At 45.5% G+C, this 144,179-nt stretch overlaps 8 protein-coding genes and 2 pseudogenes across 8 annotated transcripts; 5 read left to right on the top strand and 5 right to left on the bottom strand.

Annotated features, from left to right (window-relative positions):
- Positions 1 to 3,008: 3,008 nt before the first annotated feature.
- LOC136520704 (protein FLOWERING LOCUS T-like) lies at positions 3,009 to 6,005 on the top strand. Its single transcript, XM_066514344.1, has 4 exons — positions 3,009 to 3,257; positions 3,613 to 3,674; positions 3,771 to 3,811; positions 5,493 to 6,005. Exons 1-4 carry the CDS (start codon positions 3,066 to 3,068, stop codon positions 5,717 to 5,719), a joined length of 522 nt encoding a protein of 173 aa, XP_066370441.1. The 5' UTR covers positions 3,009 to 3,065; the 3' UTR covers positions 5,720 to 6,005.
- An 11,029-nt stretch (positions 6,006 to 17,034) lies between these two features.
- LOC136524076 (uncharacterized) lies at positions 17,035 to 17,340 on the top strand. The gene has a single exon (XM_066517554.1). The coding sequence runs from the start codon at positions 17,035 to 17,037 to the stop codon at positions 17,338 to 17,340; it is 306 nt and encodes a 101-aa protein (XP_066373651.1).
- Positions 17,341 to 18,837: 1,497 nt separating this feature from the next.
- On the top strand, positions 18,838 to 19,191 carry LOC136524075 (uncharacterized). The gene has a single exon (XM_066517553.1). The coding sequence runs from the start codon at positions 18,838 to 18,840 to the stop codon at positions 19,189 to 19,191; it is 354 nt and encodes a 117-aa protein (XP_066373650.1).
- A 6,933-nt stretch (positions 19,192 to 26,124) lies between these two features.
- Positions 26,125 to 34,735, bottom strand: LOC136524074 (uncharacterized). Its single transcript, XM_066517552.1, has 9 exons — positions 34,685 to 34,735; positions 33,489 to 34,137; positions 32,974 to 33,033; positions 32,032 to 32,868; positions 29,515 to 29,676; positions 28,587 to 28,725; positions 27,833 to 28,090; positions 26,674 to 27,188; positions 26,125 to 26,275 (listed from the first exon to the last, which is right to left on the bottom strand). Exons 1-4 carry the CDS (start codon positions 34,733 to 34,735, stop codon positions 32,864 to 32,866), a joined length of 765 nt encoding a protein of 254 aa, XP_066373649.1. The 3' UTR covers positions 26,125 to 26,275; positions 26,674 to 27,188; positions 27,833 to 28,090; positions 28,587 to 28,725; positions 29,515 to 29,676; positions 32,032 to 32,863.
- A 7,887-nt stretch (positions 34,736 to 42,622) lies between these two features.
- On the bottom strand, positions 42,623 to 44,821 carry LOC136523141 (uncharacterized). Its single transcript, XM_066516923.1, has 5 exons — positions 44,281 to 44,821; positions 44,002 to 44,214; positions 43,863 to 43,940; positions 43,493 to 43,803; positions 42,623 to 43,420 (listed from the first exon to the last, which is right to left on the bottom strand). Exons 1-4 carry the CDS (start codon positions 44,659 to 44,661, stop codon positions 43,693 to 43,695), a joined length of 783 nt encoding a protein of 260 aa, XP_066373020.1. The 5' UTR covers positions 44,662 to 44,821; the 3' UTR covers positions 42,623 to 43,420; positions 43,493 to 43,692.
- A 10,639-nt stretch (positions 44,822 to 55,460) lies between these two features.
- LOC136522894 (aquaporin NIP1-4-like) lies at positions 55,461 to 57,864 on the bottom strand. The gene is made up of 5 exons (XM_066516694.1): positions 57,685 to 57,864; positions 56,316 to 56,537; positions 56,022 to 56,225; positions 55,857 to 55,918; positions 55,461 to 55,731 (listed from the first exon to the last, which is right to left on the bottom strand). The coding sequence occupies exons 1-5, from the start codon at positions 57,862 to 57,864 to the stop codon at positions 55,536 to 55,538; spliced, it is 864 nt and encodes a 287-aa protein (XP_066372791.1). The 3' UTR covers positions 55,461 to 55,535.
- Positions 57,865 to 74,437: 16,573 nt separating this feature from the next.
- LOC136524073 (uncharacterized) lies at positions 74,438 to 109,891 on the top strand (annotated as a pseudogene).
- A 4,301-nt stretch (positions 109,892 to 114,192) lies between these two features.
- LOC136524849 (uncharacterized) lies at positions 114,193 to 121,199 on the top strand (annotated as a pseudogene).
- A 768-nt stretch (positions 121,200 to 121,967) lies between these two features.
- On the bottom strand, positions 121,968 to 125,300 carry LOC136524850 (protein BZR1 homolog 3-like). Its single transcript, XM_066518089.1, has 2 exons — positions 124,804 to 125,300; positions 121,968 to 123,225 (listed from the first exon to the last, which is right to left on the bottom strand). The coding sequence occupies exons 1-2, from the start codon at positions 125,047 to 125,049 to the stop codon at positions 122,401 to 122,403; spliced, it is 1,071 nt and encodes a 356-aa protein (XP_066374186.1). The 5' UTR covers positions 125,050 to 125,300; the 3' UTR covers positions 121,968 to 122,400.
- A 6,138-nt stretch (positions 125,301 to 131,438) lies between these two features.
- Positions 131,439 to 134,083, bottom strand: LOC136524072 (uncharacterized). Its single transcript, XM_066517551.1, has 6 exons — positions 134,012 to 134,083; positions 133,069 to 133,435; positions 132,733 to 132,954; positions 132,593 to 132,645; positions 132,144 to 132,214; positions 131,439 to 132,036 (listed from the first exon to the last, which is right to left on the bottom strand). Exons 1-6 carry the CDS (start codon positions 134,081 to 134,083, stop codon positions 131,439 to 131,441), a joined length of 1,383 nt encoding a protein of 460 aa, XP_066373648.1.
- Between the last annotated feature and the right edge of the window lie 10,096 nt (positions 134,084 to 144,179).

Here is a 144,179-nt window from a genome sequence, read left to right as displayed (position 1 = left end):
GTTTCCCCAGTGTACCTAGAGATGTTGGTGGGTGGTCGGAAGCACTGTGGGAACGACGCTCTCTGGATGCGACGACCAAAAGCCCATGGCCCTGAGCCATCCGAGATGGGGCTACGGTCGTCTGGTCAGACACCATGCCTGGGATGTGTGTCCCCATACTCCTCGATGGTCAAGCTGGGATCCGTGCCGCCTACTCTCACCGCCACTTGATAGACATCATTGTTGTGCCGGGCATGGCATCGATTGTTGATGACGCTGCGAGCGTCATAATTCAGCCTGAGTCGTTTATGCACAGGTGGTCGATGTGGAGCGGACACCGGGTCAGACTGTGGTGTAGCCGTGGACTATTGCCCTACGCCCAGCAACTGTAGTGGTAAGTGGATGGAGCGATTCGAGTGGTGCGGCCCCATTCCCCCGGTGGGGCAAGAGGCCACGAGCCGGTGTCGTGACGCAGAGATCTCCGCCTGTTGAATGGCGGTGGTTTCCACCAACGTCCGGCGGTTTCGGTGGATTGCATGTTCCTGGGGGTCGGTAGGCTCAGGAAGGCCAAGCAGAAGCATCGCCGCAGCAGTGATGTTCTGGCCAGCCTGAGCAAACTGTGGGGGATCGTTCCCTCCATCTAGGATGTTATGCTGGACCTGGCGGGCGTGACCTCGAGTGCCGCTCGCCGGGTTGCACGCACATGGCGCAGCGTGCTGCGCCGAGTGCGCCAGCCCAGTTGGTGCCTGACTCTGCCTCCTTTGTCGTAACTCCTCGCTGTGCTCCTATGCACGTGCGAGGGCCTTTTCATGAGGGTCCAGAGGGGTGTGAATCTGCAGAGATTTTGCTACCACCGATGGCTGTCCGGGGCGTCCACCATAGCGCACTCCTGGGACAGAGGGTGGCGAGGTGCCATGATGTCGCCGATGTTGGAGCCATCACTTTCGACCTCGTCATCAGCGAGGTCGTGAAAGGAGGCGGGAGCGTAGCCCGCCATCCCCACAAACTTGGACGTGAGAGGGGGTAGCGTCAACATCCTTCGGAGCCGCCGTGCGCATGCGTCCATGGGGAACGCGAAGCCATAGGGGAATTGGTCGCACGGCGATCGCGGTGGGGACAACGGGGTCCCTCCAAAGAGTCGGTGGAAGGTATTAAATAGTAAGCAAAGAACAATATGTACATCACTCATCGTGGGGTTCGAGCCCAGCATGGGCTCGAGGTGAAGCGCGAGTGTCTTGACGTTGAGGTTGTCGAGTGGCCTGGGGCCGGTGGAGGGCGCTCCACCTCTAGTGGACGCCGGGATGAGCGCCTCCTCGTGGAGGCGAAGTACGCCGAGTTGGTCGGCAACGAAGTCCAGACTTCCGAAGACCAAGGTCTGGAGTGGCTCGACAACAGGAGGAACCCACATCCCAATAGGTGGGAGTGTGGGAAACTCCAGCGAGCCGAAGCGAATCGTATCGCTCGAACCCGCCATGACCGAACGTGGCCCTTATAGGGACAGGACGTGTCCGATCAGTTGCTCGGCAATAGCAGGCGTCAGCAGCAGCGACCGAACACTGAGCGAAGTAGTGACCGGATGCATGGACTTTACTGTTCATCATCACGGCAATAAGTCAGTGAGGACCGGACGCAGTGGCACTAGATGATCGGACGCACAAAGTGCAACGTCCGATCATGTCCAGAGAGGTTCCAAAGCTGCACAAATACGACCGGACGCGTCCGGTCGATGATGACCGGACTCGGCAGTGCATCCGATCTCTACACGCGTGCTCAATGGTCGGGACGACCGGGCGCGTCCGATCAGGACGACAGCAGCGTCCGGTCAGTAGCAAAAGGCTAGGTTTCTCCATGGGGCTTATAAATAGACCCCCAACTGGCCATTTGACATGTGGAGATGTGAGAAAATATACCAAGGGTGTTGATACACCATTTTAGTGATCTCTACTTGCATAGTGTTTAGTGATTTATTAGGTGATTAGCGTAGATGCTTTGCGAAGTGCTTAGGTTGATTAGACCACCGCTTTTGCGCTTGCTCTAGGTTTAGGCCTAGTGTTTAGTGAGGTTTGCACATCTCTTATCACTCGGTGCTTGCGCGCACCATTGTTGTACATCGGAGGGGCTTGTAGTCTTGCGAGATCGCACCAACCACATTTGTGGTGTGGCCGCCACCGTGTACCAGAGGGAACAAGGCCCGCAGCGTTTCGGCCGGAAGCTTGATAGTAAAGACGGCGGGGAGCATCCGGGAGAGGCTTGCCGGAAGGCACGTCGGAGACCTACTTGCGCGTGGGGAAGGCCCGAGGCTATCCACGGAGTTACCCGACCGGGAGCTTGGCCCTTGCGAGGGATTTCTTGTGAGGGGCTCCAACGTGGACTAGGGGGAAACTTGCTCGCTTCTCGATACCTCGGTAAAAATACCGGAGTCGTCGACGGGAGTTTACATCTCTACCTTATCTTTACCTTCTGCATTCACATTGCCACCTTGGTTGATTGTTTTACTTTCCTAGCTTAGTTGATAGGCTAGTTGATATGATTGGAATCTAGGGTGCATAATTCTTTTGCGGTAGAGATAGCAACACACCTAGCAAAACCGTAGTTGCACATCTAGATAGATTACCTTCTTGCATAGGTTTTGACAAGGTGAAAATAGAGGCCATAGTTTAGAGCAGATTTTTAAGTTGTCTAATTCACCCCCTCTTAGGCGTCACGGTCCTTTTTCAACAAGGATCAACATCATGCAAAACACTGGAAGAATCGATAGATATGGTTCCAGGGGACGACTAACAATAGTAAATAGATATGTTGATTCCCACCATCGTCTGTGTGATGCTTAAAACTATGAAAGCCAATGAACAAAGTTTGAAATCCTGTCAAACAAGTAGAAGAGCATCATTTGGAAAGTGGGCAGATAAGAATGTGCTGAAGCTGTGTTGAAAACGAGAATCACATGTATGCACAGCTTCTTGAGCATCTTCTAGGACACTATAAATAGCCCAAAGACCTTGTGATTTACTCAAGCCCATTGGAAGGCCTGATAGCTTTCGTAGGTCTTAGCTACTACCATATACTCTCACACTAAAATATAGCGTATGGCTAATGACTCCCTGACGAGGGGACACATAATCGGGGATGTCTTAGACCCGTTTACTGGCTCAGTGCCTCTAACTGTCATGTATGATGGCAGACCAGTGTTTGATGGGATGGAGTTTCGGGCGTCGGCGGTGTCGGTGAAACCTAGAGTTGAGATTGGAGGTGATGATTTTCGAGTGGCCTATACCCTAGTAAGCCATCACTCCGCAGATCCGATCGAGTCCATTTGGCGGTAGGCCATATATATGGCCAAGGTGTCGACTCCTTTTCTTAGTCCAGGGGACTACACCAAATGATGCTCAGGAGCTCTTGCCGAAGTTTGAAATCGATGGCTTGGCTCGTTGTGAAGGCTAAAACAGTCTCCTGGTGCATGCCCAGCTCGGTTGACTAGATAGATTGGCCCTAATAAATAGTATTTACAGTGAGAGCGACACTAACAAAAAAAAATGCAGGATTTCTCATCACAGCCCAGCCCAAAAATGCTCAGGTTTATTTTTAATTCCCTAACATGTTGACCATGTGCTTGTGTTAATGTAAATATATTAGGTTATGGTGGATCCTGATGCGCCTAATCCCAGCAACCCTACCCTACGGGAATACTTGCATTGGTAAGTTCTTGTTCTTGCACATAATACTATTTGATTAAACTACATATACAGTTCTGCGGAACTGAAAATGAATCCCACTGCCTTATCTTTTGATAGGATGGTGACTGACATCCCAGCATCAACGGATGATAGCTTTGGTGAGCATCAACAACATGCATTGTATATGTATGCATTATAATATCCCTCTTTTTCAAAATCTCACCTAAAAGTCCCCTGGAACTAATGCTCCTTGCATTGTGAAGTGTAACCTTAGGACTGGCCCCTTTCGGGGGGCCTCTCCTGCTTCGGCTCCACCAGACACTCCATTGCACAACTACTGTAGCATAAAGTTGATACCATTCATAACAGCCTAAAAAACAACATGGAGTCAGTGAAGCCATATTTTTTTTTACTTCACTGGCTCCTAGAAGCATGTGTGCTATAGTGCCAAAAAGGCGGAGAAGCCCAATCCGCATGAGGATGTGCCAAAGAGGTCCTTAGTCTTTTCCTTAAAGGTTCATATATATTAAGAAATATTTGTAGAACGTAATGCTAATGTGCCAGTGCAAACTCTTGTCATTATTAGTATTTTTTTTTGGTAAATTCTTCGTTATTAATATATTAGTACATATGTAGTGCATATCTTCTATATGACTCTGCAAAATATGTAGTCCCCTTCTCTTAAAACCTAAACAAAAGAATTCCTTTTTTGATAGTTTAGTGTAATGCAATGTTCATGTTTTCTATCGGTTCGAGAATCTGTTCAATAAAAGTAATTTAATTAGATTTAGTCATATATATGTTTGCATCTTCCTGATTTATATAGAAAAATATTATTAAATGAAGTGAACACTTATAAGCTAGTGTATATACTTCAACATATATATATGTAATGTAAGATTTTTGTTATCGACAATTCAATCATATAGTACATATTTGTATCAATTAAGTGAAAATATTGCAAAGGATCAGAATTTGCAATTTGATTAACTTATCTCACATTTATGTCTGATCCATATCTAATCTTTTGTTAGTGAACTTTTACATTCATATATAGAAATTTATAAGGGTATATTTTTTTTTACTTTCTTATCATATTTGTCTATTATGTGACTTTATTACATCCCTTTTCAAGAACATTATTCATCTAGATGCATCATATTTTTATGATTAAAATAAAATAGGCTACATGTGCTTCGTCGGTGGCGGAGGGAGGGGGTGCCAAACCCTCTCCCCTAAGTCAGTGTAATTTCCATTGAAAAAATTTTAAACTTGATTGAATTTTGATAAAATTTGTCCTGCTGGCCAATTCACATTTCTGACTCTGCTACCGTGCTTAGTTATATATGTGAAAAGAGTAAAGATATTGGGGACATATATAAGTTTTCTATAATGTTATGTAACTGTATATGCTTCAACATATATATGCAATGCAATATTTTTTATCCATAGTTCTATCACATAAATAATAATATACACTGTATCAATTAAATGGAAATATTATTGCAAAGGAACTAGATGTTTTATATCCTATCTTACAAAACATTTATTCTGTGTTTTGGCATTATAGCCAGCTCCAGTTTTTTATTAGTAAATTGAACTTTCCTAAAAATGTCAGAAGAGTATGTATTTTCTTTAATTTATATTCTCCTTTGTCACACTTGTCCTACATATGACTTGAGTGGAGCCTTTGCAAGAATACTCTCTCTCTCTCTCTCTCTCTCTCTCTCTCTCTCTCTCTCTCTCTCTCTCTCTCTCTCTCTCTCTCTCTATTTATATATGCAAGAATATAACTATCAAGATTGTGTTTCTCATAATTTTTTTTGAATTAAATGGCAGGCCGAGAGCTCATACCATATGAGAACCCAAGCCCCACCATGGGCATCCACCGTATTGTCTTGGTGCTCTACCAGCAACTGGGGCGGGGCACGGTGTTTGCACCGCAAGTACGTCAGAACTTCAACTTGCGCAATTTTGCACACCGTTTCAACCTCGGCAAGCCTGTGGCCGCGATGTACTTCAACTGCCAGCGTCAAACGGGCACAGGTGGGAGAAGGTTCACTTGAGTAATTTACCTACCCTTCATGTTCAAGGTGAAGACAAGCTTGAGCCTACTAGTTACGTATGTGTGCTTACCTACGTATGGTCGTATCGTCATCATACAGTACCTATAGCACAAAAGCTAGAAATAAGATGCTGTATATTTCTTGCGCATGTAGGCTCTCATATAGAGAGCGTACCTCCCTGAGGGTATGATGTTCGCCTTCTAATAATGGCATGACAAGAGAGGTTATCATTGAGTGTACTGATGTGCTGTGATATTTTTGTCACACCTTGGCAATAAACATATATATTGGCTCTCTTTTATTTGACTGTGAAACTTATTGAAAATTTAGATGCAAATTACGAAATTCAGTTTTGGTGGATGCCAACTGCCAAAAAATGGTGACAATCTTTAGTTTTCATGACTTGATGAATGCCCAATAATGCATCCATGTTTTTTTAAACAAAAATACATCCATGTTGAAGTAGAAGTGAATTGCTCACATTTCCCAAGCATCTTCAGCTTTAAGTTGAATTCGCCGTTGCATGCAACTCAATATGTGTAGTACTCGCTAGAGGTCTTGAATTTGAATCCTGATGAGTGGGATTAAATAAAACAATTGCATTTGACTCCTATTTGCGTGTTTGAGGCATTTCTTGAGTAATTAAAACAGAAACGTGGTTGTTGGCTGAGTGATTAGTGGCAGTCTAATAACCATGGAAAACATGGATTCTTTTACATTTTTTTGGATTATGACTATGAACATAATTAAAGAGATTAATTTTGTTGGTTGTTAGCAAAATGTAACAAGGACCACCTAGGCATTTTCCGAGAGTTTTCTGCTGCATTTACATTGCTAATTGCTGAGAATGTATGCCGTAATAATCTTGATGGGTGTTTTGAATTATTTTCCACCTATACGTACTTTGTTACATCATTTTTCCATGAAGTTTTTTATGCTACAAAACTCCTACAACAATTGAATATTTCTCTGAAATCATGTAGCCCAATGAATCTTGTGAAGACACCCTTATATTTGCAACAGGTTATATCATAATATCCCATATGGAGATTTTCGCGGAACATGGGTGTGGTTGTTAGAGACTCAAATAATTTTCTTATTTCTAAAAATATTCTGATTCATTCACTAATTCTAGAATGATAATACTATGTTTACATAAAAAGAGAAAAGCACCAATTATCTCAGCCCGAACACTCAAATGGTTATACCGACACCGTTAGGGCTCTGACAAATATTCAAAATGAGGATGCAAAGGAGATCGAGCTCTCTTGCCCTTCGTATTTTTGCTTCTGTTCTTCCCCGTTTTTGCCTCTTGATTCATTGCAATATAGAAGTAATGCATTTATGCAAAACTTGAAAACATATTCTTGTTCTGAGTAAGCTAAATGTATCTTGCAGAAAAAATATATCCCTACATATTTCAAGGGAAAAATATTTGGTGTTTATTCATTTATGTCTCCAGGATAATGGAACTCACAGGTATAATATTAAGACAAATTTTACACTGGAAAAAGTATAGGCCATCCATGATGAGATCCGACGGTAAAAAAATGTACACATGTGAAAGTACTCGTAAGTAACAAAAAGGTGGGAACGATACCAAAATAAATGGTGCTAGTACTAAAATAGGTGGACTAGTTCCTGATTTTGCTCTATTCATTTTTTCGGATAAGGGTAAATTGGTAATTTCAATATCTTTATTCAAGGGCAAAACTCGGATTTCCCATCCATCTAGGTCGAATTTAGTTGTCAACGAGGGGCTAAGAGCATCTCCAAGAGTTCGCAAAACAATCTCTCAATCCATGATTTTTGGTAAGATTGAAAAAAAATATATCTCCGACAACTCTCAACCCCACCTCCTTATCTTTTGACACTTAGAAAAATCGACCCCATTGTGCGGATAAATAGCGTGCATATCCATGGCGCCAATTTAAGGTGCAAGGATGTGAAAAAAAAAACAGGGTTCCTGATATAAATGTATAATAGAAAAGGAAAGTATAAAAGTGGTTTGTGTGATTTAGAAATAGTTTGGAATTCCGGATGTCAAATTATCTTCTTGGCGAGATTTTAAAAACTATTAGAGAAAGCTAACAAATATGCTCCCAACTTTTTTTAGTCACTCGAAAAACTCATTAGTTTACCAAGTGATTTTTTTAAAGCTATTGGAGATGCTCTAAAGCTCTTCTCCTCCGTGTTGTCCGGCTATGGCCTCACCCCAAGGCGCTGGACTACACCAGGGTTGATCGACAAGCTTGGCAGGTTCGGCCTACTATACTTGAGGCTACGAGCTCGTCAAGAACCGACTGATCTGCCAAGAGCACTCCCTGGTATGGGGCGCCAGAAAGCACGGCGGCAACATGGAGCTCATCGAGCTCGCCGCGCAGAAGTACTTCCAACACTAGGGAGTACGTGGTCTTGGCGAACAGCTCCGTGGAAGTGCAGAGCAAGAAGCACAGTTTCCTCGCTTGAGACATGAGCCATGACGAATACTCGGCAATATATGAGGTCTCCAATGCATTGGCTGCACCGTCACCGAGCGCTCCGTGCGACTGTGGTGTCAGTAATTCTTGATCGCTATGCAATGGTTTGAATGGTCAGTGCTGGTGCTGCAATTCAGAATGAAACCGCCTCGTTTCTTTGGAGAAAACATGCTACACAGATATGTAATGATCTGAATGCCTCCTCCTCTGAGCAGTTTTGGTCCGAAAGATTCCACAGCTCATTCTCCACTGCAAACGTAGCTCCGTGAGATTGTGAAGAGGATAAATTAGAGACAATTATCACTACACCCTTAAACCCATAAACCTAATTTACTAACTATTTTTCTTAAAACAATGGTATGTAAAAATCTGAAAGGAAAGTACCTAAAGTAATGTTAATTGAGAAATTAACTAGTTTAAATCGGATATATTTTACATCAATCAGCATTTAGTAGACAGGAAAACATTGTAATAAATGTCACTATGCAATCCGCTCAAACAGCTAAAGTTTATCAGGCTTGAATCGCAAATACGTTGATAGTTCGTGTCTAGATTTCAGAGTATTCCGTCTACAAAAGCAATTCCACGTATATATAATAATGGCAAAGAATTTGAGGAGCTAATGAAATTTGGCCATTCCTGATTCTTTTTGCAGAATTTCATACAGGTGACTTGAAATTTTTTATTTCAAATTTGTCAGTAAAACCATGGACGACCAGTTCATAGGTAGATTTTTCTAATACTATTTTTATTGTATTTTGTCAGAGGAACAGGAAAACTACTAAATGTGCTGATTATAGCCTATATGGTGTCATGGGAAGATAGGAACACCTTCCCTACGCTTTCACCATAGCAATCGTGGTTGGAAAGTTGACAAATGGCAAGGGTGTGTTCCATATTCTGCTGCATAGATGCGTGAGTGAAAGGAGATTGTTCGTTATGTCGTGAACAAAATTGAGGAGTTTGCCGAAGGCATCACTCATCTGTGGGTGACCTTACTTGGTCCTAATAACTCCTAAGTGCGCCTCCTTTCCCTTGCTGCAGCCTGCATTATCTGAATCTTTGACTGTGCTGACGGAAACAACTGCGCATGAGCCTATTTCTCTGTCAAAACTCAGAACGGCAAAACAGAATTCCGTTCGGATTTCTCCTCCTCGTCTATTTGGGAATCCTCACATCATTGGTTGGCAAGCATCCTAGCACATGGTAGAGAATGATCTGACAACTTGTTATTTCGATGCCAGCATTTTTCAATTCCCATGTTTCCAGTTCAGAAAATAAAAATATTGCTCATGCAGGACTTGGTTGATGGACAATGTTGTCATTGATGAACAAGAAACTAATGCGGTCCTGGTTGGTTGTTTACAACATATATCCGATGCTATGCGATATGATGGCTACTGGTCAGTAGTGGGAGCTCTGTTTAAGCTGAAAACTACCCTTTCGGACTTGGGGCTGGCCATGGAGATTGGAGAATAATAATGTGCTGCAAGCCAGCAAGTCGCATGGGATGGGGCTATCCTATTGCCGGTCGATTCATGTATTTGGCATCTGTCGATCAAAGCATATCATGGGCGTTAATGGGATTCTTTGTTCCTGATAGATATCAGTACCGAGATTCCCTTGTGGCTGGTAGAACTGAAGATCCACATGGATTTAGCTAGATTTCACCGCGGTTGGGCAAACCTTCGGGTTTCCTTAATAATAATCAATTAATTAACAGGAATGTGAATAAATAGTCTGGTATTAATAATGTTGTGCACGTGTATCAGCCCGACTCATGCATGCCTACAATCCGAGTCTTTCCACCTTACCCTTCTTCGGACAGAGAGGAATGGCCTCCCTTATTTTTCTTTTACAGTGATTAGCAAACATACCCGTCCATTACAACAAAAGAAAAATTATTATAGCCTAATAAATATAACAAAAAGGTATACTACATTTAAAAAATATATATATAGTTCATATTTGGAAACGTACCAAATCACTTTCTTTTCATACTCTGACATGGAGATCAGGAAAAAAACTCAAACTACTTATGTGTACCTTTTTTTTGAAATGAAATTTGTGTGTATCTTTTTATCTTGTTTGCGACTATCCTTTTCTATTCTCTAAGATGCAATACCCCGGGGAGATGGCACTTGCGCATGCCTAGATAAAGAACCACTTAAGTTCTTGCTTAGTAGTTTGATAGTTTGGTTATGCTAATTATATCCTGGCTCGAAGATCAAATAGCATGACGTGTGTACCAAAGTCATAAACACAACGACAGCTTGGTGGTGAAATCTCTTTTATACCAGAATCGTCTAAACATATGAGTACGGGTCATATATGAGACACAGAGGGCTCGATGGTAGTCTGGGAAGTAAAAATGTAGGACGGAAGAAATCATTCGCTCTTTAATATTAGGTATGGATTGTCTGTGCGTTACTGCATTGCAACAAAAGATTCTATGAGACATTTAGTGACATGATAAGCTTGTGATGTGCCCTTGTTCATTGTGTATGACAAGTAATTATCATGGACGATAAGTCGTTGCGGTGAGTTGTTCTTGCTTACGACTAAGGGAAGGTAAAGTAGTGGTGATGCAACATATCTCTTGGCTTGTGAAGTGCAGGTCTTGAGCGTGTCATCATGGTCGAGGACGATGGCAAAGGTCAATCGAGCCGATGGACCATGGGCAATGAAGGACAAACACAAAGAATTGGCTAGACTGAGGGACTGAAGGCTAGAGGATGTACCATGAACGACAAGCACTTGAACATGATGACAAGAAGGAGTACATGCGACAAAGAGATGAAGAGCATGTTGATTATTGAAGTCAAGATGGTGATTGTACCAAGTGAAGGCAGGTGCGTGAGTACTTGGTGACCGGCCTGGTCAAGAGCAAGCAAGACACACACCGACATCATGGAGGTTGCGTATAGGTTACATGACTCCGGAGGGTTTGGCGGTCTCAGCCTCAAAACCACAGGCGGCAGGTTTGCAGATTTGGGCTTCAAAACCAAAGAATGGCATGTCAACAAACACATGGTGGCATCACAAACCTTGCGTTGAGGTGTAGCGAAGTCGTGAAACCATTTTGTCCTCGGGGTGTGTACCTAGTAGTTAGGTGCTAGGGGTTGTTTAGTGATCAGTCATGGACACATATATTGTGTGTGTATGTCTATCTGTGTACATGGGGACTTAGTTCTTGCAACCATAATTTCATTTCCATAGGCTTAGCCAAGTTCAGAGAGAGGGAGAGAGAGAGGAGTAGAGAGAGTAGCACCTCCTGCTCTATTTTCTTCATTTTTTAGTGGAATGATGAAGGGAGGTGGCTAGCCATGACCTTGTAGCGGATTTATGCTTTAATTCATGATTTTGTTGTTGTGATTTCATGTTGAAACCATCCCTTTCTTGCTTATTCTTGTGTTTTTCTTTTTATGCATTTTTGAGGTATTTTTTGTTCTTGATGATTAGCTACGATTTGGGTCAGGTTTTTAGGGGTAAATTGTTGCTATGACATGGGTGAGCAATCCTAGGGAGTGCCCCCATCAAATCCTAAATTGAGCTCCACATATTTTAAGTTTCTCCATCTTCTTTCTTTTCTTAGGTTTTACCTAATTCTGTGAGACTGACAAAGAAATATCTATCTTATTAGCAAGATCTCTTGGGAACAACTTCTTCTGAGGTTAAGGAGATGTGTGTAAAATTACATGATTTTTGGAGTTTGTTTGATTGAGTTTTGGATTTTTTCCTTCTTGTTTTGGAGGCTATAGTCTGGACAATCTAGAACTTCTTGACTTGATCCAAATTTCCAGACTTGAGAAACTTAGACCTAACTTGATAGGGAAGGTATGTGCAAAATGAACGATTTTTGGAGTTCATTTGATTGTGTTTTGGATTTTTTCCCATCTTGTTTCGAAGGTTGTTGTCCATACAATCAGGAACCCCCGGACTTGATCTAAATTTCTAGACTTAAGAAGCTTAGACCTAAGTCCTGGGCTTGTACTAAACTTCTAAACTTTTGTACAGAACTTTCAAACTTTGACCCTTAAGTGTTGTTTTTTACTCGCTCTTGATTCCTCTTTATCTCTAGGCAATCTTAGCATTATTTTAAGGTCAAATAGTTATGTTATGGCTACGAGGCCTTGTGTTTGCTAGAAGAGAGGTGCTTTGCATGAAAATTGAGATATAGGCCAGAATTCCTTTGTTCAAAGAGGATTTTGTTTTTGTCTCCTATTCACCCCTTCTCTCTGGTCGCTGGTAATTTAATTTAATTATTCAATTTTGCATGTGTGATGTACCATGATAATGAAAATATTGATGTTTTTTTATTTTGATCTTCATGACATGTTCTTTGTATCAAATATAACTCTTATCTAGTGCAATAATAAAGCATGAACACTACTATACAAAGCTCATCATTGTCGGTTTGTAACCCCCTTCACTGCTAGGTTTCAATGACATTTGTTAATGTGAGCAGTGATCACCAAGGTTATCATAGCTGGTTCAAAACCGATGGTGATAAACTTCATCACCGATGACTCGATCTATGATCCAGCAGTGATGTCATTTCCATCACCACTGGTCCGTTGTACGATCCGACAGTGATGAAGTGGACATTGTCGCTAGTCTGGTGTATGATCCAGAGGTAATGAAGTGGACATCACCATCGGTTTGACATATGATCTGACGGTCATGAAGAGCTTATCACTAGGGGTGCATCATATGATCTAGTAGTGATGAAGTGATCATTACCGCCAGTGTAGAGTATGATCTAGTGGTGATGATGAGCTCATCATCGCTAGTGTGGCGTTTGATCCAGCAGTGATGCCTTGATCATCACCGCTTGTCGGGTTCATAAACCCGGGGTCCCTCGGGGATCGGCTTCCACGCCAGGGCTCGGCCCAGGAAAATGGCCTTTCTTTCTTCTGGACCGGCCCAAAAGTCTAAAACCAACAGACCGGAGCACTCATTCAGGCCCAGGCCGCCTTTGGGCTCATCTCTCCGACCGGAGCGCTAGCTCAGGCTTAGGCCAGCTCCGAACGGCCTCTCCGATCGAAGCGCTAGCGTTAGGCCCCGGTTGCCTCCGCACGGCCTCCACTCGGAAGGCCTGACCCGAGGACCGCCTCTGACTCTGACCCCATGTCTCCGACCAGGATTCATAGAAAAACACCGCCATCACTATTCTCCGACTGGCGCACCAGAACTGACTAGGGACCATCCGACCGGGGATGCCCGCTCAGAAAGAACCAGAAGGCGTGCAGAGAAAGTCAAGGCATGGCTCACAAGTCAACACCACTGTACCAGGGACCATACCCTGCACGAAGCAATGCTCTGTAGCCACCCTGACACAAAGTATTATAGGGGCCGCTATAAACTCTCATATGGTAAGCCCCCCGCGTGTCTCTGGACATCGATCGCGGTATGGGCTCCAGGATCTGCCATACCGAGTGAACATAGCACGGCTCCTCACATGCCACCAGGCATCCAGAAGTATTTGCAGGTATTGGCGTTCATCCTTCCTGAAGAAGATATCTCGACCCCCCATGCACATCTGACATCCTACAGCGACATCGACAGTATTGGGGGGCATCAACCATTATCCAGTTTTCATCACCGTAGGCAGCAAGACTTAGAAATATTTGTACTCTCTCCCTCTCACCTGTAAAGAGCCATCCCCTTCATCTATAAAAGGGAATACGCTCCCTCCCCCAAAGGGGAGATCAATTTCTTCAAGCCCAGACTCACTAGATCGACATCAACGCTCCCAACCATAGGACCGCCAAGTTCCGACCGCGCCCCTTCCGGTCGGAGCCGACCAAACTTCTTGTACACCCCCTTCTTCCTCCTTATCGTTTGTACCCCCACTACAGACTTTGAGCACCTGGGCTCAGGAATAAAGTCACCGACCGACCCCGACTGGACGTAGGGCATGTTGCCTGAACCAGTATAAATCCTGTGTCATTGAGTGCTAGGCCACCTCCGATCACAACGTACAGCAAAACTACAAATATTTACTAGTTGGTCACTTTCTGCACCGATAGTTGGCGCCGTCTGTGGGGAGGACGATGTACATTCAACACTCTTTTGGTCATCAGATGGCCCATTTTTCCGCCACTCCCGCCGTGGCGGGCTCCGACGATACGATTCGTTTTGGCTCACTGGAGTTCCCCGCAGTCTCGCCCGCCGGGATGCGGGTTCCACCCGTCTTCGAGCCATTCCGGGCCTTCCGCTTTGGGAGCCTGGACTTCGTCGTCGACCGGCTCGGCGTACTCCACCTCCATGAGGAGGCTCGCGACCCGGCACCCATCGGAGGAACGTCCTCCATCGACTCCGGGACGCGCGACTTCGACAGCGCGACATCTACGCTTCATTCAGAGCAAACTCTCTGCTCAAACCCCACTGTAAGTAATATGCGTGCTACTCACTCTTTATTTTCTATCTCTCACCAGTCACCCGGAGGGAATGTACCGCCCACGCCACAAACGCCATATGATCGGTTCCCCTACGGCCTTGCGTCCTCCATGGACGCCTACGCTCGGGGGCTTCGAAGCATGCTGGCACCGTCCCCCCTCATGTCCAAGTTCATGGGAGTATGGGCTTCGTTCCTGCCATTCCTCACGAACTTCCGGATGATGATGGCGAGAGCGACGGTTCAAGCATCGGTGACGTGGCACCCCGCCACTATCCGTCCCGGGAGTGCGCTATGGTGGACGCTCCACGACAACCGCCGGTGGTTGTGGAGTCTGTGCAGACTCACACCCCTTCAGACCCACGTGCGGGAGCCCTCGCGTCTGTGCAAGCATATGCTGAGGAGTTACGACAACGATGGCAGAATCAGCCACCGTCTGCACCGGCGCCGTCGGTGCAGCACGTTGCGCCCCACGCGCCTGGCCTGGCGGGTGGTGCCCGGGGTTGCGCTCGTCAGGTTCAGCACGACATCGTGAGCGAAGGGAACGATGTCCCACAATTCGCCTAGGCCGGCCAGAATATCGCTGCTGCAGCGATGCTTCTCCGTGGTGTTCCCGAGCCCGTCGACCCTCAGGAGCGGGCAGTCTACCGGAACCTTCGGGTTCTAGTAGAGGTCACCGCCGTCCAACAGGCGGAAAGCTCCGCATCGTGACTCCGACCCTCGCCCTCTCTCCCCACCAGGGGGACGGGGACGCGCCAGCCGGATCAATCCATTCGCTCACCGCCGCAGCTAGCAGGCTCAGCTCAGGGAGTGGCAGCCGCACCATGGTCCAACCAGGCGCCTGCTCCACACCGACCGCACCAGGATGCTCGTAGCATTGATAGCGACCGTCGTCGAGCCCGACACAGTAACAACGTCCGCCATACGGCAGCAGGCAACACGGACCTTGGCCGAATCATCAAGGGAAGCGGAGAAACGCGCCCCAGGCGTGATCGCCGGCCAGATGACCGGAGCCCTAGCCCTGAGGGCCCGGGGCCACGGGCCTTTAGCCGGCGCATCCGGAGAGCGCCATTTCCGCAACGTTTTCGGCCTCCCACCAACATCATGAAATACACCGGGGAGACAAACCCAGGCATTTGGCTTGAAGACTTCTGGCTCGCCTGTCGAGCTGGAGGAGTGGATGATGACTTTTTCATCATCCAATATCTTCCCATTTGTGTAGGGGAGCATGTTCGGGCATGGCTCGAATTCCTTCCACACGATAGTATCCGCAACTGGACAGACCTCAAGAGGGTCTTTGTCGGGAATTTCTAGGGGACGTACGTCCACCCAGGAAACTCCTGGGACCTCAAGAGCTGCCAGCAGGAGCCCAGCGAATCCCTGCAGGATTACATCCGCAGGTTTTCCCAACGTTGTAACTCCCTCCCTGATGTCGTCGACGCAGACATCATCAGTGCTTTCCTCTCCGGGACAAACTACGAGTCCCTGATCCACAAGCCTGGCTGCCTAAAACCCCGCACCACCCGCAATCTACTCGACATCGCCACCAACCATGCCTCTGGTGAGGAGGCAGTCGGAGCAGTCTTCAATGGAGGCTGGGACAAAGGCAAGCCCAAGTGCGCGGATCCAGACGAAGGCCCCTCCACTCAGAGGGGCAAAAAGAATAGGAAGGATCGGCGCCGGACGGATGACACCGCGTTGATCGCCGCAGCTGATCGCGCACCCAGGCAGCCCCAACAGGGACTGCCTGACCACTTCAACAAACTCATGGATGGTCCATGCCCCAATCACGCCTATCCCATCAAACACCTCTACAAGGAGTGCGAGCTCCTCAAACGTTTCCTCCGATAGGCCGGCACGCCAATGGAGGGGGATGGCAAGGAGCCAGTAGTCAAGAGGGGCGGCGCAGTAGGCAAGGACGAGGATGGTTTCCCTAAACCCAAGGAGTGCATCATGATTTTGGCAGATCCGATGCCATCTGGTCCAAACGCCAGCACAAGGTATGCTACAAGGAGGCGTGCGCCGTCGAAACGGTCGTCCCCTCCTTTCTTAGCTGGTCAGAATCCCCAATCACCTTTGATCAGAGGGACCATCCCTCCTATGTTGTGAGACCAGGACGCTACTCGCTCGTCGTTGACCCCATTGTCCGCAAGAAGCGCCTCACCAAGGTGCTAATAGACGGGGGCAGCGGTCTCAACATCCGATACGTCGACACCCTCGATGCCATGCGCATCCCCTGATTAGAGCTCCGCCCGGTGGGCTCCCCCTTCCATGGGGTAATCCTAGGAGCACAGGCATACCCGCTCGGATAGATCGATCTGCCCGTCACGTTCGGCAGCCGAGCCAAATTCCTCTCGAAGGTCCTCACCTTCGAAGCGGTAGACTTTCCGGGGTCCTACCACGCCATTTTGGGGTGGACATGCTACGCAAGATTCATGGCGATCCCCAACTACACATACCTCAAGCTGAAGATGCCGGGACCAAATGGTATCATCACTGTGAGTAGCACCTTTTCACATGCCTTCGAGTGTGACCGCGAGCACTACGAGCTCACCACCGCGGTCGTCAACTCGTCTGAGCTCCTACAGCTCGGGGAGTCATCAACCCCTGCAGTCCTGGACTACAACAAACCAACCTCCTTGACAGCCTTCTACCCGCTCAAGGAAACCAAGGCGGTGGGTGTCGATCCCACCAACCCAACCAAGACAGTCCGGGTCGGGACCCAGCTTCCGGCCAAGTAGGAAAGCAAGCTCGTTGACTTCCTACGCGACAACCATGATGTCTTCGCATGGCAGCCGTCTAACATGCCAGGGATACCCCAGGAGGTTGTCGAGCAAGCACTATGCCTTACCCTAGGCTCTAAACCCACCAAACAACGCCTGCATCGCTTCAACGACGAAAGGCGCAGGGCCATAGGCGAGGAAATCGCCAAACTCCTGGCAGCTGGGTTCATCAGGGAGGTCTTCCATTCCGACTGGCTTGCCAATCCCGTCCTGGTCAGAAAAAAGACTAGGAAGTGGAGAATGTGCGTCGATTATACTGGACTCAACAAAGCGTGCCCAAAGGATCATTTCCCATTACCACGCATAGACCAGATAATTGACTCCACCTCGGGTTGCGAAATCCTCTCCTTTCTAGATGCCTACTCAGGCTATCACCAGATCGCGATGAAAGAGTCCGATCAGCTCGCAACCTCGTTCATCACCCCGTATGGTTCATACTGCTACATAACCATGCCTTTCGGCCTAAAGAACGCTGGCGCCACCTACCAAAGGTGCATGCAGCAATGCTTCGCTGACCAAATCGACCCGCTTGACCAGCCCGATCAGGCCGAGCGGCCAAAACCAACGATCGCCGTCTATGTTGATGACATAGTGGTCAAAATGGCTCAAGCTTGCGACCTGATCGCAAACTTGGCCGTGATGTTCACGAACCTCCGAAGGTTCAACATCAAGCTAAATCCTAAAAAGTGTGTTTTCGGGGTTCCAAAGGGGAAACTGCTGGGATACATTGTATCCGAGCGCGGCATCGAAGCCAACCCCGAAAAGATCACGGCCATCTCCAACATGGGCCCCATACACAACATCAAGGGCATGCAGAGACTCACCGGTTGCCTGGCTGCCTTAAGCTGCTTCATCTCCTGGCTTGGTGAATGGGGGATGCCGCTCTACAAGCTCCTCAAAAAGACGGGCGCCTTCGTCTGGACTGAGGAAGCCCAGTAGGCTCTCGAAAGCCTCAAAATGTTCCTAACGTCGGCCCCAATCCTCGTCGCTCCCAAGCAGGGAGAACCCCTCCTCCTCTACGTCACGGCAAGTAACCATGTGGTGAGCGCCGCCCTGGTCGTAGAGAGGGAGGAACTGGGACACCAGCTCAAAGTGCAGCAACCCATATACTTCATTGGAGAAGTGCTTACCGACCCCAAGGTCTGGTACCCCTAGGTGCAGAAACTCCTGTACGCCATGTTAATGGCCGCCAGGAAGCTCCTACACTACTTCACCGACCACGAAGTCACAGTCATCACTTCATACCCACTCGAAGACATCATCTGCAATCGTGACACCGCGGGACGAATCTCTAAGTGGGCCCTTGAACTCATGGGCCATGACATCAGGTATACCCCCTGCACCGCGATTAAGTCTTAGGCTCTCTCGGACTTTGTCGTCGAATGGACGGAGGTCCAGCTACCGGCCCATGACGTCTCCCACGAATACTGGACAATGTACTTCGACGGGTCCGTAATGACGCCCGGCTCAGGGGCTGGAGTGGTTCTGATCTCCCCAGATGGGAGTAGGCTCTGCTACGCCATCCGCCTCCACTTTTTGGCTTCAAACAACGCCGCAGAATACAAGGCCCTTATCAACGGACTATGCATCGCCATCGAGCTTGGCGCTACACGACTCTACGTCCGTGGCGACTCGGAACTAGTCATTGATCAGGTCATGAAGGAATCCTCCTGCAAAAGTCCCCTCATGACAGCATACTGCCAAGAGGTGCATAAGCTCGAGGACAAATTCCAAGGAATCGAACTGCATCATGTCCCTCGAAGGGACAACGACGTCGTCGATTTCCTCACAAAACTAGCCACCAGGTGAGATCTGTCCCCGAGCGGAGTCTTCATCAACGACGCCCACGAGTCATCCGCCTGCATCCTGGAAGGTTCGACCCAGACACACCATGACAGCCAGCCGGTGCTCAGGGGCTCTGACCCTAGTACCTCTATAACGACGTCACCCATGGACGTCGCTGTATTGGCACTCGATCAAACCGATTGGCGAGCACCGCTACTCGCCTACCTCCTCGAGGAGGTTCTCCCACCTAAAAGAACCGAAGCCCGATGAATCGCTCGACGCGCCAAGACCTTCGTCATGCTCGGTAACGAACTCTACAAACAGAGACCGTCAGGAGTACTCATGAAGTGCGTCCTCGCCAGCCGGGGAAAACAGATCCTCCTCGAGGTCCATTCTGGGATCTACGAGCATCATGTGGCCCCAAGGTCCCTGGTTGAAAAAACCTTTCGCCATGGTTTTTACTGGCCCACCGCACTACGAGATGTAGAGGAGGTCGTCCGTAGGTGCGAAGGATGCTAGTTCTACGCTCGGCAAACCCATTTGCCAGCACAAGAGCTCCAAACCATCCCAATCACCTGGCCATTCGTGGTCTAGGGCCTCGACATGGTAGGACCTCTCAAGAAAGGTCCAGGCGGTTTTACTCACCTACTCGTAGCAGTCGACAAGTTTACCAAATGGATAGAGGCCAAGCTCATCACCAATCTCCGCTCAGAAGAGGAGGTCAAATTCTTCCTTGACATCATCTACTGATTCGGAGTTCCTAACTGTATTATCACTAACCACGGGACTAACTTCACCGGGAAGAAGTTCCAAGACTTCAGCAATGGATACGGCATCAGAATCAATTGGGCTTCGGTCGGACATCCATGAACTAACGATCAGGTCAAACGTGCCAACGGCATGGTCCTCCAAGGACTCAAAACGTGCATCTTCGACCGACTCAACAAACACGCCGGGCTGTGGGTTGCAGAGGTCCCAGCGATCCTCTGGAGCCTAAGAACGACCCCAAACCGATCCACAGGATTCACACCTTTCTTCCTGGCCTACAGAGCGGAAGTTGTGTTGCCCTCCGACCTCGACCACGGCGCACCGAGAGTAAAAGCTTTCGACCGCGACCGAGCCGCGGTAGCTCAACAAGACACAGTCGACCTGCTCGAAGAGGCCCATGAGACAACCGTCATCCGCTCCGCTCGCTATCAATAGACCCTCCGCAGGTACCACGAAAGGAAGATCAGAGGAAGGATTCTCGAAGTCAGTGATCTCATGCTACGAAGGACCCAATCAACAAAGGAAAAACACAAGCTCTCTCCACCCTAGGAAGGACCCTATACGGTAACCAAAGTAATCTGACCGGGCACCTACCGATTGGAGGACAACAATGGCAATGTTCTCAACAACACTTGGAACATTGAACAGCTACATCGTTTTTTCCCTTAGAAACTGGTCTAAACACCTTCGATTAAAGCACATGCTCCTGTAAGAGCGCCCCTGCCCGAACGCTTTCAACCCGGGTCGCTCGGGGGCTCCATAAATATACAAATATTGAGTACTACCTCTCTATTTTGTTTACTGTTGTATGGAAAATTCCTTCCTACCCTAATGGAAGGGTAGTTTGTTCTTTTGTTTTACCTTACGTAACTTTTCTTTAGAACATTTCGACTGATCGCACCCCGCCTTTTCCTACGGCTACAACCGACCGAGCCTCGTGGGCCACGCCCCGGGCTCGCAAAGTTGCGACCTACGGAACAAACGGGCAGGTACGAAATAGAAAGAAATTTAAAACAAAATTATGCTAAGGAGAAACTAAGGAACGGAAGGGAACAAGCTTCCCCGAACGGAATGACTCCATCACAAAAAACAAAATACCATTATAACTGTTAAGCACACGAATGTTTTATACGGGGGCTTCCCCCACAAATTTAAAAATATCCGCTTCCACTAAACTACTATTATTTTTACATGCTACTGGGGTGGCCTGGCGACATCTGACGATGGTGCAACCGACGAAGGCTCGAGCTACTCACTTCCCGACGATGCGGCATCCGGCTCGGCCAAGACCGGGGTGACATTCACCTCCAATCCGACATCACGCTCTGGGTTTCCAAAAGGATCCGTAAGTCCTCCCCCTCACTCACTCTTCCTCTCACTTAGGAACCACCGCAGCGTACAGGCACTCTCGGTGAGAAAGAAGAAGGAAGGAAGAGCAAGGAATCTCTGCCAAGAAGAGACCACCAAACCTTCCTGAGTCGATCGAGTCACCCAGGAGAGATCAACCAGCCTCCTGAGTCGATCGATTCACTCAAGATAAGCACCTGAGATACAGGTAGGAAGCGAAGGGGCGCCCCATGCGGGCCATGCTGACTCCATCTCGAACGACGAGCACGGGTCTCGGTCGGACATTTCCGACTGAAGCTCTCTGAACCCCGTCTCTCAGGTCATCAAGGTAAGCATATGTTCATTAAACACAAAACTGTTCACGCGAGGACTAACCCACGATTGACAAGCGCAGGTCCTGGACGGACGTTTCCGACTGGAGCCCGACGAACCCCGTCGCTCCAGTCTTCAAGGTAAAACACCATCAAAGCCCCTCTATTTCATTACAAATCATTCATACATACGCGCATTCATCTCATATGCCTGAACCCCCCAGACGGTTAGGGCATGAACCGCCCGGGGGCTGGGGAACTAAGCATCGCATGTGCAGCGAAATGCACCAAAACGCTCCATGTTGCGCACGAAGCGGTGGCTTGCCTCATTCGACATGAGCAACCAAACAGAGCCAGGGGAGAAAACCATAGATGAGCACCGTGCGGCCTTCGCCCGGTCTGGCAAACCGGGTCATCTCAACCTTCTCGTTCGATCCTGAACCCACCAAGCCCACAGAATCTCCATCGAGGGGAGGCTGTCAGGCCACATGGGTCGGTCTATAGAATGACCTAGGCATCTGCCGGCTGTAGGTAAAGGAGTAGTGGAATGTCACAAGAGGTCTATGCCGACCCCGTCACGAATGACGGACCCGGATTCCACTCGATCACACCCGTTAGCGAGCTCACCGAGCTAGTCTTCGAGCCCGAGCGATCGGGACAGACGATGAAACTCAGCCCCTCTGGTTGTGAGGAACCGGATGGGGTAGCGCAAAAACAACTCATAGCCCCCACGAAGGCCCGACAGGGCTCGAGGGTTTAAACGCCATGGGACCGCGACTCCAAATTCGCGTCGATGGGATGGCGACATCCGGCTACGGCTTGGGACCGTGACTCCTTAACTTGCGTCGATGGGATAGGCAACATCCAGCTATGGCTTGGGACCGCGACTCCTTAATTCGTGTCGACGAGATAGGCGACATCCGGCTATGGCTTGGGACCGCGACTCCTTAACTCGCGTAACGGCTTCAGACGGCTTCACTAACTAAAACTAACTCTTTCGATCCACAGCGAGCACCGACGCCTGGGTCTACTCATGACTCCACCTTACCCGATCCCACGGCATGCACCGACGCCAAAGATCGAACTCTGTTGCATCCAAAACTAAGTTATTTTCGTTCACGGCGCGCACCGACGCTAGGGCTTGTTTCAAAAACTAAAAACTTCCTCATCTGATCCCCGGCATGCACCGACACCGGGATCATTAAGTTCTGTCTCAATCCAATCTCCGCGCTTAAAAACACCTCGGCTGCGCAACGACGCCATGGTTAAACAAAATTCCATCTCAAACTAAAAAACATGCATATACGCCTGCTGAGACAATACCCCCAACCGGTTCGGCCCGAACCGCCTGGGGCTCAGGAGCTACACTCGCAGGTGCGCTCACGCGCACCCGCCGCCGGCAAGACAAAAATCCCCCGGACAATTTTGCCCGAATCGCCCGTGGGCTCGGGGGCTCCTATCGGTTTCATAAACCCAGGGTCCCTCGGGGACTGGCTTCCACGCTAGGGCTCGGCCCAGGAAAATGGCCTTTCTTTCTTCTAGAGCGGCCCAAAAGTCTAAAACCAACAGACCGGAGCACTCGTTCAGGCCCAGGCCGCCTTTGGGCTTATCTCTCCGACCGGAGCGCTAGCTCAGGCTCAGGCCAGCTCCAAACGGCCTCTCCGATTGGAGCGCTAGCGTCAGGCCCCAGCTACCTCCGCACGGCCTCCACTCAGAAGGCCTGACCCAAGGACCACCTCCGACTCCAACCCCGTGTCTCCGACCGGGATTCATAGAAAAACACAGCCATCACTATTCTCCAATTAGCGCGCTAGAACCGACTAGGGACCATCCGACCGGGGACACCCACTCAGAAAAGAACCAGAAGGCGTATGAAGAAAGGCAAGGCATGGCTCACAAGTCAACACCACTGTACCAGGGACCATACCCTGCACGAAGCAGTGCTCTGCAGCCACCCTGACACAAAGTATTGTAGGGGCCGCTAGAAACTCTCATATGGTAAGCCCCCCGCGTGTCTTTGGACATCGATCGCGCTATGGGCTCCAGGATCTGCCATACCGAGTGAACATAGCGCGGCTCCTCACATGCCACCAGGCATCCAGAAGTATTTGCAGGTACCGGCGTCCATCCTTCCTAAAGAAGATATCTCGATCCCCCGTGCACATCTGACATCCTACAGCGACATCGACAATATTGGGGGGCTTCAACCATTATCCAGTTTTCATCACCGTAGGCAGCAAGACTTAGAAATATCTGTACTCTCTCTCTCTCACCTGTAAAGAGCCATCTCCTTCATCTATAAAAGGGGATGCGCTCCCTCCCCCGAAGGGGAGATCGATTTCTTCAAGCCCAGACTCACTAGATCGACATCAATGCTCCCAACCACAGGACCGCCAAGTTCTGACCACGACCCTTCCGGTCGGAGCTGACCGAACCTCTTGTACACCCCCTTCTTCCTCCTTCTCGTTTGTACCCCCACTACAGACTTTGAGCACCTGGGCTCAGGAATAAAGTCGCCGACCGACCCCGACTGGACGTAGGGCACGTTGCCTGAACCAGTATAAATCCTATGTCATTGAGTGCTAGGCCACCTCCGATCACAACGTACAGCAAAACTACAAATATTTACTAGTTGGTCACTTTCTGCACCGACACCACCAGTGCGGTGTTTTGTTTGGCGGTAATGTCTTGATCATCACCACCGATTTTACTATATCGCCAACGGTTTGTTTAGGGTCAGCAGTGATAATGCATTTCCACAACCTACACAATGCATCAAAATATACATCATGTTTGAGTCACGAGTCCATACATCAAATCCGGCCACAATGTTCTCTTAAGAACATGAGATATAAGTTTGACAACACAAGTCCAAACTAACACAAAAATATACAATCCAAGTTAAACCTTGCGAACACATGGTTGATATGCGCCCATGTGTGGTGAGTGATGAATGATAATCAAGAGGTGATCAGGCCTTCGTTTAGTGTTGGAGACTAACCATAGCGTGAGTATGGTGTTGTGCAACATGTCTCTTGTCTTGTGATGTGTAAGTGTGGAGCACTGAGATGGTCAATAGCAATGGAGAAGGTCAAGCGAGTTCATGTCGATGGACTGGGAGCAGTGAAAGATGAACGCGAAGGCTTGGACTGAGGGACTGAGGGCTAGAGCACTGACCATGTGTGGCTAACACTTGGGACATCAACAAGCAAGTGTGTACATGTGGACATGGCGTAGACCATGTTGACAAAGTCAAGATGTTGGTTGATCAAGTCAAGTGGTGGCGTGAGGACATGGTCATCGGGCGGTCATGGACAAGTGGTGACATGTGTCGAGATCGTGGAGGAAGCGTAATAGATATGTGAATCCAGTTGGGTTTGGCGGTTTCGTCCTCAAAACCATGGGCGGATAGTTTGCCGGGGTTGGGACTCAAAACCCGAGGTGGATCTCGGGGCACCATGTGGTGTCACTGGAGAGCTTGTGTTGAGGTGAAGCGTCCTCATGAAGGGATCATGGCCATCCGATGCAAGGAACCCAACTTAGACCATTATGCCCCTGTGATTAAGTGGTTCAAGGAAATATCTAAGAGAAGGTTTGGAAATGTCTAATAGCTCTATAAATAAGAGGAGTCGCTGCCCAAGCCAGCTCTCTTCTGGTAAGTGTTTTCCATCTCTAGGTGTTAGTTTTCTCTAATTCTAGCTAGAGTCATCGCTACTATGAGAGATCCCGTTGATGTTTCTCTAAGTCTATCCAAAGTCATCGCTGTTGTGAGAGATTCCACAGATGAGAGACTGAGTACCTCTATTTGTGAGAAAAGAACCAGACCTTGTTGATTCTGATCTTGTGGCAATAAAGAAAGTTGTCCTCTTACTACAAAAATTTTGAGCTTATGTGACAATTAGATTATAATGATAACAGCATGTTTCCTGTCACTACCTGCAGTGATAAAGTGACTATCGTCACAGAAGGTGGGTCACTACCCAGCCTCTATGACCACCAGAGGACATTGTCATTGATACAGTGACGATAATTCTCCTATCATTGATGCAGTGACGAGACTAAACTCGTTATAACGTATTGAACAGAATAGCACTACATGTATGATGACATGTCACATGTGACGTGGCAGATGACAAGGCAGGTTATGTGGCAAATGACATGGCTAATGACGTGGCAATCACATTCAACCCATATAGCATGGGCTTTTTTCTTTTTATTTTCAATTACAATCAGCCCAATTATCCCAATGTTTTTTGGCCCAGCTATAAATTGGTTTTTTTCATTACAGCCCAACATTACAATTCAAGCCCATATTGTGGGCCAGCCCAATAAAATAATCACAGATTATAGACCACACAAGCAATTGCATAATTATATTATAATGACCAACCCATAAAACATAATATATAAATATATTCCAGCCATAAATAATGTCTCAACCCATACAAAAGCACATGTTGCAGCCATGTCTCCATACAAAAGCATGAATACAAAATGATCTAGTCAACTGAACAAGTTCCAGCCAGCTAGCACCGAGTTCCTGCACAAGCAATCTGATGGCAGTGGGAAGAATGTGCAAATACTGCACAAGCAACAAAGAGGAGCCACAAGAACCGACCAAAATGCTATCTCTGAACTTAACTGAACCCCTTTCTTTTCTTCATCAGCCCAGAATCTGCAACCTGCATTGGAACACCAAATAGTTAAGGTCAGGGCTCACATCAGTTGGCAAGGCTAAATAAAAGTTGATACATATGACAACAACTTTATATATGAAAAAAAAAATTATATTCAGTAGTGAGAGCTCGCATCGGTTGGCAAGGCTAAATAAAAATTTTTACACGGTGGTAGCTTAAAACCACATATGACAAGGCTCTCAAATACCCTCTGTCCCAATCCAGAGACAGAATCTAATATATTTACGGAGGTAGGGATGATACTTATTTGCATAAGGTGTAACAATGCTGACTGCTAACATGAGTGCAAATTTTTAAAATTAACCGCAATGAATAATAATTGGCATAAGGTCTAACAATGCTGACTGGGAATATAGTGCAGAACATATGGAAGCAGAACTTACAAAGGCGGCAAGAATGTGGCTTTTGTCGGCACTGCCCTATCCAGATTAATCAAGGAATTCTATATCTGAAAGAGCCAAAAATAACAAACAATCAGGTATTTTTAATCCTACCTTAGACAAATAAAACAATTGCTAAGGTGCTGTGGCTACAGGCAATGCTGCTTTATCTAGATCAGACAATGAGAATAAATTTCCCCCTTAACTTGCCAAAAAAACACTTGCTGTCACAACTCCAAATCAGGGAAGAAGTACATCACATACCATGCAGAATTAGTTGATACAGCTAGAATCACTTTTCCTTTTATATCTGTTTGTGCTACTAGAAGGGCGGGCCTGGTGCAAGCGGTAGAGTCTTATCGCCTGTGACCGGAAGGTCCCGGGTTCGAGTCGCGGTCTCCTCGCATTGCACAGGCGAGGGCAAGGCTTGCCACTAACACCCTTCCCCAGACCCCGCACAGAGCGGGAGCTCTCTGCACGCTCTCTGCACTGGGTACGTCCATCTGTTTGTGCTACTACTAGATGCAGTAACAAGCATATCAACATTCAGAGAAAATGCATAATTAATTCTACTACTGTAGTCTACTAGTTATTAATTAATTCATTCGAAGAACATGTGCTGCTCTCTTACTGCTCAGCAACAGATTCGCTAATTGAAGCATGCAAGCAAGGAAAAAAACACGAATCAACGGGTTCCTGCATCACACACGAACGAACTCGCCCTTGATCGCCTCAAAAACGTGAAAGAAATGAAGAGAGGGCAAGACGCAGCTAGCTCACGGAGCCAGCCATAAGGCGACGTGCGCTGCTCTCTGTGTGTGCGGCGCGTGCGTGAAGAAGCAGGGGAAGGAGAGGGGAAGGAGTGCGTGAAGAAGCAGGTGAAGGGTTTTCACTCAGCTTTTATACGAGTATTTCCTGTCCGGATGATTTTTGACCGTCGGATTGAAATCAAAGGCTGAGATTCACTTCCCATTAGGGTTTCATGTGCTGGGCTTCAAAGGGGAGGCGTTTGGGCCTCTGGCAGGCCACAAACACGGTGCGGGTCTGAGAGCCACTTCTAGGCCACCTCTTTTATTGGCTGAACTAGTATAACCCGCGCGCCCTCGCGCGCGCCAACAAGCGATTTATGTTTAGGTTTGTGCACATAGGGTTCATATGTTACCTGTACATATTGGACAAGGTAATTCGGAGTGGACTTGTCTGAACATTCTGTGACTGATGTGGATGTTAAGTGGTCGTGTTGCATGTTTACTTGTTAGAAATAGCGAAATTTGAAGGGGCACTAAATTTGAGTTGGTCTTCTCAGAGGTTCTTTCCTGCATAAGAAGTCTCCTATCCGAGTTTATGATATTGAAGCAGTTGTGATTGCAGCTATTTTTGAAGGTTATTGTGTCTGTAGTCTGGTAGAGTCGTACTTTGCCTGCAAGTTTACAGAAAGTGTATTAACAGGGTTTTAAGGTAATGGTGTATGGAAAAGAGCGCAATAGATGATAGTATGTTAATTCGATAATGAGAAATGGACGGTGTTAGAATGTAACACATGTTTATTGAGTGGGTTTGAGGCTGAAGCATAGATTGCAAGGCTAAAAGCCACGGACGGACATTCTGTTCCAGCAAACATTAAGAGCTGCTGTTAATTAATTGACTATAATCTTGTTGAAGTTGCTAGGTTCAAATGGACACTGAATTCTATTGAATCAAAACTGGACATATATTTGTAGGAAAAATCAACAGAAAGAAAATGATATTGAAGATATCAAACTGCAGTAAAGTAAAATAGTAGACAACTATGAGACTTTCTGCAAAAATCAGTTGGACTAAAATGCTTCTCAGAGCCATAGAAATAGAGGCATCAGCAAGAATCAAATAGTTTTTTTTTCCTTTTGTAGGCACCAAAAAATAGGCTTAAGGCTAACCTTTGTTCATGTTGCTATAGAGCAGCAGGTACTTCCCAATAACTTGATCATCACCGCACTATTACAAAGATAAGAATCAGTGGCACTATTAGGCCAGGAGAAATGATAAAGTCCAACTCAGTTGAAACACCAAGGTTTCCTGCAACCAAATGCAGCCGAAACAAATGAGAGCAGCCTGACTCGATGAGATTACTACATCAATAATGCTCTTTTTTTTTTGGTAAATCAAGCCTCATTAGGCAAGTAAGCAATCGACCAAGGACTCAGGCAGCATGAGCACGTCAGAGCACGACGGCCATGCCACAAGGGCATAGGAAGGAGATAGGAATTAGGAATTCTTCCTTTTTTTGTACCGAAAGAGATTAAATCCTAATGTAAGCATGGATGTGTGCACTTCTTTTTCCCAAACAATTAGGACCAGGAACTACCACAGCAGCAACTAATGCATGTCCATTACTCCCTCTGTCCTGTAATACAGTGCATTCTAGGAATTTTAAGACAAATTAAGAGAAAACAATTAGGACCAGGAACTACCACAGATGCTTTCATCAACGTGATTAATGGTGATTGGTTGAAAAATAGAAAGTATTTAATGCAAAAATGATTTTTATCTTCTAGAATGTATTGTATTTGCGGACAAATTTTGAATGCTAGAATGTACTATATTACAGGACGGAGGGAGTACGACCCAGAGTGGAGTAATTTAAGAGGCAGTGTAATACTGAAATAGTAACTGGCATCGCCATACTTTTTGGGCAAGTAAAAATAATATTGCAGGAGGATACCGCTTGTCAATTATTTTTGCTAGTCTTCAAAAAAAAATCGATGATAGCAAGTCATGGGCTTACCACCACTGTTCATATTTATACAAGCATAAAGAAACAACCTCGCATGGACAAACTACTTTTTAAATGAATTTAGAGATTACCTAATTCTGTCCAGATCAGATTCCTCAGTAATGCCAACAACTTCATTTGTATTGCCGTTGCCATTTTAAAGGAAGGATCATGCAGTTGAATATGAATTTTGTGGTAGAATATGAGCTGCATTGGTTTGAAGCACTCTATTTTTCCCATCATGATGATGTAACCTGAATTTGAGTCAAAATTAGCCAAAAAACAGACTAAAGGAATTAGATGTAAGAAAAGAAGCATTGTATTGTGACCAAATCAGTAAGGCCACTCCTTTCTCAGTATTAGGAAACTGATATGTTTTTCATATCACTAATAGGTGAAAGCTCTAGTTTGGTTTTGGTGAATTGATGAAACCCTAAGTGCTAACCTAGTTTATCAAAGTGATCATGAGATAGGTAGCACTATTCAAAGTGATGGAGCAATGGTGAAGATCATGATGATGGTGTCGTGACCATGATGATCAAGTGCTTGGACTTGAAAAGGAGAAAGAGAAAAACAAAAAGCTCAAGGCAAAGGTGAAACTAAATAGGAGCTTTTTAGTTTGGTGATCGAGACACTTAGCAAGTGTGATCATATTTAGGATAGATGGTCGTACTATTAAGAGGGGAGCTCTTATCGGACAACTTGATCATCTAGTGCCACTAGGTGTTAAAATACTTGCATTGCATTTTAGGCCTAGTGCACAATCGTGAGAAGTGATTAACCTTTAAAAAATGATTGTGAAAATGCTAACACACTTGCACGTGATGGTGAAACGCTTGGAGTGTTAGGACATTTGCAAAGGTGGTGAAAAAGGTGAAGAAAAGGAGGCGTTGTTAGGCTCGGGGTGCTCCCCCGAGGGCACCGCCACCCTTTGTGACGGTGCACCGCCACCCCTGTGGCGGTGACCGACAGTGATGGCTGAGAGGGAGGTGTTCTGGTGGGGGCACCGCCACCCCTAGGGCGGTGCCCACCTGGACGTTGCCGAAAGCAGCAGAGTTGGGCGTGGCACCGGCGTGTCCGGTGTACACCGCCACCGTGAGGGCGGTGCCACCGCTGTTTTTCAGCCGAGAGCAAGGAAGCTGGGGCTGAACACCGCCGCGGGCACCGCCGCCTTGAGGGCGGTGCACCGCCATAAAAATCCAGAGAAGGGGGTTTTTGGGCAGCTGGCTGGTTGGTCACCGCCACCCTAGGGGCGGTGCCACCACCACCCTGTCCGGTGACCACGGCTAGTCAAACTAGCCGTTGGTTTCGACCGTTGGGGGGCACCGCCGTGTCCGGTGCCCTCGCAGAAAGCGGCTCCAAAGGGGTAACTACTCTATTTGCTTGTGGGCTTATAAATAGAGTTAATGGCCGGCCTTGGCCACTCTATTGGCGGTTCTAACAGCTGCATACACCCTTTGAGAGCTGAGCACACCACTCCACTCACTTGCACACTTGATTTCATCATCTTGAGTGAGATTGGAGAGCCTCTAGTGCATTGCTTAGTGTTCTAGCATCTTATGGCACTAGTTGGGCGATTTGGACTGGTGGAGTTGTTACTCTTGATGTTTGCTGACACCTAGACGGCCCGGTGATTGGTGGATCGTCGAGCGGAGGAAGGTGATTGTCTCCGGCTCCGATCATTGTGATTGTGAGGGGTTCTTGTGTCTTCCCCAGCAGAGCGCCAAAGGCAACTCTAGTGCATTGCTCGTGGCTTGTGTGATCTTCATCTTGTGTTGGTTGTGCGGCATCCAGTTGCGGGTTTGACGTGTGATGTCAATTAGCGCGTGAACCTACAAGTGAGTGAATCGCCACCACGAGGACTAGCTTGCCGGCAAGCAAGTGAACCTCGGTAAAAAAATCTTGTGTCACCTTGTCCGAGGTTTTCTCGGCATTCATTGATTGATTGTGATTGATTGCTCCATCATATTGTGATTGGCTCTATCCTCGACACTGGTGGTATAATCATCACATCTCCTACCTTGCATTTACATTTCTAGTGTTGCTTCGCTCTTTAGTATAATTAGTTTTGAGAGCAAGCGTGTGTCGGGTCTAGTGGTTAGTGTGGCTCTTTAGTTAGCCTTTGAGAGCACACTAACTTAGTGTAGTGATTTAACCATTGTGTGCTTAGAAATTATAGTCACTAGAATTGTGGTAGGTGGCTTGCTTTTTTAGTAGGCTAACGCAATACTCGCTTCGCCATTTAATTGTCTAACATCTTTGCTAAGTGTTGTTGTAGAAATTTTCAATAGGCTATTCACCCCCCCCCCCCCCCCCCACCATCCATTAGGACCTTTCAATAGGTTTGTTTCATTATGGTAACTGCAATGGTAAATATGAGGGAAACTATTGCTGCTAGGTTTAGAAGTAGAAGTGACCCATGGTAAAATTGGGGCACCAATAAGAAGGCCAGCATTTTCTAAAATTGGATATAGGACACGTTGATGTCACAAAGGATACCACTGAGGCAACAAGATTTGGAGTTAGGGATCATAGAAAATGGACCTTGATCTTTAAATGCTGGATGAAATTAGGCTGGGAAAAAAACAAGAAAGAGGGAGAAGTGCTACCTGAATTTCAGGCTGACAGAGAAAAGCTTAATAGACAAAGTCTAGAGAAGGTGGCGACCAATGTCTTCCATTTCTGTTGCAGGCTGCTTCCTTTTTAGAAGATGGAATTTGGTCAGACCTTTATTTTTGTCCTAACATAGGGAAAACTGATATAATTTCATAATGGCTGCTTCAATCTTCATGGACCAGCTCTACTGTACATAGATGATGCAAGCAGATCACCTTGGAATTTTGGTTCCCTATAGCAAAATATTCTGTGCAGGCTCTCACTAAGTTGACCAATGGTTTTATTCAGATCCTACTTATCTGTAGCCATTGTCACACAGAAACGATGGGAGATGACCAGACTGATGAACCTACACAATTCCAACCGAATTTAAAACATTATAGTTTCTACGCTAACAAAATCATTAGTTTTGAACACACAAACGACAGGCATTATATAGAAGCCGCAAAACTGTATGTCTAAATGAATCGTATCACTGATGGAGAAACCCAAATTCATTTTTTACCCATTTTAGTGTAACCTGGGCCGGGATAAAAACTAAGGTCATCATGAATACCTAAATCATGTATTTGTTCTTTGGTGCTGCTGAACTATGTAGTAATTGTAAGTAACAGGCGTATACAAGGACATGTAAATGGATATCATAATTCATAAATAAATCAAGGCAACAAAATTTGGTAACAGATGTATCATGAGATCCAGCACAGTCAGTAGTTCTTTGGAACCAAGCAGGCCTAACACAGCTGCAGCAGAAATCAACCTGAGAAAAGACGGAACAGCCGTTTTTAAAGGAAATTGCCTCCCCTAACACAGGTGCAGCAGAAATCAACCTGAGAAAAGACGGAACAGCCGTTTTTAAAGGAAATTGCCTCTTCACAGCAACAATGACAACATAGAGGCCACATAGTCAGCAGGATAACCAAAAACTGAAATACCTACGGAGCTCGTATCCATAACATGAAAACAAGGAAGGCCATGTCCACTCCACGAAAGACCTGTAAATAAGTCAAGAGAAGAAACAAATGCTTGTCTTTATATTCATACAATTTCTATCAATCAGCACTACAATGAAACTACCGGCACTATGAATTTATAACAACTCAAATGCTGTGTTTTTTCAAATTTTTTTGTCAGGTCTCTGGATAAATATAGAACTGAACTTTAACGATTTGTTGTCACCTAAAAATAAATAAAGAAAACTGAATGTAAGAAAAGGGGCTTTCGATTTAAACCACTACTACCTGTACGATAGAAATTAGTGGCTAGTGTCATCAGATTTGACACAAAAGGAAGCATGACAACTAATTAAATGGAATGAAGAATGGAGAAATAAAGGAAACCCAGATAGCTTGGTGTAGCAGTGGTTAGGCAAGAGAGAAACTGGCTTCGACGACCATAGTCATCTCCATGACCAAATCTGCCTGGCTCCACTCTATCGATCTATTCGTACCCCTTGTGGTGAAACCTCGCGAGCTAGGGCTTCGTGAAACAGAGGAGCACACGCAGACCGGCGTCAGGAGGCAGCACCGAGGGCTGGCACTCCGGCGGCCGCCGGCGCGGCCCACCCGCGGTGCGCCGTGGCCAGGGACGGCCACCACCGGGGCCGACGCGGTGCGGTGCGCCGCAGCCCGGGGGTGCCGTCGCGCCGCCAGCGCGCGGCGCGTTATGGCGACGGCGCCGAGGGCCGGCCGAGACACGGCGACATCGGTGGAGAGGGAGAGGGAGAGGGAGAGGAAGGGAAGGCGGGGGCGCGGGCGGGGAAGCGGCGGCGGTCGGGGCGACGAGCGCGTCGGGAGAGAGGGAGGGAGCGAAGAGGATAGAGAGGAGGGGGAGAGAAGTTTCCTGAAGCAGAAGCAGAAGCAGAAGCTGGCGTATATATTTGATCGACCGGATTCGGACGAGAAGCAGCAGAAGCTGTAAAAATTGGCGGAGAGCGACGACAAGAAGCTGATTCCAACTGAAGCGGATACAAGCAATCTGGACCACACGATGGAAGATCGGATGGCTGTGGCTATTCGGGGCGACGTGGCGGCTGCTTCTGCTGGTGGAGCCAGGGGAGAATTGAATATTCCTTTTACCTTTTCTTTTTTTTTCTTTTTCTGAACAAAATATATTTAAATCTAAAATGCAAATTTGTGATTTACATGATCTTTATGGTCCCCGACATAATTTTAATATGAAGTAGATTACCTAAACAGTTTCATGTACTATTTTCAAGAATAAACCCTGGCCAAACAATTTAAAAAATTTAAATTTAAAATATGAAAACTTTGAACATATGGAATGTTAAATGATTTCAAATGAAAAAATGGCCAATTAAAAAGTTTAAGAACTCATCGAGATCTACAACTTTTATTTTGATCATTTCCTGATCCGACTTTATTTGAACAATTTAAATTTTGAATTTTAAAATATGAGAACTTCAAATAGAATTTTGGGAGAGTAAATGGTTTCAAATGAAAAAGTAGTCAACAACGAAGTTGTAGAAATCATCAATATCTATAACTTTTATTTTGGTAATTTCTTCATCCGACACAATTTAAACAAAGTGGTAGTATATATTGTTTACGATTGGATACATCTTTCATATTCTTCATATATTACTATACGAGAGATGTATAATTTGTGAACAATTTATACCGTTACCTTGCTAAAATCATTTGAATTTTTTATGTAAAGATTATATAACAAAATCATGTTACCAAGTAAATTTGTAGAATTTTCCGACAAAATTTAGAATTATTATAATTACTTTATGGTAATTTAGGAATAGAAGGATGAATTCTTTCTAGCAAACAAATGTTTTTCCCAACAACTTCAGGATATGGGATAGAGTGTGTTGACACCGTTTTTTTGCACGTGTCAAAATGATCAGAGTGGACTAATCAGCAAGGGGAAAGTTACTGTATACTCTGATAGCCGATGAAAATCAGTTTGTAAAGATGGTTGCCGATGAATGGTGGCGATCGATGGAAAGGTTGATTTAGACTCGGGCGTTGCCGATAAGGTTGGAGATGTTATTGTCGATGCCGATGAAGAAAGACTTGAAGACTACTGCCGATGAAACAGGGAGTATGCCGATGAAGGAAGACTTGAAGACTACTGCCGATGAAACAGGGAGTATGCCGATGGGAAGGAGGACGGTGAGATTTCCATCGTAATTGAGGCGGACAGGGAAATAGATAGGAGTTGATTTCCTTTTTATATTTGTTAGAGTATGATTCATGTAAGAGTCACGTGTTTCCTTAGATATGGGCTTGGTGTCCTAGTTGTGTTTGGTTGTGTCTCTTTAGATCAGGGTATAAATATGGAGTGAAGGGCAATGTAATAAATATATATCAATCAATATCAAAACCAATTTTTACTTCTATTCGCATCTACTTACTTTTCGGCGACTTCGTCAATTTGCATTATTTTTCCTTTTTACGAGTTCTCATTGATTCGGCGAGCTGCATCGCTTCAGTGCGACCTTCGGCGATCCTCGAGTTCCGCGTGAGTACCTCTTGGCCGTGACTTCCGGGCGTATCGCTGTTGTCAGGACCAAAGTGCTCGTATCTTCATCCTTGTCGATTAACAGGTCAAATCGACTGGCACGCCTTGGATATCGATTCGGGTATTAGCCCTTTGTGTTTGCAGATCCACTTTTGCATCAACACATCTTTTGGCACGCTCGGTGGGACAAATCAATCCGATCAATATGTTCAATTCCGAGATCGATGCGGGGAACATTATCGCGGTATCAGAAGAAGATCTTAAGGAAGAGCAGAGGCAGGCTATGGAAAAGGCTGTAGAAGAATACAGGCAGCTTTGTCTGAAATCGTTTAGCCTGAACAAGAGTGGACAAGTCATCCAGAAGCAAGATTTGCCATTGCCTCGGCAGGTTACCTTTGACTCCAATCCTGATAAACTTCAAGAGATGGTTAATTCTGCAGTAAATCATGCTTTGATTAATCATTCCAATGTGATGTCCAATACTGTTCATAATGCTGTGGTTCGAACTCTCAAAGAAGGACAAGCGTCACCGCATTACGTTGGGCCTGCCTATCACCAACCAGAGCCGGCATCTATCAATACTCCATCGGCTCCCTCGGCCGTTGTGGGTACAGAAGTTACTTCTTCTCCAGTATCGGCAGGTTTACCTAATATTCAATCTACACCGATACGATCAGGAGGACGAATTCAGCTTAGTACAGATCTATCGGCATCAGCTATGTCAGGCCCTGTGTCTCAGAATAGCCAGATTCCTACTAATTGGTGGGGATATGGTATGCCTCCGGAGTCATCTGCTTTCAATCTTGGATTACCTCAAGTGTTTGACGCAGGTAGGAAAAGCTCCTATACCATCGGCTGTTTCGCCGATGGCCCAAGTGCCTCAATATGCCACAGCAACTACTGTGCAACCAACTCCAGGGGGTTTCCAGATGCCTTTGGTTCAAACGCCCAGTTCAAATCCATCGGCAAGCTTACCGCCGATGCAGCAGAAAGCCCCTGTTATGAGTCAAACTAGGGGTTCAGTTTATGTCCTCAAGCTAGTTATAATTATCCAACAATGTCAGCAAATTACCAGCCATCGGTAAGTTTTGTACCGATGAGTTCTAATAATGGTTGGTCAGGACAGTTACCTGTTCAGCATACAGTTCAGCAAAATCAGCAGGTTGCAGGGATTCAACAAGGTCATATGCAAGCTGATTTTCAGAATCAAGCATCGGCAGCTCAGCCGATGAATCCTTTCCAACAGGTTAATGGACCACAAGTAACGGCAAATATGCCGATTGCTGGAGATCGTGGGCCACAAAGATATGTGGAAGGATATCAGCAGGTACCTCCTGTAGAAATTCAGCCAGTTCGTCAGCAGGAGGCTGATGCTTTTTGGGCCGATAAGGTAGCAGAAATTATGAAGGATCAGTTTGGTATAAAGCCCAAGGTCAATACTTATTCTTATCAGACTCCATACCCTCCTGCATATGATTTAATTCCTCTCCCAAATCGGTACAAGGTACCAGATTTCACTAAATTCTCCGGGCAAGATGATACATCAACAATGGAACACGTCAATCGCTTCATTATTCAATGTGGAGAGGCAGCTAGCAGAGATGAATTAAGAGTTCGATTATTTTCATCATCTTTGTCTGGATCGGCATTTACATGGTTCATTTCATTACCACCAAATTCTATTATTACTTGGGCTGATCTAGAAAAACAATTTCATAAGTATTTCTTTGCTGGAATCCATGAAAAGAAACTTACCGATTTAGTAAAATTGAGACAGCGTAATGATGAATCGGTAGAAAGCTTTGTGCAAAGGCTAAGAGATGTAAAGAATAAGTGCTACAGTCTGGTGCTGGATGATCGGTAGTTTGCCGATCTGGCTTTCCAAGGGTTATTGCCATATCTTAAAGACAGATATGCTTCTCAAGAGTTTGAAAGTCTCAGTCATCTTGTGCAAAGGATTTCTGATCAAGACACTAGGGTTTTTGAACCTAAAAAAAATTGGAATAAAAAAGTATCATTTGTTGAAGAAGTAGGAGATTCTGATTCTGATGAAGGACCAGTTATCGGCTTAGCTAAGTGGGTTAAGAATAAAAGGCCGATATCTTGTCCCTTTGGTCAGAAAGAGCCAGAAAAGTTTACCTTTGATATCACCAAGGCCGACAAGATATTTGATCTTCTGCTTCAAGAGGGCCAAATTAAGCTGTCACCTAATCATGTGATCCTATCGGCAGAAGAGTTGAAGAAGATCTTGTACTGCAAATGGCACAATGCAACTTCACACAGTACAAATGAGTGCAAGGTGTTCAGGCAACAGTTACAATCGGCTATCGAATCTGGGAGAATTAAGTTTGGTACTTCCAATGCCCAGAGGCCGATGAAAATTGATCAACACCCTTTTCCAGCAAATACGTTGGAGGCCAAAGGGAAGACCAAGGTATTGACGTCAGAGGCTGCTGAGAAAAACGCATCAGTGGATCCCCAACATCGGATAACTACCGATGATGCAAAAAGTAAGGGTTTGCTGGGAGAAAGTAGTAGTTCCAAAAACCCTCCTCGACCTGGCATTGTGATTACTCATCGAAGGCAGCAGGAGGGTTGGCGTCAGCGTAATGATCGATATCGACAACAGCAAGAAGAAAGACGTCGGGAAGAACGGCATCGGCATAAAGATCATTGGAGGTGCCCGTTTTTATCCATTGCTGGGAAGAAGGTATTAAATTGCCAACTGTTGAAAATTGCCCTGAGTGCAATGGTTATTATAGGGTCAATCGGTCAGAAAGGAGGTTTCAACCTGGCAATCAGGGTTTATTTATCAATGAGCCGATCAGAGGCAGAGCATCAGTGCATGATCGGCTGGGGGGCAGACTTAGTGTACATGAAAGGCTTGATAAACGCGCTGGATATTTTCCAAGGAATCAAGAAGAGCTTGAGGAAATGGCAAATGCAAGAGTTTCCGATGAGGAAATATTCTACAGGGACCCTAATATACGCCGTGTAGAATCGACTAGGACCTGTTATCAGCCGGTTTGGAAAACCAAGTTTCCTCGATGGTGCCCGGAGGGTCTAACAAAGACACAGAGAAGGAGGATGCAACATGAGCGTCAGGAGGATTTATACCAAGAGGAAAATTCCTCCAATGAGAGGTCCGATCATCAGCAGTGGCAGGTAAAACACAAAAATAAGGGTCCATCGGCAGATGTTAATATGGTATTCATGTTGCCGATGGAGTTTTTGGCACTATCTGATAATGAGGAAGAAGTTGTTCTCTCTGATCAAGTAGCTCAGTTGACACTAGATCCAATGATGACCGTTTTTGAGAAACCTACCGATGACGAGAGACAGCATCTTAAGGCTTTGTTTATGAAGGGCAGAGTTGATGGGCAGCCTGTGTCTAAGGTACTTATTGATGGAGGGGCTGCGATTAATATTATGCCTTATGTGATGTATCGGAAACTTGGTAAGGGAGATCAAGACTTGACCAAAACCGATATGATGCTGAAGGATTTTGAAGGCAATGTGTCACCGGCTAAAGGGGCAGTATGCGTTGAATTGACTATCGGCAGCAAAACCTTGCCGACGACGTTCTTTGTTATTAACGGCAAGGGTGCATATAATTTGCTTCTAGGGAGGGATTGGATTCATGCTAATTGTTGTGTTCCTTCTACAATGCATCAATGCCTCGTACAGTGGATTAGGGATAAGATTGAGGTTGTCCCTGGTGATTCTTCTTATATCATCGCATCGGCAGAATCAGATACTTATGAGCGAACTAAATGCATATCAGGAGAAGCCTGGGAAAAAGAGTTCCTTAGAGTTGCTGATTATGAAATTCCACCGATCCAAGCAGTCGGTTCTGAAGAAGAGTTTTAATGGATAGGTTTGCCGATGATGGAAAATTAGGTCAAGGGTTCACATCGGCAGATGATTTAGTAGAAGTAGATATCGGTGATGGCGATAGGCCAAGACCTACTTTTATTAGTGCTAAGTTAGATTCCAAGTGTAAGCAGCAAATAATTGATGTGTTAAAAGAGTATAAAGATTGTTTTGCTTGGGATTATACTGAGATGCCTGGATTAGACCGATCGATAGTTGAACATCGGTTACCTATCAAATCTGGATTTCGGCCACATCAGCAGCCAGCGCACCGATGCAACCCTAATATACTTCCTGATATTAAGGCCGAAATAACTAAATTAATTGAGGCAAAGTTTATTCGGCAGTGTCGATATGCAGAGTGGATCTCTAATGTGGTTCCTGTTTATAAGAAAAATGGAAAACTTCGTGTTTGTATTAATTTTAGGAATCTCAACAAAGCCACACCGATGGATGGCTATCCAATGCCGATTGCTGATTTGTTGATTGATGCTGCAGCCGGACATCAAATTATCAGCTTCATGGATGGTAATGCAGGCTACAATCAAATATTCATGGCTGAAGAAGATATTCCTAAGACTGCTTTCAGATGTCCAGGTCATGTGGGGTTGTTTGAGTGGATAGTCATGACGTTTGGTTTGAAAAATGCCGGTGCTACTTATCAGAGAGCTATGAACTTTATTTTTCATGAATACATCGGCACATTAGTGGAGATCTACATTGATGATGTGGTGATTAAGTCTGGAGATGTTACAAAACATTTAGCCGATCTACGAAAGATACTGGAGTGCACAAGGAAGCATGGATTGAAGATGAATCCTAATAAATGTGCATTTGGTGTATCGGCAGGACAATTCTTGGGTTTTATGGTGCATCAGCGGGGCATCGAAATCAGTAGGAAGTCTATTGATGCGATTAACAAGGTGGTTGCTCCTGTCAATAAGACTGAATTGCAATCTTTGATCGGTAAGATTAATTTCATTAGAAGATTCATATCTAATCTGTCGGGTAAGATCAAGGCTTTTAGTCCACTACTTAAATTGAAAGCCAATCAGGAATTTGTATGGGGAGCTGAGCAGCAGTTAGCCCTCGATGAAATTAAGAAATATCTAATAAATCCTCCAGTGCTAGTTCCACCTCAACACGGGAAGCCTTTCAGGTTATATTTATTAACTGATGATACAGTTATCGGTTCAGCTCTTATTCAAGAATTTGAAGGGAAAGAACGTATTATTTATTATTTGAGCAGAAGATTAGTGGATGCTGAGACGAGGTATTCGGCCATCGAAAAATTATGTCTGTGTTTATACTTTTCTTGTGTCAAATTAAGGCATTATTTGTTGTCTGCCGAATGTACAGTCGTATGCAAAGACGACGTAGTCAAGTACATGCTGTCAATGCCGATATTAAGTGGTAGAATCGGCAAGTGGATTTTAGCATTATCAGAATTTGAACTACGTTACGAATCGACCAAGGCAGTTAAGGGGCAAGTTATGGCTGATTTCAGTCACTCAGCATTGTAATACAGTGGACTCTCTGGAGATTGCCACTTGGACACTTTTCTTCGATGGGTCCTACATGCGGTGAAGGAGCAGGTATCGACATTGTGTTGATTTCACCTCAAGGAAGGAAGTATGAGTTTTCATTGCCGGTTGTTGCTACATCGACAAACAATCAGGCTGAATACCAAGCCTTGATAAAAAGGTTAGAATTACTGAAGGAGATACATGCCGATGCTGTTGAAATCTTTGGTGATTCTATGCTAGTTATAAATCAATTGGCTGGAATTTATGAATGCCGAAGTGAAGCTTTGATTTCGTATTATGAAAGATGTTTGCAATTGTTGAAAGGATTTAGAGATTTTCGTCTTGAACATATCTCTCGATTGCATAATGAGGAAGCTAATCGACTAGCTCAGCATGCTTCAGGGTATCAGCCTATTCAGGAAGTGCTAACATCGGCAGTTGATACCGATGACTGGAGGAAGGAGATTGTCGATTATTTAAAGGATCCATATAGAAAGGTTGAGAGACGTATAAGGTTCCAAGCTACCAAGTATGTGCTCCTCGATGATGAATTATATTATCGAACTATAGATGGAGTTTTACTTAGATGTGTTAGCAGTGATGAATCGAAAAGCTTGATGGGTGAAATTCATGAAGGAGTGTGTGGGGCGCATCAATCGGCTTTCAAGATGAAGTGGATGATCAGAAGGAATGGGTACTATTGGCCGACTATTCTTGAAGATTGTTTTAAATATTTTAAAGGATGTCAGGGGTGTCAAAAGTTTGGTAATATTCAAAGAGCGCCTGCATCGGCTATGAACCCTATAATCAAACTGTGGCCGTTCCGGGGATGGGCTATTGATCTCATTGGTCAGATTTATCCGCCATCGAGTAAAGGACATAAATTTATTCTGGTTGCTACCGATTATTTCACAAAATGGGTTGAGGCAATTCCTTTAAAAAAGGTGACATCGGTTAATATGATTGATTTTGTGAAAGAGCATATTGTTTACCGATTTGGTATTCCTCAGACTATCACTACCGATCAGGGCACTATGTTTACATCAGGAGAATTTGATGAGTTTGCTGTAGGTATGGGAATTAAAGTTTTAAATTCTTCTCCATATTATGCTCAAGCTAATGGTCAAGCTGAGGCTTCTAACAAAGGGATCATCAAACTCATTAAGCGCAAAATTGAAGAAAATCCTAGGAGGTGGCATACAGTATTAAATGAAGCCTTGTGGTCATATCGGATGTCATGTCATGGTGCAACCAAAGTAACGCCTTATCAGTTAGTATATGGACACGATGCAGTATTGCCTTGGGAAATTAAAGTTGGCTCTAGGCGAATACGTTCTCAAAATCAGCTGACAGCCGATGATTATAATACTCTTATGAAGGACTGAGTTGGAAGATGTGGCGGGTCATCGGTTAAGGGCTTTAGTTAGCATCGAAGAAAATAAGAAAAGAGTAGCCAGATGGTATGACAAGAAGGTGAAGGTAAAGGAGTTTGCCGATGGAGATCTGGTCTGGAAATTGATTTTACCGATTGGGACTAAAAGTTCAAAGTTTGGAAAGTGGTCTCCTAATTAGGAAGGTCCATATCGGATAAATCAGTCTGTTCCTGGTAACGCATATATTCTAGAAACCCTCGAAGGGGTTGTGTTTCCCAGAGCATTAAATGGAAAATATTTAAAGAAATATTACCCTAGTATCTGGATGGATGCATAAAAGTATAAGTGCCGATAACAGTCCTATCGGCTAGAATTATGCAAGGATGTCAATGTCTCATAAAGTGCCGATACAATAAACAAGATTACAAGTTCAACAAGGATTGGATAGCTAATATCGCACGCAGACGAATCTGGTCGGCTTCCTCCATTTCTTTGATATCGTCATCGGCAGCACCCTCCACAGGCTTGAGTTTTTTCTTCATGGCCAAAGCTTTGTGAGCCTGGATATCTCTTTCTTGCTGAAGGACTTTGATGGCATTGGGTAGCTGGCTTTCTTCTTGTTGAGCATGAGTTAAGGCTGCATCGACTTCTTTCAATTCAGCCAATAGAGCCATCTTCCTTGCCGATAAATCCAAGATTTTCTGCTTAAGTTCAGCACCCGAAGTCTGCAAGTTGCCGATGCCCTTGTGTTTCTCATCAGCAATTTGTTTCAGTTGTAGCATCTCTTCTTTGAGTTGAGCCTGAGCTGCTCTATCGGCAATACGTTGAGCAGCCCGTTGATATTGTAGTTGGCGGCTTTCTAAATGGGCTGCTGGGAAGAGTACTTCTTCAACATCGGCAGGGACCTGGCCACGGATTGTTTTAAAAATTGCCTTTGCGGGGTCCGAGTCATCTACCAGTTGGGCGGTATCCTGCTGTAGCAAGTTCAGGAGAGCTTCCAACTTGGACTTAGTTTCTGTCGATATTGTTCCCAGTGCAAGGGAAGAACTTGTTTCCTCTCCATCATCGTCAGAGACGTCAATAGCAAAGGAGAATAGGCTGTTTGGGGAGTCTTGTTCCTGAGGAAAACAAAAGGAGGTCAGTTAAGGATAAGTATGAGTATTGTAAATCAGCTAGGTTAATCGGTTTACCTGTTTCAAGGCAATTTCCTGTGCTTGACTGGAGGAAGCAACCTGGAGTATGCCGTGTGGGGGATCGGCTGAGCTTGCCGATGGGATATCCTCTGTGACTTCATCGGTAGTTGGCTCTTGAGGTATGATGACCGATGACATTGGGGCAGATGTAGGGATCGGCATGGACCTTTGTCGTTTTGGCTGTGCCTCAGCATCTGTTAAAGCTTTGCGCTTTGCTTGGGCATCGGCAACGATTGGCTGGGGGCATCGGCACTTGTTGGTTGTGAAGCTTGGATATCTGGTACGCTTGCCGATGTACCCAATTGTTGCTGCAAAATAAGTGTAAGGTATGATATTTAACAGATAAAATGAGAAGTCAAGAGGATACCTCTGAAGGTTTGTCAAAAGAAGTGGTGCTTGATATCGGAGGAATTGCCGATGACGATCCAGCAGCAGCTCTTACCCCCTGATGATTAATGTTAATACAGTTTGTGATCGGCATAAGTAGAAATAAACAAGGTTGTTACCTTGAATGCCTTGACCAAGGTTGTAGCAGCAGCCGATGGAGTGGCCCTAGCTGTAGCCAATTTGGACTTAGAGGTGATGGTCTTGGTACGGATCTTCTGGTGAGTCAAAGCAGTTAAGGTGGGGGCGTTGTAGCTGATCGATGATATCGGGGAAACAGGCTGAAGATCGAAGGGTTTTCCACTTTTGCTCACAGATGGTGCTGGGTTGTTAACCTGTCATAAGAGAGTCAGTTACTGATATATGAAGGGAAAAGCAGAAGGGAGTTAAAAGAAACTTACTGCGTCATCAGGGATGGCATATTCAGGGTCGATCATGTGCCGATATGTGTGAGCAGAAGTTGCAAACAGTTGTTCCTTCCACTCTCGCCACCATTGCTTATATGACTCGGTGATGAAGGATACTGGCGTCCAGGTGGATATATCAACATCTGTAGTATCGGCATCGGGGGAGAGTTGTACTACCTTGTTCCAATCTGTTCCACAGGTGATTGTTTCCCTGGGTTTGATCACATCGGCAAAGCAAAGTTTGATTGGCAGTTGCCCAAAAGCCAATTGACGGGATACTGCCGATGGGTTGTAAAATTCATACGTAATGTTGGTGTTTTTCCCGCTACCAAATGTATTTACTGGAATTACCCTGGGAGTAATGATGGCCATCATGAGTTCCTTATCCTGATTCAGAGTGTCATCGGCAAAGTTGAAAAGAAGGGGGAATCTGTTTTCCTCGTCAATATAAGGTACCCAGGCCCTATGATCATGAGAAAGACCATTGTAGAAGCTTTGGAAGAATCTGCCGATCTGGTCTTCATTGGCCTCTGTTCCAGGAAGGACAATTATGGCTTCACCAAAATTGAGAGGGTGAGCAGTGTTGCCGATTCATCGTCCCCGAGCACATGGTCTTCAGCAATTTCTCGTGGGAATTGTTGGGCAAAAAAGTCCCATTGCAAACGTTTGTGCATATGGGTATTCAGCCACATGTTGATAAACCACCACGGGCCTCCTAGGATTGCCGATGGGTTCGCCAAGCAAAAGTTTCTGAGACACTTGATGAAGAAGATGATAAGTGGAGCTCAGAAGGTATCGGCCAAGAGGAAACCTTACACCATTAGCCAAAAGTTCAGCTGCGGGGAGGAAGGCGTTGGTTGGTCCTACTGATCGACCACAGAAGATAAATTTTTCTAACCACATATTCAAGAATGTGGCATGTTCCCTCTGGTTAAGTGTCCCGGTCTTCTGGTATTCTTGAATGTATCCCGTCCAACCGCCGATGTTGCGGGTATTCACCCTATATTCAGATTTTCTACCATAGATGGAGCCTTCATCGGCAGTTGAAATATCCAAGCCAGTGAGCATGTGGACATCGGCAAGTGTGGGAGTAGCTGGGCCATGTCCAAACATAAAAGTGTTTGTTGTGTCTGACCAGAAGTAAGCAGCTGCAATCATCATTGATTCATTCTTCTGCATATCGGCAATAGATAGCCTAATGCATTGGTCTAGCTTCCGTTCTGCCCAGTATACTTGCATCGATCTATTAACCCTCAAGTACCAATCTTTCCACCCTTTGGTGGTTTTGGGCCAAGATCGGAATGTGTCTTTCCATAAATTCAGAGAGAAATTTTGGGCTCTAAAGGGGATTCTATTAACCTCTGCATTAATCAGATCAGTTGGATCTAGGTTGCCCATTGGTCCCAGGCATTGGACATGCGGTTGATCGGTTGGAATAACTAATTTGTTGCGCAGTTCCTAAGTTTAAAGGATCCGGAGAACAAAAGAAAGGAAAAATCACCAACTGTATGGATTTGCAAAAATTAGGGGAATCAAAGTAAAAGGTAATGGAAGTGGAGCGAACCGCAGGGACGTCGAAGTTGATTGCCATTATCTTGAGGAAGATGGGGGCACGAGCCGGAGACTTGAGGTTAACGCTGGAGAAGAGTTCTTGTTGGTTGAGGTCGCGCAGTTGTTCGTCGGAGTCGCCGCCGGAAAGAGAAAATGTCAAAAATTGGAGTCTGAGGGTAGAAGACGAGTGTTCCGGAGGAATCTATTTATAAGCCGCTTGGAGTAGGGGTATTTTGGACTTATCTCTATGCCGCGCGCATGTAGGTCAAGGTGGTTCAGATGGATATGGTAACTGTTCGCACGATAATCAGGGGATTGTACAGATGAGTTGATGGCAAGTAATCATGACTTGGAAGAGATATCGGTATAGGATATTTTAATTCTGAAAATGACAGCATTATCATATTAGGATCTTGCCGATGGGTTATTGTTTCGGTATCTTAACCATAATCAAGGCAAGAGTGGTTGGCGATTGTGCGATATTTACTGAAGTGCGTGAATCAGGATTAGATTTGATTGGATTTGATAACAGATCAAGTTTTGGCTTGGAGAATGAGTTACGGTAATCGGGCGAAGGCAAACGTTGTCTGGAGTAAATTTCAGAGCATTAATGGTTTTATACTCCGAAATTGGGGGGCATGTGTTGACACCGTTTTTTTGCACGTGTCAAAATGATCGGAGTGGACTAATCGGCAAGGGGAAAGTTACTGTATACTCTGATAGCCGATGAAAATCAGTTTGTAAAGATGGTTGCCGATGAATGGTGGCGATCGATGGAAATGTTGATTTAGACTCGGGCGTTGCCGATAAGGTTGGAGATGTTATTGTCGATGCCGATGAAGGAAGACTTGAAGACTAATGCCGATGAAACAGGGAGTATGCCGATGAAGGAAGACTTGAAGACTACTGCCGATGAAACAGTGAGTATGCCGATGGGAAGGAGGACGGTGAGATTTCCATCGTAATTGAGGCGGACAGGGAAATAGATAGGAGTTGATTTCATTTTCTATATTTGTTAGAGTATAATTCATGTAAGAGTCACGTGTTTCCTTAGATATGGGCTTGGTGTCCTAGTTGTGTTTGGTTGTGTCTCTTTAGATCAGGGTATAAATATGGAGTGAAGGGCAATGTAATAAATATATATCAATCAATATCAAAACCAATTTTTACTCCTATTCGCATCTACTTACTTTTCGGCGACTTCGTCAATTTGCATTATTTTTCCTTTTTACGAGTTCTCATTGATTCGGCGAGCTGCATCGCTTCAGTGCGACCTTCGGCGATCCTCGAGTTCTACGTGAGTACCTCTTGGCCGTGACTTCCGGGCGTATCGCTGTTGTCAGGACCAAAGTGCTCGTATCTTCATCCTTGTCGATTAACAGGTCAAATCGACTGGCACGCCTTGGATATCGATTCGGGTATTAGCCCTTTGTGTTTGCAGATCCACTTTTGCATCAACAGAGTGAAATGTATGATCATAAATATACTTTTTGTAAATTTTTTTTGAATCCCGTTGCAAGTACGCACCGTTCAATTTAGAATTAATTTCGGTAACCACGCAGAAATTCATTTAAACGATAGAAAATATCAAATAAGTTCCATTTTTTTGAAACTCCTCCACACCAACATATATGTAGGCCATTGCTTGTTAAAATAGTTTCTTTGTATGGAAGACATTTTTCCTAAGGTAGCTTCACAACGATCATTCTCTATTTGCTTAAGAAATAAAATAACCAATAAACAATAATAAAAAACCATTAAGAACACAACGAATGGATAGAGCATGATTTTAGAAACCTTTAGAAAAAAGAATCGTCATATTTGAAGTTAGTACAAGGGAGAAAGACCAGTTACAAGTTTTAATGCCTCTTTGGCTCGGCTTATACCGGCTTCATCTATTTTGCGTAAATCGAGGCACTGTAGCGTGAAGCCGTTTTGTAAGCCGGGGTTAAAACGAACTAGAAGCCGGAAAAAGCCACTTTTTTTACTTCACCGGTGAAGCCGTTTTGGATGAGCCGTACCATATGGCGCTTTAGTTAGAGATTAAAGAGAAACCAAACTTGTTCAACAATTCAAAAAATTTGAATTTCTATACACGAGAAGTTTAGACTTATTTAGGAACATAATTAATTGAATCGAATTTGTTTGAGGGAGAAAGTGCGTGGTTTTAGAGAAAATTAGAAAAAAAGCATCAAATTTCAAGTTCGTATGAGTGAGAAATACCAGTTATAAGTTTTAATTGTAGATTAAAAAGAGAAATGCCTCATCTTCTTCCTTGGTCCATCTTGTTCGCTGGGACTCCATGGCCGTAGGGCTGAGGGGTGAAGGACCGGTCATGAGGGGCGCAGGGCCGGGGTGGACTCGCAGGCCGGCGGTGTAGCTTGGCACGCCCGAATCGCGTTGGGCCAACGGTGGCTGGGCTGGCTGGGGCGGACGGGAGTTCGTCGGTGCTCAAGATAGCTGCGGAAGGTGGTGTCACGGACACGGATCTGCGTCCAGGAGCGGTGCTGCGGAGGCGGTATGCATTTGCGAAGGCGAGGGAGGGGACAGGGAGGCGAGAGGTGGTTTCTTTGGTGGAATTCAAAAGCTCAAGCCGAGCTTGGTAATGGCGGCGACGGCGGCGATTGCTGGAGAGAGGGAGACGGCTCGAGGAGGGGAGAAGTCGTGGTGGCGTGCAGCGTGCTTCTGCGGTCCTCGGGCCTCCTTTTTATAGGCAGACATGGAGGAAGACAGCGGTGGGGAGAGCTCGAGGGCAGCGTCAATGGCGGCCGCGCTTGGTGCGCCCGGAGAGCGGCTCGTGACTGGGAATGAGCGGATGAGGGTGGAGCGGGCGTCTGCGCGTTCGTCTGTGTCGCATAGGGCTTGGTCCACGTGGTGGACGGGGAGCGGAGCTTGGTCCGCGACCGCGCGTCGATGACACAGGACCCAGAGGACGACCGGAGAAAGGGGAAGGGTCCGACACGCGGGCCCGGACGGTCAGCGAGAGGAACTTCGGCTGACAAGCGGGGCTTGGGCTGGCTGCTTGCACGGAGTTGGGCCGAGTGGAGGCCCAGGGAAGAGATGCAGGCCGGGGAGGCACTGCTGTTGGGCTTCGGGATTGAGGGAAATGGGACTGGGCCTTCGGGCCAAAACTGAGGGAGGGAGGGTTTTCCTTTTTATTTTTTCTTTTATTTCAAAGCCATTTCAAAAGCATTTGAAGTCATTTTGAATTTTGGATCCAAACCACTCAACACAATAAATTATATACACCAGCATGAATGCACAATCATGTTGCTACATCCTATGATGAATTTTAATAAAAAAATTATTTTCCTATGTTTTCATGAGCACAAAAATACAAAACTAAATCATTAACTATATTTCAAAGGATGCAAAATTTAAGGTGTTACAGAAACATATGCGCATACGCCTTCCACTCATGTATTCTTAAGTGTACTAAATTTCATAGACAACATCTCTCTTATTATTCATTTCTTATTTATATGGATTTTGGTCATATATATTATTTACGTAATATTGCAAATATTATAGGTGAGCCAAAAATTGTGTCAACAAAGAATCCACCTATGACACATGACGTGTGGACATTCATGAGACTAGGAGCTGACGTGGATGGAAAGAGTCCACCTAGGACACATGACGTGTGGACCAGCAACCACGTAGGATAACATGATATTTTAAAAAAAAATTATAATAGTTCTATATTTTAGGATGATTAAATATTGTCATCGATCTGTCATCACAAAGCACATATAGAGTATACTATGACGATGTTTATGACAAAGACACACTTGGTCATAAACAGTTGTCGTCCTAAGAACAATCATCATAAACAGTCCATGTTTATGACGAATAGGTGCTCTATCATCTGGCAGTCGTCATAGAAGCCCAGATTTCTTGTAGATATCCTTGTCTCAAGATCTTATGTTTGATTCAATTTGGGTTTTCCTCTCCTAGTTCCCCTCTGCTATGCTTTTGATGGATTTCTTGATCCACTGTGTTTGAGGATGTTTTGGTTGGATGGATATGTACTAGGACCTCTGAGCACCATATCTACCAAATAGATTTAGCGGAATCCTCACGAGCACGAAGATCTAAATTTTTCCCTATTTTGGAGAAAACCTGTTTTCAGAAATGAATTTTGAGATTATGGTTGATTTTGTGGTTTCTAGGTGTTGATGCTCTGGGGATATACTCTCAACGCCCCTAGGAACACCTATGTAAAGTTTGAGTTCAACCGAAGTTGATTTGAATCAGTTTGGATCTTTGAATCAAATTTCCCGAGGTGAAGTTCATCCATACCAGACAAGTCCAGTGTGAATATCGGACAGGTCTAGTATCCAAACCTTGGAGTTTTGAGCTGAAATTTGGTGGGTTGCTACCTTTTATGGGGTTGTGAGCTTATGTTTTAGATTTCATAATTTTTTGACACTGTTTGATAGGATTTTTCACTTTTTCTCCCAAAGTGACTCGTGCTCCTAGTTCATACCAGACAGGTCCAGTATGCACACCGGACCGGTCCGGTTTGAAATTTGTTTTTGAGTTTTTCGTTGGTCTTGGTCGACTAGCTTCCATATCTTCTCCGTTGTGTTCTCTGAGGTTTCTTGAGTGCATCTGGTCACTAGTTGGCCTCTGTGAACTCATTTTGGAGAGTTTTAGGCTCATTTTAGAGAGTTTTGGTTTGTGAGTGTTTCATTGGATGGTGCGCCAAAGTTGTAAAGAAAATTTAATTTGGCTCCCGTTCACCGCCCTCCCTCTGGTCGCCTACTTGGTCCTTCAATTGGATTAGACCAAGTTAAGGATCAATCCAACTTAATCAGTTCTTGATCCACGAAAGCGACAATGGAGCGTGGAAGTGGCAAAGCTCCGTATCGGACAAATTACCCATATTGGAAGATATGTATGTCCGTGTATCTCCAGAGCATCAACTCTTGTGTTTGGGACATTTTCTTGGATTTAGACTAGGTGGTCCTAGGTGCTCATATTGGTCAAGAGAAGATTGGCCAACACGATGCCAATAGTAAGGCCAGAAATGCTTTATTCTCGTGTCTCTTGATTCCTGAGTTTGAGTAGGATTCTAATCTTGATACATCTCACAAGATTTGTTCTACCCTCGAGAGATATCATGAGGGCTCTTCTCTTGTCGAAACCAGACTCTTTGAGATGCATCATTAAGAATATGAGAATTTCTTGTAGTTGCCTAGAGAGTCTATCGATCTGATGTTTAGCCGATTTTAGTCGATTGTGAACAAGATTAGGGCAAACAAGACTCAGCTACCTTATGATGATCATGGGAGGGCCCTAAAACGGTTACATGGCCTAGATCAGAAGGTGTAGGAAGTAAAGGTTGTTGTAATCACTGATTCCCCCAATGATGAGACTCCCACTATTGATGAGTTGTTTGGCAAGCTCAAGTCCACTAGGATTGACCTCTAATCTAGAGCCAAAATAGAGAACCCATCTATGCCAACATGGATCTTGTGTCTAGTCTTGGTGGATCTTTCGCTGACCCCTCACTTATTTGCTTTGCTTTGTCTTCTTTGATGTCTATCATTGAGGAGCAGGTTAAGGAGCTTGACTACAATGAGCTTGTGTTGGTCATCAACAAGATCAAGTGGTTCCATGACAACTAGAAGAACCGACAACATGGTGGACAAAAGGAGGACTACAACTATGGAGACGCCAACCACTTCATCGCCAACTGCCCAAGATGAAGGGCAAGTATGACTCTAGAAAGCGAAAGGACAAACACGAGTACACCTCTGGTAAGCACAAGTCTAGGGGTAGGAGGATGAACGCTCAAGCAGAAGGACATCAAGAATGCTAAGGCTCAAGAGCATGCCTTCCTCGCTTCCCTCAGTGACCTCGAGCTTGACTCCAGTGATAGCAACTCTTCCTCAAGCTATGATGAGTCCGAGTGTAAGACCGAGGACAAGTTGAACTGGCTCTGCTTCCTCGCTGACATCACCAAGGATGGTTTTTGTGTCATGGAACTTGGTGATGAGATGGTGGGTGGTGATGACTCTGACTCCAAGGTACCACTTTTTGCTAACGAGCTCATTGAGGAGTTGGATACCCTAAACAACATGTTGCCTAACAAGGATAAGTTGATTAGGCATGCTGGGCAAGAGAGGAACGACTACAAGGCTAGGCTAGAGTCAACTCTTAAGGATCTTGAGCTTGCTAGAGCTTTCGTTGTGTCAAATGAGATGGAGTGTGATAGCTATGCGGTTCACATGTCCAACTTAGCTACCCTACAAACCAAGTATGATTGCTTGATAGATGAGCTTGATGAGGTTAAGTCTAGGCCAAATCTATTGAGTTCTTGCAAGTCGTATCCTACTTTGTAGTCTGAGCTAGCTGAGAAAACCACTAGGATCATGTTCTTAAGAAAGCTAGTTGATTACCCCTCCTGCTGAGTGTGCACTTTGCCAAGGTTTTGTTTAGGAGGTTGAGGCATATCGTGCTACCAAGATGAAAACCAAGGAAGAAAACACATCCCTTCGGACAATCTTGAGCTAGGTGTCATGTGGCAGACCGGGTGTAGGCTTTGCAGTTAATAGTGTTGGTGGTGACAAGCTCTATGGCAAAATTGGTGAGTGTAGTGAGCCAAAACCAAGTGAGAAGCCTCCTTCCACTGCACCCAACTTTACCAAAATCACTCCTCCCAAGCCTATCCAGCCTAACACAAAAAAGATAGAGTGTTTGTTGAATCCACAAGGGCCCCACCTCAGAAACAAGTACGGGTCCCAAAACCAAATCACCTATGAAACCCTTATACACACTTCCTGACATCCCTGAAGAAACCCTTCCAAAAGCTCAACTAGCACCTCTAAGAGCAAACCATAACCATAGGAGAGTGAACCAACAACCCATGAGAGATGTGAGGTTCCATTGTGAGTATTGCCATAGGGATGGTCACCTAGCTAAGTTTTGCTTTTGGAGGAAGAGGGATGAAAGGCGTGAGTTTGAGATGAAGAATTGGAATATGTACGACGCTCACCATGGTGTACATGCTTCGCCTATTCATAGGCATGCAACTAGACCTAGATGCCTTAGGTTCTAGTCCCCAATGGTGGTCATGCTCGACATGCTCCAAGCCATGTTCAATATGAATATGGACCCCGTGGTAGTGGCTTTGTGTCTCACACTTCTAGCGACCACGCTTTCCTTGTCGTGGTGATCGCCTTCCCCTTATGAGACATTTTATGTTTGGGTGTTTTCTCTAACCCTGAACAAATGGGACAACACCAGTATGCTTCTCAGTTTACTAACCCCAGTGCTGTGTTGTTTGCTCATCCTATATCTTTCTATTGAGCAGGTTGGAGGCCTAGAGTGACATATGGCTCATTGACTCCGGATGTTCGTGCCACATTATCAGAAGTTCCAAATGGTTCTCCAGCCTCAACCCTGTGCATGGTAAGGAATACATCACATTCGGGGATAACAACAAAGGTAAGGTAGTCACTCATGGGGCCATCAAGGTTAATGAGAGCTTCATTCTCAAAGATGTTGCTTTGGTTGAGAACCTTCATTTCAATCTTCTCTCGGTTTCACAACTTCTTGAGGATGGGTTTGAGGTGTGTTTTGGACTCTTGTGGAAACTTTATTTGCCAGATTTCTCCTTTCAGTCGTGTTTCGTGTTGATTTCTCAAAGTCCTTTGGCCCTTCTCAGTGTCTTGTGGATGGATCTTCTTCTGAGCTTTGGAAGTGGCATAGGAGGTTTGGAAATTTGAGCTTTGATCTACTTGCTACACTACCGGACTCCTTGAGTTTGACGAGTGCCCGAAACACTCGGCAAAAGACATAAAACACTCGGCAAATGGTTCGCCGAGTGTAACACTCGGCGAACAGCACTCGCCATAAACAGTGACGGCAAAGCCAACTTTGCCGAGTGTCTTTTATCGGGCACTCGGCAAAGCCTTTGCCGAGTGCCCGACACTCGACAAAGTTGAAACCGAAAAAAACCCAAAAAAATGGAATTTTTTTTTTATCGATGGAGGCCCCCACCGGCCAGCGCCCATCCATCTCCGATATTTTTCGCGTGAATTTCATGGCTACGCGGCCGACGCGATTCGAACCTGAGACCTCCCGCTGTGCACGTACCTCCTCTACCACTACACCACACTCTCACTTGTGTCTGGATTCCGTTTTAGTTTTCAATATATTATACTAAACCGAGTGTAAATTATATGTTTGAGGCCCTAAACGAATTCAAATAAAAAAGTTGTAAACTACAAAGTTTCATAACTTTTCGAGATCTACACTTTTAGTTTAGGAAGTTTTTCCATCCGAGGTCGTTTACAAAATTTGAATTTTAAAATTTTGAAATTCAAACACAGTTTTGCATGACAAGATGTTTTCAAATCAAAAAGTTGTCAACTACAATGTTTCATAACTTTTTGAGATCTACAGAGTTTATTTTGGTTGTTTTTTCATCCGAGGTCGTTTGAAAAGTTCGAATTTTAAAATTTTGAAATTCAAACGCAGTTTTGCATGACAAGATGTTTTCAAATCAAAAAGTTGCCAGTTACAAAGTTTCATAACTTTTTGAGATCGACAAAGTTTATTTTGGTTGTTTGGTCATCTGTTCATCCGACATGGTCGTTCTAACATTGTTCACAAATCTTATATATCTCTCTTGTAGAGATATGTTAGATTTGTGAACAAATTTATTTTCACTTTGTCGTATGAAGAAAAGACCAAAACAAACATTGTACATCTTGATGAGTTATATAACTTTGTAGTTGAAAACTTTTTCATTTGAATTAATTTACTGCTTTAAAATATGCTTTGAAATTTTCTTTGCCGAGTGTAAAAAAATAACACTCGGCAAAGAAGCTCTTTGCCGAGTGTCAAAAAAAAACTCGGCAAAGAAGCTCTTTGCCGAGTGTCAAAAAAAAAACACTCGGCAAAGGCGTCTTTGCCGAGTGCCCGAAAAATAACACTCGGCAAACCACTTGGCACTCGGCAAAGAGCCGGTCTCCGGTAGTGCTAGACTCAGTTTACTTTGTTTCATCCAAGGATTGCCCAAGTTAAGATTTGAGAAAGATCTTGTGTGCGACCCATGTCGTCATGAGAAGATGGTTGCTGCTTCTCACCCACTTATGAACAAGGTTATGACCAAGCGACCCAACTTTTAGTCCTGGTTGGAACCACCAACCAGGACTAAAGGTCCCTTCTGGGTCAGCCTGCGGCGCTAGCTAGCCGTTGGACCCAGGACTAAAGCCGACTTTAGTTCCGAGCCCAAGGGCAACCGGGACTAAAGCCCAAAACCGTTGCTCAATTCTCTACTAGTGAACACATACTATAATCTTGACGTGTAATTATTTTACCAACAAAGAAGATAAAAAGAAACAAATGATACACCAAAATAAACCAGTACATGACGTAGATTCACATTCATAGCGATCATCGCCTCAGGTGATCTCTTATCCAAGTTCATTTGGTGTATGGTGTTTTTATGTCGATCATATCATGCATAACGCATTGATCGGAAAAAAAATCATGCATAGCTCAACAATGCGTCGACATTGAGACCATCATCTTCCTGCACGGCTGCACCTCACTGCATATACCTGCAGATTATTGTATTATATCACTCGAACGATAGACACGCGCGCTCATACGTGTACGTTGTGTGGATCCAAAACATGAACACGGCTCCTCCTCGATGGTTATAGCTCCTCGGCTGAGCATCAGTTAGTTTGTCTGGCGCTCTTGGTGACCTCGGCAAGCGTCTTGTCGGTGCGGCGGATGAGATTGTACGCCCACGCTCCGGCCGCCGCCCCGGCGAACGGCCCGAAGATGTACACCCACAGAGACCTGTACTTGTTCCCCACCAGCGCCGGTCCGATGCTTCTCGCCGGGTTCATCGACGCTCCAGACACTGGCCTGTCCATCGCGATCAGAAACGAGAAAGTTCAAATCTAACGAAACGCATGCATGCCGGTGGTGTTTTGTTGCACAACCTAGCTAGTTAACTGATGAGAGCAGTAAGCAAGCAGTGACATACGCACCCAGCAAACAGCGCGTTGAGTATGATGGTTCCGCCCACCGCAAGCCCAGCCATCTGCCCGACCTGCACAGCAGGCGTCCATCATCATCAGTTCGATGCGATCAGTATATAAGTATATGTGTTGCGAGCATGGATGGCTTTGTTATTATTATACTATATGTATTACCGCTCGGTCGTCGGTGGCCACGGCCATGACCACGAACATGAGGTAGAAGGTGATGAAGAACTCCAACACGAGCGACTGGATGTTGGAACCGCCGTGTGCATGCACCGTCACCGAGGCGCGCAGGTGCTGCTCGCCGAACATCAGCCGCAGCACCAGGCTCGCCATCGTCGCGGCCACCGTCTGCACCAGCATGTACGCCGGGACCTGCGCTGCGCATGTGCATATGATCAACATGCGACCGATCGAAATGTACCAGCAGCTATGGCTAATAATCAATGTCGTCGCGTGACATGCCTTCCTCCAGGGGAACCGGCCAGAGATTGCGAAGCCGACGGTGACGGCGGGGTTGATGTGCGCGCCGGAGACGTGTCCAACGGCATAGATCATGGCCATGACGGTCATCCCCCACACCACGGCGATGCCTGGGAACGTGGCCTTGCTGTTCATGTCGTCCACCGTGATAACCCCGCAGCCGGCGAAGATCAGGAAGAACGTTGCAAAGAACTCCGCAATGAGCTGGCCGATGGCGAAATAAGTGCAGAGAAATCTAGTCAGGGAATGCATGCAACGAGACACACTGCTAGCCAGCTACCTAGGTATATACGGAAACAGAATATATATACTGTTTTGCTATATTGCACCTGGGTGCAATCTGTGTACAGAATGCACCCAGGCCAACCGACGTACCTTGTCTGGGCAACCGGCCCAATTAACCCACTAATCAGGCGCGGGCCACACACCTCTACTCTCTCCCACGCCAACACCGTCCCACCATGCAGCGAGGCAGGCACACAACGAGTGTGCGAACAAGTTGCAATTTGTGTACGATGGAAATTGCAATCGGTTGAAGGGATGAGTTGAAATTTCGTGTACGACTGAAGATAGATGCAATCGGCTGACGGGCTGAGTTGGAACTTGTATATAAATGGAACTGCAACCAGCCGTCCAGGGCAGTTGCAACTGGCCAACCCAACCGGAATGCAACTGGCCTACCACTAAGGTTGCAATTTGTGTACGATGGAAGTTGCAATTGGTTGAAGGGATGAGTTGCAATTTATGTACGACTGAAGATGCAATCGGCTGACGGGCTGAGTTGGAACTGGTATACAAACGGAGCTGCAACCAGCCGTCCAGGGCAGTTGCAACTGGCCTACCACCAAGGTTACAATTTGTATACGACAGAAATTGCAATCGATTAAAGGAATAAGTTGCAACTGATATATAAACAGTGCTGCAACCAATCGTCTACGGCAGTCGCGACTGGCCTACCGGAATGCATGTCGGAATGACGTGCCTGGATCGGAAGGAGGATCGGAAAAACTGTACTACAGTACTACAACCGTACCTGTGCACTGCGCGTTGCGTGCAGATGGAGCAAACTAAAATTCGTGCTCCATCCAAGCAGCAGCAGACAAACAAGAGTGCTGTGTCCTCGTACTACACGCTACAGTACTAGTACCACTGTACGTGTATGTCTGTATCGGTTGCAGGCAAATGATGCCGGTAATACGCGTCTGTTGGTGGAAATGCCGGCAACAGCGTGTCGGGTGTACTCGCTACACAGAATGTATCCAGGTATATTTTAGCTTTGTCATATATATATATATATATATATATATATATATATATATATATATAATATACACACGATGATTATCATCACCTGCTGAATGAAAGAAACTGAGGCCGACATGCCGCAGAGCGCATCGTCGTCAGCCTCTGCCTCAGCAGCAGGCTGCGGCTCGTCGATGGCGTACGCTTCCGACTTGTCCTTCCTCCCTTCCTCCACGGACGCCTCGAACACCGACCCGTTGGTGTAGGAGTCGTCTTCTCGCCTTGCCATCTTTCTCTCTTCTGCTAAACCCTAAACGACGTGAACAGCAGGAGAATTGGCAGAGAATCGAAGCAGGGACGGAATCACTGCTGCTCGATCGAGCGAAACACTGCTTATATATCAGCAAGGAGTTGACGGGACAGCGGTCGCTGTCTTCCATATGCTCTGCTGAGCTTGTTTTGCTCACCATGCCCTGTCTCTTCCCTTCCTTCTTCGGATGCTCCGAGAGTTATTTCGATGTCTACTTTAATAATCATCGGAAATCCGGTGTTGAACCAGAAACTGGACATATACAAGAATTCAGGCGATATGAAATATGGCCAGAGGGTGACAAAAAATGAACTGGGGAATTCATCGGGATTCATCGGATTGACAGCAGCAACTTGTTGTGTGGAAAGTGACTTTTAAAATGCCTGTAGGCAGCAACAGACAATAAAATCATGAATGCATCTGACAGGTTCCAACGAATTCATCGGATTTTCATATGCAAGATGAACTTCTCTTGATTTCCGGAATAGGCAGATTTAGTACGAACACGTTGGGGATCTATGACTATTTGTTTAGGTCATAAATCATGGAAATTTCGTCATACCAATGAAATATAAGTGTTTGTGTGATGAAAACCTATTTGTCATAGATCAATGCGTGTTAAACCATGCTTTATTACGTAAGGCCATGTTTTTTGCACAATAGATTATTTAATGATCCTTACCGAGTCATAAATTTGTAACACTTGATTTTCGTCACTATCCAATCAAAAAAAGTCACTAAAATGCCTTGAGAACTATTAGCAAGCATCTGGAGTGTATGAAATAGAGCAGGTCCTACAGCCTTTAAGGATGGCCTTATACACAAGAGCAGCAAGTCCTAAGGAGGTCTTAAGCTCAAAAATCTTAGGATCAGCTCAGCTTGAGCGTAGGGCTCAGCAATAAAGAATCATGAGAGTGAAAGTGAGGAGATTTGGGGACATAGGAGGATACGCTAGTATAGAAAGAGTTTCTATTAGCGACACTTTTTAAATTCATAGGGCCATTTGGAACCGACAATGCGGCTAGTGAAAATGGAGAGTTCTACCAGCATCGCTGGTGTAAATCCATTTAAACTGGCGGTAGTCATAAGCCAACCACTTGTGTAAATAGATTTACACTAACGGCAAACTTGAGCCAATTGCCTTGTAAATATTTACACAGGCAATTTATATAACACAACCACTTGTCGGTATATTGGGGCCCCAGATACCCTCGCCACCAGAAGATAAGCCCGACTAGGATGGGGTGGGGATGAGCATGCAAGGAAGAAACCCAATTCGGATAGGGTACATCAACTACTTGAAAGATGAGATATATAGGCTTAGAAGCCAAGCAAATCATGTTGATCTACTCGGATCCGAGGATCTCCCTGTAACAAACTAGAACTGTAGGTCTATGTCATGCGGCATCCTATCTATAAACCCTACCCCTAGACAATATAAGGGGAGGTAGAGGCAACCCATTTGTAGACTTCACATGCACCGCTGGGAACCCTTGACAAACTCATCAATGCCCTCTGTAAAACCCGAGCATATGACATATGAGAAGCATTCTCCACTAGACACAGGGTACTCCAAACCCAAACTAGTATAAATTTGTGTCTCATGTTTTATCCCTCTGATTCCTACACACAAACATTGATTACTTGACGGACAATAAATCCTAAGACACTTAGCGTGCTAGGTAGGGGAACTTTATGCACATATTACTTTCAAGTGCTTCAAATGGAAATAATCTCCAGCATCGATAATTGTGACACCTTTCTTTAGGCACCATGATCTCCTTCAGCAGCTTGGATTATATTGTGGATCAACTTGGTGATCTGCATCTACAAGATCCCGAGCAAATCATGTAGGAGGGAGGAGTCGCACCCCCTCTACATGCTCCTCATCGACAGGGGGATGTCGTGGCTGCTAATGCACCTGCACTCGCACTTCACATGGATCTTCATCTCCGGGACCTCTTCATCAAGTACTGTCGTGAACATGCCCTTGACCGGGCCATTGACTTCCTAGTAAGATCCCTTTCATCGAGATCATACATAGCCGAGAAGGAGTTACCGCATGACATCCTCACTAGGTTCCCCATGGGCCTAAGGAATGTGGCCGCTACATACCAGCGTGCGCTTGCTATGAAGTTTGCACCTAAAAGCCCTAGCGCTCGCAACTCAAGCTTCATGGACATGTCAAGTACGTCTCGATGATCTAGAAAGCCTAGACATAGATATCTAAAATGTGACTTGCTCTTAGATCAACAACATGGTTGGGTCCTACTCAATAGAGTTCTTGGACTCCGACGACACAAGTGAGATGATGAAAGGTCCTTGTGTGGTTTTGGTAATTGAGTGACAACTTAGGTGGACTAATTGTGTTTATGTGAGATACATAGGTTATTAGTCCACAAGTATATGTGTGTGAGCAACATATGCCATGAAGGTGGAAATGGCTCGGAGATGTTGCAAAGCTCACACATGTGATGATGAAGGAGCGCATTGTACATGAGACATGACATTGAGTCATGTGATCAAGGTAGAGAAGATCAAGACATGACTTGGCTTGATAGACCGGTTGCAAGCGTGAAGGGCAAGTTGGAGGCTTTGGAGCGATGGACCGCGTGACGGTGAAACTTGAGCAAGACTTGGCGCTGATGGACGAAGGCAACGGTGAAAAGCAAGTGAAGTCAGATCGATGAACCAATACGGTCACGTGATGATATGAAGTGGATCATATCATTTGGTGATTGGTTGGTGCATGTGTTGCATCAACAATGGAGGAGATGGAATGGAATGCGCAAGCAAAGGTATAACCTAGGGCATTTCATTTCATCGGTCATAGGTGTGTAGAGAAGTTTATGACCGGGTTTACGATAGATGGCCGTACTATCAAGAGGGGAAAACTTGTTTGCATATCGGTCATCTAGTGCCACTTGAGTGATCTAACTTTGCATTGTCGCTAGGATCGAGTGGCATAGCAAGTTGAGTGGCTAATCCTTTGGAAAATGATTGTGAAAATGCTAACACACATACACATGGTGGTGTACACTTGGTAGTGTTGGCACATTTATAAAGGAGAAGAAGTTGGAGTTGATGTGGATCAACTCGGTGAAGAAACAGAGGCGAAAGGAGGTCACTGTGAGTGACCGGATGCTGGCCTCCACTAGACCGGTGCGTCCAGTCAATGGCAGCGGTGAAGGCGCAGGCGTCGGTCTTCGACCAGACGCTGGGTCACTTTGTGACCGGACGCATGGTGGGTGTGTTTGGTCCCGCTGACGTGGCGGCGCAGAGAAGAGGAGAAGGACTGACCGCCGATGCTATGTCCGATCGTGACCTACTGGATGCGTCCGGTCGCAATTGAGCGGCTCTGAGAGCTCTCTGGACTCGATCGGACGCTGCCCCTCCTGCGTCCGGTCGTGATCGAACTGACGCGTCCGGTCGTCATTTGGCTCTCTCAGGACCTCACTAGAAACGACCGGACTCGGCAGAGGTGCGTTCGGTCTTGGCACTGTGCTGCATCCAGTCATCACTTGACCGTTGGAGCGTGGTAGCTGACCGTTGAGATCAAGCGACTGAGGTTGACCGGATGCTGGACCGAGTGCGTCTGGTCACCCCAAGTTTTGCCCAGTGAAGGGGTAACGGATATTTTAGCCCGTGGGGCTATAAATAAAAGGTGGTCTCGGCAATTGTTGGTGCTGAGCACCTTGGGGGACTTTGTGTCCATGCTTGACAGTGCTTGGGAGCCCTCTAACTCACTCTAGCTTGATAGTGTTCATCCGATTGAGTGAGTGAGCTATTCTAGTGTGATTGCATCATGAGGTTGCATCGAGTGGCACTAGGTGGTCGTCTTGTAAGCCAGTGGTGCTTGTTACTCTTGGAGGTTACCACCTCCTAGATGGCTTGGTGGTGGTCTCTGTCGAAGCCCACAAGAAGCTTGTGTGGTGCTTCGGAGAAGAGCTTTGTGAGGGGCATTGTGCTTGCCCCGCGGGAGCCACGAAGAGCAAGTCTAGTAGAGCGAGACGTGAAGCGCGACAAGTGGTCCGGCCGAGTCAAGTGCTAGAGCTTGTGGTAGGCACTCCATGTGGGAGAGTGTGACTTGTGGGTCACCACTAGCAAGAGGACCAGCGGCAACCTTAGAGCTTGTCTCAATAGGGACGTAGCGTGTTGGCAAGCACGTGAACCTCGGGAGAAAATTCACCATGTCAACATTGTTCTTCCCATTGGTTTGTAATCCCCTTACACAAGCTAGTAATTGCTTTCATATACATTATGCTTGTATAGTTGCTCTTGTGACTAATTAGCTTGTGTAGCTCACTAGTAACCGTCTTGCTTGTGTAGCATAGAAGTAGCTCCCTTGCGTGGCTAATTTGGTTTGTTTAACCTTGTTAGTCACATTGCTTAGTTTGTGTAGCTAAGTATTTGTGCTCTCTAATTTGGCATTGGTTGCCTTGTTATTGAGCATTGCTAGTGAGCTTAGGAGCTTTGTGCTTTTGCTTACTAGAATTGTGTAGGAGCTCCCAGGTGTGTAAAATACTAGTGGCATAGGTTTGTGTGACCTTGCTCCTAGAATTGGATAGGTGAGCTCTAGCTAGCTCGGCACCTTTGTTGCATAATTAGGATCTTTATTAGGTGCTTATGAACTTAGATAGAGGGGTGTAGTCTTGGCTAGACCTATTGTTTTAATTCCACATTTGTTTTGGTTAGCCGACGCGATTAAATTTAGAAAGAACTATTCACCCCCCTCTAGTCCTCCATCTCGACCCTACAGATGAGCCATTACCCCTCAAAGGATTAGTTTATGGCAGAGTTAGATTTCAATGGCCACCAGGACAATGTGGTCATCTAGTCAGCGGCAGCAGGAAATACCGAGAAACACCCGTCAAAATAGCCCTAGCCATGTTGATATATATTGGATCACCCTCCAAGAGCTCAACGCCCTAGGCCAAGGTCGAGACAGCTAAACAACATCAACATCGACTCTTGCAGTGGCTCAACTAACTCAAGGACGAATTCTATGGTAGAACCGCCTAAAATAACACACTTTCGGAGGAGCTTGTCTTCCACTAGACACTAAGCACCCCGAAAGTGGACTATACCGAACAGTTCCGTCGAGCACACCCCAAGGGAGAACTCGAAACAATCCACATTTTACATCCAGAATCCAATAATGAGTATGAGCTTACAATACTTAGTCCATTTCATACAACCTAGAGTCTTGAAAATTATTTATTACAATACCAGAGTTCAGAGTACGATAATTAAACAACGAAAATATAATAATCATCTAGCGAAAATGATACATAGATCCATCTGTGCCCACCAGAAGAATCCTCCACACAAGAGCTAACTCCTCAAGCTGCACCTACAATAGGGTAAAATAAACCATGAGTACACAATGTACTCGCAATACTTACCCGACTAGTGGGAATAGTTTCCCCACTCGTAAGGAACATGATAGGCAATATGGTCTGCTATTTTCTTTTGTTTATGAAAAGGCATTACTAAAAGTACATCCTTAGGGTCAAGTTTTATTAGCAGTCATGATTACTTAATTAGCTAACCATTCTAGGTAAGCACCTGTTCTAATTTCTAGAAGGGTTGAGCAATCAGAACCATTTCACCATCTTTCATCTTCCAGTTTTTACTACGGTGCTAGACCATAGCCAAGTCATACCGTCTCACAGAAATGGTGATTCACGAACCAATGTTTCCTAGCTGGGTATCTCAAAGCACATGCCTCGCTTGTACCCCAGGCATAAACAAGATCAACGCACTCCACTCCTGTCGAGGGGTCCAGGTCCCCGTCCAAACTTGGACTCCAAGCCCCCACACTTAAGACCTAGTCTCAGCATGGTGCTTAGACCTCCACCTTTCCCCGCCTCCAATTAGTCGGTCCGAAAAGAGTTGGAACCCACGACAAGAGCGCAATGAGCCTTCCCACTCCCATAAGCAAGTATGTGCTCAGGATAATAAGTCTATGACTTGACTACCATCCACAACAACGGACGGTCCTCAATCGACACAGATAGGGAAAATAGTGTAACCAAGATAAGCCCCATGGCCATGGGACACAACTTGTTATGCCCACCAATAACCCATGCCATATCCCTGCCCGGTCTCTATTTTCTCTTCATCATTTTTATTATGAAAGTAATAATAATCATCTATTGTGAGTAATGGTAGGTTACTCACGCTACCGTAAACCTAAGCATAGTAGCCATCTTCTTCTCATCAGTGTCCACATGAGTCCCAGCATATTGTGCAAGATGGTTGAACTTGTTCACATACTCCATCACAGTCATATTTCCATATTTTAGCTCTAGAAACTCGAACAACTTCCTGTTCAGTAAACCAGTAGGAATATAACACTGACAAAAAGCAGTGGTAAACTCCTGCTAAGTCACATGGTGGTCCACATGTTGCATGGCATTGAAAGTGTCCCACCAAGCACAGGAAATTCCAAGAAGCTGTTGTGCGGCAAAGCGCACCTTCTGCTCATCAGTCATAGCGAGTAGCTGAAACTTCTGCTCCATAATACGAAGCCAATGCTCTACGTCTAGAGGCTCAGTAGTCAGCGTGAATGTGGGTGGGTGTGTCCCCAAGAATTCCTCATAGTAACAGGGTCTCTCGGGACCGTGGACACCACCCCCGTTCCTGCCATTGCCACCGGGGCCTCCACGAGCGAAGCCACCAATAGCTTGTGCCAGCATCTCCAAGGCACAGGGCAACTCGTGACGAGCAGCCAACATCTCGGTCATCATCTCCACATGAGTCATTAGAGGCAGTGGTGGTGGCGGAGGAGGAGGACCAAGGAGTGGGGCCTCATGGCTCTCTCCATTGGCATTGCCATTATCCTCGCCACGACCATTTTCACCTTGATCTTCACCAAGACCATGGCCCGTCCCAGCACTGGTGCTCCCGCAACTAGACCTCAGGTTCATCTGTAAATATATAGGAACCCACCATTAGGGACAAGGCCCCTAATTAGGAACAAAAGATTAGAGAAATGATAGGGCTTGATAAGTTATGGAATGATAAGACTTTTCATTAAGAGGGGAAGCTTTTCTTTTTATTTATTAACCTATCATATTAACTACCCAAAAATTATACGTGAAGGGGAGTTTAGCTTAAACAAGATTCTCTTTCTATGATGCATGCATTGACCTATTAGTTCGCTCAAGCCAAAATATAGCGGCATTCACATAAAATTTTGGCACAGCGCACACTCACTTCCCGTACACTAATGATTCTTACATAGCGTAAGTTCGTGTACCTACAAAAATTGATTAGATAAAACCAGTGCCACTATCCTAGATAGACCATATTACTAGGGCTTATACTTAAATTTATCGCATCCTATTTTTCACAAATCTTTTGTTGGTCAAATTTTTTGTTTTTGAAAAGAGTTCTTAAACCTATATACTCATTATTGGCTCTGATACCACCTGTGGTAGAACCTCTTAGAATAACACACTTTCGGAGGAGCTTGCCTTTCACTAGACACTAAGCACCCCGAAAATGGACTATACAGGACAGTTCGGTCGAGCACACCCCAAGGAAAAACTCAAAACAATCCATGTTTTACATCTAAAATCCAATAATGAGCTAACCATTCTAGGTAAGCACCTATTCTAACTATTCTAGGTAAGCACCTATTCTAATTTCTAGAAAGGGTTGAGCAATCAGAACCATTTCACCATCTTTCATCTTCCAGTTTTTACTACGATGCTAGACCATAGCCAAGGCATATCGTCTCATGAAAACAACGATTCATGAACCAATGTATCCTAGCTGGGTACCTTGAAGCACACGCCTCACTTGTACCCCAGGCACAAATGAGACCAACCCACTCCACTCCTATCGAGGGGTCCAGGTCCCTGTCCAAACTTGGACTCCAAGCCCCACACTTGAGTCCTAGGTCTCAGCATGGTGCTTAGACCTCCACCTTTCCCTGCCTCCAATCAGTCGGTCTGGAAAGAGCCAGAACCCACAACAAGAGTGCAACGAGCCTTCCCGCTCTCATAAGCAAGTACGTGCTTAGAATAATAAGTCTGTGACCTCACTACCATCCACAGCAATAGACGGTCCTAAATCAACACGGACAGGGAAAACAGTGTAACCAAGCTAAGCCCCGTGGCCGCGGGTCACAACTTGTTATGCCCACCAATAACCCATGCCATATCCCTACCCAGTCTCCATTTTCTCTTCATCATTTTTATTATGAAAGTAATAATAATCATCTATTATGAGTAATGGCAGGTTACTCATGCTACCATTAACCTAAGCATAGCAGCCATCTTCTTCTCATCAGTGTCCACATGAGTCCCAGCATATTGTGCAAGATGGTTGAACTTGTTCACATACTCCATCACAGTCATATTTCCCTATTTCAGCTCCAAAAACTCGAACAACTTCCTGTTTAGCAAACCAGTAGGATTATAATACTGACGAAAAGCAGTGGTAAACTCCTGGCAAGTCACATGGTGGTCCACATGTTGTATGGCATTGAAAGTGTCCCACCAAGCACTGGCAATTCCTAGAAGCTGTTGTGCATCAAAGCGTACCTTCTGCTCATCAGTCACAGTGAGTAGCTAAAACTTCTGCTCCATAATATGAAGCCAATGCTCCACGTCCATAGGCTCAGCAGTCGGCGTGAATGTGGGTAGGTGCATTCCTAAGAAGTCCTGGTAGTAACAGGGCCTCTTGGGACCGTGGGCACCACCCCCGTTCCTGCCATTGCCACCAGGGCCTCCACGGGCAAAGCCACCAATAGCCTGTGCTAGCATCTCCAAGGCATGGGGCAACTCGCGATGAGCAGCCAACATCTCGATCATCGTGTCCACATAAGTCATCAGAGGCGGTGGTGGTGGCAGAGGAGGAGGACCAAGGAGTGCGGCCTCGTGGCTCTCTCTGTTGGCATTGCCGTTATCCTCGCCACAAACCATTTTCACCTTGATCTTCACCAAGACCACGGCCCGTCCCAGCACTAGTGCTCCCACGACCAGACCTCAGGCTCATCTGTAAATAGATAGGAACCCACCATTAGGGACAAGGCCCCTAATTAGGAACAAAAGATTAGAGAAATGATAGGGATTGATAAGTTATGGAATGATAAGACTTTTCAATAAGATGGGAAGCTTTTCTTTTTATTTATTAACCTATCATATTAACTACCCAAAAATTGTACATGAAGGGGAGTTTAGCTTAAACAAGATTCTCTTTCTATGATGCATGTATCGACCAATTCGTTCGCTCAAGCCAAAATATAGCGGCATTCACATAAAATTTTGGCATAGCGCACACTCACTTCCTATACACTAATGATTCTTACATAGTGTAAGTTAGTGTACCTGCAGAAATTGATTAGATAAAACCAGTTCCACTATCCTAGATAGACCATATTGCTAGGGTTTATACTTACGTAAATTTATCGCATCCTATTTTTCATAAATCTTTTGTTGGTCAATTTTTTGGTTTTTGAAAAGAGTTCTTAAACCTGTATACTCATTATTAGCTCTGATACCACCTATGGTAGAACCGCCTAGAATAACACATTTTTGGAGGAGCTTGTCTTTCATTAGACACTATGCACCCCGAAAGTAGACTATACAGGACAGTTTGGTCGAGCACACCCCAAGGGAGAACTCGAAACAATCCACGTTTTACATCTAGAATCCAATAATGAGCTAATCATTCTAGGTAAGCACCTATTCTAACCATTCTAGGTAAGCACCTATTCTAATTTCTAGAAAGGGTTGAGTAATCAGAACCATTTCACCATCTTTCATCTTTCCAATTTTTACTATAGTGTTATACCATAGCCAAGCCGTATCGTCTCACAGAAATGGTGATCCGTGAACCAATGTATCCCGGCTGGGTACTCTGAAGCACACGCCTCACTTGTACCCCATGCACAAACGAGACCGACCCACTCCACTCCTGTCGAGGGGTCTAGGTCCCTGTCCAAACTTGGACTCCAAGCTCCCACACTTGAGATCCAGTCTCAGCATGGTGCTTAGACCTCCACCTTTCTCCGCCTCCAATCAGTCGGTCCAGAAAGAGCCAGAACCCACAACAAGAGCGCAACAAGCCTTCCCGCTCTCATATGCAAGTATGTGCTCAGAATAATAAGTCTGTGACCTGACTACCATCCACAACAACGGACGGTCCTCAATCGACACGGATAGGGAAAACAATATAACCAAGCTAAGTCCCGTGGCCGTGGGACACAACTTGTTACGCCCACCATTAACCTATGCCATATCCCTGCCCGGTCTCTATTTTCTCTTCATCATTTTTGTTATGAAAGTAATAATAATCATCTATTGTGAGTAACGGCAGGTTACTCACGCTACCGACAACCTAAGCATAGCAGCTACTCGAACCTGCACTAGTAGGACTCTTAGGATGGTATATATATATATATATATATATATATATATATATATATATATATATATATATATATATATATATGCATGTGGTTTCCATATAATTCCTGTAACATAAATGCACATCACATATATTTACGGTGATCATCAAAAATAAGGGTTATGCACCGGGGCTTGCCTTGGGCAGGCACGGTGTCTGCTGAGTCAGTCAGTGGTGGCTTCGAGACCTCCTCCTACATGAGAATGTCCTCCTCGTACTCATCGACGATCTCCTCAAACTCAGGCTCGCCGATGGTCACGATCTCCGCCAACTCGTTCTCTATATGCATGCGATGATGATGATGCAACAATTCGGTATTTAGGCAACAACAACTCTTAAAATAAGAATACGCATGTTAAGCTACTAAGCTAGCTCTAATGACTAGGATACTAAGCTGACTATTATCTTCATCAAGCAAGATATTGAGTTCAACTAACAAACACCTAGTTTCACAATTCAATGGTATGCCTTTATTTCTATTAAAAATTTAATGTATATTTAAACATAAAACATTTAACTACCCTAATGTTTAGTCCAGTCTAAGACTATAAAAATTATAGTGAGCACATAATAATATAATGAAGCTAGTGTAAAAATTTTAGTATTAATGCTATCACCAAATTACCACAAAAATTCCTACAATAATTACCTAAATAATATTAAGCACTTTCAAATGATTTAATAGCCTTTAGTATAAACACAGATATGTATGAACTAACTACACTATCAGGTAGACAATGATTTTAGGAACCAAACAAAATTAGTTTCACAATTTTTGGACACCTATTCAAATTTATATTAATTATAATTATACAAATCTAGCTCAGAAATTAAAATAGAAAGCTATTACCTATTTCTAAGAAAAAGAAAAAATGAAACCGACCTCGCGGCCCACAAACGCGTGGACCGCACGCGTCGGCCGGCCCATCAACGCGGCCCAAGAGGGAAACCCGCACGGGCGCGACTCTTTTACAAAAGAGACCTTGATCTTTTCTGAAACTATGTCGACATACGTTTACTAATTCTTTCTCTCTTTGACCTCTTCATGTAACTCCCTGGCCTTCCTCTAATTTCCCCACACACACCTGGCTAACCCGTGCACGGTGGCACGACGAGCATTAGAATTGGGTGGCTACGCCGGCCACCAGAGGCTCACATAGGCCCATCAATCGGGCTGACCTCCAACTATGGCCTAAACGCCTATGCTAAGAGGCAACGCGGGGCGGCGGGACTCGCTGGAGCAAGCTGCGACGACGCGCGGCCATCCACGATGGTGGCGTGACTATTCTAGCAAACCAGGGCACCTAAGGACCTAACCGACCAGCGAGCGAGCACCAGGGACTTACCATGGGCTCGACTGGTGTGGTGGTTGTAGCGGAGGAGGCCGGGGATGGGCTAGCCATGTGCGCATGGCGAGCTCGGCGATGAGCCGCGGCGGACACGACCGCATCAACGGCGCCGGGGAGGCGGTAGCGGTTCCACTGGAGCACGTAGGGTCGAGAGGGAGTCAAGGCGAGCCTAGTAGTGCAGACGAATTGGCTACAGGGGGTTTGATGGGGAACTGCCATCAGCTTTTGACGCACACAGCCTTATCGGCCCGGTGGCGAGGAAACACCAAAATTAAAGCTTGGCTGGGTTTGGTCCAAGGCGGGGTGGGGTTGGATGGCTAGGCGACTTGATGGCGAAGTCAGCGACGAATCTGCTTGAGATGATCTCTCCCTGACGGATTTAATGGCGCGACCCAGCCGGCCATGGAAGCTGAGAGAGAGACAGGTGGGGCTTAGCTCGACCTCGTCTTGGCGGGATGTGGCCGACGTGATCGAGGAGACACGCGTGTAGACACTGCGGACCAACCGCGTGCATCCACGATTGGGCACGGCCCGCGTGGCCGCAGTGCCATAAATGGCAAGACGACGGCGAGCCCAGCCATGTGCGCGTAGCAGTGGCAGGCATCGGACCAGGCCAGTAGTGGTGCAGAGGTGCAGGGGGTGCGGACGCGATGGCGAGGTGACGGCACCCGCAGTAGCTGCGCTACGGCGCGGGGCAGGGACAGCAGTGCGGTAGGAGCGGCGGGGCAGCCAGCAGCACCGCACGGCTAGGCGAGCAGCAGCGCCCAGTGGCGACCAGGCCGTAGCCAAGTCATGGCCGGCCGAGGGCGACCCTGGCCCAGCAACGTGGCCCCACGCGCGTGGCCCAGCCAGGATGACCACGGCGAGCACAGGCGCATGGTGACCACGCACACAGACCGAACATGTGATGTGCACGAAATTTTAAAGCTTAAATAACAACCGGACTATGGAAGTTGAGACGAAACCACTTCGCTATGCTAAAGCGGGCATATCGGACTACCAGCATGAGCTAAAACATGGCATCACTTCCTAGCTAAATTGCACGGTATTAATTCGTCAATATAGCTTCGTCACTCTGTTTTTAAGCTTGAAAATCTTCTAAGTCTTGAGCTGGATTCAGTTTCAGGTTCCATTTTTAGGCCATTAGAAATACTAGCTAGCAATGCTCTTTTTCTGCAACAAGAGTTGCATTGTCATCTATAAAGTTTGTACTTCAAACCTTATTTAGGTGTCACACACATGTTCTATAATACTTTTGCTTAATAAAAAATTGGTTTTCAACCCTACTTGATATACATAAGCTATTGAATCAACTTTCATTTAACATTTTTATTAATCATTTTAGGTTATAAGAAATTGATCTACACACTATCAAATACTTTATCACATAAACATGATGTTTATCATATGGTTTAGTGGCTTGTTTAGGGAAATGGCAAGAACTCTGGCGCCAACAAGAAGACCTCACGCGTGAACTCAATCGCCAAGACCACAATGAATACCTCCAAAGAAGGGGTAGACGCACCCAGGAATCCATCCTGCATGAGGACAATGATGTCCAGATCCACCTTCGACCAAGCCAAGAAGCTAGAAGCAGCAATGCAGATTCACGATGATCTGCACCTATCTTGTACAGAGCACGCACATCGGTCACATCGAAAACTCCAAACGCTCATCTAGAACCTAGCGAAGTAGTTGCCCAAGAGCAGCATATATACGCGATCATGTGTCACACAAAGGGATGTTTAGTTCGCGAAATCAAAATTTTTGAATGTCACATAGGATGTTTCAGAGATGTCGAAAGAGGTTTTTAGATACTAATAAAAAAACTAATTACATAGCTTGTCTGAAAACTGCGAGAGGAATTTATTAAGCCTAATTAATCCATCATTAACGCATGTTAGTTACTGTAGCACTTATGGCTAATCATGGACTAATTAGTCTTAAAACATTCGTCTCGCGATTTCCAACCAAACTGTGTAATTAGTTTTTTTCGTCTATATTTAATACTCCATATATATGCCGTAAGATTTGATGTGATAATTTAGGGTGAAAATTTTTACAAACTAGACCAAAGTCGTGGCCAACAACATTGACGCCTCACTGCCATGCGGCTCGATGCTGTGTCAGCGACTTTGCGAAGGAATAGGCAAGCGCCGACTTGACATTCCTAACCCTCGCGAGGAGTCAGTCCACCATCACATCGGAGATCACAGGGATGCATGGGACAGACTCAGGTCTGGTTTAGTTACCAAAAATATTCACTCTAAACTATCACTACCGGAATCGCTGTCGTTGCCGACGGCCAAATTCTTTGCCGACGGCCAAGGAATAAGCCATCAGCAAAGAACATCTTTACCGACGGCCAGGGCCTGCCGTCGGCAAAGAATCCTTTGCCGAGTGCCGGGCCGTCGGCAAAGGCTCGCACTTGGCAAAGGTCTGCTTTGCTGACAGCCTGGCTCTCGGCAAACCGAGAGCCACGCCGTCAGGCCCTCGGCAAAGGTGTAATATTTGCCGACAGCCCTGGCTGTCGGCAAAGGCCTGCCACGTGGCGGCCTCATAGTCGGCCAGGGCCACCAGATTTGCCGACGGCCACGTGGTCTGGCCGTCGGCAAAGGTTCTTTGCCGAGGGCCATCTGAGACCCTCGGCAAAGAAAGACTTTTTTTTTGTTCTTTTCTTCCCAGTTTTTTTGGTGCCTTCCTACACCAAATACAACCCAATTTCAAAAGTTGGGACAATTTTGAGTTTTTTTTTCTATATTTCGTTAATTATTTTTGTTTCTTTGAATTTTTCCGGCAACTCCAAATTTGAACTGCAGGTACATGAAATAATGGAATTTTTTGATTCAAAAAATGGTATTCATAATGTTCGGAGTACGTTGAGGCCGTATCCAGGACCTCGCATGAAATTACGACCATGTTGGTGTCGTAACATGGCGAGTTACGTGCGCGAAAAGTGTTTTAAAATTATATAAAATCCAAACGAAGTCCGAAATTGACGAAACTTGACGAGTTGTGTTGTCATCACATGTGGAGGCCGTGGTAAAAAATTGAGAAAGTTTCGAGCAAGTTGTGACGTCGGATGCCCAAAACCCAGACATGGGCATCCGACGTCACAACTTGCTCGAAACTTTCTCAATTTTTTACCACGGCCTCCACATGTGATGACAACACAACTCGTCAAGTTTCATCAATTTCGGACTTCGTTTGGATTTTATATAATTTTAGAAACACTTTTCGCGCACGTAACTCGCCATGTCACGACAGCAACATGGTCGTAATTTCATGCGAGGTCCTGGATACGGCCTCAACGTACTCCGATCATTATGAATACCATTTTTCGAATCAAAAAGTTCCATTATTTCATGTACCTGCAGTTCAAATTTGGAGTTGCCGGAAAAATTCAAAGAAACAAAAATAATTAATGAAATATAGCAAAAGAACTCAAAATTGTCCCAACTTTTGAAATTGGGTTGTATTTGGTGTAGGAAGGCACCAGAAAAAAACTGGGAAGAAAAAAACAAAAAAAAATTATACTTTGCCGAGGGCCTCAGATGGCCCTCGGTAAAGAGCCTTTGCCGACGGCCAGACCACGTGGCCGTCGGCAAAGGATTTTTAAATAAAAAATAAAAAATTTTCTTTGCCGAGGGCCGTGAATTTGGGCCCTCGGCAAAGCCCACTAACCTAAAAGGCCGAAACGGCCCAGCTAGCCCGCGCCCTGCCTTATCTCGCCCACGCGCCCCTCCCTTCCCAAGCTCGCCGTCGCCGCCAGGAGCCCTGCCCGCGCCCGCCGCCGCCCGCCACCCGCCGCCGCGCGCCACCTTCCCCGCCCGGAGCCGCGCTCGCCCCTGCTCCCTGCGTCGCGCCGTGCTCGCCCCCGCTCCCTGCGCCGCGTCGCGCCGACCACCACCGCCGCCGCTTGCCGCCGTGCGCTGCGCGGCGGCTGCCGCCACTCCGGCCGCCGCCAGTGCCCAGTGGCGACGATGGGCGATTGCGATCTGCGAGCCGCCGCCCTCGCGAATTCGGCCGTGGCAACTGCCGACTCATCTGGTACACTCTCTCCCTCCCGCTCTATCTCCCCCCGCGCTAGGTTTCACCATTTCACACAGCGGCAGGCGATTTGCGCCGATGCCCCTAGCGAGGGTTTGTCCCTGTGGAAAGAACCACGGCTTCCGTGTTAACAAGAAGTCGTTCTAGTACGACCTTGATGTTCAGTATACTGCATTACAGCTGACCGACTTTGCTATGCTCCGTTCGTTTTGGATCTTATTAACCTGCACCTGTTGTTGTTTTTTTAATAACAAAATGCCCTTTGTCTGTAAGCCTTTTTAGTAAAAAACGAAAGCCCCCAATCTATCAAAGTTCCTTTTGTAGCTTCGATTAGCAATGTGATGAAGTGGAATAAGCCTTAGCCTCGGTTAAGTTTTAGTAGTTATTTTGTATAGGATCTATTATACTGTCAGAACTCAGAAGTCTGCATCTTCGAAAACCAGTATTAAATACAAGTTTGTTATTATACCGAGAAAAAATGTTAGATGTTAAGTGCTAATATGTGTTGGTCCTTAGTTGTCTGTGCATCTGATACTTGTCCATCTGTTTTCTCAGTTTGAAATAAATAGAAGTTGGTGCATGCACTACTGTAAACAACTTGATGTCACATTATAAGTTGGTTCATCTTTAAAGTAGCCATTAGCAATTCAACTGTTTATGCAGTGGGTGGAAGAAAAGAAAGGTAGCATTCAAAAGAAAAGATGCCCACCTGATACAATCTTCGTGCCGCTATGGTTATCGGCCTTCGCGCCGTTGTGGTTATCGGCATTCGCGCCGTTGTTTTTTACAGGTTTTGGAAACCTCCCCGTGCAGGGGAGGTGCTGCCGAAATTTTGAGTGGATACTAACCTTTTTTGCCCTTTTTGTAGGAGGAGGACCTGTGGGAGGTACTCGGTGACCCCGATCGTCTTCATGGGCGCTGCGGGTCTTCCTGCACCGCGTCGACTCTCCACCGGCCCGCTACCTGCCTCTACACTGCCACCCTAGGTATAAATCACCTCTCTTCCTTATAGTTGTTGTAAGCACATCGTGTAACCGAGTTAGGCGTCTCTCGTCCGAAAGGGATACGCGGTCGTTGGTATGCGGATCAGTGCATATCTGCGACGGTATCTCTTTCGGATTGTCCACATTTTTTGGACAGCCCGAGGATGCGTAGATGGGTTAGCTTCCATGTTCCGCCCCCGTCCGAGTCGGAGTTTCGGCAGCACCTCCCCGTTGTTCTCCGGATACACACTCTCCCCGCCGGGACGTGTATCGGGAGAACAGCGGGGAGGTACTACCAAAATTCCGTCTCAGACAGGAGCGGAGCATGGAAGCTAACCTCATGTATGCATCCTCAAGTGGGATTAGGACCTATCCTTCACCTATTAGATGGTAGGAACGCCTTGTAGATGCAGATGGTGGTTTTATTAGTCGCTTACATTGGCGCATGACAGAGGATGGCTGACCGTGAGTGGATGTACACGGGCTTCACAAGTAAGAGCTTTGAATGGGTTAGGGGGACCAATGAGTTCCTGAAGGAAGCATTTGGACGAGCTGCTAAAGGGTCGATTCGGATGCCGTGTCCCTACAGCTAGTGTAAGAACCAGAAAAAGAAAGACTATAGTCACATGTACAGAGATATTTTCACGAACGGATACGTTCCAAACTATACCCGCTGGATCCACCATGGTGAACACCATCGTATTAGGGAGGAGGTGGTGAGACCCCTCCTCGAGGAGTTTGATGCAGATGCCGGGATGGCAGACTATCACGAAGCACGGTTCGTTCAAGGAATGGAGGTGGAGAAAGAAGATCCAGAGGAAACCGCAAAGGCGTACTACACCATGATGGAGGCAGCAAAGAAGCCCCTTCATGAGAACACTATGGTTTCGCAACTGGATGCCATTTCACGCCTAATAGCGTTGAAGTCGTCACTGGGCATTAGTCAAGAAGGTTTTGATCTCGTGTTGGCGGTTGTTGGCCAACTGCTTCCAGAGGTTCACTTCCTGCCGAAGAACATGTACGAGTCACAGAGGCTCCTTCGTGCACTCAAGATGCCATATGACGTGATCCAAGCTTGTAAGAACGGGTGCGTCCTGTTCAGGGGAGACCACGAGACAGCAACACACTGTCCAAAGTGCAAAGCCTCTAGGTTTGTGGAGGTAGAAGGCAGTGATGGCAGTAAGAAACAGTCTAAGATCCCCAAGATGGTCATACGGCACCTTCCTGTCCTACAGAGGCTCCAACGGCTGTACATGACAGAGGAGTCCACGAAACAAATGACGTGGCATAAGAATGGCAAACGATACAATGACAAGATGCAACACCCAGCGGATGGTGATGCATGGAGGCACTTCGATGACATGAATCCTGACAAGGCTGTGGAGGCTCGAAATGTACGCGTAGCGCTGGCAACAGATGGGTTCAACCCGTTTGGAATGATGGTGGCCCCGTACACTTGTTGGCCCGTGTTCATGATCCCCCTCAATCTTCCCCCCGGCATCAAGTTTGAACCCAGGAACGTGTTCTTGATGCTAATAATACCTAGACACCCGGGCAACAATATGGGTGTGTTCATGCAGCCAGTGTGGGATGAATTGCAACGTGCTTGGGAAGAGGGGGTACTGACGTACGACCGAGCTACAAAGAGGAACTTCACAATGCATGTGTGGTACCAGTACTCAATGCATGACTTCCTGGCGTATGGCTTATTCAGCACATGGTGTGTTCACGGGAAGTTCCCTTGCCCAACATGCAAGGCAGATGTGATGTTCACCTGGCTGGCCAAGGGTGGCAAGTATTCTTCTTTCGACAAACATCATCAATTCCTGCCTGAGGACCATGAACTGAGACGAGATGAAAATCACTTCACGAAAGGTGTTCAAGTCACCGGCCCCATCCCTCAGGATAAGAGCCCTGCCGACGTCCTTGCCCAGATAGAGGCTCTCCAAATTGATGAAGAGAAGGGTGGTTTTAAAGGATATGGTACCGACCACATGTGGACTCATATATCGGGCTTGACTAGGCTCCCCTACTACAAGGACCTTCTTCTTCCACACAACATCGATGTAATGCACACAGAAAAGAATATCGCCGAGGCACTCTAGGCAACACTCATGGACATTAGCAAGAAGTCAAAGGACAATGTTAAGGCTAGACTGGACGTTGAAATGATTTGCGATAGACCAAATCTAGTGATGAAGACCCCCGCGCCAGGCAAGAGATGGAAAAAGGGCCCGGCCGATTACATCCTAAAAAGGGCAGATAGGAAGGAAGTACTGCAGTGGATCAAGACGTTAAAGTTCCCTGATGGGTATGCGGCGAATCTGAGTAGGGGAGTGAACTTGCAGACTATGAAAGTCTTAGGGATGAAGAGTCATGACTTCCACATATGGATTGAGCGGATCCTTCCTACGATGACCCGGGGATACCTCCCCGAGCCAGTGTGGCGCGTCCTAGCAGAGTTGAGCTTTTTCTTCCGCCAGCTTTGTGCCAAGGAGTTATCTCGGGATGTTTGTCTTGACCTAGAGAAGGCTGCACCTCTGTTGCTCTGCAAATTGGAGATGATATTTCCACCCGGCTTCTTCCTATCTATGCAGCATCTGATTTTGCACCTACCACGCGAGGCACGGTTGGGGGGGGCGTGCAGCACCGTTGGTGCTATCCAATCGAGAGGTGTCTAAAGCTTCTTCGAAAAAAGTGTAGAAATAAAGCCAAAATTGAGGCTTCCGTGGCAGAGGCATTCATTCTGGAGGAGTTCTCGACATTCACACAGGCATACTATACTGAGAAACTTCACAGACCGCAAAATCCAACCCCTCGTTACAACATCGACGAGAATTCATCGAACCTCAGCCTTTTCAAAGGGGATCTCGGAAGAGGAGGCGCAGGGAACAACAAGAACTTGCAGCATGATGAGTGGCACACTATCATGATCTACTTGTTGTTGAACCTTGAGGAATGCATTCCTTATCAGAAGTAAGTTCTCGATGAGCTTGTTACATACGCCGCCACTATCCTCCACCTATCGATCCGACCCCCCTTGTCTCTTGTTGTTCCAGGGAATATATTAATGAACACTGGACATGCAATAGGGATCCTACCGAGCAAGAAGAAGACCATCTTCTTAGACATGGTGTGCCCGGTTTCGTCAACTGGTTCTGTACAAAGGTACCATCCAACTAACCTCGTTCCGACTTTGAGATTCCACTTTGCTCCTAGGAGCGAGTAATGTAACGATCTACCTGTCCTAACCTTGCAGGCCCTTTATGATGCAGAAATGAGTGATGAATTGAGATAGGTGGGCAGTGGCTTTGACCGAAGGGTCAAGTCATTCAGCGTTTATGATGTGAATGGCTATCGCTTTCGCACGAGAAGCTACGAAGAGAATCGGGGCAACCTAAAAACCACGTGCAGCGGAGTTCGTACGCCCGGCACGGATGGGAAGGACTATTACGGCATAGTCGAAGAGATACTCAAGCTCAACTTTGGCAAAGACCTAAGTTGTAAGGTAGTGGTATTCAAATGCCATTGGTTCGATCCTAATGTCATGAAAAAGGACCTTAAGATTGGGCAAGTCGAAATTCGACAGGATTCCAACTATGAAGGAGACGATGTCTATATTGTGGCTAACTGAGATGCCATGCAAATTTATTACCTCCCATAGGCGTGCCAAAAAGACAAGAATCTTGCGGGTTGGAGCCTTGTGCAGTTGGTATCGCCGCGCGGTAAAGCGGCTGTCCCAAACGATGATGATTACAACTTTGACCCAAGGATAGATGAGTTCTATCAACCTGAGGGGCTAGAAGGTAGTTTGGAGATAGACATTCTTTCGCTGATGGGTATGGAAGTAAACAATAACATCGATGAGGACGAGGGTGATGAGGTGCATGATGCTAAGGACTTACGAATCCTTGATGAATGGCAGATGCAGCACGATAGAGTTGTTGAGGACGATGTAGAGCCTGACGACGATGGAGATGATGATGATGATGGAGATGATGATGACGATGCAGATGAAGCCCGACACTTAAGAGAGCTCGACAATATTGATAGTGATGACGCCAGTAGTGATGACGAGTACACGCCAGCCATATTGCCGTTCGCGGAGATAATTTCTAATTCATGTAATACTATATTGTTATTATTATTACCCTCAAATTATGTTTCTTTACAAGTACTTGTCATTTATTTATGCTAACTATTTTAATCTTTGTCATTGCAGGCACTCGACAAAATGCCGGGCGGAAGGCGGCAGCGGCCGCAGCGAGAGGTCCGCTCACGGTACATGGTCCCCAACACCAACGTGGAGCACGTGGCCGCCGCCGCCGAGGACGAGGCGGGCTTCGGTGAGGAGCTTGACGTGGAGCCATCGACCACTAGTGGTGGGAGGCCCCCCAGCGGACGTCGCACGTCATCGAGGAGGCTGTTCTAGGAGGCCCAACATGGGGGGGGGGGACGACGACGACGACGACCAATGACGGTGATGGTGGCGGCGACGGCGGCGGCGACGACGACGACGACCTCGGTGGCGGCGACGGGGGCGAGCAGACACCAGACACCTCGACTTCCTCAGCTTCGAGCAAGCCCTACCAGCGTGGGCCCTCATCGCTCCCTGACCCGCTGCTCCCGTGCCGCCGCCCGGTGATTCGACCTGTGGGCAAGTAAGTAACCATTGTTGATTTCACTACTTGTTCATATGACATGTTGAAATTCGAACTGCAGACTAACAATTGTTGTTAATGACTCGTGCAAGGGCTGGGCAAAGGTGACCGATAGGAACAGTGCACGCCATGTCAATGGCATCCAGGGCCTGCTAATTAGAAAGCACTACCCTGACTTGGTCACCATCGGGGGTAAGGAGATCATGCCCGACAAATGGGAACACTTCTACCAGGTCAAGGACGTACATGACAAAATCCTTGCGGTGAAGATCAAGAGGGAGTTCTGGGTGAGTCTTTGCATCGCACCGCATATCTCAATACTACGCATTCGTTGGACTTTCTTCAAACAATGAAATGATGTTTGATGTCTGTGTGTAGTTGTACTACAAGTTGGAGGAGGGGCAGGACGAGGAGCGGGCGGCGCGAGTGCAGGAGGCGGTCTGCAAAGAGCGTCTCAAGGACATGTACCATGAGGCGCATCTCCAGGCCATCATCAGCTACTACGCCGACGTGTTTCGCCAGGTGGTGAAGAAGCCGCGAGTCAGGGAGTTGATACTGGAGAGGGAGACCGACCTCACCGAGGAGCAGTACATGTAGGTAATTAAGTAGGAAACATTCGTTGTGATTCCTTATGTGACACATTCAATTCATCTTCTAGAATATCAAATACTTGAATGTCATGCAGGAGTGTCCAAGCTGGTGCAGCAGGTACCCGGACTGCTGGCTTCAAATTGTGCGTGGGTGGCGTATGGACGCGGCGTACAAGGAGCGCAGAGAACGTCGAGAGCGCCGCCTGGCGACGCCAGGGGTACCACACCACCAAGGGAACTAGAGCCTCCCAGTGTACATGGACAGATGGGTATGCTTCTGTTGATCCATTTATTATAGCGCTCAATTATCACTACTTGTAACCATGTTTGTGTTTTCCTCGCAGACAGGGACGCATGGTGGGCAGCAAATCAACGAGTTCACGGGGTTCGCCCTTGCTCACAAGGGCAAAGCGACAGCAGAGTCCACCATCTACGACCCGACGGAGGGGCCCGAGGCGTACACCAACGCGAACGTCTACAACAAGCTCGCCCGGTACACCGCCGCAGGTCTCGAGCGCCATGGGCCGATGTTCGACCCCACCACTGACCCCCTGGACACTGACCTCATGATGAGGGTGGGAGGAGGGAAGCAGCACGGCCGGTACTTTATTGCCAACAGCGCCATCGAGCCGTCCTCTATTCAGACGCTGAGCCAGATCCGAAGAGGCGGGACCAGGAGCAGGCCGGAAATCCCCATAGCGCCTCGGCAGCCGAGCAGCTCGCAGATGATGATGGCACTTCAGGTAAGTGCAGTTTCATTCGTCGTTCACTCGTTTCACACATGATGTACCTTGCGTTCACATACCATCAACCTTGCGGGTGTAATATTGCAGACCTAGGTTGCACAGCTGTAGGCCAACCAGGCGGCCTAGGAGGCGCTGCGTCAGCAGCAGGAGGCGGCCCATCAGCAGTAGATGGCGGCACTAACGTAGCACTACCAGCATCAGTTGACGGACCTGACCGGCTACTTCTGGTCCCAGATCCCGGGAACGCAGGAGCCTCCTGCCTCGATCTTCGCTCCACCACCAGTTCCTGTGCCTGCTCCTGTACCTGTTCCGGTGAGTATATTGCCTATTGCTTTAGCTTGTGCGGCCATCCTGCAGGTACTAATTACATCACTTGGCCTTTGTGCAGGCACCGTCGGCGGGTTCGAACCCGACTCCAGGTGCCAGCCCTCCACTGGGTCCTTCTCCACTACAGGGCTGGCCAGCTGACCCGACCTTCCCCACGCAGCAGGGGTACATGTGGCCTCCTCCACCGTCGCAGCAGGGGTACTCCTCGTGGCCACAGGCGCCGACACAGCAGGGGCACTCCGGGCCTGCAAGCGTCCCTGCGCCGCACTACTGGCACTACGGTACGGCCGCGCAGTCGGGTTGGTCTCTGTTCGAGCAAGGTGGGTGCTCTGGGACCCCTGGGGACGACGCACAGAGCTAGGTACCTTTTCTTCTCGCTTCTGGACATGTATCGATGAAGTTGTGGCACATTGGACATGTTATGTGTATGTTGGACATGTATGGATTCGTGTTGGACATGTTATCCGGCTTGTGGACATGTATCGATGAATTTGAGGACCTTCATGTATGGATTCATGTTGAAACTGAATTTGATGCTGAAATGTGGTTTATATGTGATATTGTTGTGAATATATGTGATGAAATGTGGTTTATATGGTATATATGTGATGAAATGTGGTTTAAATGCAAGAAAACAGAAAAAAAAACAAAAAAAAATTACCCAGCTTTGCCGACGGCCAGCACTCGGCAAAGCTGGGCTTTTTTACCAGCACGGCCCAGCTTTGCCGAGGGCCGGCCTGGCACTCGGCAAAGTGACCAGACCTTTGCCGAGTGCCGGCCGTCGGCAAAGTCTTTTTTTTATTTAAAAAAATCAAAAAAAAGAAAAAAAAATTCTTTGCCGACGGCCTTCCACGTCGGCCGCCGGCAAAGAATTTTTCAAAAAAAAGGAAAAACTTTGCCGACGGCCTGACACGTCAGCCGTCGGCAAAGGCCTCCGTTAGGGTGACGGTGCGTGGCGTCTTTACCGAGGGCTGGCGTGGCCGTCGGCAAAGGCTTTGCCGACGGTCTGCCATGTGGCCGTCGGCAAAGGTGCCTTTGCCGAGCAATTCTTTGCCGACGGTGCTTTGCCGACGGCCAGAGTGGCAGGCCATCGGCAAAGGCTTCGCCGACGGCAGAACTGCCTTTGCCGACGGCTTCGGTAGTGTATCACATCAAATTTTACGGCACATGCATAGAGTATTAAATATAGACGAAAAAACTAATTGCACAGTTTAGTTGGAAATCACGAGACGAATGTTTTAAGACTAATTAGTCCATGATTAGCCATAAGTGCTACGGTAACTAACATGCGCTAATGATGGATTAATCAGGCTTAATAAATTCGTCTCGCAGTTTCCAGACGAGCTATGTAATTAGTTTTTTTTATTAGTATCCGAAAACTCCTTTTAACATCTTCGAAACATCCTATGTGACGTCCAAAAATTTTGATTTCGCGAACGAAACACCCCCTCAATGTACGACAGCGTGCACAGGGTGACGTCAATCGTGAACAACATTGGTGGGAACACGTTGCAACGTAGTGAGGAGCTATTCAGAGCTGGCCCTGGGAGGTCAAGCAGGGTGGCCACCCAGGGCACCAACTCCAAGAGACTCCTCCCTAGATATGTACACTGTATGTATATGGCCTGTCAACTGTCAAGGTCCAGCAGCGAAGTGTATGCGTAAAGCCATCTACCACCGAATCGGTGACTCGCCATCTCCCCAAGGCCCACCCGGCCTCCCAACGAGTCGGCGAGAATATTTTGACTGAGATCATTACTCCAAATCAAAGTGCGTTTGTGCCTGGGAGATTGATCTCAGACAATATAATTGTGGCTTATGAGTTGACTCATTATCTGTTGAATAAGCGGGAGGGTGATTTGGGGTACATGGCTTTGAAACTTGACATGAGTAAGGCCTATGATAGGGTTGAATGCAATTTCTTACAAAATATGATGAGGAGACTGGGGTTTGATGAGGAGTGGATTCAGCTAATTATGAATTGTGTTACAACATTGTCTTACAAGGTTAAATTGAATGGAGAGCTTTCGGCAAGATTTATGCCACAAAGAGGGTTGAGGCAGGGTGATCCCTGTCACCATACCTTTTCCTCCTTTGTGCTGAAGCTTTCTCAGCTTTGCTTAAGAAAGGAGAGAGACATGGTTCATTAGCCGGGGTTAAATTCTGTCAGAATGCGCCAAGCATATCACACCTACTGTTTGCCGATGGTTCACTTATTCTGATTCGTGCAACAGAGAGGGATAGCAGGCAGCTGTAGAATATACTCTAGCTCTATGAACAGTTCTCAGGACATGATTAATAAAGCAAAGTCAGCTGTGCTCTTTAGGGCCCGTTCGTTTTGGCTAATTCCCGGCTGGAAAGCTTCCTGACGACGGTTGGCCGTATAAAATAGAGTAACCTTCCTGGCCGGATCGGTCGAACATGCCCTTAGTCGGAATACAAAACCAAGGCAGAAAAAGTTAGAGCGTGTTTAGTTCCCACCCAAAATCCAAAAAAGTGCTACAGTACCCATCACATCGAATCTTGCGATACATGCATGGAGCATTAAATGTAGACGAAAAAAACTAATTGCACAGTTTGGTTGGAAATTGCGAGACGAACGTTTTAAGCCTAATTAGTCCACGATTGAACATTATTTGCCAAATAAAAACGAAAGTGCTACAGTAGCCCAAATTTTCAAATTTGAGCAACTAAACACGCTGTTAGTCTGTGACATTCTACATGTAACAAAGGAGACTATGAGCGAAAGGTATTTGGGTCTACCAGTCCATGTGGGTCAGTCGAAATCAGGTACATTTGCGTACTTAAATGACCGTATCTGGAAAAAAAAAATACAAGGATGGAATGAAAATTTCTTGTCTTGGGCTGGTAAGGAGATTTTAATTAAAGCGGTTGCTCAGGCGATTCCAACTTTTGCCATGGGTTGTTTGGATCTCTCCAAGGGTCTTTGTGACCAAATTAGCACGATGATCTGCCGATTTTGGTGGAATCAGTAGGAGGGTAAACACAAAATACACTAGCTAAGCAAGGAACGACTGATGGCACCAAAAAGATGAGGGCGGTCTGGGCTTCAAGGATATCCTTGGCTTTAATATAGCAATGCTAGCAAAGCAAGCCTGGCGTCTGTGGAACAACCCGGAGTCACCGTGCACGTGTGTTGAAAGCAAAGTATTATGCAAACTCAAATGTCTTCGACGCCAAACCGAAGGACGGAATGTCATATTGCTGGAGAAGTATCCTTCGCGGATTAGAGTTGATTAAAAAGGGCATGATTTGGTGTGTCGGAGATGGGTATAACCTGAAAATTTGGAAGGATCCGTGGCTTCCGAGGGACTTCTCCAGAAGGCCGATCACGCCAAGAGGTGCTTCTCTACTTACTCGGGTCTCTGAACTTTTTGATCCCGTAGTTGGTGGATGGGACCGTGATTTGGTAAAGGAGACCTTCTGGCCTGAGGATGCGGCATTGATTTTGGCACTGCCAGTGCACGAGGGCAGAGAAGACACGTTGGCGTGGCATTTTGATGAGCACGGCCGGTTCAGCGTGAAAAGCGCGTATAGGGTGTTTCGAACTAGCCTGCTACGTGACAGATGCACTGCAGGAGGGAGCAGGAACGCCCCTGATTCAGTTTCGAGAAGAATTTGGCAACTCAAGTGCCCAAACAAGCTGAAGCAACTTGTAATAGCATTTCTTTTGGCGTATGACACACAATTCACATCCCCTCAGAAGTAACCTTGTTCACAGAGGTATGAAGATTGAGGAAAGATGTGCAACTTGTAATAGCGTTGGTGAGGATGCAGGGCACTTGTTCTTTAAGTGTACTGTAGCAAAGCAAGTTTGGGGATTATTGAACTTGGAGATGGAGAGATCAGAGCTGGCAAAGCTTCACTGTCCTCGGGATGCAGCTGACTTCATTCTGAAAGGAAAGGAGAATTGGCGTCTACTTATCAAAGGCTTTTGATTCGGTGGCCTGGGCTTTTTTTTATTGGAGGTGTTGACACATTTGGGTTTGGAGCCACTTGGTGCAATCTTGTCTCCAACCTTCTCACCACCTCTACCACAAGAGTTTTGCTCAATGGTGAACCAGGGGAAGAAATTAAACATCAGCGCGGCCTCCGGCAAGGAGATCCATTATCTCCAATGCTGTTTATAATTGTGATGGATATCTTCAACAGTCTTTTTGTTAGAGCTAGTGATTTGGTCCTATTGCAGCCGCTGTCTAACCGGACAGCTGGGCAAAGACTCTCTTTATGCCGACGATGTTGCCCTGTTTATTAAGCCCTTGGAGGAAGAGTTACATGTTACCAAACCGATCCTAGATATCTTTGGTGAAGCCTTGGGCCTGAAAACCAACCTTGGTAAGAGCTGTATTATTCCGATTCATTGTAGAGATGATACTTTGGCAGAAGTTAGCAACACGCTGCCATGTACAGTTCAGAATTCCCTTGCACTTATTTGGGGCTCCCGATCTCAAACAGGAAACTTAGCAAAGCAGCTTTGATGCCTTGGGTTGAGAAGATTGCGGATAAGCTCCCAAGTTGGAAAGCCGCCCTCATGAATAGGGCTGGTCGTGCTACTCTAGTGAGATATGTGCTCTTAGCTATTCCGGTGTATCTCCTAGTCGCTATCAATGTCCCAAAGTGGTTTATCAAATTGATTAACAAATTCATAAAAGGATTCCTTTGGAAGGGCAAGGAGCAGGCTAATGGAGGCTGCTGTTTGGTTGCTTGGGAGAAGATACAATGACCGATTGACCTTGGAGGCCTTGGCATACTCAATCTTGAGGCCATGAGCTAGGTGTTAGTTGATCTCCACCAATAGGCTCAACGGCCTATTGGGCCCTTGCCTCTGTGCCCTGATCGGGGGCGCCCAATCTTAACTGGTTGGTGGGCCCCTGTCGCACAGCACATACAAATAGAGAAGGTGGGGATCGGGGCTCGTTTCACGAGGTTGACCGGAGCCGCCACACCCACCTACAGAGAAACCCTAATCCGATCCTAAAGAAGTGCTGCCAGCGACGGGATGTGCCCCGCCACCGCGTCGCTCCCTCTGTAGGGTCTCCACAGCGCCACTAGTGATCGTCTCCACCGCGCTGCACGCCTTCTACACCGCGGCACCGGCGTCTCCTCGCTGCGGTGCATCTACTGAGAAGGTGAGGAGCCTTCACCGCATCTACGGTTACACACAGAGAGGTACACATTCGATTCTAACAATGGTACCAGAGCTAGGTTGCCTCTGTGTAACCCTAACCCTAACCGGGTAAAAGAAACTGAAAAGAGACCGGGGGTGGCGGAAGTCACTAACTGCCGGTCATGCCGCACCGACGTCTTCGCCGGCGCGCGGCAAGAAAACAAGATCCATTCGGATCAGAGAAGAGATAGGGCCCTCGGCTCACGAAGCCAAACCCTAACCCAAGAACAGAACAGATCCAATTCGGATCTAAGAAAAGAAAGGAGTTCCTTATAGATCTGAACAAAGAAGGGGAAGGAAAGAGATTCGAAAAGAAAAGGTTCAACCAAAACCCTAACCCTAATTTGTAACCCATCCCAAATCGGGTTAATCCCAAAAGAAGAAGGGGAAGGGGGAAGAAGGGGAAGGGAAGAGATTTGGAACCCTAACCCCCTCATCCCAATCGGAATCAAATCCGAAAAGAAAAGAAAAGAAATTCAAGCGAAAAGAAAAAGAACAAAGAAAAGGGGTCGGCACACGAACCCTAACCCCAATCGGTCAAACAAAGAAAAGCAAACAAGATCTAGATCTGATTGGGGAAGAAGAAGAGAAAAAGAAGGGTCGGAACCCTAACCCTAACCCTAGTTTCCCATTCGGATGAACTCGAAAAGAAAAGGAAGAAGAACAATACAAATCCGAAGGGGAAGGGGTGGATCTACCTCGCCGTGCGTCGGGTTGTCCCTTCGCCGGCGCGGGAGAAGAAGCCGAGCGGGGGTACCTGGCTCGCCGGGCTCGGCCAAGGGGGCGCCGCGGCCAGGCCGCTCGACGGCGGCGTGCTCACCCGTTGGGGAGCACGCGTGCCGGCGAGGGGGCCGGTGACGGCGCCATGGTCGCTCCTCCATCTTCGCTCGCTCTCGGTGTCTCGCTGTGGCTACGCTGAGGTAGAGAGAGGAGAGAGCGGCGAAGAAGAGAGAGAATCAGAAAGGAGCAAATGAAACTAGGGTTCGGGACCGCGGCCGGTGAAGACCTTTTGTTCGGCCGAAACGATCGAACGGCCGTCGGATGAGATCCAACGGCGCCGGATGCACGGGCCAGCGAGCGGCCCAGGCGGGCGAGCGCACCGCGCGGCACTTTGCCGGCCCAGGCCTAGGTTGCGGCCTGGGTGCGGCCGGGCGTCGCGCACAGAGCTGGGCCAGGCTGTTTAGCAGGCCGGGGCCGTGTACTGTAGCTGATAGGATGTGCACTGTTCCTACAGGCCAGGCCAAAAATGAATAGAAGAATATAGAAATGTTTTATTTAATTTCAGAAGCTGACTTGAATGAATTCCAATGGTTTAAAATTTCTGGTAAAATTACACCAACGCGTTATTTTTCCAGAAAATAGATACGAACTAGAAAAGCTTCTGAAAAATAGATAATGAATTTTTCATGCTTTTCCTTTTTCAGTAAATGTTTATTTCCTGGAAAATTGAAAATGCAAATTGGCTCAAAAGAAAAATAGAAAAGTAATTTTCCCCTGTGGGTAAAATTCAAGAAATTGAGTGAAAGTTTTTCCGCTGCTAAAGAAATTGTTTATTCTCCAGTTAATTTGAACCAATGTGGTATTTAATTGGAGAAAAAGAGATTTTTTCCGCTGCTAAAGAAAATATTGATTCTCCAATTATTTTGAACCAATGTGGTATTTAATTGGAGAAAAAGAGATTTGACATGATTATGATGTTGTTATTTTCTGACCAACGTTGTTAATAATAATATCATAATTTTAATGATTTATGCATTAATTCTACTTCTGCCCAACGGTGATGTAGAATTAGTGTATAAGAACATATGTTAATTTTAATGATTTATGCATTAATTCTACTTTTGCCCAACGGTGATGTAGAATTAGTGTGTAAGAACAGTTGTAAAAGTTAATGATTTATGCATTAATTCTATTTCTGCCCAACGGTGATGTAGAATTAGTGTATAAGAATAATTGTATGTTTTGATTTTAACCAACGTTGGAATCAAGGCATGCAAATGATGTTATTTTTATGTTAAGAAAAGTTTTGACCTAATTTTCATCTTGTCTAAGGTGGACTGGGTAGTCACCTCACCGTGTTCCACTGAGTTTGTGGCACCGATGAGGGAGACAAAAGAGAATGATGCCACTTGGGCAACTAAAGAAAGGGATTTTGAATCCTAAAAGATGTCCTATGACTTTTGAGCATAGAAAGTGGGTCACTGCCAATAAGAAATGTTTGGCTGTGATAAAGAACATGATTGAACCTGCAATTGTGGGCTCAATCCCAGAGTGTGACAGGGTCACCGAGTACCTCGATAGAATAAAGAGTCAGTTCACTGACTCTTCAAAGACATGTGTTATCCAGCTGATAAAGCAGCTGGTGATAGATAGTCACTCTGATAATGGTGGCATAAGAGAGCTCATAATGCGTCGTCGAAATTATGGCACTATCGTTCAGGCCATATTTCGAGGAGGAGAATAGAAAGACTAGTTAAGAATGATATTCTTCCTCCATTAGAGCTCTCAGATTAAGAACAATGCAGAGAATACATAAAAGAAAAGTATGTAAAGAAAGATGATAGACGAAGCACAAGAATTTTACAGATTATTCACCCTGACATCTGTGGTCAGCTTTCCTGTAAAGAGTGTGGATGGTTATGATTCGTTCATAACATTCACAGATGATTACTCCTATTATGGCTATATTTATCCAATCAAAAAAGAAAAGATGTATTGGATAAATTTAAGATATTAAAGATTAAGATAGTCAGATCTAACTGTGGGGGAGTACTACGGTTAGCATACCCTAAAAGAATGGCATAGTAGCCTAGTATTCTACACCGGGCGAACCTCAGTAGAATAAAGTAGCTAAAAGAATCAATCGTACCCTGATGGATATGGTGGGCAGTATGATAAGTTACTCCACCTTACAGTTGAGCCTATGAATGGAGGCGTTAAAACCGTCATTCATATTCTCAATAGAGTATCAAGAAAGTCGGTGCCTAAAACACCGTATGAGTTATGGACAGAAAGTGTACCCTCACTAAACCACTTGCGTGTGTGTGGGGGAGCCCTGCTGAGGCTAAAGTATTTAACCCAAACATTGGGAAGTTAGATCCCAAAACAGTAAGGTGCCATTTCTTTGGCTACCCAGAAAAGTCAAAAGGTTTTTGTTTTCTACTATCAAGAGAGACATACAAAGTTTGTGGAAAACGAGACACGCTGTCTTCCTAGAGGACGAATTGATGAGGGAGAGCATGGTAGCTCGAGAAATTGACCTTGAAGTGAAGCGGGTGTAAGTGCCCACTCCAATGATTCATGAGCCAATTTTCTCACTACCTGCTTAGCTGCACCGACAGTGCTAGATACTGTGGTGCCAGCACCTGTTGTTATCCCACATGTGGCAACAATGAATGACGATAAGGAACCTATTCTTCAGGATTCTATAGCACCTATTGCCACACATGAGGGGGAGCAACAACAGCATCAAACAGGAGATGTGCCAAAAGTGGAGGCCCCTAGAAGGTCTCAAAGAGTTAGAAAATCAGCTATTCCTGCTGATTATGAAGTGTACAATACTGAGGAATTTTAAATGGAGGATGATCCCACCTCATTTGAAGAAGCCATGAGAAGTGATCATTCATCAAAGTGGCTTGAGGCCATGGAAGATGAAATGAAATCAATGAATCCCAATATAGTTTGGGACTTGGAAATAATTCATAAAGGAGCCAAAACAGTATGCTGTAAAATGGGTCTACAAAACAAAACTTGACTCTCAAGGGAATATAGAGGAATATAAAGCGTGACTTATGGCAAAAGGCTTTATACAAAGAGAAGGGATTGATTACAATGAGACCTTTTCTCCAGTTTCATGTAAGGATTTCTTCAGAATCATAATGGCATTAGTGGCACATTACGATTTAGAATTACATTAGATGGATGTAAAGACGACATTTCTCAACGGAGACTTGGAGGAAAATATTTACATGGCACAACCGAAAGGTTTTGTCATGGAAAGAAAGAACGAATGGGATGCCGCCTAAAGAAATCCATTTATGGATTAAAACAAGCTTCAAGACAGTGGTACTTGAAGTTTGATTAGACAATAAAGAATTTTGGGTTTAAAGAGAATGTAGAGGACAATTATGTCAATACAAAGTTTAAGAATGGAAAGTTTATCTTCCTTATCCTATATGTAGATGATATCTTACTTGCTAGTAGTGATGTCAGTCTACTACTGGAGACAAAGAAATTTGATATGAAAGATCTTGGCAAAGCCTCGTTCGTTCTAGGGATCGAGATTCATCGAGATAGAAGAAAAAAGGGTATAAGGACTGTCACAAAAGGCATGCATGAAAAAGATCTTAAAGAAATTCAGTATGCACAAATGTAGTCCCTCACCTACTCCTATAGTCAAGGGCGACAGATATGGGGATTTTAAATGCCCCAGGAACCAATATGAGCTCAATCGATAAAGTGAAAGTGGTTCCATATGCTTCAGCTATCGAAAGCTTGCAACATGCTCAAGTATGTACGTGCCCTGACTTGGCATTTGTTACCGGATTTTACTTGCCAGATTCCAGAGCAATTGTGGCAGAACCTCCTAAGTTATAGGGCCCACATGCACCTGTCACTGTCCAATGACCTTTGACATTTATGCATACGTTTCCAATAACTTAAAAAGACTGTCGGGTGTCCTCGGGGAACCCCGAATCATCCACGATTTCCGAGCAGGATCACGTTACAGAGTCATTGTAGTATTACAACATTTATTCAAATATCTACATCAGAGTAAAAATAGTGGAAGTCTTACAATAACATAATTTACAAAACAGTGGTTTCAAACCTCATAACTAAGTTCGATGATTATTACAAAACAAAATAGTGGAGCGGCATTATAATATAATACAAAACACACAATGAGGCTGCCCTGCCCAAGGGCCACACATTTACTTCTCATTGTCATCACAAGGTACAACTGTCATGCAGCATGATCCACAATAGATCTGCTCATGAGACTCACCTGCAACAAGGGTCAACGAACCCTGAGTACAAAAGTACTCAACAAGACTTAACCGAAATAAGAACTGATAACTCAGGAATGCAGGCTCAGGGATTCAAGGTATGGTTTTAGCAATAATCAAAGTTATTTTGCGTAAAAGCTCTTTAACAAAATTCTTTATTTCAACAATTTAAACTTCATAAAATCATATACAAAGATGACATGATCCGTAATGAGATCATGAAACTTCATATCCAACACCTTCATCAACTATTCTCAAGTTCCAGTTATTAATACTACGATGATGAATAGTGAGTTGAGTCTCCATAACCGAGGAGCAGCGACGATTCGAACCGATTATAAACCCAGCTGGGGCTTCCAGACCACACGACATATGCAGGTCCCCGACCTACATATACCAACCTACCCTCAGATCCTCTAAAACAAGAATGGGTCCGCGCCACCCGAGAATACAGTACTCCACCAATCCATCCCATAGCCACGTGGGTACATGCTATTCCCGCCATCTCTCCACTCCCAGTGCATGAGTAGCCATTCTCGTAATAGAATCGCCATGTTCAGGCTTACCGGAGTATGTGGTTAGTACTACAAATTCTCACCTCATGCAATTCAACAACGGACGTGCCTTAATCGACACAGGCGGAAAGAACCTGCTCACAAGATCTCCATGTCTTGTGGCTCACACACACCGAGTCCGCCCGATCTAGATTTATTACTCCACATTCCCATATCACATGCTAATATAATTAACCAATGTTCCATTTAAAACTTGCAGGTGGCAGGTAATCACCCGACTTTCATCGTTCTACGCATAGCTAAGCAAAACTAGGCATATACGAGTTTAAAAACTGGTAATATGGTAAATATGGAATAACAAGGATGGTAATGCACCAATTAGGCTCTTACTTAACTCCTAATCACTTAATGCAGTAACGGAAAGCAAAAGCAAAATTAATTTGTAAAACACAAGGTAGGGTTGTATGCATCCGGGGCTTGCCTTTGTTGACGGAAAAGTCCGGCTCCTGCGACGTTTCACAAGTATTCGATCCGACCTCAACAGACGGATTAACCTCCTCAACCACTTGATTAACTACCATGTGTTCACCTTCGTTTACTACACGTAATAACAATGCCATGTTTAACATGATGTGGAATACGAAACATGATGCTCGATGATGGATGCAAAATTAATAATTTGAATACAACTTTCCTTCGCGGTACAGTTGCAAGTCAAACTAATCAAACCTTTTTCGCAACACCCAATCAATTGCCAAGGATCATTATCAACTAATGATCCAAGGTCATCACTCAATCAAAATTTCAAACAAAACCTAAATCATTAAAGGTTACTATTTGCTTTTATGAATTAATTATTTAATTCAAAATTATGAAATAAATCAACTTATTCCAATTGAGCTCAAAATTTTTGTAAATGTTCATTACATGATAACTAAGTGCCAAAACAAATTTCATAATTTTTGGATAAATAAATAAGCCTAGAAAAATCATGGAAATCCATTTATTAATAAATTGAGCAATTTTTATCACATTCAAAAATTACTGAAAAACATTATTTCATATTTTTGTTAAATACTATACATCACAGAGAAGTCACATAAAAATTTTCATAATTTTTGGAGCTCTAAATAAATCTACACAAAAATAACAAAAACAGACACTATTCATTCAAATCTGAAAATAGAAAAATCCATTTGAACGCTGAGTCACTGACAACCCGACCCCACCTGTCATCCCTAACCTCCGACGTTGACCATGGCAGCGACGGCTCTGACCGGCGATTTCTCGCCGATGGTGAGATCACCGGCGACGACCAACGTACCAAAATGATCACCAAGTCTAGGCGCATCGATTGACGTCCCTATCAGCACTGATTATGGCCCTATACTAGCTCGTCATCGACCATGGCGGACGCGGTGGCACGGCAGCGCTACGTCGGCGGTGTGCGACCGGTAGAGCTCAAACAAGGGATTCAGGAAGCACCAGTGGCTCACCTCGAACGCGTTGAAGCAAGGAGCGAGGTCGGAGAAGCAACAGAGAGGCGTGACGACGATCACGGTGATCACGGCGGAGCAAAACGTCGTCGGCGATGGTGTACCGGCGACTGCAGTGATCGAAATGAGCAACCAGCTATGGATTAAGTACTACAACATCGAGACGAAACAGAATCAGCCAAAACCAGGGACGAAGATGCACCGTGGAGCTCTGGCCGCGGCGAATCGCGCTCGGCGGAGGAGTTACCGGCCGCGAAGAAGAAAGACGTGGACAGCGAGTTTCCGGTGGAGATAAACTGAATTGGTGGGTCGGTTGGACGCGTAAGGTTAAGGCAGAGCTGGGACAGGCTTTGCCGAGACGGCAACGGTGCTAAGTCGACGGCGAGAGCTCGACGGAGCTGCGGTGGTGGCGACGGAAAAAACAGAGGAGGAAGAAAAACGACGACGACGGCGTCTCGGTTCTTATAACGCGACTCAGAAGCTCAAGGAAGCCACGACGGAGCCGTTTCCATGCCAGCGCGACGCCAAGGACGGCCACGACGCACCTGGAACGCCGAAGAAGGTCGCCGGCGGTGTAGTCTCGACGGTGGACACTGTTCACAGTAATTACAAGTTTGCCATTCACCAAAATTCACAAATTACTCTCAAATTTTCATAACAACTCAAAAATCTCCAAAAACAAAAGTTGTTCAAAATCAAAAGTTCTACAACTTTGCTTCTATAACCATCTCCTAATTCGGTCTAGATTTTGAAATGAACTTTTGAATTTGAATAGAGAAATTTAACGAATTATGCCTTTTTGAATTACTCAAAATTTTTCTAAACAACTTGAAAAACTCCAAAAACAAACTTTGTATAACTTGTCAAGCTCTACACTTTTGCTTTTGGGATCAACCCCAAATTATGCTTAGATTTTGAAATGGATTTTTAGGGTAGGATTTAAATGCTGAAAAGCGGGGTTTTCTCGAAAAATTCAAAAATCCAAACAAACTTTGAATTTAAGTCAAACAATACAATTCAACACATACCACATGAATATAAACTTGTTTTAGTGTATGCATCTCAAAGTTTTCACCAAATGCCAAATGCTTTGCAATGCATATGATGACATGTCAGGTTTTAGTATTTTAAACACCCGAGGTGTTACAATCCTTCCCCCTAAAAGAAATCTCGCCCCGAGATTCAAAGCCATAGAGTAAGTAATGGAAAAGAAAATGTGTCAATCCAAAAACATCCAGAACTTTTCCATAAAACAACTGAGGTTCTTTTACAAAACACAATTTGTAGTAATCGAGCTCAACTAACATTATTCTATTCTATATTGACGCTAGAAACTCTGGAAACTTTTCTAACAAGTAATCTTCTGATTCCCAGGTAGCTTCCTCTTCTAAATGTTGATTCCAATGTATTTTATAGAACTTGATTGTCTATCTTCGAGTAACACGATCTTTCTGATCTAACACTCGGATAGGATATTCGGAATAAGTTAAATCCGGCTCTAATTCCACTCCTTCAACTTCAACATTCTGTTCAGGCACTCGGAGACACTTCTTTAATTGAGAAACATGGAACACATCATGCACAGTTGTGAGATGTTTAGGTAATTTCAAGCGATATGCCACTTTTTCATACCTCTCCAAAATTTGATACGGCCCAATGTATCGGGGTGCCAACTTTCCTTTAACACCAAAACGGTTAACTCCCTTCATTGGTGATACTTTCAGATATACAAAATCTCCTTTGTTGAATACCAATGGTCTCCATTGTCTATTCGCATAACTCTTTTGGCGGGACTGAGCTATCTTCAGATTACTCTGTATTTGCCTAACCTTGTCTTCTGTTTCTTTCACAAGGTCAACTCTAAAGAATCTTCTCTCTCCTAGCTCAGACCAACTCAACGATGTTCTGCATCTACGACCATAGAGTGCTTCAAATGGAGCCATTCTAATGCTTTCCTGATAACTATTGTTGTATGAGAACTCAGCCAAAGGTAAGCACTCATCCCACTTATTAGAATAGTTAAGGGCACAACATCTTAACATGTCTTCAAGTACTTGATTGACTCTTTTAGTTTGCCCATCAGTCTGCGGATGATAAGCTGTACTATACAGAAGTTTGGTACCTAACGAAGCATGTAAGTGTTTCCAAAAGCTAGAGACAAACTGTGTACCCCTATCTGACACTATAGTCTTGGGTACTCCATGGAGACTCATGATTCTTGCCAAATACATCTTGGCATATTGGATCGTAGGATATATGGTCTTGACTGGAAGAAAATGTGCTGACTTAGTGAGTCGATCTACAATAACCCATACTGAGTCAAATCCCTTTGATGTCTTGGGTAGACCAACAATAAAGTCCATACTTATGTCCTCCCACTTCCAAGATGGAATAGGCAATGGTTGTAATTCACCAGCAGACCTCAAATGTATAGCTTTCACCTTTTGACAGGTATCACACTTCGCTATATATCTAGCAATCTCTATTTTCATTTTAGTCCACCAGAATCTTTGCTTCAAATCATGGTACATCTTGTTGCTTCCCGGATGGATAAATAACCTAGTAGCATGTGCCTCATCTAGAATTGACTGCCGCAACTCAGGAACTTTTGGTACCACCAGGCGATCCTTGAACCATAACACATCTTCATCATCTATACTAAAACATTCTGCTTTTCCATCCCTGACTCTTTCCTTGATATGGGATATACCCTTGTTTTCCTTTTGAGCAGCAATAACTTGATCTCGGATAGTAGCTTCAACAATTATGTTGGTCAAACTTCCTTGTTGAATTACTTCTGCATTCAACTTTTCCATTTCTTGACATAAATTCAAACCCATTGTTCTCACTATCAAACAATTGCAATAACTTTTGTGATTGAGAGCATCTGCAACTACATTTGCTTTACCAGGGTGATAATGTACTTCCAAATCGTAATCCTTAATTAGTTCTAACCATCTTCTTTGTCGCATGTTCAACTCTGACTGAGTAAAGATATACTTTAAGCTCTTGTGGTCTGTATATATATGGCACGTATTACCAAGCAGGCAATGACGCCAAATCTTCAGAGCATGAACCACAGCTGCTAACTCCAAATCATGAGTAGGATAGTGTTCTTCATGTTGCTTAAGTTGCCTGGACGCATAGGCAATGACTCGGCCTTCTTGCATCAACACACATCCAATACCAATACCTGAAGCATCACAATAAACATCAAACGGCTTCTCGATATCAGGTTGAGCTAACACTGGTGCAGTAGTCAACAGCCTTTTTAAAGTCTAGAAAGCCTCTTCACAATCTGATGACCAGACAAACTTGACTTGGTTCTTCAACAATTCAGTTATAGGTTTTGATACTTTAGAGAATTCTGGAATAAACCGACGGTAATATCCTGCCAATCCAAGAAAACTCCGAACTTGATGAACTGTGGTTGGTGGTTTCCAATCAAGCACATCCCTCACTTTGCCGGGATCAACTGCAACTCCTTCGGCTGACAAGACATGTCCAAGAAATTGCACTTCCTTAAGCCAAAAATCACACTTGCTGAACTTGGCATACAATTGATGTTCTCTCAAACGAGTCAGAACAATTCTGAGGTGTTCTGCATGTTCTGTCTTATTCTTGAAATATACTAGTATATCATCTATAAATACCACTACAAACTTGTCTAGCTCAGGCATGAATACTGAGTTCATCAGATACATGAAATGAGCGGGAGCATTTGTCAAACCAAAAGACATCACCAAGTATTCATATAATCCGTATCTTGTGGTAAAAGCCATTTTGGGAATATCTTCAGGCTTTATCTTAATTTGGTGATACCCTGATCTCAAATCTATCTTGGAGAAAACTTTGGCTCCGGCCAACTGATCAAAAAGCAAATCTATCCGAGGTAATGGATACTTATTCTTGATGGTCACTTCATTCAACGGACGATAGTCAACACATAACCTCAGGGTCTCATCTTTCTTTTTCACAAAAATTGCCGGACATCCCCAAGGTGAGGAACTAGGTTGGATAAACCCCTTCTCAATTAATTCTTGTAACTGAGCCTTCAACTCGGCTAATTCCTTAGGTGGCATTCTATAAGCTCTCTAAAAAATCGGAGCTATTCCAGGTTGTAACTCTATGTTAAACTGTACATCCCTATCAGGTGGTAGACCGGGTAAATCTTCTAGAAACATATCCAGAAATTCACACACTACCGGAATATCTCTAATCTCCTTGACAGCAGTCGCACAAATCTTGCCCACTGATCTTCTTAGGGTTGGAAGTTGGATGAGAAGTTGAGAATTACTATTAGGCAAACTTACTCTTAAAGTCCTATTCAAAGCATCTATAACAGCCTTATGCTGATACATCCAATTCATTCCCAAGATTACATCTATATCCTGATCCTTAAGGATAATCATGGTAGTGGGAAAAATATGCCCACCCAGGTTTACGGGTACCTGGTATACCATTTCCTTAGTACATAGACGTCCCCCAGGCGACTGTATAAAGAAACTTTCCTTTGTTGCCCCAATTGAAATTTCATACTTCATGACAAATGTTCTATTGATGAATGAATGCGATGCGCCAGAATCAAAAAGTATAACTGCAGGGTGATTGGCAACAGGAAACATACCCATCATCACTGGCTCCCCCTTTGGAATTTCTCCAGCTTGAATATAGAACACCCGTCCTATCTTCCTCTCATCTTTGCCCTTCTGAGCATTCTGATTGTGGTTCTTGTTTGGTGCCTGACCCTGTTGTTGATTGGTAGGGTCTTCTAATAATTTTGATTAGCCTGCCTAGGATATGGACATTCCCTGGAGAAATGACCAGTCCTTCCACAATTGTAACACGGATAGTTGTGACCCTATGACGTTGGAGCATTACCACCAGGAGCATTGGTTGACTGTGAGTTCGGATAGGTTATAGCAGGATGGACATTTGACTGTTGCCCAGCTTGGAACTGCGGCGGACGATAAGGAGGACGATAATGGTTTACTGGATGATAAATCACTCTCTGCCTCTTTTGGTTTCCACCAAAAGGTCCAGACAGCACATTCTTTTTCTTCTTGAGCTCCTTATGCTGCCGATACTTTGCCTCTGAAGCAATTGCAATATTTACTGCCTCATGATAAGTGATATTGGTACAGGCTGTCATCATTGTCTACAGTTTGGTATTCAGACCTCTCATGAACCATTTCTTTTTCTTGGCATCCGTATTGACATGTTTAGATGCATACTGCGACAGATGATTGAATCTTCCCACATACTGCATAACCGTTTGATCCCCTTGCCTCAAAGCAAGGAATTCATCCAGCTTCATAGCCATCACTCCTTTTGGGATATAATGGGCTCTGAAAGCAGTGCGAAATTCTGTCCAAGTTAACGGAACGCCTGCGGGTTGCATGGCCATCAGATTTGCATACCAAGCACCAGCTGCACCTCTAAGTTGCTGGGCAGCAAACACCGGTTTCTGAAACTCTGTGCAGTGAATAAGATCAAATTTCTGCTCCATGGTCCTAAGCCAGTCATCAGCCTCCAGTGGTTCATCTGCCTTGGTGAACACCGGGGGTTTTGTATCCGTGAAATCCACATAGGTAGCCTCATGCCTGTTATGATTGCGGCCACGGTTTCTATGCATCTGATTCTGATTACTTTGAGCCATCGCATGAAGCAAACGAGAATTTTCCACAGTCACATTGACTAATGCAGCGATAGCATCAGCCAGATTGGTCGGCATCGGTGGCGGGTTGGGGATATCATCATCATCTTGTGAAGTACCAGGAATATGCGATCCCCGCGTACGATGCATCTGCTCATAACAAACCAAACTTTATTCACAAGCCTTTATTGAATTGCACAAAAGCTTACTCCAGACACATTACATAGGGTTTATTACTATAAACACCAGACCCTATAAGTACCAAAACAAGATACATAGCTTAACCATAATTAACTATTATACAACTCTACTCTTTTCCGTGATTACTTCAAACTTCAGGCTCGGTATCCATTCCGGAATTTTTACCGCCTTCATCATCACTTTCATTGATCATTACTAATTCTTCAGGATCTTCTTCTTCTTCCTCTTCCGATTCGTTATCATCGGCAAGGATGACACCGGGGTCCATGGCATCAGCTTGAGGCTCATGATTCGGGTTTAGTAGATTGCTAAGCCTATGAACTTCCTCATGTAGCTAGGTATTATGTTCTTCTAAATCTTCTACATAGAATTCTAGCTCATGAGTTCTAGCTCTAGCTACATTTTCCCTATGCCAAGCTTCATTTCGTCCCTCCACCGTACGAACTAACATGCTTTCGCAGTTCCTGTGTGCGGTGGTGAGACGCCTCAATTGATCCTGTAATTCTCCTACCTGTATAGCATCCAAAGCTCTATCTCTAGTAGCTTGTGCTAATTCTACAGAAATCCTTTGTATCTCTGCTTGGGGATCAGGCCTAGAACTGCTACTGCTAGCACCATCGTTTCTAGGGGCAAGTTGGTGACAAGGAACTCCTTTGGGTCCAGTGGACTTACGGGGCGTCATCTTAGCACGAGCCATACTGTAGGAAACCAATTTAATCCAAGTAAGACCATTTGATCAAAGTCTAAAGAGCAGCTATGATGGATTACATTACTCAAACCAGTCTCACTACTCAACTCCAGACTAAGAGATGAAGGAAGTAACGAGTGAATTAATAATGATGCACGAATCGTTCTTACGAACAAAAACATCAAAGTTTATAATGCACATAAACAATATTTATTTTTATATAGGGCATAGTAAGATTACTACTCCACCACACAAGACCCTTTTAATTAAATACGGAATGGTGAGAAAGAAATAAGATAAGTCAGAAGCAATTTGGACTAAATTAGCAAGTTTAATTTAGTCATCCCAAATCATTTTGAAGTTTTTGTAAACAATACAACAAAAACCTTGTAACGATCGCTCTGATACCATTCTGTGGCAGAACCTCCTAAGTTATAGGGCACACATGCATCTGTCACTGTCCAATGACCTTTGACATTTATGCATACGTTTCCAATAACTTAAAAAGACTGTCGGGTGTCCTCGGGGAACCCCGAATCATCCACGATTTCTGAGCAGGATCATGTTACAGAGTCATTACAGTATTACAACATTTATTCAAATATCTACACCAGAGTAAAAACAGCGGAAGTCTTACAATAACATAATTTACAAAACAGTGGTTTCAAACCTCATAACTAAGTTCGATGATTATTACAAAACGAAATAGTGGAGCGGCATTATAATATAATACAAAACACACAATGAGGCTGCCCTGCCCAAGGGCCACATATTTACTTCTCATCGTCATCACAAGGTACAACTGTCATGCAGCACGATCCACAACAGATCTGCTCATGAGACTCACCTGCAACAAGGGTCAACGAACCCTGAGTACAAAAGTACTCAACAAGACTTAACCGAAATAAGAACTGATAACTCAGGAATGTAGGCTCAGGGATTCAAGGTATGGTTTTAGCAATAATCAAAGTTATTTTGTGTAAAAGCTCTTTAACAAAATTCTTTAGTTCAACAATTTAAACTTCATAAAATCATATACAAAGATGACACGATCCGTAATGAGATCATGAAACTTCATATCCAACACCTTCATCAACCATTCTCAAGTTCCAGTTATTAATACTACGATGATGAACAGTGAGTTGAGTCTCCATAACCGAGGAGCAACGACGATTCGAACCGATTATAAACCTAGCTGGGGCTTCCAGACCACACGACATATGCAGGTCCCCGACCTACATATACCAACCTACCCTCAGATCCTCTGAAACAAGAACGGGTCCACGCCACCCGAGAATACAGTACTCCACCAATCCAGCCCATAGCCACGTGGGTACATGCTATTCCCGCTATCTCTCCACTCCCAGTGCGCGAGTAGCCATTCTCGTAATAGAATCGCCAAGTTCAGGCTTACCGGAGTATGTGGTTAGTACTATAAATTCTCACCTCATGCAATTCAACAATGGACGTGCCTTAATCGACACAGGCGGAAAGAACCCGCTCACAAGACCTCCATGTCTTGTGGCTCACACACACCGAGTCCGCCCGGTCTAGATTTATTACTCCACATTCCCATATCGCATGCTAACATAATTAACCAATGTTCCATTTAAAACTTGCAGGTGGCAGGTAATCACCCGACTTTCATCGTTCTACGCATAGCTAAGCAAAACTAGACATATACGAGTTTAAAAACTGGTAATATGGTAAATATGAAATAACAAGGATGGTAATGCACCAATTAGGCTCTTACTTAACTCCTAATCACTTAATGCAGTAACGGAAAGCAAAAGCAAAATTAATTTGTAAAACACAAGGTAGGGTTGTATGCATCCGAGGCTTGCCTTTGTTGACGAAAAAGTTCGGCTCCTGCGACGTTTCACAAGTATTCGATCTGACCTCAACAGACGGATTAACCTCCTCAACCACTTGATTAACTACCACGTGTTCACCTTCGTTAACTACACGTAATAACAATGCCATGTTTAACATGATGTGGAATACGAAACATGATGCTCGATGATGGATGCAAAATTAATAATTTGAATACAACTTTCCTTCGCGGTACAGTTGCAAGTCAAACTAATCAAACCTTTTTCGCAACACCCAATCAATTGCCAAGGATCATTATCAACTAATGATCCAAGGTCATCACTCAATCAAAATTTCAAACAAAACCTAAATCATTAAAGGTTACTATTTGCTTTTATGAATTAATTATTTAATTCAAAATTATGAAATAAATCAAATTATTCCAATTGAGCTCAAAATTTTTTTAAATGTTCATTACTTGATAACTAAGTGGCAAAACAAATTTCATAATTTTTGGATAAATAAATAAGCCTAGAAAAATCATGGAAATCCATTTATTAATAAATTGAGCAATTTTTATCACATTCAAAAATTACTGAAAAACATTATTTCATATTTTTCTTAAATACTATACATCACAGAGAAGTCACACAAAAATTTTCATAATTTTTGGAGCTCTAAATAAATCTACACAAAAATAACAAAAATAGACACTATTCATTCAAATCTGAAAATAGAAAAATCCATTTGAACGTTGAGTCACTGACAACCCGACCCCACCTGTCATCCCTAACCTCCGACGTTGACCACGGCAGCGATGGCTCTGACCGGCGATTTCTCGCCGACGGTGAGATCACCGGCGACGACCAACGTACCAAAATGATCACCAAGTCTAGGCGCATCGATTGACGTCCCTATCAACACTGATTACGGCCCTATACTAGCTCGTCGTCGACCATGGCGGACGCGGTGGCACGGCAGCGCTACGCCGGTGGTGTGCGACCGGTAGAGCTCAAACAAGGGATTCAGGAAGCACCAGTGGCTCACCCCGAACACGTTGAAGCAAGGAGCGAGGTCGGAGAAGCAACGGAGAGGCGTGACGACGATCACGGTGATCACGGCGGAGCAAAACGTCGTCGGCGATGGTGTACCAGTGACTGCAGTGATCAAAATGAGCAACCAGCTATGGATTAAGTACTACAGCATCGAGACGAAACAGAATCAGCCAAAACCAGGGATGAAGATGCACCATGGAGCTCTGGCCGCGGCGAATCGCGCTCGGCGGAGGAGTTACCGGCCGCGAAGAAGAAAGACGTGGACAGCGAGTTTCCGGTGGAGATAAACTAAATTGGTGGGTCGGTTGGACGCGTAAGGTTAAGGCAGAGCTAGGACAGGCTTTGCCGAGACGGCAACGATGCTAAGTCGACGGCGAGAGCTCGACGGAGCTGCGGTGGTGGCGACGGAAAAAACAGAGGAGGAAGAAAAACGACGACGACGGCGTCTCGGTTCTTATAACGCGACTCAGAAGCTCAAGAAAGCCACGACGGAGCCGTTTCCATGCCAGCGCGACGCCAAGGACGGCCACGACGTACCTGGAACGCCGAAGAAGGTCGCCGGCGGTGTAGTCTTGACGGTGGACACTGTTCACAGCAATTACAAGTTTGCCATTCACCAAAATTCACAAATTACTCTCAAATTTTCATAACAACTCAAAAATCTCCAAAAACAAAAGTTGTTCAAAATCAAAAGTTCTACAACTTTGCTTCTATAACCATCTCCTAATTCAGTCTAGATTTTGAAATGAACTTTTGAATTTGAATAGGGAAATTTAACGAATTACGCCTTTTTGAATTACTCAAAATTTTTCTAAACAACTTGAAAAACTCCAAAAACAAACTTTGTATAACTTGCCAAGCTCTACACTTTTGCTTTTGGGATCAACCCCAAATTATGCTTAGATTTTGAAATGGATTTTCAGGGTAGGATTTAAATGCTGAAAAGCGGGGTTTTCTCGAAAAAATCAAAAATCCAAACAAACTTTGAATTTAAGTCAAACAATACAATTCAACACATACCACATGAATATAAACTTGTTTTAGTGTATGCATCTCAAAGTTTTCACCAAATGCCAAATGCTTTGCAATGCATATGATGACATGTTAGGTTTTAGTATTTTAAACACCCGAGGTGTTACAGCAATTCTGGAATAGAACACTGAAATTAGTAAAGAAAGTCTTGCATTATTTGCAAGGAACGAAAGGCCTCATGATGACATATAGAAGATCTGATTCACTCCACATAGTGGGATATTCAGATTCTGATTATGCGAGAGTGAATACATATCCAGACGTGGATTTTCTATCATCTCGTAAAGGGGAGCTATTTCATGGAAAAGCTCAAAGCAAACTGTCACTACATCGTCCACAATGTATGACGGTTTGTAGCGTGTTATGAGGCAACGGGTAGGTGAACTGACTAAAGAAGTTCATACCCGGTTTGAAGGTGGTTGACGACATCTATAGACCACTTAAAGTTATACTACGATTATAATCTGGCAGTACAGGATGCTCACAATATAAGTCAAGTGGTACTGCCAAACACATTGACATAGAGTATTATGTTGTGAAAGATAAAGTCCGGGATCAAGTCATAAGTCTTGAGCATATAAATACAGAAAAGATGCTCGCGGATCCGCTTACAAAAGGCTTACCACCCAACGTGTTCAGAGAACATGGTGTTCAGAGAACATGTAGCTAGCATGGGTTTAAGGGAAAGCCTAAAATTTCTGGACAAAAGAAGGCCCAAAGATAAGTATCTATTTCAGAACAGAGTAGTGAGTTGTAGCTGTTAAGTCTATCGGCAATGGACCGTGACGATGAGACATGCTCTATGAGCTAATCTGTAATGGAATGAACAAAAGTAAATGATATGAAATTGAAAGATGGAATGAGATCAAGTGAGAGAATGTTAGTTGATCTCCACCAATAGGCCCAACGGCCTATTGGGCCCTTGCCTCTGTGCCCTGATCGGGGGCGCCCAACCCTAACTGGTTGGTGGGCCCCTATCGCATAGCACATACAAATAGAGAAGGTGGGGATCGAGGCTCGTTTCACGAGGTTGATCGGAGCCGCCACACCCACCTACAGAGAAACCCTAATCCGATCCTAAAGAAGTGCTGCCAGCGACGGGATGTGCCCCGCCACCGCGTCGCTCCCTCTGCAGGGTCTCCACAGCGCCACTGGTGATCGTCTCCACCGCGCTGCACGCCTTCTACACCGCGGCACCGGCGTCTCCCCGCTGCGGTGCATCTACTGAGAAGGCGAGGAGCCTTCACCGCATCTACGGTTACACAGAGAGAGGTACACATTCGATTCTAACACTAGGCCCTGCAGATGCAATGGCAATGGCTCAAGAAAACTCGAGCTGATCGTCCTTGGGTTGATTTAGAATTGCCTTGTCATGCTAACACATTGGCATTATTCTCTATTGCAGTAACAACCCAAGATGGAAATGGAAACAACACACTGTTTTGGACAGATCGATGGCTCCGTGGATGTTCCATTTCTGAGTTGGCACCTACAGTGGTTGCTTGTGTCAGACCTCAAATTAAAACGAAAAGAACAGTGGCAGAGGCACTTGGAAATAATGCTTGGGTGAGTGATATTCAGGGAGGCCTGTCCATGATCGGACTCTCAGAGTACTTGCACCTTTGGGATGGTCTTAGGGACGTTGCGCTCTCCCAGGATGATGATCAACATATTTGGAGATTTGATGCCTCTGGAACATACTCCGCCAAGTCTACCTACCGAGCTTTCTTCTATGGTTCAGTGACATTTGAGCCTTGGCGACGTTTATGGAAGTCATGGGCCCCTGGAAAATGTAAATTTTTTATTTGGCTCGCCATCAGAAACCGATGTTGGACAGCGGATCGGCTTGCTCGCCGAGGATTGTCACATCCAGTGAGATGTCCATTATGTGACCAAGAGGAGAAGACTGCTCAACACATGCTCACTAATTGTGTGTTCTCACGTCAAATATGGTTCAGCATCCTTTCTCCTACGGAGATGGATGAAAAGCAGTACCACAACAGAATGAACATAGCTTTGCTGATTGGTGGGCCAAGTGCATTCGTAGAGTCAAGGAGTACAAAAAAGGGGTTAATTCGCTAATCATTCTGACATCTTGGCTGATATGGAAGCACCGCAATTCTTGTGTCTTTGGTGGAGCTACTCCATCCGTTAACGAGGTCTTGAGATAGTTTAGAGATGAGTACAAACTATGGTGCTTGGCTGGAGCTAAGAAGCTCCAAGCACTTTGGTTAGATGGGGTAGGGACCTCTGGTTAGGTGCCTGTACCTGGTTGTCGGTCGTCAGATGCCTCATAGATGATAATGTTGTGTCACAACCTTCTCATGTATGGTACCGGCATGAGTTGGTAATGTACTCGGGCCTTAATTTCCTCTCTATAATACAATGATACGCAGCTCTCTTGCGTATTCGAGAAAAAAAAAAGATTATTACTGCACTTTGGAATTTATGGAATGAAAGAAACAACATCAGGGAAGAGGGACGAAGACGCAGTGCTGAATTGATTGCCAGAAACATGAACGCCTATGTTGTGGAGGCGGAGTCTACTCTGAAGAGTGAAACGAACATTACTGTTGGTGGTCCGGCAAGGCGCAGTTAACGATGGAGCAAACCACAGCCGGGTTCTCTGAATCTAAATTGCGACGGCTCTTTCTTGGCTGCTTGGGGATTTTTTATTAGACAGTGATGGCGATGTGGTCTCAGCCGGCAGAGGAAAGGTTGATCACCTGTTAAACGCCTTTCATGCAGAGCTCCTCGCTTGTCTCTAGGCAATTCAAACGGCTATCAATCTGGGGATTGGGCACCTCATTGTGGAATCAGACTCTCTGAAGGCGGTACGTGCGATCAACTCCGATGATTTCGATGATACCACAGTTGGACATTTAGTAGAGGAACTCAAGTCTCTAGTTTCGTTTTCGTTTCTTAGTCATGTGTGCCAGTTTAAGGGTCGAAACTGTAATCAAGCTGCTCACGAGTCTGGGTCACTCGTGGGAAGAACGAACTATAAGTTCTTTGCCTGAGAGCATTCGTGTAACTGTTGCTAACGATCTGTTAGCATCTGAGTAATGAAATTTCCCAGGTTAAAAAAAAAATGAGTCGGCGAGCGACACACGACTCCTCACTCCTTACCTCGAGTCCTCGTACGCGTCGGTGACACGAGACGCGTGGTGGGCCGGGGACAACATGTGACGCGAATCCACGATCACCAACAGCGACGACACAAGACGCGATCACCTGAGACAAGCTTCTGTTGTGTATGGGCGTGATTGGTTGTTGTGTATTTGGTTGTTGTGTATGGGCGTGATTGGTTGCTCCGGGGGAGAGGATCCGGGATGGAGGGCCAGTCCTAGGCGGAGTGAGACAGGCTGAAACCATACATCTAGGTGTGTTTGGTTGTAACTTTAAGAGTGATATTGGATGACTGTGAGTTTGTTTGGTTACCTGCTTGCACCAATTTTAGGAATGAGCTGATCCTCCTCCTTGTGTTTGGTTTGCAGCAAGGCACGAGGTGTGAGCACCCATGTATCACTTTGGTGAGGTTACTACCATTTTCATCCAAACAAGCATAACAACACAAACATTACCTCAGATCAATTTGTATCATCATCAACTAAGCCCTTGGAGTATAAGAGATATTATAAAATAATACAACAGTCCAACCAGCTATTAAACATCAACAAATCGGTCCCAGTACCTCACAAGGTCAAAGTAAATTGATGAGTACATGGTTATAGGTTAATCATCACAGGCAATTCTTCCCACATTTAACAATGTAAAAGATGAGCACCAGCAACATGAAAGACTGAACCATGCAAAGAAGAAATAGCCAAGATGGTTTGACAATGACAATGGCAACAGGCTTCTCAAGAACTTTTTCATCTTCATAAGTGGTTAACAAATTGGCCTCAGATAACAGTTTTTCCTCGGTTGACCTTGAGCTTGGAGCATAAGAAACACAAAAGGCAACATAGCAATGGTAAGAAACAAATATGAAAACTAATAAGAAATAGACTAGAGTTCTAGTACCTCACAAGCTCAATGTCATCAGATTTTTGTAATCCAGTACACATGGTAGTTTAGTTATCATCATAGGCTTAACAAGAATATCAAAGACAATTACAAATAAAATAGTTGGAACCGAGTGTCAGAAAAGCCATGAAGCCTTGAGACACATCAATCCCCTGCAATCAGGCACTCTAGCCGAGGAGCAAGCAAAAATTCAGATAGGGATCATGCATTTGCTGCGTACCACATATTTAGATAAAAAAAAGTCAGTGGTACCCTAGATATGAGCGTGGAACCAGAGGGAAACAACAAGGAACAAGTAGATCAGAAATATTAGGTCATAGATCTAAGTATGTAAGAACAAGAACCCTAGAATCATGGCACAACTCAAACAAAATCCGCACATAAATCAACAAAAGCACCACACAAAGAGGAAGAGGAGAGAAGCGCAGGTGAGGTCTACTGTCATGACACTGGAGGACCACCATGAATCCGCCAGTCAAGGTCGACTTCGGCGGTCAACCGAGATCGAGGGGGTGCAAGAGGAAAGGCGCACCAGAGCAATGGAGGAAGGAGAGATGCGAAACGGGGGGCGATAACCCTAGCTGACACCCGCGCTCGCCCGAAGCATTCGCGCCAAGCATCGAGTCGTCCTGCATCGAGAGGGAAGTGGAAATCGAGAAGACCGAGGCGTGCGGGATGGAGGGGGTAGAGGTACGAGACCGAGCAGGCGAAAGATGCGAGGAGGAAAACCAAACACGACGCTGGAACGAGACCACCTAGGTAAACCGTGCGAGGACGGTCCGCTCCGAGCTACCAATCAGCCCCTATGAGTATGATCCAGGAATGCACCGAGTCCCCAAGACCCCAATGCTGGGGATTTAATTAAATTTGTGCATCCTCTGCTAGCCTGCTCTGTGCTCTGGAATTGAACGTGATTATATTGGATAAATTTAACCGATTGCCGGAGTGTCCTCACCGCTATAGCACTGAATCATAATGCATAATTGTTGATTCCTTGCTCGTGCTCGCTTGAAGGTAGGGTACAACCATACAAAAAATGATTTAGTTTTGGATTTAAGTAAGTTATGGTGTACAGCAGGTCAATGTTAATTTTTTGAGCTAATTCTTTCTATAAATTTTAACAGCATCATGTCATCAAGAAAAGTATGTTTTCAACAATGAGAAAAAGAAAAAGAGAGCACAAGTAGATGAATTGATACAATCACAGAGATGGTGCATCCATGTTTTTAATAGTAATTTCAAGTACTTCAAAATATCCAAACGAATTGACTTTTAATATGTATGAATTATTTCGTATGAATATTGCTTTTGCATACGAAACTAAGTGTTTATAAAAGAAATATTGACAGGATAGTATTGTTACTATCAATATATGCACGGGTGCTCTGAAATTTGGTTTCGTCTCGAGCTCCAAAAACTTAGGACTGATCCTGAAACTATTTTTCTTTCCCCTATTAAAATGAACTAGAAGTTAACAAAGCTACTATTTTCGATCAAGGAACCAGAGGTGTGCCAAAAATAGTCTAAAACAGTTAGCGGTTGAGAACGGCCCAAAGAAAAAAAAATGCCTGTGATGGGCACTGGGCACTATGCCCGTGTGCGGAAGTCTCATCCGTAAAAAGAGGGATATACTAGCGTCCGGACCTCTAGACGCCTGAAACGCCACGCCTCCATCCCCAATATGCAGGAAACACCGCGCCAGCTTTCGTGCCGCTCCACTTCCCGTGAACGCAGGGACCGCCTGCGCCCGCTTCCCACGCCTGCTCCGTATCATGCTCGCACGCGGGAATCCATGCGTCCCGCCTGCTCTACGATTGCAACATGAAATACTTGATTCAATATACGCCTGAAACATCTGAAACATTTCAAACATACACTTGCAACGTATGAAACATATGCAACATCTAGATAAACACTTGCAACATATATCTAAAACAGATGAAACAATTTGAACAGGACTCTTGCAACATACGTATACATCAATTGCAACATATGCAACACCTAGATCTACTTTTGCAACATCTATATGAAATACTTACAACATACATCTGAAACACTTGAAATATATGTTTGTATCATGCGCTTTCAGCGCAACATCTCCTTGCTGAGGTCACGCGTCGCGGCGGCCATGGCCTTCCTAGTGGGGAACTACGGTAGCGGCGACACCTCGGTGCGGCGGGGGATAGGGCACGGCGCGTAGCTACGAGGGACAGGGCATGTCGCGGCGGGAGATGGGGTGCAGCGAGGCGGAGTAGGCGTCGCGGGGGATGGAGCGCAGCGCGGTGGCAGACGACGCGATGAAGCTGCGATGGGCGAAGCGAGTGGGGGATTTCTGTCATATGGCAAAAAGATGGAGGAGAGAGCATAGAGTGAAGCAGGGTTGTTGCTTGTTGGACCCGGCCGCTGAGCAGGTCCAAGAATGCCTCATCGTGCCGACCGTGGACCACTCGTTCTAGGAGTCATGAGACGTTTCTGTGAGGAGAAAAGTCCACATTAACTCCTTAACTTTTGTGAAAGTCTACTTTTCCTCCCTGAACTCTACAACCTGGGTAAATCACCTCCTTGAACTTTCAAAGCCGTTCGTTTTACCTCCCTGACCGGTTATAAGCAGTTTTCAAAGGCATTTTTGTCTTTTTCCCTTTTATTTATTTCGGTTGGATCTTTGAAAGATCATAGTAAATCATAAAAACAATCATAAAATAGAAAATCCAATTTTAACTCCACATGAGTAGATCTACACAATGAACATATAATATGGTATGCTTTGGTACAATTTTTTTCCTGTAGCTTTAAATATATGCTTTTCTATAATTAATTCATAGCTGCAGATTTTATGGTCTAATTATGATAAAATTTTTATGTATACATGATCCAATGAATATAAAATTTTTACTATAGTTCAATCATATAATAAATAGCCCACCATAAAAATTTCACCACAATTGGACCATAGAAACTGTAGTTATAAATTAATTATACTAAAGCATACCATATTATATGTTCACTGTGTAGATCTACTTATGTGAAGTTCAATAAAATTGGATTTTTCCATTTTATGATTTTTCTATAATTTACTAAAATTTTTCAAAGATTCAACTGAAATAAATAAAAAGGAAAAAGATAAAACCGTCCTTTGAAAACCATTTATAACCGGTCAGAAGGTAAAACGAATGGTTTTACAAGTTTAGGGGGTGGTTTACTCGATTTTAGAATTCAGTGGAAGCATACTTTCGTAAAAATTAAGGGAGATAATATTGATTTTTTCCTTTCCATGATGGCTTTTCGGAGCGAGCGAGAGCGCGGGCCATAAATTCCCCAACCCAAGCGACGCTCTCGGCCCATGACCCGCTCTCTTTTTTTCGGACTCCAGCAACAGGTACGTTTTCTATATATTTTTTTAGACTCCGGCAACAGGTACGTTACCTTGTGTTTTCCCTTTTTGTTTTCGATGATCTTTTATTCTCTTTTTTTATTTTGTTTATCTTTTTATGTTTATTTTCTTTCTTTTCTCTTTTATTATAATTAATTATTTCATTTCTTTATTTTTAGATTTCCTTTTTATTCTGTTTCCTTTTTTGTTTTCCGTGAACTTTATATTTTCTCCGTTCTTCTGATTTTTCTTCTTTTTATTTCCTTTATCCTTTTTATTTCTCTTTTCTCCCTTATTTTACTGTAGTTTGTTATTTTAATTATTTGTTTTCATTATTCATGTTCTACTTTTTAATTCTTATTATACTACATAAGATACATGTGATGTTCATGTAGTATACCTAAATATTTTATGATGCCTTCTTGGATGTTCACATATTATAAATAGATGGTTCTATGATTATTTTTAAATATTCACATAGTACTTGTTAGATGTTTTATGGTATATTTTATGTTATTTGAATACAGTATCCATGTTTTGTTCTTCTGGGGCATGTTTGGCTGCACAAAGAAGTTGCTGCGGCTGCAGCTACAGTGTCCCATAGACTGATGAACACTATAGCTATAGCCGCAGCCCGCACCAGCAACCGCTTTTTTGTGTAGCCGACCTTTTTTTACTTTCCTCTATTATGTGGCTCTTTTCCTATTTTATTTTTTTGTTTTCTCTTATGTTTTATTCTACATCTCATTAATTCAATTGTTTATTTAATTATTTATTTTATTTTTCTATATATTTCATAGCATTTTGTTTTTCATTTTTTCTTTTTCCTTCTTTAGTTTTACTCCAATTAACTATTTTAATTATTTTTCATTTTCATATCACTTTTTATTTCCTACTTGTATGATATACATGTGATGTTTATGTAGTATATATATATGTGATGTCTAGGTATACCTCGGGATATTCAGTAGTATAAATGGTATGTATTAATATGATGTTCTACTAGGGTTTTTTTTATTGTTCTCGTACTATCCATGAGATGTGCATCACGATCAAGTGCGCTAGCTGCGGAACAGGCCGGCCCATACGCGGGAGAGAAAAAATCATCAGCCCATGTGCAGGAGCAAAGCGGCCCATGCGCGGGAGCAAAGTGTGGGCCAGAAAAATTTAGTGGTGCACGCTTGGCCTGTTGGTCTGGTGGGCTGCGGTCTACGAGTTGGGAGCCCATAACTATTTGGTGCTTACTAATAATTGAGAATATGGGCCGCCTACGGGATTGGAGACAAAGTTAGTTAGAGACATAAAGACGTGTTGTACAGGGCGTGTTTGTTTCCGTGATGACGTTGCATTTCAGTAGAAAAAATCCACCAAACAGCTCGCGTCGAAGCAACTTCTGAAACGATGGGAAAAATGAACTGCACGGTGGGAAATCACGAACTATCTGAGCCGCGTTATTTATGCTTATACGTAGCGTGATTCCACCGCTGGCGGTCACAGGCCCATAATTAACCTTGAGTTGTATTAGTATTTCAAATGATTTTTTCCCCGAGATAAAAGATGATTTTTTTTCTTCTTTTGCGCCACAAGCAATTAAGCGTGTGCGTGTCGATGTGTATTCGTGCATCAACAGCAACTCGAAATCTATTATACTTATTATTAGTTGTATTGGTATTAATCAAGGCACCTTTTATATTCCTGTATGTAGTACGGTCACTATCGGATACAGGAGGTTTGCCGAGTGCCAGAGGCACTCGACGAAGCCCAAAAAACACTCGACAAACCATGTATTGGCAAACGCTAGTTTGTTGAGTGTTTTTTATCGGGCACTCAGCAAAGACGTTGCCGAATACCAAAAAACACTCGGCAAACTTTTTTTCAAAAAAAATAAAAAAAGACACACCGACACCACGCCCGCACCATTAGCACCGCCGCCGCCCATCCACGTCGCCGCCACCACGCCGGGGAAGAAGGGAGGGCCCCACCACGCCGCACCACCACCATCCATGCCGCCGCCACCACGTCGGGGAAGAAGGGAGGGCCTCACCACGCCGCACCACCGCCACGTCGGGGAAGAAGGGAGGGCCCCACCGCGCCGCACCGCCACCACGCCCAGGCCGCCGCAACAGCCACGCCCGCCACCGCCACCACGCTCGTCGCCGTCGGATCTGGAGAGGGAGGGCCGAGAGGGGGGGCGCTGCTGGATCCTAGAGAGGGAGGGCCGAGAGAGGGAGGAGGGGAGGGTGAGGTCGCGCCGGAGAGGGAGGAGGAGGGGGGGACGCCGGATCCGAGAGAGGGAGAGAGGAGGGGGGAAACGGATCCAGGAGAGGGAGGAGGGTGGGGCCGCGTCGTATCCGGGAGAGGGAGGAGGAGGGGGGCGCGCCGGATCCAGGAGAGGGAGGAGGAGGGGGGCACCGGAGAGGGAGAAGGGCGGGGCTGCGTCGGATCCGGGAGGAGGAGGGGAGGGCGTCGGAGGAGGAGGAGGGAGAGGGGAGCTGGGAGGGGAGGGAGGGAGGGGCGCGCGGCGTGCGACGTGACGGAGGGGGCGGTGGGCGAGGCAGTGCGGCTTTTATTTTCAGGAAAAAATTGTCTGAGTGTTGTAGATTAGCACTCGGCAAATATTTTTTTTATTTTTTTTCTTCTCCTTTTTTCAGAAAAAAGATTTTATATTTTTTTTGCCGAGTGTCGTAGATCTAGCACTCGGCAATGGTTTTTTTTATTTTTTTCTTCTCCTTTTTTTAGAAAAAAGATTTTATATTTTTTTGAGTGTAGTAGATCTATCACTCAGCAAAGGGTTTTTTTTATTTTTTTTCTTCTCCTTTTCTAGAAAAACATATTTTATTTCTTTGCCGTGTGTTTTTTTTTTTTTGACACTCAGCAAACCCGCTCTTTGTCGAGTGTTTTTTTTACACTCGGCAAACTCCCTATTTTGTCGAGTGTTTTTTTTCGAGTATTTTTAGCGCAGCACTTGGCAAATCATTTATTCGTCAGGTGCCCGAGAAAATACACTCGATAAACATAAAAGCACTCAGCAAATTTGAGGAATCCGGTAGCGAGTATAATATACTAATCTACGAGTAGTATATACTAAGATAAGATGCCAAGTCTGCCTGTATACCAGTATACCACGAAATTTTAACTTGTTCCTCCCGTCTCCCTCTTGTGTTCCTCTTCCTGTCTCGTCGCCAGTTTAGACCTTCGACTTCGATCGTCCCCAAGCAATTCCCGATTCCTGATCCTCCTCCAACTCCCCCGGGATTCGAGCGACCTGAATTGGAGCCGCCGTGTGTTGGCGACATGGCGGGAACTGATCGCCTCTACCCTCCGATCGAGCCGTACGACCTGGAGCCCCTCGCAGGTCCCAGCCGCCGCCGGCGAGGAGGAGGCCGGTGTTTGCGACGCGCCGGTGATGTGGGACGACGAACCCGACGCGCTTCCCTCCCCAGAATCGGTAATCGAGCACTCCCTCCTCGAGCTCGATTCATCTGATACTGAGTTTGCCTCCCCGGTAGATTGGATGGAATATCCGCGTGATGGTTTCTTCCTAGACTGGTGAAGCGCGCTTAGGGTTCAGGGGTGGAGCACGTGGTGAAAAAGTTGGGAGCTTTCGGGTTTCTGCTTGTTGTTAAGTTTGAGCAGCTCTGTTGCTGGTTAATGTATAGTCACGCGGGTTTATGGTATGGAAGCAAGAGATTATAACCGTTTTAATTCTCCATTCCCTTGATACACAAAAAGCAAGTTTGCCAAGCTGTGCATTCCTATGTCCTGGCCCCTGATCAGTGTCTGGACTACCTCTGCACTTTCTTATTTGATGTTTTAGCATGCAAAAGTGAATTTTAGAAATATACCTATATCTTCCAAATGTGCCCCCTACCTCATTTAGCTTGTAATGTTACAAAACTAGAGCTCTCTTTTTCATTTATTATTATCAGAATGGTTGATCTAGTAAACCAAAATATTTGATGACCTAGCATTTGACAACTTAAATAGTAGGATGTCACCATCTTGCACTTTTTTTTAGTACGAAAACATCTAAATTAGTCAAATATGGTAAAATAAAGTGAGTGTGTTCAGTTAGCTTAGATTCATGTAATTTAGTTATGCGTCCAAAAAGCTACTCCCTCCGTTCCAAATTATAAGTCGCTTTGACTTTTTTGGTTCATCCATTTTGCTATGTATCTAGACATTATTTATCTAGATGCATAGCAAAATGGACTGTACCAAAAAAGTTAAAGCGACTTATAATTTGGAACGGAGGGAGTATATATGTATGTACGTGTCATCACCCAAATTATTTAAGGTTATGGTTTATTGCGAAAATCAGGTCCCCCACATATTTGAGAAGGGCGCTAGGGATCCTCCTCCTGAAGTTTTCAAGGAAGAAAGGCTTGGTGTTGTCAATTCTGATGAGTTCAGCGATGAGATGACCACTGCGAAGGAATCCGGAGAAAACAACTATGATGGTTTCCCTTCTTGTGAACAAACAGGCATCATATGGGTGCCTCCTTCTGTTCCACCGATGACAAAACATGATCATGATGAGTGGCAAAAGGGCTTTGGTTACGATAGTGCGGGCTTCCCAGAGGAAGAATATAAGTGGGATATTGACGAAGAAAATTTGGAGATGACAATGTGGGATGTGCTCTCTGAGATGGTTGTTGCAGGGAAGGATAAAGTACTATCCATTGCATCATTTGATTTAGGGACGTATGGCATGTCTATGATTTCAGATTTTTTCCTTGAAGAGGCTCTGAAGGATAAGGCCCAAACACTTGAAGATGTCAGTGCTGGTTCTGAACATGCTCTCCTTGAGACAGAACCAGCAAAGTGGTTGCCTGATAGTGCTTCCTCTTCTTGTATGCTTTGCGGAGCACGTTTTCATCCAATAATTTGCACTCGCCATCATTGCCGATTTTGTGGTGGGATATTTTGTGGTGGTTGTTCAAAGGGTAGAAGCTTGATGCCCCCGAAGTTCATGACCTCAGATCCTCAAAGGGTCTGTGATGTTTGTGCAGTGCGTCTTGAGTGTATTCAACCTTATTTGATGAATCAATTCAGTCGTGCTTGTCAACTTCCAACTCAAGACTTGACAGACCTAAGCACCTTGAGGTCATGGTTAAACATCCCATGGGCAGTCAGTATGGAGTATGAGATCTACAAAGCTGCAAATTCCATACATGGCTATTGTAAGGTATTCATATCCAACACTTTGAATGCCTCCTGTTGCTAATTATTTCACTGTTTTTCCTAGATAGCATTTGTTCCTGTGCCTTGATTCTTCCTAAAAACACATTTTCTGCTCAACAAATGGTTATCCAATGCTACAAGCATTAATTAGCTAGAGTAGATGTTAATCTTATTACAGTTCTATAAATCTCCAGCCCTGCTTAAACTCTTGAAGTAATTTACTACTGTACCAGATCGAAACTAAAAATGTGCGGCTTCATGAATTATGTTGAATAGTATCCAAGTTAATCCATTTAAATAGTTATATCAATTGGGTAACTTGTGGCATTCATGTTTCCCAAAAAAAGTATAATTAGATTGTGTCCTTCATGCTTGCCAAGTATATTTGACAAATCATTTTTCTCTACAAATTTTTAGCACAGTTCCTAGCTTACCAAGGCACCTTGTATATATGTGACAAGTTGTTCCAAATGTCAATTGTTCATCAATTTTCTTTTAGGCAGATAAAATCGTTGCTCGACTTTAGGACACAAATAAGTGATCTGACATGTGTAACATATCGTGCAAACTGCCTCAGAAAAAAAAAAAAACTCGACCTGCGAGGGGCAAGCCGCCCCCCTGGGCATTATACGTAAGAAGAAGGCCTTCTTACACAGGCCGAGAAAACCCCCGAACCCTTGGCCCCAGCCCTGACTCTGGGAGACAGTAACCCGTGAGATGGGCCGTCTCCTTTAAACCAGTGCTTTGGCACCCGGGACCGGCGAGGGGATTTTTTTAACCCCCTAGCCTGAAATTCACTCCCACTGGGAGTCGAACTCAGGACCTGGAGGGTGCCGCCGGAGTGACTAGCATATCTCAGTTAACCAACTGGACTAGCCATCCTTTGGCAAACTGCCTCAGAAATGAACTGGTATTTTTCTGCATTTGTCAACACCATGATTAGGCCATTTAAAATCCAATTTCCCATTTGTAATACACTTGATGCGGTACTGCATAGCAGAAGCATTTGCATAGATCAGCATTGCCTTTACAATTTGTGGTTCCATTTATAAGCTAGTCATATGCTTTTCAAAATCTGGGGACCACAATAAAGTTTACTCTTTCAATTATTTCCTCTTCTTTTTTTAGCAACATGCTTCTTGTTCAGTCAGCCCTTTGCTGTTAATAAGGACGTAATCACAAAATGTTCTATGCTTGCCATATTCAGGTGGGAGAGCTGAAACCTGAGAAGTCGATCCCTGATTCAATTCTCAGACAAGCAAAAGGGCTTGCAATCATCACTGAGGTAAAGGTTGGTATGATGCTTACATACAGAATCGGTACTGGATTGGTGGTTGCTCGGAGAGGTGATGGTTCTTGGTCCCCTCCTTCTGCCATCTCTACTTGCGGTCTTGGATATGGAGTTCAGGTAATATTCTCATCGAGCTTGTGTTTTGGTTATAACTAAGGCCTTCTAACACTTGAAATATGTCTGTATTTTGTACCTTTCAGGCTGGAGGTGAGTTGGCTGACTACATCATTGTTCTTAGGAACACAGATGCCATCAAAACTTTCAGTGGAAATGCACATATGTCAATTGGGGCTGGTATTAGTGCTTCTGCTGGTCATTTTGGACGAGCGGCAGAGGCTGATTTCCGTGCTGGTGATGGTAGTTATGCTGCCTGTTACACATACAGTTGTAGCAAAGGTATGGTTTAATGAAGTTTCCACTTTTTTTTCCGATTTGGCCACATTGCTCTATGGAAAGTACTCTTCTATTGTTCCTGAAACTGTTCACTAGTCAGTAATTAAAAGAAATCTGACAGGATATTGAATACCAACTAGTTTGGTCGTTAGTGAAAAGTTTCCAGGTCCTTGGTTGACACATTAATCTGTGCATATTTGTAGTTACTTCACAATGGTGAATGAAAAATATGCAGTAAAAAATAAGTTAAGAACTACTGGTTGCACTAATTTCGTTATTTTCCAATGAGCTCTATCATATTGGTGAGTTCTTTCCCAAGCAGCACGTTTCTGACAGTGAACCTCTTGTCATCAAACAATCAAACACTTACAGTAAAAAAAGGTTAAAAGAGTTGCACGTTGCACTAATTTCATTTATCTTCTAACCAGCACTATCTGTTTAGTGGTGAATTTTTGTCCAAGCAACATGTTTCTGGCAGAGAACTGCTTTGGACCAATTTTCACCAAACAATCAAACACTACAGGTCAAATCCTGTGTACTCACAGAATTTGAATATTATAATTATAATTGGACTTCAGCCATAAATACCAGTTTGTGAATTCTGAATGCTCTTAAGAAAATATTTCCAACGTTTGTAGTGTAGACCAGAATTCAATTTCTGGAGGAATATAGTTCATAGACCTTGAGCCATGTGGTCTCTGTCGCTTATGGCAGCTAATAAGAGTTTCTACAGAGCTTCAATTTCCAGTCAGTTGAATAAAATGAAACATGATGGTTTGGTATCACAGCTAGCTGCTTCAAGGTAGTACATTCAGATAATCTAAAAAAATCAACATTTGCTTCTGTCAGTCAGTTGAATCACACATCAGTACAAGGCATATATAGTGAGCGCTACAGTGGATCAAAACTCAGCATCATTTGGCATCTTCGTTATTGCAGCATTATACAGTTCATACGGTTTTCATTAATTATATTATAGTCGAGCGCAACACACGTCTTTTCAGCTTTTGTTTTGATTGCTAAATATGTACTGTTGATGTCAGGATCTGCTTTAAGTCTATTAGTGATCTGACATTGATGTTTCATTAGCTTTGCTTTTTGTCACTATCAGTTCTTTGTTTCTCTGGCAGGTGCCTTTGTGGGCTGTGCACTCAATGGAAGTGTGGTATCCACTCGAGACTCGGTAAATGCCCGATTTTATGGTGGTCCAATCAAGGCCTCAGAAATCCTTCTTGGCTCGCTGCCAAAACCACCTGCTGCCGCAACTCTATACAAAGCTTTATCTGTATTATTTGATAAGATCAACAAGTGAACCTCTTGAGTCTTCTCTTTAGTTTCTGACATGCAGTATAGCCTGGTGAATGAATTGAATTATTTCTGGGTCATTGCTTTGCCATCTTTATCTTATTCCTAGTTGGTGATGATGCAAGTGTACCCCTGACCGTCCATTGTTTTACATCAAACAGATGTATTTGGAACCACAAACCACTCTGTAAATGCTGTAAATATGGTTACAATTCTCGTGAGAAATGAAAAAAAAAAAACATTTGTTCAAGTGTTGTCAAAGTTAAGTCTGAATCCACTTGTACCATCTCATTTCTGTATATGAGACGTTGCTAATGCGTAAATCTTACTCAAGTACTTTGTGCCCGTAGTGTCTACTGAGAGGGGATGAGGAACAAGATGGATGTAAGAGGGGATGGTACTTTGTGCCCGTAGTGTCTTCTGAGAGGGGATGGGGAACAAGATGGATGTAGCAAGGACCTGAAAGCTTGATTGGATCTGGCAGTAACGTACAAGAGCATGAACCTTACTCCCGCATGACAATGGCATTAATGTCTAGTGAGACGCGATTTTATGGCCGTAGCAAAACTTTTATTTGTGTGTGTGTACATTGCACATGACAGCCAGTCTTGCAAGTTCAGCTGCACGCCAAGATGCCATCGTGAATTCGTATGGACAGCCTGCAAGAACACTGCTTTTTCTTCATTGATACCGTGCAATTCAGATCCTGATTTGGCATACTGAAAACAAGCCCATCATCACTGAAACACGGCACGTAAGGACAATAAATAATTTAGACCATCGTGATTCTATATAAATGTGATACAAGGGATATGAATACAGCATTACTATTATGTAAGTGGATCTACAAGTTGAGAGTTGAGAAGAGAATATGTGCATGAGCCTGCTTAGAAAGAAATGCTACTCAAGAGGTAAAGGTTTCAGCCAAAGCAGTAGTAGAGGGGGTTCCCAGTTTTGGTAAGTCCTTCATGCAGTTAAGGACTAGTATGAAAGAAGGGTAACTTAGTAAAAAGTGGGAAACGAACAAGATTTTGGGATGACATTTGGGTGGAGGAATGCCCCTCAAAGCTAGTGTTCCCACATTTATATAGAATTTGTCTAGATCAGGAAAACACAGTGGAGGTGGCTGCGAATAGAGAGTGGAATTTATCATATAGAAGGAATTTTAGGGAAAGAGAGAATGAGGAATGGAGAAATATGGTTGAGACTTCAGGAGATTAACCTTACCGAGGGGGACCAGGTGACTTGAAAATTAGAGAAGACAGGTAATTCACAACTAGAAGCATGTACAGATTAATTACCTTTGGTGGAGTCCTGGATGCAAGGATGATGGAGATGTGGACAGTAAAGATACCATGGTCCAAATTTTTCTATGGATGGTCTGTCATGATAGAATAGAGACAGATCAACTCTGCAAAAGAAATTGGTATGGTTTGACATTCTGCAAATTCTGTGGAAAGGAGGAAACAGCTGACCACCTCACAACTAGATGGTTGATTTTAGCAGCCATAAGTTGGGCTCTATGGAAAAATAGAAATGACCTTGTGTGTTCTCTAAAATAATACCGACACCACCTAAACAAGTAGTAGCTTATAAAAGGTATGGTTCTTTGAACTAGTGGCAGGTACTTGCGAAGGAGGAGGACAAGAGCGAAGTGGAGGTGTTACTTCTGAAGATGATGAAGGAGGTACTTACGGGCTCTCAAGTTGATGAAATGCATTTAAAGCACGGAAGGGGGGATGATGAAGTCTGCACTTGGGCGTGCTTTGTTTAGTTTGCTCTTTTCTGTCTTCTCTTTTGTTTTGCTCTTAGAGCAGAAGGTTTTGGCTGAGGTGTTTTCTGTTTGTTAGAACCGGTGGTGCCTGAGTGTGCACACTTGGCAGTAATGTAAACTGGTAACCCCAGTAACTACTCTGTTGCTTTCAATAAGCAGGGTCTGAGACCTTTGATTAAAAAAAAAGACTGTCAACAGAAAAAAAAAACATCAATTGATAGAAGAGAGAGGGAATTTTTGTGAGGGAACACCTTTGATCACGGGAAACTGGGCAATATGAAATTAATTTCATACGAGGATAGCCATTGTTCTAGACAGCGGGGGTTTTTTTCCCTCCGGCATGTTTTTTTTTAAAAAAATAAAAAATAATGCTTGCATACAATCAAGCAGGCACTAGGCAGCCTGCCTGATGCAACACTGCTTTGGTAAGGAATATCCCCTGGCAACATGTGCTGCGAAAATATTGCAATATTTTTTTGGACAAACATCTAACGTAAATTAGACAGAGTTTATATGAGCATATGGAGACAATATACCTTGTAGAGAAACAGAAATGTAATAAAATCATAGAAAAAACTAAGAAAATGTCTCAATATCTTTTTTACTATTGAGAATTTCTTGTTTTTCTCTTTGACAAGAATTGTCATGTCCCTTCTATTATGGTATATAAAAGATGGCTGCGTTAATTGAGGTCATTGCTGCAACTGCAACAACACTTCTGCAAGAAAGTCCAGGTGAAATATCATGAGTGACTCAGTAACTCTGCATCAAAATGTGAATCCAACCCACCACAGAAGCAATCACACAGGTTTAGGCACATGGTTACTACATGCGGAGTATCTTCCCTGGAATTTTGATATGACAAGGTACAATATGGCAGCAACACCCTTATATCCTAAAAATTGGAGGCCACCTGAACTAAACACTTCAATCAGCAAAGGCACGACAGAACCAATGAATGATCCATACAATGTACACACTTTCGACACAAGTACAACGATAATAGTCATATCAAGGACAACTGGAGCTAATTTACAAGGGCACATGAATGCCACAGGGATCTCAGCTACTGCTGACGGATGACCAGTTCTCCGACTTGTCTAAGGTTCCCTGCAAGCACTCTTTTCCCTTGCATTTTTTTCCCTTTTCATTTCTTGAGGAAGACAAAAAAGAAATGCAGAAAAAACTGAAATAAATAAGTTAACAATTTGCTTAGGCTAGAATAAGTTCAGATGCTTGAAAGAGGATGGATATCATCTCCAGAGGACCGTGATAAGATCTCTGGATCCCTTCTCTCTTTCTACAAACACTGAACTCATAAAATAGAAGAGCGCCCGTCGAAATAAAGATGAAAGTAAAAACCCAGGTGAAGACGTGACTCTTGTAGCATGATCAGGAGGGATCTGCACGAGTCTTTGAGCTCCCAAGGGTGAGCTCCAGCTCATGCTCGTCCGAGGCGCACTCCTCGTGTATCCGTTCCCCCTCCCATGCCTTCACAAGACCAGGTGATTCGTTGTTCCCGTTGCTGCTGCTCCCAAAGGCGAAATCATCTGGGGCACCATCAACCATCTGGACATCGTGATGGATTGGCACACCACCCATTACAGGAGAACATGTTCCACTCTGTCCAGGGGTGCACATTCTTGAGGTGCTGGAGATGGTCTCCTTGAAAATACCAAAAGGATTCGGTGCCACAAGGCTGTATGTTGGAGATGAAGGACCAGCAGATGATATCTGAAACCCGGCTAGCCATGCTGGGTCTGGAGCAACCTGGTGGTGCCCAGGGCTCGGCGGTTGGGAGTTGGGAAGAGACGCATAATTTGCCCCAGCCCATGGTGGCTGAACACTTGGATTCTCCCAGTCAGTCTTGATGCGAGGTGTGCGAGTTGGAGAGCTGGATGGAGGTGTTACTGGTGCACTGATGGAACCACCGTTGAAGTAGAGATGATGAAGCTGCGGGAACTTGGAGGAGGAGGCAAATGAGGAACTCGAGGAAAGGTTCTTTAGCCATGGGATAAGAGAGTTGCCCTCGACACCACCCATGAAGTTGCTCCCGCCAAGAGTAATGTGAGAGGAGGATCCAGAGCTTGGAAACGAAGAGGATACAGGGCTTGGATTGTATGAAGCTCGTGGACTAGGTTGATATGAGGAGCAAGGGCTTGGTGATGCAGACCTTCCAATTGGATCAGGCCGCTCTGTTGCCAGAGGTTTACATCCCTGAATCAAGAAAAAATTCATTACTTAACAATAATCAATCAACTATGCAATTTTTGCCATCCAAACAAACATTAAGCGCACTGAGAATTGTTGTAAAGCAGAAAACTACAGCAGGCACTGAACAGAAGCACGCCAAGTTTAATAAACCACAATAACTGCCAATGAAATCAGTTACTTTCCTGTTCACCTTTTTGTAAACGAAATGCTACACGCAAGCAAGTTCAAAAATTATACAGAAGATTTGGATTAATCAATTGAAACGCTCTGCAGTTCAAATTTCTGAGATGCCAACTTACAGATGCAATTTACTCTCCTCTATATGTAATAAATCAACTAAAACTCCTTCAATTGTTCAATTGACTGCAATAAATTGACAGAAGTAACAGAAAAGCATGTAAAACCAACTTCAAAGTAGGTTACAATACAGCTGAAGCTATTGTACTTACTACAGAAGAGTACACCTCGGCATTGATTACCAAATAATGAGTAAACACAAGTGTTGCATACTGCATAGAACAAAGGCAACCAATGAACCAACTCAAGGTATGGAAAAATTTGAAAGTCTCACGTTACCAAAGAGTTTTGGCACAAGCCTCAAAAGCAAAGTGAAAAACTATTGCTTTTGTTTTCTGGGAGCAGTGTCTACATGTGCACATGGCAAAAAACATGCTTGAACTATGCTTTGTGCTTTTCTGATAAGCCCTGCTTTTTTTCAGCATCAGCCTGGACGTGATATGCGGCACGCATTTTTACCGAATTGAATCCCAACCCAAACTGAACCACCTTCCCTCAGGGACCAAGAGAAATGTGGTAGCTGACAAAAATCTTCAGACGAGGTCTCAGATTTTTCTTTTGGTCATACTAGGAAGGAACCACAAAAGCAATACTGGGAAGAAAGCATGCCATCCCCAAAAGAATTGCCTTGAGCGATTGCCGAAAAGGAAAGCAACATTTCCCTTCTCCTAATTTAAAAAAGGTTTTTTTTAAATCCTAATTCTAGAGCTTGCCCAGCAGATTAACCCGCCCGCATTGCATAATTGCATTCCCCGTTTGCTGTAAATCAAGCTCCCGTTTCCCTGGCCCGAGAACAGAACAGCCTAAGAGCACCAAGCATAGCACCAAGACAAAAGCAGAGGTCAAAGCAAGTAAAGACAGCTCCAAATCCAAGGGAATATAGGGATGTGCACGCGAGAGCAGGAACATCCCAAGATCGGTCCACCGAACCAACGAAATGGCTACATTGCTTTGGGAAGTTGCTAAACAGAGCCGTGCGCCGTCCCCTGCCTCGAAACAGAGACGCCCCAAGTCCCAACAAAACCGAGGATGCGTCTCCGGCGAGACTCGCCTAGTCGCAACAACCAAGCAAACACGCTCTGGCGCTGCTCAGATCGCAGCAGCCGCAGGCACGACTGCAATTCTACAGAGCAACCAAAGCAAAAGCAAAGCAAGCAACTGAAAGCGCAAAGCAGGAACCGAACCGAAGCGAAGCCGTCGAGAGGCTGGCCTGGCCGGCAGGCCGGTGGAGCAAGCACCGAAGCAACAAGGGATGGATGGATGGATGCATCGGTGGTTAGTTACCTTGCGGTAGGTGGTGCCGTCGGGTTCGACGGTCCATCCGGCCTCGTTGCAGAGCGCCTTGAGCACCTCGTTGTTGTCGCAGTGCTTGGGGAGGTTGTAGTTGCCGTAGGCCCTGAGGCCGGCGAAGACCTTGGCGGCGATCGCGCGGCGCCGGCGCTCCCTGCGGCGGTTGTTCTCGCGCTCCCTCCACGTGGGCACCCTGGTGCCCCCGATCCCGGCGGCGGCTCCACCGGCGCCGCTCGTCATCGGCGGCCCGCCGGATCTCGCGGATCTGCCCCGGCTGCACACCCCCGCGGTTCCTTGCGGCCGCTGTTCACCTTTGATTTGTTTATTATTTGAGGTGTGGAATTTGGGGGAAGGAGAAGGAGCAGAGCAGGGGCAGGAACCGGAGTAGTAGTAGTAGTCTGAACGCAGCCGCCGCTGCTCTGCTGCTGCTGCTGCGGCTGCTGCCTCCCGCCGCTCCCTCCTCCCTCCTATTGTAACGCTGGCTGGCTGGGGGGAGTGAGGGATGGTGGCCGAGGCTGGCTGAGCTGTAACGGTGATGCCACTCTCTCCAAGAGTTACCCGGCTCACTCTTTACCAGTGGCGCTTTCCAGTTTTGCCCTGGAAACGGGTCCCGGTGGAAGTGAGAGAGCTTGCGCCAAATCGCCAGGGCAGGTAGAGACGGTTAAACGAGACGGGGTCGGTGTGGGCCAGCTTACGACGTGGCTCGCTGACGCGCGGGGCCCAGTCGGCGCCACGGCTGTGTTCGTGGTCAAACGGGATGAGTGGTGGCGGGGCCTGGACAGCCGCCGGCCACGTGACTACGCGAGGGGAGGCTGGAGACGAGTCGAGGAAACCGAACCATCATCGACGCACCCGGGGGCGCCCGTCGGGAGGGAGGGACAGGGACGGTTCGGGGGCCGGGGGGGCGCGGGCCAGTGGAGGGAGGTGGGAAACGGCCTCGGGATCCGCGTTGTTGCTGGTCACGCGCCACGAAACGACGCTGGTGGGCAGGGCGCACAGGCCGTCAGGCACTCACGTCTTGGAGCGGCAGCGGCAAAAAATAAAAAATTTGCATCCTTCGGTAGTAATTGGAGGCTACAAAAAAAAATCTCAAAAAATAAAAATCCTTCGGTAGTCAACACGACAAACCCTGATCATCCTTGATAATACCTAATAGCCATCTGTATAATTTCTGTTCCTAAGAGGTTACTCACATTTTTCCACTAAGCAACATGGAGTCTCCCTCAAAATTTGCATCTAAACTCACACTTGTCATTATTATGAAAACCAAGCTAAAGTAACCCTCTTAAATTTAAACTTTAATTATCCATCCCTGCCATTATAATAGGTAATCTAAGTGACCCTTAAAGTTAGTATCTAAGTTATACCATTCTATCTGTTACTAAAAACTAAAGAAAATGTCCACTCAAATCTATGTATGATCTACTATTATGAATATATATATATATATACACGTAGAGCTTACCACTATTAGTATATAAAAACAACTAACACAAAGTGAACATTCATGCAGCCTGTTCGCTTGCTCGTAAACGATCGTAAATTTCCAGCCGGGAACAGTGTTTTTCTCTCACACCAAACCAGCCAGCAGTAAATAATCCACGGTCGTTTACGGCCTCCCGAACTGCATGTTATGAAACTGTGCCGACCAAGTGTACAAATATGCATGTGCAATAAATATATATTAACCGTGCCGTGCCGGTTTGGGCCAACTATGCTCTGTCTTATAAGATTAGTATAACCCATGCTGAAGCACGGGTAATTCTCTGAATCTGAAACAGGAGCTAGCAACCCGGAGACACAGTAATAATCCTGAGATATTTGCGTTTAGCTCGTAGATTACCTGTGTTTAATGCCAGATATAGGTGATGTTGACCAATCATACGGATATATATGGTGGGCCCCCATGGACAAACCAAGTTTATTCGAAGATCAGACACCGCATGTGGAGTGGACACAGTTGGCTCGGACTTGGACAGCAGGTTGATGTGAATTTCCAACGCCCCTCCTTATCCTCGTTTGGAAGGTAGATGCTAGTAGTATGCTGCTATTATCTCACCAAAGACGAAAGGAGCCACCACACTTTGATGCGTAGTCTGTCGCTAACGGATATCTATCTCAGCTAGCTACAGTTGCTTGTTGCCAGCTCAATGTACATACGACGCCCAATTGTCACTTCTCTGCAGCAGGGGACAAACAAGTAAAACACGACAACCACGTCATAAGTTTTGCACGCCTAGCGTAGCTTAGCTGATCTCTCTTCTGCTGCGGGCACAAGTGCATGGATCGGGATTTGGCGAGCGACGACGGGAGCTATAATTGCCGAAGCATATGCATGTTCATGGCACCGGGTGGCGATGATCGGCGTGCTCGATTAGGACGACGTCTCTCTCGGCACGGCGCATGGAAACATCGTTTTCCTGCCGCCGACCGCCATGGTCCAGTGCTCGGGCGCTCCTTCTTCAGCGACGGATGTGCCGTGACCACTCCTCTCCTCTTTTTTTCTGTGTTTTTTTTCTGTTGCTGGCACTGCTGCCGTCGGCTTCATCTGGCAGCAGTGACCTACTAGCTGAGCTGAGCCAGGTCGCCCAGCAGGTCACAGGAACAGATCACGAGGGGGGATGCAGCGAAAAAAAGGGAGAACAGTGCGTGCCTCTACGGTATCTGGGCCGGCCTGAGCGGCAGGGCAGCACTCGTGAGTTGCGTACGTAGTCGTCGCCGCTGCCTTTATCCTACCTCTAGCTCATCACTGCCGTTATCAGGGCCTGTTTAGATTCCAAAAAATTTTGCGCAGTACCCGTTACATCGAATCTTGCGGTACATGCATGGAGTATTAAATGTAGACGAAAAAAAAAACTAATTGCACAGTTTGGTGAGAAATCGCGAGACGAAACTTTTGAACCTAATTAGTCCATAATTAGACACTAATTATCAAATACAAACGAAATGCTACAGTGAGCCAAAATCCAAAAATTTTTGGATCTAAACGGGCCCTTAGTTTGCTCGATCAAAAGCGACAACGACCTACATTCCAATAATCACAGTAGTCTCGGAGGCTTTCGAAAAATAAAGCAGAGTGATCGAGTCAAATTGTTCGGAAAGTGGTATGCGCAAAGACGAAACGTACGCTCGATTTGTTCAGCTGTTCCGGCCGGGCGCGCCATGATATGATGCCTCGCATTATACGGATGGCATTGGCAATTTGGCATGGATCACACAATAGCATTAGCATCCATGGATTTTTATGGAGGCCCCCAATCATAACCTCCTACTAACATAGTGGTGGCTATCGCAACGCAAGGCCAGGCATGGAGCGAGCCGAGCAGCACATCATCATTTGCCGGCCTCCACATGCTGGGCGACCTAGAGCGCACATGCAGGGCGATAGCACCAGCAGGCAGGCAGCTGAGACCCAAGATACATATGGCCAATATACACATATACAGAAATAATAAAGCTGCAAAACCCATATACTACTACTGAGCTTGGGGCTAGCTGCATGGTGCGTCGACATGACAGTGCATATGGCCTGCTGCATTGCTGGTCCGGGCGGGCAGCCACCAACTCGCCGGATTATTACCCCTGCGGCCCTTCCGACCGGGCTGCCGCACTACCGTTTGTGATGAGCCAGGAAGGAGCGAGACTTGGTGGCTGGCACGCGTCTTGGTCGATGGATCGTCGATCACACCGGCCTGTCTCTACTTGTTTGGAGAGACCAGCACAGCTTATTAATCTAGCGGTCGCGGTTGCCCAAAAGGTCGGTCGATGGTCGCTAGTTTAAGCCATTGGACAAACGGAAACAGTTTTTTCTGAAGAGCAACTGTTCCCTCACACCCGACTGCATGCGTTGCAGCATACGGCCAGCGACTGTTGTAGCTAGAGATGCTCCATGAGACCATGAGAAAGCCCCACCACATAACATATCCGCGCTCCGGGCACTGTACTGTGCACAGGAAAAAAAGTGGCAAGCCCATGTGAGTGTTCGCGGCGACGCAATGTATGTTGGTGTCTATAGGAGCTGGTGACAGTTGCTTTCCCTCTTTCCTCTTTAAGATATATAAGTAGGATATATTTTATGCTGGGGCAATGTGTGAGCTCAGGGGCCCATATCTCAGCAGCTGCACAGTAATCCAACAAGTAAATAGGAGTATTGGACACAGTCACACAGCGCAAAAAGAAAAGAAAGAAAAGAAAAGCGAGAGGACATGGCATATTCACAACAGCATAGGAGGAGTACGTTCCCGTACGCAGGGCAGCAGGCGCACTGGGCACACACTGTGCGGCGCGGCAGGAAGAGGCAGGGCAGGGCTCACATGCATGCGCGCATGCTCGCGCGGCGCGTCCGTCTCCGTCCCCTGGCCACGCCGACCACGGGGGGCCCTGGCCCTGCCTTTGCGCTTTGCGCTTTTGCTCACCCGGCGGCCGGCCAGCTCCACCAGCGCAACAACAGCCGGCCCTTTTTCCTGAAACGTAGGCGCAGGCGCGCAGTGTTGATGGAACAGCCGTCCGTCCGTGTCCGTCCTCGGATTCGGTGGCACCGCCCCCGCCGCGCACGCACGCCGCCGGCCGCGCGCGGGCATCTTGGGCGTGTTTGGTACGCCGGCACGACGGCCATGCTGCGCCCGCCAGGTGCAACTCGCGTGTTTGGTGTACCTGGCTCGGTCTCGGAGTCCGTCCCGCACGGGATCTAAATCACCTTGGGCCAGGCCTCAGAAAAACGAAACCCCCCTCTGTTTTTCACAGCCCGGCTCCTTCCAGAGCTCCGTGCGCGTGATGGAATTACCTACCGATTCCCCAATCTCTCACCCACCGCTCCTTCTCCGAGCGGTGCCTCCGTTTCTTCTTGCCGGCCGCCGCAAGAGCTAGCCACCGAAGCCGCGCCGAGCAGAGCGAAGACCGCCACCACAGAACCGGCCGCCGCCACGCCAAGCAGAGTGAAGACTCGTCGGCGGAGGAAGGGGTGCACTTGGACCTCCGGCATTTTGTGGCAGGAGGAGGTGTGTGACAGAACTTAAAGCACTTCTAGACGTAGATCAGTAGGTAATACTTAGTTTAATGGGAGGCTTGGTGATGTACCTCGCCATAGCGTGGCGCGACGCGCCTCTAGTGCCGCTGACGAGGTAGCATCGTAGTGGTCACTAGGGTCGGAGTCGGGGAAGCCGTGCAGGTGTGGTCCAGTGGCGGCGACGAAGGCGATGACGCTTTCCGTCGCTTACAACTCCCCCTTCTAGATCGGACTGGAGTTAGGACATCACGGTGGGGCTGACGGCTGCGGTGAATCTCGTGTCATGTGCCCCAGCCCCCGATCAGGGCACGGATCAGCCACTTAGAACCGGCTAAGCGCCCCCGATCAGGGCACGGATCAAGGGCCCAATTGGCCGTTGGGCCAACCGGTGAAGATCATCCTAACATTCTCCCCCTTATCTTACCTTATGACTTAAACTCAACTTTCTTTATCTTTTTTTCATTCCATCACAGATCAGTGCATAGAGCGTGCCTCATCGTCATGATCAGTTGTCATTAGATTTAACAGCTACAATCATAGGCCTTTCCGTAAACCCATGTCGACTATGTGTTTTCTGAACGCACTGGGTGGTAAGCCTTTGATAAGCGGATCCGCAAGTACTTGCTTGGTACTTATATGTTCAATGCTTTCAAAATGATTCTGGATTTTCTCATTTACAACATATAACTTAGTGTCAATATGTTTGGCAGCACACTTGACATGTTGTCTTAGGAGTTAACTTACTTGAAAGGATCAAGATGCCCAAGAGGGAGGTGAATTGGACTAATTCTAAATTTATTTGCAATAATTAAACTCTACGGTTAGCCCAATTAACCTCTTGTGCCTAGAAAGTGTTTCTATTGATCTAATGCACAAAAGTTTAGCACCCTAAGTTCCAATCCTACTCTAGCATGGCAATTCTAGGAATGTAAATGATAAGAATTGAATTGCTCAAAGTAAATGCTCAAAGTAAAGAGAGAAGGAGGAACGCGGCGATGTTTTACCAAGGTATCGGAGAGTCGTCACTCCCCACTAGTCCTCGTTGGAGCACCCGCGCAAGGGTGTAGCCCCCCCTTGATCCGCGCAAGGATCAAGTGCTCTCTACGGGTTGATTCTTCGACACTCTGTCGCGGTGAATCACTCACAACTTAAGTTGGGTCATCCACAAGCTCTCTGGATGATCATCAAGCTCTCAATCACCACCAAGCCGTCTAGGTGATGGCGATCACCAAGAGTAACAAGCACGGACTCTCACTTGACCACGACAAGCCTAATGAGAAGGGTGGATGCACACTTTGCTACTCTTGATCTCACTAATGAGGGATCTCTTTGGGATTCTCAAATCTCAATCACCTCACTAGGACCTTGCTCTTCTTGGCACTCTCTAAGGTGTTTCTCGACTGTTGGAATGAGCAAAAGTACCCCCACACACGAATCAGTGACGGACCTAGGTTTTTACTTCTGGGTATGCACAACAAAAAAATTTCTTATGCAATTCGGCAAACCATATATAATTTGGTAAAACCATATTCTCATTCGGTAAGACCATATTCTAAAACCATATAAATTGTTCAAATGAAACACAAAATACTTTAAAATATAGCCATATAAGAGACTTACAATATTACTTGTTGATCCGTCGCTTTTTCAATGACATGAATGTCTCAACTATATCATCTTCATCAACTTGAAAGAAAATATCCCGCTCAATAAATGTTTGTAGACAATCATCCAGAACAATATCACCTAGCTTATTCCTTGATTTTGTTTTCACTATAACCAATGCAGAAAATACCCTTTCAACGCTCGCAGTTGCCACAAGTAAAAGCAATACCAATTTGAGAAGCGAGTACACCATATCATACACTTTGTGCCTATTTGTATCAACAATCTTAACTGAGAGATCAACAATGTTGTCTAGACCTTGGAAGCATTCAATTCGTTTCATGTCATCAATATAATTATCAAGTTGCAATTCTAGCTGTACCAAATTATTGTTGGAGAAGTCATTAGGATAAAATTCAGCCAATCTACGTAGCTTCTGTGCATCAAATGAAGCAAAGGACTTGGAAGGACTAAAGGCTGACATACAAGAGAGTAGCTCCATGTTGATCTCATCAAACCGATTATCAAGCTCTTGACTAATTTGATCAATGACACCAATGTACACTTCTCTTCTAAAATGGTCATCATTTTTTGGTTTCGGGCACGGGCATACCTTGCTGATTTTCCATAAGGCACATAAGCATCATCCATAGCAGGAACTTCGACACCATGTGTAATACAAAAAGAAGTGACCGTCTTATGAAATTTATCCCAACCATCAGACCTCAACTGTTGCATTCTGCTCTTTGCCACATTAACAAGTGAGATTGCATTAAGAATATCTTGATCCCTTCTCTACAAACACTTGGATAACTCATTTGTGTATCCAAGAATAACATACATTAAGTGCACAAAGAAAACAAACTCAAAGGTTTCAAATGCTCCAAGCACAAAATGAATCTTTGTCCAATCATCCTTATATGCAATATCAGCACCAAGCTCAATGAGCACATCATGGATTGAGGAATACATAGTGATGATGCTACATATAGTTTTGTAATGCGAGCCCCACCGAGTGTCACCAGGCCTAGGCAAACCCATATCTTGATTTAAACCACTCCCTGATTCAAGCTCACCACACTACAGTGATTTCTTGACATTCTTCAGCCTAGCATTTCGAAGCATACCATGACGCTTGCAAGAAACCCCAACAATGTTCAACAAGATAGATACTTGATCAAAAAAGGTCTTGCAATCAGTATTTCCCTTGGCAATAGCTACAAGAACTAGTTGGAGTTAATGTGCAAAGCAATGAATATAATAAGCAGAAGGTGATTCTTTCATGATTAATGTTTTCAGCCCTTTAATATCACCTTTCATATTGCTAGCCCCATCATAACCTTGACCTCTAATCCGAGTCATACTCAATCCATTACTATCAAGTAAACCTTTGATTGCTTCCTTAAGTGACAAAGACGTAGTATCATCTACATAAACAACTCCAATGAAGTGCTCACATGGCCTTCCAAGTTTATCAACAAAACACAAGCAAAGAGCTAGTTGTTCTTTATGTGATATATCACTAGACTCATTGGCTAAAATTGCAAAGGGCTCATCACCAAGTTCCTCAATTATTTTCTTTCTAGTTTCTATGGCACAACAATGAATAATTTGCTTTTGTATCTTTGGGCTAGTCAAAGTGCAATTACCTGGTGCATTGTTCAAGACATACTTGTTCACTTCATCACTATTTCCTGCAAGAAACTTCAAAAGTTCAATGAAGTTGCCTCTGTTGCTAGACTCTTCACTTTCATCATTTCCACGGAATGCCAGTCCTTGAAGCAAAAGAAACTTGATACATCTAAGTGAATATGTCAATCTTTTCTTGTAAAGACGAAGCTCCTCATCAGTCCACTTGTCAATGTGATAATCAATTGCTACCTTGGGATTTATAAAACCAATATACCTCTCCTGAGCTGCTTTGTGTGCCTTAGAACCACTATGTTTGATGAGTGCGGCGTTTCCTATATTCCAATTATCCCATCCATCAACAACAAATGCATTTGACCCACTGCCCTTCTTGAACAAGTAGCATATAAAGCAAAATACAGAAACCTTCTTGATACTATATTCAAGCCACTCATAATTATACAACCACTACAAACTGAATCGACGAGGTGTGTCTCCAATGTTTTGATACGGGAAATCATGTATATAAGGTTTGCAAGGACCTTTAGTAATATATGCTCTACGGATTGCATCTTGATCATTAACATGATAATCTTTTATGGGCAGCCTTTCACCTGGATCATATGGTAGAAGATTGATGTCATACACCGGCGGTTTGATGCGGGCGGTGGCGGTGGCGATGACGCTAGCGGGGGTGAAGGATCTGCAATTTCTTCAACTTCTGCTCTATCTTCTCGATTCTGCTCTTCCACAATAGTTTCAACCGGAGGTGGGGTAGGGTTCAAAGCAGCTGCAGCCGGCTTCTTTGCTGCTTTGCAAAAAAGGATCGAATGTCGCCGTTTCTCTTCATCATTCAACAATTCTTCTAAAAAATAGTTTATAATTACCAAACGTGCGGAACTCAAATAGTATAGTCACATGCGATATTGAATTATTGACTCATGTTTGGACTTTGGAACTTACCGACTGGTGCCGATGAACTTGCTGGAGTTCTGGACCTCGCGCGTCGCCCTGAGGAGCCGAGCAGATCGCCATCGCCACCTCGCCGGATCGTCGTGGGCTCACGGCTTCTCCTTTCCCATCGCGGCGTCGCCCTGAAGGAGCCAGGCAGGAGCAGATCATCGCGGAGTGCTGCCTCGCGGGCAACGGCGTGCGCTCGCCCGCGTCACCGCTGCACTGGCCACGTGCTCGCCGGCTGCCACCGTGCTTGTCTGCTGCCGCTACGCATGCTCGTCGGTCGCCACAGCGCTCGCCCGCGCCGCCGCGAAAGCTCGCCGGCTGCCACGAGTGCTCGCCCGCGCCGCTGCAACTCACGCTCGCCCACGCTTCCGCAGTGTGCCGCCGTGATCGCCCGCTGTGTCTGCGTCATGACGAAATCGTTGGATCCAAACCGAAGATGAGAAAGCTACCAGGGTCGATGGGCATGGGGAAGCCAGCCGTGGACTCGCGGCCAGGAAATCCCGCAGATCGCCGAGATCGCAGATCCGAGAGTCCAATACGGAAGCCAAAGCGCCGATCGTTTCCTACTTTCCTTTTTTTATTTTTTTACATTGAAATTTTCTACCTATCTCTATGACTGGCGGACCCCAGGGTATGCGGTGGCCCACCCTGCATACCCTATGGGTCCGTCCCTGACACGAATGGAGGAACTATTTATAATATGGGCTGAAAAATGAACCGTTATGTGCCTCTGTGGGGTGACCGAACGCTCCGGTCATGTTGACCAGACGCGCCGGTCAGTTTACCCCAAACTCTAGTGTTTACAGTGTGACCGGACGTTGGCCAGGGTCCGGTCAGCACTGTCCGGACGTGTTTGGTCAAGATTTTCCCTCTCTAGAACCTTACTGGAGTCGACCAGACGTTGGTCCTCAGCGTCCAATCACTTGACCTCTCAGCGTCTGGTCGCACCAGACAAAAACACCTTGGTCAAATGAACTGACCAGACCCTGAGCCAGCGTTCGGTCACACCGGAGCCAGCGCCCGGTCGGTATTTGACCCTCCATTCACTTCCAACTCTCAATCATATGTGAATGAAGTTTGCTCCATTAGATCTAAGGGCTATTTTAGAGCTACCTAGCGCTAGTTTTAGCAAGTGTGCACCACACCTAACCCACTAGACTCACCTAGGTCAAGCTACCCATCCGTACCCCCTTTAATAGTACGGCCAAAGGAAAAACAAAGTCCTAAACTACTCTAAGTGTCACTCCAACTCTAATCGACACTTAGAACTAGTTCATTCTTAACCTTGTCGTCCATCCTTTGAAAACCGAAACGATTTCCATCGTAGGGGCATGACCATCATGATAGCCCAATCAATCTCCATTACCGTGACCTAACTTAATTGCCTCTACAAAACACACGTTAGTCACAGTAATCACGTATTGTCATTAATCACCGAAACCCAACTAGGGGCCTAGATGCTTTCAATCTCCCTATTTTTGGTGATTGATGACAATACCACCTCGAGTATGTGAAAGAGATGAGATTTTTAACATGCTTGGTTCATATAAGCTTTTGGCAATAAGAACAAAAGTGTTAGGAAAGCTTATATGACCCAAGCCAACATAATGTACTCAAAATATATGAAATAAGCGTGAGTACTAGTAATAAAGCTCATTTGCATCGGAGTAAAACGCGAAAGCAAAGCAAATGAGCATAGCACACGTGATATGACATATAAATAATTCAAAGTAGAGAGCACACATGTCATATATCACGATCACGTAGATATCACTATCACATAAATATAGTTTAATGCATAAAGGCAAACACACGACGAATGCATAATAGTGTACCACACATAAAAACTCCAAATGTAATAGATAAGCTAATAGATAAACTAAGCTCCCCCTAGATATGTCGCTCCCCCTAAATCTAACATACTCGATCCCTCTCCTCCTTTGGCGTCAAACACCAAAACCTAAGGGTCGGTCGGCGGGGCTACAGCGGATGAGTTGGGCGCTGAGGTACGAGGAGCGAGCTGAAACTGGGCGCCATCATCATCTGACCCTGAGCTCTGAGCAGTCGACCCTCTATAGCTGAAAGCGATGCTGAAGCAATCTGGGTCGGATCAGGAACTAGAGCTGCTATAGGCTGTGCTGGTATGACTGAAGCAGCTGGCTCTGATGATGCCACTGAGGAAGGGAGCATCTCTGTAGTCCCGATAATAGGTGCAACTATAGAAGGACCTGGGACATGTAGATATGGAGGAGTAGGCTACCCTGTCAACTCACTGAAGGATGCACCAAGGCTCCTGGACACTGTAGTCTCTGACACTAGCAGCGAGGACATCTCAGCCGGTGTGAAGCCCGTCTAAAGAGGTGTGAACTGTGGGGCTATCACTGGCGAAGCAAAATACTAGGACACCTACTCTGTAGGTGAAGCAAACTGTGCTGGTGGCTATCCCTGACTCTGAAGTCCACTAGGCTATAACGCTGGAGTCATAGAAGTGGTGGCAGTCTGACCAAGCTAGGGCGAAGGCTGTGGCAGTGGAGCCCCAATGGCTGTCACAACATGCTACATAAATCCAAGTAGCTACTGCTGCATGAGGATCTGCTGCTGATGCATGGCCTGCTGCTGTTGTTGTAGAGCCTACGTTTGCTGCTGAATAGCCAGCTACTGCCTCTGAAACTCGTCCTGCCGAGTCTAGAACTATGTAAAAGTGGCAGCTATCTCCTGAACCTGGCATGCCTGATCCTGCCTCATCCACTCAAGTATAGCAAGGAGAGCGGGGTCTGTCTATGGTGTAGGTGGAGCTAAACTGGAGCTGTCGACCTCATGATCATGTCTACATGCAGGCATCTGAGGAATGTCCCGGTAGTCCTCGTCTGAGCTGTCACTAGGGTCGCTCTCGACCATCCCCTCCTGCTGAGCAAGCTCCTCCTCCTCAGTAGCTGCAATACCCCTGATAATATCATCCTGCTGGGCTGCACTCTCTGGTACATCTGGACGACGGCGCGACTGACTAGGTGTCTGTGGTGTACTATGGTGGATCATCTGAGTCAGGTTGTATGTATAGAACTCTATAGTAACACCACTGTACTCAACTAGCATCTCAGGTGGCCTCACTGTAACTACCCTGTGAATAAGAAATGTGATCTAATGGGCATAGGGCAACTGTCGATGACCTCTGAACCCCTCAGCAATAGTATCCTCCATCTTTGATAGAAGGAGATCCCAAATGTCAAACACTGTCTGCTGCATCAGAGAGTTGAGAAGCCATAGCTATAAGCGAGTCAAGCCCTCATGATACCCCATCCTCAGAATCAAGATCCTCCTCATAATGGCATCCAGCACTCTAGCTATAGGAGTGAGATCACTGGGAGTCCTGCTCAACCCCTCGCCAAAAGGCTCCTTGAAGCAGTGGCGAACCAAATCTGTGGGAGGCACCATACCGCCATGAGGGCATCTAGGAGGCATTGTCTATCCATAGCAAACGTCATGTAACCTGACGGGCTGCTCCTGAAGCCTGAGTATCTCCCTGACCCTAGTGCTCGTCAGCCTATAATCTCTGCCTCCGAATGCAAAGTGAATGTATCTGTGCTGCGGGTCAATCCATAGTGTAGCATAGAACTGACGGACCCAAGATGGAACATATAATCCTGTCCGTCTAATCAAGTCTGTCAGCCCTAGCAGATATGCAAGGTAGGGGCGAATGTGCTCTCCAGCTACTGCAACTATAGACTCAATGTTGCACACCCTCTGAGGTCCGAATACAGCTCCACTATTAAGATATGCATTGTAGAAATCCTCCTAGAGTGGTGTGTAGAAGTCCTCTGATGCTCTGTCATCCCTCCTCGATGGAAACCACTGCTCAAAGTCCACAAACCTGAGCTACTGCACCTGCTTGGCCGTGGCAGCCCTCAACTCCAAGTGTGTCATAGGAGGCGAACCCTGTGGTCTGGGCGGTGGATGAGAACCCATCCACTGTATATCTGCCCTCGGCATGACTGGAGCACAGGTATGACCAGAGCGGCGAAGCTATGGCTGAGGTGCATGCTCTGTCTCCTATGCCTACTGTCCCTCTAGAGTCTGCTCTGCTGCCTATGACTCCTGCTACTGTGACTCTCCCTGAGGCTGACCCTCATCAATGGCAACACGCCGTCCTCCAATCATGAGAGTCCCAGGTGGACCACCATGAAGGCGCTCAACTTGCTCAAGTGTAGCCCTCGCTTTTGGTGAAAGCTGATCTGCGATCCGGACTCCACTGTGAGCACCTCCTCTCTCAGCACGCTCTGCGGCCTCTATAACTGTAGCTGCTCTAGCTGTATCTGCATCTGGATACTTACGCTTCTTTCTTGCCAGCTTCTTTGTCGCCTTGCCTTTAGGATCTACAGGCAAGCGAGGCGGACACCTCGGATCCTCATCACCCGGACCGCCTCCAACATTCTTGACGCGAACCATCGGTTGGATCTAAAAAGAACAACTGCCGCTGACAAGAAACAACTACCAACTATCACTTCCGAGGCTTGGCCTCGATCCGTACTCGCGAGCTTGGCCCCGAGTTGACTGATAACTGCAAATATGACCTCAACGGCACCGACTTGCTGCACGTTAGAGTAGATCGGATTTATAAATAATAACAATAAATCTAGAGATGTGAAACCCTAGGAAAGCAAGCAATAGGTACAAAATTGAATTGGGGGCATGCTACCTGATGAACCGGTGACCCGAGAAGAGAAGAGACGCAACACGCGGGGAACCACCGGAAGACCTAGGGTTAGGGTTGACTGATTGGCAAGGATCGGCGGTAGAAACTCCGGCGAAGCTCTGGTGCGGGCAAGGGAGGTGCTGGTGAGGCTAGGGCACGACAGTGCTAGGATAGGGCCTTGCCGACGCTAGGCGTGGACGGCGCTGCTGCTGTGGAGGCACGACGGCTTAGGAGCATGGAGAGGCAGCGCGACGGCGTTGGCGCGCGGAGGCAGTGGTGGTGGTATGGGGGTGCGGCCCGGCGGCATCGGCCATGCGGGCGCGGTGGTGCGAGCGGTGTGGGCGGTGCACAGAGGCAGCGACGGCGGTGCAGTGGTGCAGCACGGCGGCGTTGGCCATGCGGGCGTGGTGGCGCGAGCGGTGCGGGCGGTGCGTGGAGGCACCGACGGTGGCTCGGGGAAGATGACGCGGTGAGGATAGAGATAGGTCAACGCTCGCTTGGATTATATGGGGGTCCCTCGCTGAGTTGAAAAGGAAACGGAGAAAGAGTCTGGGTCCTGCACGTTTTCTACTGACCAGACGCTCCGGTGGTAGCGACCGGATGCTGCCACCCAGCGTCCGGTCGATTCCAGTAAGGTCCAAAACCCCTGGAATCGTGACCGGACGTGTCCGGTGAACACCGACCGGACGCAGCCAGAGTCCGATGCAAGCAATCTTCATCGTCTTCGATCGACCAGACGCAGAGCCACCATCTGACCGGATGCTGGGAGAACACTATTCCAGCGTCCGGTCACTCCTTCACAGCAAGTTCACCTCCTATGAACCGACCGGACGCTGGACATCAAAGTCCGATGCAGCGTCCGGTCACTCCTTTTCCAGCGAAACTTCAAAGTCCTCCGTGCTGCCTGTTCCCAATCAAGTCCCACCTCCAATAAAATCTAAATAAACACCAATTGGGACTGATGTGAGTGACCTATCTCAAACCCTCAAAATTTTGAAAATATTTTGCCTTAGGCTATAATTCTTTTTAAGAAAATAGGCAATAAGAGGGTAATTGAAGATAATCGACAAAACAACATTCATGCATATGCAATGCAATACTTGAAAGTAAATCTAGTTGCTTGTCAAGTTTGATCCAAGGTTAAGCTTCTTCACACGCTTTACGACGGTTATCTTAACCATGTTAGACAAACCCTATATGCATTACCAAAAATTAAACATGTTGTATATTACAATGCAATGCAAGGGACAACACAAGCTCATTTTTTAGTAAAGTTGCTAAAATCAAGAACATTGAGCTCTATCGGGGACCTAACATCGGGGTACCCTAGGAGGTGGAACCAATAATCATCGAACGTTAAAAACTTCTAGACGGACAAGGGCGCCGCTACGTTCCTCGCCCGAATGACGGGAGTTTGGTTCCGCCTCGCCTAGTCTCCGCCTTGCCCGATGCCTTCGGGCCAGCTCCGCCTCGCTCGAGGGCTGAGGGATAGACTCCGCCTCGCCCGACCCCCGAGGGCTAGGCTCAGTCTCGCCCGAGGGCTAAGGGCCAGCTCCACCTCACCCAAGAGCTGAGGGATAGACTCCGCCTCACCCGACCCCTGAGGGACGGGCTCGGTCTCGCCCGAGGGATAAGGACTGGACTTCGCCTCGCCCGATGTCCGAGGACGAACCTCGCCTCACTCGATGTCCAAGGACTAGTTTCATTTTGCCTGACAACCTCTCCCCGTTCCCTCATGATGATAGGTATAGGGCAGGACAAGACGTTCGGGTCAACCGCGGCTTCGAGGACCATACCCTGCGCCCTGGCAGGAAAAGTACTGCCAGGGAACGACGGGATGGGTGCTTTAGACCCTTTTGGGCGTAGCAAAGCCTAAAAAGTGTTGCCGGTGCGTGCTCTTTGCCCTATAAAGTTGTAGGCACCGCCTTCAGCTCTGGGACACGGAACCCGACGAAGTTATGCGACAACCACTACGGTCCAAGAAAGGACTCGCGTCCTCCACAAATGACGGATGTGCGGTCACCATGTTATGATCATAGGGGAGCGGCGTCTGCTTCCCGGCCCCTCGGGTCCACCAGATCAGAGAGCTCGCTTCAGCCTCTGGACGCCCTCTCCAATCGGAAGGCCTTGCCCACAGCGCTACTCCGGACCCCGACCTCGCGTCCCTCCGACAGAGACTCATAGGAACCAGAAGGCGTGCGGAGCAAGGCTGGGCGAGGCTCATAAGTCAAAACCACAGTATCATAGTCCATACCCTGCGCGGAGCAGTCCTCTGTAGCCATCCTAATATTCTACAGAGGCATCGACAGTATTATAGGCGCTTATCATCCTTTCGCACCCACCAGAATGGACAACAAGGCTGGGTAGACGTGAACAACAAGGCTAGATAGCGTACGCACCCTAGCCCTCTCACTTGTAAAGCCGTCCCCTTCATCTATAAAAGGGGATGCGCTTCCTCAAACAAAGGGATCGACTTTTGATGGCACAACACACACAGTCAAGCTGCTACCAAGCTCTTGGCCTCCTTTCGACCCTTCCATCAGAGACTTGGGACCAATCCCTCTCTCGACTGTTTGTACCCCCTACTACGAACTGTTTTTTGGTGCTAATAACATGAGCAGCAATAGATTGGACGTAGGGACATTTGGCCCGAACCAGTATAAATCTTGTGTCCTTTAGCGCACCATCCAGGCCTAACGCGCATCACTATAAATTTACTTGCCGGTGCTTGTATGAAACACCGACAAGCTCATTCTGTAATCTACAAAATGTTGCCTCATCTAGCGGTTTAGTGAAGATATCCACCAATTGATCCTCGGTCCTTACACCTTCTAGTGATATATCATTTTTAGCAACATGATCTCTAAGAAAGTGATGACGGATATCTATGTGCTTGGTGCGAGAGTGTTGAACCGGATTATTTGCAAGTTTTACCACACTTTCATTGTCGCACAAAAGAGGTACTTTTTCTAGAACTACACCATAGTCTAGCAAAGTTTGTTTCATATAAAGTATTTGTGCACAACAAGCATCTGCGACAATGTATTCCGCTTCAGCGGTGGACAAGGCCACACTATTTTGCTTCTTAGAGGACCAAGACACAAGTGATCTACCAAGCAAATGCACCCTCCAGATGTGCTTTTTCTATCAACTTTGCAACCAGCATAATCCGAATCGGAATAGCCAACTAACTCAAATATTGCTCCTTTGGGATACCAAAGGCCAATGCTTGGTGTGTGCTTAAGATACCTAAGGATTCTTTTACGGCAATTAAATGAGTTTCCTTAGGATTAGCTTAAAATCTAGCACACATACACACACTAAACATGATGTCAGGCCTAGATGCGGTCAAATATAACAAGCTACTAATCATAGAGCGGTAGAGAGTTTGATCAACCGTGTTACCACCCTCATCTAGGTCGAGATATCCATTAGTTGGCATTGGTGTCTTGATTGGCTTACATTCATCCATCTTGAATCTCTTGAGAAGATCATTTGTATATTTCTCTTGAGAGATCAAAATCCCTTCTTTCATTTGCTTGACTTGAAAACTAAGAAAGAATGTAAGCTCTCCAATCATTGACATCTCGAACTCGTTCGACATCAATTCACCAAACTCTTTGCAAGATTCTTTATTTGATGATCCAAAGATGATATCATCAACATACACTTGACAAATGAAGATATGCCCATCAAGCTTCTTGGTGAATAGTATAGTGTCGACCTTCCCAATGGTGAAACCCTTCTCAATGAGGAAGTCCCGAAGGCGCTCATACCAAGCTCTTGGGGCTTGCTTAAGCCCATATAATGCCTTGGACAACCTATAAACATGATTAGGATATCTAGGGTCTTTAAACCCGGCAGGTTGATCAACATAGACTAGTTCATTAATAAAGCCATTTAAAAATGCACTTTTCACATCCATTTGATAAAGTTTCATTTTATGATGTGATGCATATGCAAGGAGGATATGGATGGCTTCTAATCTTGCAACCGGTGCAAAGGTCTCTCCAAAATCCAAACCTTCAACTTGAGAGAACCCCTTTGCCACTAGTCTTGCCTTATTCCTCACAACAATGCCTTGATCATCTTGCTTGTTTCAGAACACCCACTTTGTTCCAATGACACTTGCACCTTTTGGCCGCTCTTCAAGAGTCCAAACTTCATTGCGGGTGAAGTTGTTCAACTCTTCATGCATTGCATTTATCCAATCTAGATTTTGAAGAGCTTCTTCTATCTTAGTAGGCTCAAAGCAGGAGACAAAAGAGTGATGAACAATAAATGAAGTAAGTTTTTGTGAGTGAGTCATTACACCCTTTGATGGGCTCCCTATGATGAGATCTTGTGGATGATCTTGTAGTAGAGGTGTATTTCTTCTATTGACCAGTTGAGGAGGAGGTTGTGGAGCATCAACATCTTGTGCTTGTACCACCATCTGATCATGGGAGACATGAGTGTCTTCATTTTCTACTCTCCCATCTTTATCACCATCTTGTGGCACACTTAATGAAGAAGGTGGATCAATCACTTATATATCATCTTCATTATCTTTAGGCTTGATGTCTCCAACCGGAATGTTCTTCATAGCCTCCCTCAATGGTTCATCACCTATATCATCAAGATTCTTATGTGCTCCTTGGGAGCCATTAGATTCATCAAATTCCACATCATATGTTTCTTCAACCAAGCCGGTGGCATGATTAAATACTCTATATACTTTGGACTTTGATGAGTAACCAACAAGAAAACCAATATCACAACATCTTTGAAACTTCCCTAGGCGTTGCCGCTTCTTGTAGATGTAGCATTTGCAACCAAACACCCTAAAGAAGGAGATGTTCGGCTTCTTCCCATTGAGCAGCTCATAAGGTGTCTTACCAAGGAACTTTTGAAGGAATAGGCGGTTTGATGCATAGCGTGCGGTGTTGATAGCTTCCGCCCATAGAGCTTCGGAGGTGTTGTACTCATCAAGCATTATTCTTGCAAAAGTGATCAATGTCTGGTTCTTCCTCTCAACTACACCATTTTGTTGAGGAGTATATGTTGCGGAGACCTCATGCTTGATCCCAACTTCATCGCAATAGGCTTCTATGTTTGTGTTGTCAAATTCCTTCCCATTGTCACTTCTTATCTTCTTAAGTTTCTCTTCAAATTCATTTTATGCTCTCTTGGCAAACTTCTTGAAACAAGATGCAACTTTGGATTTGTCATGAAGGAAGAATACCCATGTATACCTTAAATAGTCATCAACAATCACAAGACAATAAAGATTTCCTCCCAAACTCTTATATGTTGTTGGTCCAAATAAATCCATATGAAGGAGTTCTAGCACTCTTGTGGTTGACAAGAAAGCTTTTGTTGGATGGGTATTTGCAACTTGCTTGCCGGCTTGACATGCACTACAAAGCTTGTCCTTCTCAAACTTCATATCCTTCAACCCTCTCACCAAATCATTCTTCATTAGCTTCTTGAGTGAGGTTA

Source organism: Miscanthus floridulus, chromosome 18, assembly GCF_019320115.1.
Source record: "Miscanthus floridulus cultivar M001 chromosome 18, ASM1932011v1, whole genome shotgun sequence".
NCBI lineage: Eukaryota > Viridiplantae > Streptophyta > Magnoliopsida > Poales > Poaceae > Miscanthus > Miscanthus floridulus.
The sequence above is the reverse complement of the archived record's forward strand: the minus strand, read 5'-3'. Positions and strand labels throughout refer to the sequence as shown.

Bases quoted from the DNA above. Each gene is read 5' to 3' on its own strand.
- LOC136524076 (XM_066517554.1), top strand. From the start codon at position 17,035: ATGGCGATCCCCAACTACACATACCTCAAGCTGAAGATGCCGGGACCA.
- LOC136524072 (XM_066517551.1), bottom strand. From the start codon at position 134,083: ATGGCGATCTGCTCGGCTCCTCAGGGCGACGCGCGAGGTCCAGAACTC. The intron at 132,215-132,592 runs GTATCTATCTTG...AAGTGTTTGTAG, and splicing joins GCAAGACCTTTTTTGATCAA to AGAAGGGATCAAGATATTCT. The intron at 132,037-132,143 runs GTCTGATGGTTG...ATGGAAAATCAG, and splicing joins AGCAGAATGCAACAGTTGAG to CAAGGTATGCCCGTGCCCGA.
- LOC136524075 (XM_066517553.1), top strand. From the start codon at position 18,838: ATGACGCCCGGCTCAGGGGCTGGAGTGGTTCTGATCTCCCCAGATGGG.
- LOC136522894 (XM_066516694.1), bottom strand. From the start codon at position 57,864: ATGGCAAGGCGAGAAGACGACTCCTACACCAACGGGTCGGTGTTCGAG. The intron at 56,226-56,315 runs GCATGTCACGCG...TGCGCAGCGCAG, and splicing joins GCCGGTTCCCCTGGAGGAAG to GTCCCGGCGTACATGCTGGT. The intron at 55,732-55,856 runs GTGCGTATGTCA...CGCGATGGACAG, and splicing joins CTCAACGCGCTGTTTGCTGG to GCCAGTGTCTGGAGCGTCGA.
- LOC136520704 (XM_066514344.1), top strand. From the start codon at position 3,066: ATGGCTAATGACTCCCTGACGAGGGGACACATAATCGGGGATGTCTTA. The intron at 3,675-3,770 runs GTAAGTTCTTGT...ATCTTTTGATAG, and splicing joins CTACGGGAATACTTGCATTG to GATGGTGACTGACATCCCAG. The intron at 3,812-5,492 runs GTGAGCATCAAC...ATTAAATGGCAG, and splicing joins ATCAACGGATGATAGCTTTG to GCCGAGAGCTCATACCATAT.
- LOC136524850 (XM_066518089.1), bottom strand. From the start codon at position 125,049: ATGACGAGCGGCGCCGGTGGAGCCGCCGCCGGGATCGGGGGCACCAGG. The intron at 123,226-124,803 runs GTAACTAACCAC...TTCTTGATTCAG, and splicing joins ACGGCACCACCTACCGCAAG to GGATGTAAACCTCTGGCAAC.
- LOC136523141 (XM_066516923.1), bottom strand. From the start codon at position 44,661: ATGATGGCCATCATTACTCCCAGGGTAATTCCAGTAAATACATTTGGT. The intron at 44,215-44,280 runs GTAAGTTTCTTT...CTCTTATGACAG, and splicing joins ATGCCATCCCTGATGACGCA to GTTAACAACCCAGCACCATC. The intron at 43,941-44,001 runs GTAACAACCTTG...ATTAATCATCAG, and splicing joins CCTTGGTCAAGGCATTCAAG to GGGGTAAGAGCTGCTGCTGG.
- LOC136524074 (XM_066517552.1), bottom strand. From the start codon at position 34,735: ATGATTTTGTTATATAATCTTTACATAAAAAATTCAAATGATTTTAGC. The intron at 34,138-34,684 runs GTAACGGTATAA...TATTTTGTTCAG, and splicing joins ATTCAAATGATTTTAGCAAG to AAAAAGAAAAAAAAAGAAAA. The intron at 33,034-33,488 runs GTACGAATAGAT...ACTTATTTACAG, and splicing joins GCGAGGTTTCACCACAAGGG to GTCTTTCGTGGAGTGGACAT.